Below are 144179 nucleotides of genomic sequence, written 5' to 3'. Positions count from 1 at the left end.
TGAATTCAGAGAACACAGAGCAGTTTCTCAGAAAGCTTCTTTCCAGTTTTGAACGGAAGATATTTCCTTTTTCACCATAGCCGTCTATGAGCTTCGAAATATCCCTTTGCCAGTTCCACAAGAACAGCCTTAGCGAAAGGGTTCTTGAAGGGAAAGATGTAACTCTGTGAGATGAATTCAGAGAACACAGAGCAGTTTCTCAGAAAGCTTCTTTCCAGTTTTGAACGGAAGATATTTCCTTTTTCACCATAGCCGTCTATGAGCTTCGAAATATCCCTTTGCCAGTTCCACAAGAACAGCCTCAGCGAAAGGCTTCTTGAAGGGAAAGATGTAACTCTGTGAGATGAATTAACAGAACACAGAGCAGTTTCTCAGGAAGCTTCTTTCCAGTTTTGAACGGAAGATATTTCCTTTTTCACCATAGCCCTCTATGGGCTTCCAAATATCCCTTTGCCAATTCCACAAGAACAGCCTTGGCGAAAGGCTTCTTGAAGGGCAAGATGTAACTCTGTGAGATGAACTAACAGAACACAGAGCAGTTTCTCAGAAAGCTTCTTTCCAGTTTTGAACGGAAGATATTTCCTTTTTCACCATAGCCCTCTATGGGCTTCCAAATATCCCTTTGCCAATTCCACAAGAAGAGCCTTAGCGAAAGGCTTCTTGAAGGGAAAGATGTAACTCTGTGAGATGAATTCATAGAACACAGAGCAGTTTCTCAGAAAGCTTCTTTCCAGTTTTGAACGGAAGATATTTCCTTTTTCACCATAGCCCTCTATGGGCTTCCAAATATCACTTTGCCAATTCCACAAGAAGAGCCTTAGCGAAAGGCTTCTTGAAGGGCAAGATGTAACTCTGTGAGATGAACTAACAGAACACAGAGCAGTTTCTCAGAAAGCTTCTTTCCAGTTTTGAACGGAAGATATTTCCTTTTTCACCATAGCCCTCTATGGGCTTCCAGATATCACTGTGCCAATTCCACAAAAACAGCCTTAGCGAAAGGCTTCTTGAAGGGAAAGATGTAACTCTGTGAGATGAATTCAGAGAACACAGAGCAGTTTCTCAGAAAGCTTCTTTCCAGTTTTGAACGGAAGATATTTCCTTTTTCACCATAGCCGTCTATGAGCTTCGAAATATCCCTTTGCCAGTTCCACAAGAACAGCCTTAGCGAAAGGGTTCTTGAAGGGAAAGATGTAACTCTGTGAGGTGAATTCAGAGAACACAGAGCAGTTTCTCAGAAAGCTTCTTTCCAGTTTTGAACGGAAGATATTTCCTTTTTCACCATAGCCGTCTATGAGCTTCGAAATATCCCTTTGCCAGTTCCACAAGAACAGCCTCAGCGAAAGGCTTCTTGAAGGGAAAGATGTAACTCTGTGAGATGAATTAACAGAACACAGAGCAGTTTCTCAGGAAGCTTCTTTCCAGTTTTGAACGGAAGATATTTCCTTTTTCACCATAGCCCTCTATGGGCTTCCAAATATCCCTTTGCCAATTCCACAAGAACAGCCTTGGCGAAAGGCTTCTTGAAGGGCAAGATGTAACTCTGTGAGATGAACTAACAGAACACAGAGCAGTTTCTCAGAAAGCTTCTTTCCAGTTTTGAACGGAAGATATTTCCTTTTTCACCATAGCCCTCTATGGGCTTCCAAATATCCCTTTGCCAATTCCACAAGAAGAGCCTTAGCGAAAGGCTTCTTGAAGGGAAAGATGTAACTCTGTGAGATGAACTAACAGAACACAGAGCAGTTTCTCAGAAAGCTTCTTTCCAGTTTTGAACGGAAGATATTTCCTTTTTCACCATAGCCCTCTAAGGGCTTCCAGATATCACTGTGCCAATTCCACAAAAACAGCCTTAGCGAAAGGCTTCTTGAAGGGAAAGATGTAACTCTGTGAGATGAATTCAGAGAACACAGAGCAGTTTCTCAGAAAGCTTCTTTCCAGTTTTGAACGGAAGATAATTCCTTTTTCACCATAGCCGTCTATGAGCTTCGAAATATCCCTTTGCCAGTTCCACAAGAACAGCCTTAGCGAAAGGGTTCTTGAAGGGAAAGATGTAACTCTGTGAGATGAATTCAGAGAACACAGAGCAGTTTCTCAGAAAGCTTCTTTCCAGTTTTGAACGGAAGATATTTCCTTTTTCACCATAGCCGTCTATGAGCTTCGAAATATCCCTTTGCCAGTTCCACAAGAACAGCCTCAGCGAAAGGCTTCTTGAAGGGAAAGATGTAACTCTGTGAGATGAATTAACAGAACACAGAGCAGTTTCTCAGGAAGCTTCTTTCCAGTTTTGAACGGAAGATATTTCCTTTTTCACCATAGCCCTCTATGGGCTTCCAAATATCCCTTTGCCAATTCCACAAGAACAGCCTTGGCGAAAGGCTTCTTGAAGGGCAAGATGTAACTCTGTGAGATGAACTAACAGAACACAGAGCAGTTTCTCAGAAAGCTTCTTTCCAGTTTTGAACGGAAGATATTTCCTTTTTCACCATAGCCCTCTATGGGCTTCCAAATATCCCTTTGCCAATTCCACAAGAAGAGCCTTAGCGAAAGGCTTCTTGAAGGGAAAGATGTAACTCTGTGAGATGAATTCATAGAACACAGAGCAGTTTCTCAGAAAGCTTCTTTCCAGTTTTGAACGGAAGATATTTCCTTTTTCACCATAGCCCTCTATGGGCTTCCAAATATCACTTTGCCAATTCCACAAGAACAGCCTTAGCGAATGGCTTCTTGAAGGGAAAGATGTAACACTGTGAGATGAATTAACAGAACACAGAGCAGTTTCACAGAAAGCTTCTTTCCAGTTTTGAACGGAAGATATTTCCTTTTTCACCATAGCCCTCTATGGGCTTCCAAATATCCCTTTGCCAATTCCACAAGAACAGCCTTAGCGAAAGGCTTCTTGAAGGGAAAGATGTAACTCTGTGAGATGAACTAACAGAACACAGAGCAGTTTCTCAGAAAGCTTCTTTCCAGTTTTGAACGGAAGATATTTCCTTTTTCACCATAGCCCTCTATGGGCTTCCAGATATCACTGTGCCAATTCCACAAAAACAGCCTTAGCGAAAGGCTTCTTGAAGGGAAAGATGTAACTCTGTGAGATGAATTCAGAGAACACAGAGCAGTTTCTCAGAAAGCTTCTTTCCAGTTTTGAACGGAAGATATTTCCTTTTTCACCATAGCCGTCTATGAGCTTCGAAATATCCCTTTGCCAGTTCCACAAGAACAGCCTTAGCGAAAGGGTTCTTGAAGGGAAAGATGTAACTCTGTGAGATGAATTCAGAGAACACAGAGCAGTTTCTCAGAAAGCTTCTTTCCAGTTTTGAACGGAAGATATTTCCTTTTTCACCATAGCCGTCTATGAGCTTCGAAATATCCCTTTGCCAGTTCCACAAGAACAGCCTCAGCGAAAGGCTTCTTGAAGGGAAAGATGTAACTCTGTGAGATGAATTAACAGAACACAGAGCAGTTTCTCAGGAAGCTTCTTTCCAGTTTTGAACGGAAGATATTTCCTTTTTCACCATAGCCCTCTATGGGCTTCCAAATATCCCTTTGCCAATTCCACAAGAACAGCCTTGGCGAAAGGCTTCTTGAAGGGCAAGATGTAACTCTGTGAGATGAACTAACAGAACACAGAGCAGTTTCTCAGAAAGCTTCTTTCCAGTTTTGAACGGAAGATATTTCCTTTTTCACCATAGCCCTCTATGGGCTTCCAAATATCCCTTTGCCAATTCCACAAGAAGAGCCTTAGCGAAAGGCTTCTTGAAGGGAAAGATGTAACTCTGTGAGATGAATTCATAGAACACAGAGCAGTTTCTCAGAAAGCTTCTTTCCAGTTTTGAACGGAAGATATTTCCTTTTTCACCATAGCCCTCTATGGGCTTCCAAATATCACTTTGCCAATTCCACAAGAACAGCCTTAGCGAATGGCTTCTTGAAGGGAAAGATGTAACACTGTGAGATGAATTAACAGAACACAGAGCAGTTTCACAGAAAGCTTCTTTCCAGTTTTGAACGGAAGATATTTCCTTTTTCACCATAGCCCTCTATGGGCTTCCAAATATCCCTTTGCCAATTCCACAAGAACAGCCTTAGCGAAAGGCTTCTTGAAGGGAAAGATGTAACTCTGTGAGATGAATTAACAGAACACAGAACAGTTTCTCAGAAAGCTTCTTTCCAGTTTTGAACGGAAGATATTTCCTTTTTCACCATAGCCCTCTATGGGCTTCCAAATATCCCTTTGCCAATTACTCAAGAACAGCCTTAGCGAAAGTCTTCTTGAAGGTAAAGATGTAACTCTGTGAGATGAATTCAGAGAACACAGAGCAGTTTCTCAGAAAGCTTCTTTCCGGTTTTGAACGGAAGATATTTCCTTTTTCACCATAGCCCTCTATGGGCTTCCAAATATCACTTTGCCAATTCCACAAGAACAGCCTTAGCGAAAGGCTTCTTGAAGGGAAAGATGTATCTCTGTGAGATGAATTAACAGAACACAGAGGAGTTTCTCAGAAAGCTTCTTTCCAGTTTGAACGGAAGATTTTTCCTTTTTCACCATAGCCCTCTATGGGCTTCCAAATATCACTTTGACAATTCCACAAGGACAGCCTTAGCGAAAGGCTACTTGAAGGGAAAGATGTAACTCCATGAGATGAATTCAGAGAACACAGAGCAGTTTCTCAGAAAGCTTCTTTCCAGTTTTGAACGGGAGATATTTCATTTTTCACCATAGCCCTCTATGGGCTTCCAAATATCCCTTTGCCAATTGCACAAGAACAGCCTTAGCGAAAGGCTTCTTGAAGGGAAAGATGTAACTCTGTGATATGAACTAACAGAACACAGAACAGTTTCTCAGAAACCTTCTTTCCAGTTTTGAACGAAAGATATTTCCTTTTTCACCATAGCCCTCTATGGGCTTCCAAATGTCACTTTGCCAATTCCACATGAACAGCCTTAGCGAAAGGCTTCTTGAAGGGAAAGATGCAGCTCCGTGAGATGAATTAACAGAACACAGAGCAGTTTCTCAGAAAGCTTCTTCCCAGTTTTGAACGGAAGATATTTCCTTTTTCACCATAGCCCTCTATGGGCTTCCAAATATCCCTTTGCCAATTCCACAAGAACAGCCTTAGCGAAAGGCTTCTTGAAGGGAAAGATGTAACTCTGTGAGATGAATTAACAGAACACAGAGCAGTTTCTCAGAAAGCTTCTTTCCAGTTTTGAACGGAAGATATTTCCTTTTTCACCATAGCCCTCTATGGGCTTCCAAATATCCCTTTGCCAATTCCACAAGAACAGCCTTAGCGAAAGGCTTCTTGAAGGGAAAGATGTAACTCTGTGAGATGAATTCAGAGAACACTGAGCAGTTTCTCAGGAAGCTATTTTCCAGTTTTGAACGGAAGATATTTCCTTTTTCACCATAGCCCTCTATGGGCTTCCAAATATCCCTTTGCCAATTCCAGAAGAAGAGCATTAGCGAAAGGCTTCTTGAAGGCAAAAATGTAACTCTGTGAGATGAATTCAGAGAACACAGAGCCGTTTCCAAGAAAGCTTCTTTCCAGTTTTGAACGGAAGATATTTCCTTTTTCACCATAGCCCTCTATGGGTTTCCAAATATCCCTTTGCCAATTCCTCAAGAACAGCCTTAGCGAAAGTCTTCCTGAAGGTAAAGATGTAACTCTGTGAGATGAATTCAGAGAACACAGAGCAGTTTCTCAGAAACCTTTTTCCAGTTTTGAACGGAAGATATTTCCTTTTTCACCATAACCCTCTATGGGCTTCCAAATATCCCTTTGCCAGTTCCAGAAGAACAGCCTTAGCGAAAGGCTTCTTGAAGGGAAAGATGTAACTCTGTGAGATGAACTAACAGAACACAGAGCAGTTTCTCAGAAAGCTTCTTTCCAGTTTTGAACGGAAGATATTTCCTTTTTCACCATAGCCCTCTATGGGCTTCCAAATATCCCTTTGCCAATTCCACAAGAAGAGCCTTAGCGAAAGGCTTCTTGAAGGGAAAGATGTAACTCTGTGAGATGAATTCATAGAACACAGAGCAGATTCTCAGAAAGCTTCTTTCCACTTTTGGACGGAAGATATTTCCTTTTTCTCCATTGCCCTCTATGGGCTTCCAAATATCACTTTGACAGTTCCACAAGAACAGCCTTAGCGAATGGCTTCTTGAAGGGACAGATGTAACACTGTGAGATGAACTAACAAAACACAGAGCAGTTTCTCAGAAAGCTTCTTTCCAGTTTTCAACGGAAGATATTTCCTTTTTCACCATAGCCCTCTATGGGCTTCCAAATATCCCTTTGCCAATTCCACAAGAACAGCCTTAGCGAAAGGTTTCTTGAAGGGAAAGATGTAACTCTGTGAGATGAATTCAGAGAACACTGAGCAGTTTCTCAGAAAGCTATTTTCCAGTTTTGAACGGAAGATATTTCCTTTTTAACCATAGCCCTCTATGGGCTTCCAAATATCCCTTTGCCAATTCCAGAAGAACAGCATTAGCGAAAGGCTTCTTGAAGGCAAAGATGTAACTCTGTGAGATGAATTCAGAGAACACAGAGCCGTTTCTAAGAAAGCTTCTTTCCAGTTTTGAACGGAAGGTATTTCCTTTTTCACCATAGCCCTCTATGGGCTTCCAAATATCCCTTTGCGAATTCCACAAGAACAGCCTTAGCGAAAGGCTTCTTGAAGGGAAAGATGTAACTCTGTGAGATGAACTAACAAAACACAGAGCAGTTTCTCAGAAAGCTTCTTTCCAGTTTTCAACGGAAGATATTTCCTTTTTCACCATAGCCCTCTATGGGCTTCCAAATATCACTTTGCCAATTCCACATGAACAGCCTTAGCGAAAGGCTTCTTGAAGGGAAAGATGCAGCTCCGTGAGATGAATTAACAGAACACAGAGCAGTTTCTCAGAAAGCTTCTTTCCAGTTTTGAACGGAAGATATTTCCTTTTTCACCATAGCCCTCTATGGGCTTCCAAATATCCCTTTGCCAATTCCACAAGAACAGCCTTAGCGAAAGGCTTCTTGAAGGGAAAGATGTAACTCTGTGAGATGAATTAACAGAACACAGAGCAGTTTCACAGAAAGCTTCTTTCCAGTTTTGAACGGAAGATATTTCCTTTTTCACCATAGCCCTCTATGGGCTTCCAAATATCCCTTTGCCAATTCCACAAGAACAGCCTTAGCGAAAGGCTTCTTGAAGGGAAAGATGTAACTCTGTGAGATGAATTCAGAGAACACTGAGCAGTTTCTCAGAAAGCTATTTTCCAGTTTTGAACGGAAGATATTTCCTTTTACACCATAGCCCTCTATGGGCTTCCAAATATCCCTTTGCCAATTCCAGAAGAAGAGCATTAGCGAAAGGCTTCTTGAAGGCAAAAATGTAACTCTGTGAGATGAATTCAGAGAACACAGAGCCGTTTCTAAGAAAGCTTCTTTCCAGTTTTGAACGGAAGATATTTCCTTTTTCACCATAGCCCTCTATGGGCTTCCAAATATCCCTTTGCCAATTCCACAAGAACAGCGTTGGCGAAAGGCTTTTGAAGGGCAAGATGTAACTCTGTGAGATGAACTGACAGAACAGAGAGCAGTTTCTCAGAAAGCTTCTTTCCAGTTTTGAACGGAAGATATTTCCTTTTTCACCATAGCCCTCTATGGGCTTCCAAATATCACTTTGACAGTTCCACAAGAACAGCCTTGGCGAAAGGCTTCTTGAAGGGAAAGATGTAACTCTGTGAGATGAACTAACAGAAAACAGAGCAGTTTCTCAGAAAGCTTCTTTCCACTTTTGAACGGAAGATATTTCCTTTTTCACCATAGCCCTCTATGGGCTTCCAAATATCCCTTTGCCAATTCCACAAGAACAGCCTTAGCGAAAGGCTTCTTGAAGGGAAAGATGTAACTCTGTGAGATGAATTCATAGAACACAGAGCAGATTCTCAGAAAGCTTCTTTCCAGTTTTGGACGGAAGATATTTCCTTTTTCTCCATTGCCCTCTATGGGCTTCCAAATATCACTTTGACAGTTCCACAAGAACAGCCTTAGCGAATGGCTTTTGAAGGGAAAGATGTAACACTCTGAGATGAACTAACAAAACACAGAGCAGTTTCTCAGAAAGCTTCTTTCCAGTTTTGAACGGAAGATATTTCCTTTTTCACCATAGCCCTCTATGGGCTTCCAAATATCCCTTTGCCAATTCCACAAGAACAGCCTTAGCGAAAGGCTTCTTGAAGGGAAAGATGTAACTCTGTGAGATGAATTCAGAGAACACTGAGCAGTTTCTCAGAAAGCTATTTTCCAGTTTTGAACGGAAGATATTTCCTTTTACACCATAGCCCTCTATGGGCTTCCAAATATCCCTTTGCCAATTCCAGAAGAAGAGCATTAGCGAAAGGCTTCTTGAAGGCAAAAATGTAACTCTGTGAGATGAATTCAGAGAACACAGAGCCGTTTCTAAGAAAGCTTCTTTCCAGTTTTGAACGGAAGATATTTCCTTTTTCACCATAGCCCTCTATGGGCTTCCAAATATCCCTTTGCCAATTCCACAAGAACAGCGTTGGCGAAAGGCTTTTGAAGGGCAAGATGTAACTCTGTGAGATGAACTGACAGAACACAGAGCAGTTTCTCAGAAAGCTTCTTTCCAGTTTTGAACGGAAGATATTTCCTTTTTCACCATAGCCCTCTATGGGTTTCCAAATATCCCTTTGCCAATTCCTCAAGAACAGCCTTAGCGAAAGTCTTCTTGAAGGTAAAGATGTAACTCTGTGAGATGAATTCCGAGAACACAGAGCAGTTTCTCAGAAACCTTTTTCCAGTTTTGAACGGAAGATATTTCCTTTTTCACCATAACCCTCTATGGGCTTCCAAATATCCCTTTGCCAGTTCCAGAAGAACAGCCTTAGCGAAAGGCTTCTTGAAGGGAAAGATGTAACTCTGTGAGATGAATTAACAGAACACAGAGCAGTTTCTCAGAAAGCTTCTTTCCAGTTTTGAACGGAAGATATTTCCTTTTTCACCATAGCCCTCTATGGGCTTCCAAATATCCCTTTGCCAATTCCACAAGAACAGCCTTAGCGAAAGGCTTCTTGAAGGGCAAGATGTAACTCTGTGAGATGAACTAACAGAAAACAGAGCAGTTTCTCAGAAAGCTTCTTTCCACTTTTGAACGGAAGATATTTCCTTTTTCACCATAGCCCTCTATGGGCTTCCAAATATCCCTTTGCCAATTCCACAAGAACAGCCTTAGCGAAAGGCTTCTTGAAGGGAAAGATGTAACTCTGTGAGATGAATTCATAGAACACAGAGCAGATTCTCAGAAGGCTTCTTTCCAGTTTTGGACGGAAGATATTTCCTTTTTCTCCATTGCCCTCTATGGGCTTCCAAATATCACTTTGACAGTTCCACAAGAACAGCCTTAGCGAATGGCTTCTTGAAGGGAAAGATGTAACACTGTGAGATGAACTAACAAAACACAGAGCAGTTTCTCAGAAAGCTTCTTTCCAGTTTTCAACGGAAGATATTTCCTTTTTCACCATAGCCCTCTATGGGCTTCCAAATATCCCTTTGCCAATTCCACAAGAACAGCCTTAGCGAAAGGTTTCTTGAAGGGAAAGATGTAACTCTGTGAGATGAATTCAGAGAACACTGAGCAGTTTCTCAGAAAACTATTTTCCAGTTTTGAACGGAAGATATTTCCTTTTTCACCATAGCCCTCTATGGGCTTCCAAATATCCCTTTGCCAATTCCAGAAGAACAGCATTAGCGAAAGGCTTCTTGAAGGCAAAGATGTAACTCTGTGAGATGAATTCAGAGAACACAGAGCCGTTTCTAAGAAAGCTTCTTTCCGGTTTTGAACGGAAGATATTTCCTTTTTCACCATAGCCCTCTAGGGGTTCCAAATATCCCTTTGTGAATTCCACAAGAACAGCCTTAGCGAAAGGCTTCTTGAAGGGAAAGATGTAACTCTGTGAGATGAACTAACAAAACACAGAGCAGTTTCTCAGAAAGCTTCTTTCCAGTTTTCAACGGAAAATATTTCCTTTTTCACCATAGCCCTCTATGGGTTTCCAAATATCCCTTTGCCAGTTCCACAAGAACAGCCTTAGCGAAAGGCTTCTTGAAGGGAAAGATGTAACTCTGTGAGAAGAATTCAGAGAACACAGAGCAGTTTCTCAGAAAGTTTCTTTCCAGTTTTGAATGGAAGATATTTCCTTTTTCACCATAGCCCTCTATGGGCTTCCAAATATCCCTTTGCCAGTTCCACAAGAACAGCCTTAGCGAAAGGCTTCTTGAAGGGAAAGATGTAACTCTGTGATATGAACTAACAGAACACAGAACAGTTTCTCAGAAAGCTTCTTTCCAGTTTTGAACGGAAGATATTTCCTTTTTCACCATAGCCCTCTATGGGCTTCCAAATATCCCTTTGCCAATTCCACAAGAAAAGCCTTAGCGAAAGGCTTCTTGAAGGGAAAGATGTAACTCTGTGAGATGAATTCAGAGAACACTGAGCAGTTTCTCAGAAAGCTATTTTCCAGTTTTGAACGGAAGATATTTCCTTTTACACCATAGCCCTCTATGGGCTTCCAAATATCCCTTTGCCAATTCCAGAAGAAGAGCATTAGCGAAAGGCTTCTTGAAGGCAAAAATGTAACTCTGTGAGATGAATTCAGAGAACACAGAGCCGTTACTAAGAAAGCTTCTTTCCAGTTTTGAACGGAAGTTATTTCCTTTTTAACCATAGCCCTCTATGGGCTTCCAAATATCCCTTTGCCAATTCCACAAGAACAGCGTTGGCGAAAGGCTTTTGAAGGGCAAGATGTAACTCTGTGAGATGAACTGACAGAACACAGAGTAGTTTCTTAGAAAGCTTCTTTCCAGTTTTGAACGGAAGATATTTCCTTTTTCACCATAGCCCTCTATGGGTTTCCAAATATCCCTTTGCCAATTCCTCAAGAACAGCCTTAGCGAAAGTCTTCTTGAAGGTAAAGATGTAACTCTGTGAGATGAATTCAGAGAACACAGAGCAGTTTCTCAGAAACCTTTTTCCAGTTTTGAACGGAAGATAGTTCCTTTTTCACCATAACCATCTATGGGCTTCCAAATATCCCTTTGCCAGTTCCAGAAGAACAGCCTTAGCGAAAGGCTTCTTGAAGGGAAAGATGTAACTCTGTGAGATGAATTAACAGAACACAGAGCAGTTTCTCAGAAAGCTTCTTTCCAGTTTTGAACGGAAGATATTTCCTTTTTCACCATAGCCCTCTATGGGCTTCCAAATATCACTTTGCCAATTCCACAAGAACAGCCTTAGCGAATGGCTTCTTGAAGGGAAAGATGTAACACTGTGAGATGAATTAACAGAACACAGAGCAGTTTCACAGAAAGCTTCTTTCCAGTTTTGAACGGAAGATATTTCCTTTTTCACCATAGCCTTCTATGGGCTTCCAAATATCCCTTTGCCAATTCCACAAGAACAGCCTTAGCGAAAGGCTTCTTGAATGGAAAGATGTAACTCTGTGAGATGAATTAACAGAACACAGAACAGTTTCTCAGAAAGCTTCTTTCCAGTTTTGAACGGAAGATATTTCCTTTTTCACCATAGCCCTCTATGGGCTTCCAAATATCCCTTTGCCAATTACTCAAGAACAGCCTTAGCGAAAGTCGTCTTGAAGGTAAAGATGTAACTCTGTGAGATGAATTCAGAGAACACAGAGCAGTTTCTCAGAAAGCTTCTTTCCGGTTTTGAACGGAAGATATTTCCTTTTTCACCATAGCCCTCAATGGCTTCCAAATATCACTTTGCCAATTCCACAAGAACAGCCTTAGCGGAAGGCTTCTTGAAGGGAAAGATGTATCTCTGTGAGATGAATTAACAGAACACAGAGGAGTTTCTCAGAAAGCTTCTTTCCAGTTTGAACGGAAGATTTTTCCTTTTTCACCATAGCCCTCTATGGGCTTCCAAATATCCCTTTGCCAATTCCACAAGAACAGCCTTAGCGAAAGGCTACTTGAAGGGAAAGATGTAAGTCCGTGAGATGAATTCAGAGAACACAGAGCAGTTTCTCAGAAAGCTTCTTTCCAGTTTTGAACGGGAGATATTTCATTTTTCACCATAGCCCTCTATGGGCTTCCAAATATCCCTTTGCCAATTGCACAAGAACAGCCTTAGCGAAAGGCTTCTTGAAGGGAAAGATGTAACTCTGTGAGATGAATTCAGAGAACACTGAGCAGTTTCTCAGAAAGCTATTTTCCAGTTTTGAACGGAAGATATTTCCTTTTTCACCATAGCCCTCTATGGGCTTCCAAATATCCCTTTGCCAATTCCACAAGAACAGCATTAGCGAAAGGCTTCTTGAAGGCAAAGATGTAACTCTGTGAGATGAATTCAGAGAACACAGAGCCGTTTCTAAGAAAGCTTCTTTCCAGTTTTGAACGGAAGATATTTCCTTTTTCACCATAGCCCTCTATGGGCTTCCAAATATCCCTTTGCCAATTCCACAAGAACAGCCTTAGCGAAAGGCTTCTTGAAGGGAAAGATGTAACTCTGTGAGATGAACTAACAAAACACAGAGCAGTTTCTCAGAAAGCTTCTTTCCAGTTTTCAACGGAAGATATTTCCTTTTTCACCATAGCCCTCTATGGGTTTCCAAATATCCCTTTGCCAGTTCCACAAGAACAGCCTTAGCGAAAGGCTTCTTGAAGGGAAAGATGTAACTCTGTGAGAAGAATTCAGAGAACACAGAGCAGTTTCTCAGAAAGCTTCTTTCCAGTTTTGAACGGAAGATATTTCCTTTTTCACCATAGCCCTCTATGGGCTTCCAAATATCCCTTTGCCAGTTCCACAAGAACACCCTAGCGAAAGGCTTCTTGAAGGGAAAGATGTAACTCTGTGATATGAACTAACAGAACACAGAACAGTTTCTCAGAGAGCTTCTTTCCAGTTTTGAACGAAAGATATTTCCTTTTTCACCATAGCCCTCTATGGGCTTCCAAATATCACTTTGCCAATTCCACATGAACAGCCTTAGCGAAAGGCTTCTTGAAGGGAAAGATGCAGCTCCGTGAGATGAATTAACAGAACACAGAGCAGTTTCTCAGAAAGCTTCTTCCCAGTTTTGAACGGAAGATATTTCCTTTTTCACCATAGCCCTCTATAGGCTTCCAAATATCCCTTTGCCAATTCCACAAGAACAGCCTTAGCGAAAGGCTTCTTGAAGGGAAAGATGTAACTCTGTGAGATGAATTAACAGAACACAGAGCAGTTTCTCAGAAAGCTTCTTTTCAGTTTTGAACGGAAGATATTTCCTTTTTCACCATAGCCCTCTATGGGCTTCCAAATATCCCTTTGCCAATTCCACAAGAACAGCCTTAGCGAAAGGCTTCTTGAAGGGAAAGATGTAACTCTGTGAGATGAATTCAGAGAACACTGAGCAGTTTCTCAGAAAGCTATTTTCCAGTTTTGAACGGAAGATATTTCCTTTTTCACCATAGCCCTCTATGGGCTCCCAAATATCCCTTTGCCAATTCCAGAAGAAGAGCATTAGCGAAAGGCTTCTTGAAGGCAAAAATGTAACTCAGTGAGATGAATTCAGAGAACACAGAGCCGTTTCTAAGAAAGCTTCTTTCCAGTTTTGAACGGAAGATATTTCCTTTTTCACCATAGCCCTCTATGGGCTTCCAAATATCCCTTTGCCAATTCCACAAGAACAGCGTTGGCGAAAGGCTTTTGAAGGGCAAGATGTAACTCTGTGAGATGAACTGACAGAACACAGAGCAGTTTCTCAGAAAGCTTCTTTCCAGTTTTGAACGGAAGATATTTCCTTTTTCACCATAGCTCTCTATGGGTTTCCAAATATCCCTTTGCCAATTCCTCAAGAACAGCCTTAGCGAAAGTCTTCTTGAAGGTAAAGATGTAACTCTGTGAGATGAATTCAGAGAACACAGAGCAGTTTCTCAGAAACCTTTTTCCAGTTTTGAACGGAAGATATTTCCTTTTTCACCATAACCCTCTATGGGCTTCCAAATATCCCTTTGCCAGTTCCAGAAGAACAGCCTTAGCGAAAGGCTTCTTGAAGGGAAAGATGTAACTCTGTGAGATGAATTAACAGAACACAGAGCAGTTTCTCAGAAAGCTTCTTTCCAGTTTTGAACGGAAGATATTTCCTTTTTCACCATAGCCCTCTATGGGCTTCCAAATATCCCTTTGCCAATTCCACAAGAACAGCCTTGGCGAAAGGCTTCTTGAAGGGCAAGATGTAACTCTGTGAGATGAACTAACAGAACAAAGAGCAGTTTCTCAGAAAGCTTCTTTCCAGTTTTGAACGGAAGATATTTCCTTTTTCACCATAGCCCTCTATGGGCTTCCAAATATCCCTTTGCCAATTCCACTAGAAGAGCCTTAGCGAAAGGCTTCTTGAAGGGAAAGATGTAACTCTGTGTGATGAATTCATAGAACACAGAGCAGATTCTCAGAAAGCTTCTTTCCACTTTTGGACGGAAGATATTTCCTTTTTCTCCATTGCCCTCTATGGGCTTCCAAATATCACTTTGACAGTTCCACAAGAACAGCCTTAGCGAATGGCTTCTTGAAGGGAAAGATGTAACACTGTGAGATGAACTAACAAAACACAGAGCAGTTTCTCAGAAAGCTTCTTTCCAGTTTTCAACGGAAGATATTTCCTTTTTCACCATAGCCCTCTATGGGCTTCCAAATATCCCTTTGCCAATTCCACAAGAACAGCCTTAGCGAAAGGTTTCTTGAAGGGAAAGATGTAACTCTGTGAGATGAATTCAGAGAACACTGAGCAGTTTCTCAGAAAGCTATTTTCCAGTTTTGAACGGAAGATATTTCCTTTTTCACCATAGCCCTCTATGGGCTTCCAAATATCCCTTTGCCAATTCCAGAAGAACAGCATTAGCGAAAGGCTTCTTGAAGGCAAAGATGTAACTCTGTGAGATGAATTCAGAGAACACAGAGCCGTTTCTAAGAAACCTTCTTTCTAGTTTTGAACGGAAGATATTTCCTTTTTCACCATAGCCCTCTATGTGCTTCCAAATATCCCTTTGCGAATTCCACAAGAACAGCCTTAGCGAAAGGCTTCTTGAAGGGAAAGATGTAACTCTGTGAGATGAACTAACAAAACACAGAGCAGTTTCTCAGAAAGCTTCTTTCCAGTTTTCAACGGAAGATATTTCCTTTTTCACCATAGCCCTCTATGGGTTTCCAAATATCCCTTTGCCAGTTCCACAAGAACAGCCTTAGCGAAAGGCTTCTTGAAGGGAAAGATGTAACTCTGTGATATGAACTAACAGAACACAGAACAGTTTCTCAGAAAGCTTCTTTCCAGTTTTGAACGAAAGATATTTCCTTTTTCACCATAGCCCTCTATGGGCTTCCAAATATCACTTTGCCAATTCCACATGAACAGCCTTAGCGAAAGGCTTCTTGAAGGGAAAGATGCAGCTCCGTGAGATGAATTAACAGAACACAGAGCAGTTTCTCAGAAAGCTTCTTCCCAGTTTTGAACGGAAGATATTTCCTTTTTCACCGTAGCCCTCTATGGGCTTCCAAATATCCCTTTGCCAATTCCACAAGAACAGCCTTAGCGAAAGGCTTCTTGAAGGGAAAGATGTAACTCTGTTATATGAATTAACAGAACACAGAGCAGTTTCTCAGAAAGCTTCTTTCCAGTTTTGAACGGAAGATATTTCCTTTTTCACCATAGCCCTCTATGGGCTTCCAAATATCCCTTTGCCAATTCCACAAGAACAGCCTTAGCGAAAGTCTTCTTGAAGGGAAAGATGTAACTCTGTGAGATGAATTCAGAGAACACTGAGCAGTTTCTCAGAAAGCTATTTTCCAGTTTTGAACGGAAGATATTTCCTTTTTCACCATAGCCCTCTATGGGCTTCCAAATATCCCTTTGCCAATTCCAGAAGAAGAGCATTAGCGAAAGGCTTCTTGAAGGCAAAAATGTAACTCTGTGAGATGAATTCAGAGAACACAGAGCCGTTTCCAAGAAAGCTTCTTTCCAGTTTTGAACGGAAGATATTTCCTTTTTCACCATAGCCCTCTATGGGTTTCCAAATATCCCTTTGCCAATTCCTCAAGAACAGCCTTAGCGAAAGTCTTCTTGAAGGTAAAGATGTAACTCTGTGAGATGAACTAACAGAACACAGAGCAGTTTCTCAGAAAGCTTCTTTCCAGTTTTGAACGGAAGATATTTCCTTTTTCACCATAGGTCTCTATGGGCTTCCAAATATCCCTTTGCCAATTCCACAAGAAGAGCCTTAGCGAAAGGCTTCTTGAAGGGAAAGATGTAACTCTGTGAGATGAATTCATAGAACACAGAGCAGATTCTCAGAAAGCTTCTTTCCAGTTTTGGACGGAAGATATTTCCTTTTTCTCCATTGCCCTCTATGGGCTTCCAAATATCACTTTGACAGTTCCACAAGAAAAGCCTTAGCGAATGGCTTCTTGAAGGGAAAGATGTAACACTGTGAGATGAACTAACAAAACACAGAGCAGTTTCTCAGAAAGCTTCTTTCCAGTTTTGAACGGAAGATATTTCCTTTTTCACCATAGCCCTCTATGGGCTTCCAAATATCCCTTTGCCAATTCCAGAAGAACAGCATTAGCGAAAGGCTTCTTGAAGGCAAAGATGTAACTCTGTGAGATGAATTCAGAGAACACAGAGCCGTTTCTGAGAAAGCTTCTTTCCGGTTTTGAACGGAAGATATTTCCTTTTTCACCATAGCCCTCTATGGGCTTCCAAATATCCCTTTGCGAATTCCACAAGAACAGCCTTAGCGAAAGGCTTCTTGAAGGGAAAGATGTAACTCTGTGAGATGAACTAACAAAACACAGAGCAGTTTCTCAGAAAGCTTCTTTCCAGTTTTCAACGGAAGATATTTCCTTTTTCACCATAGCCCTCTATGGGTTTCCAAATATCCCTTTGCCAGTTCCACAAGAACAGCCTTAGCGAAAGGCTTCTTGAAGGGAAAGATGTAACTCTGTGAGAAGAATTCAGAGAACACAGAGCAGTTTCTCAGAAAGCTTCTTTCCAGTTTGGAATGGAAGATATTTCCTTTTTCACCATAGCCCTCTATGGGCTTCCAAATATCCCTTTGCCAGTTCCACAAGAACAGCCTTAGCGAAAGGCTTCTTGAAGGGAAAGATGTAACTCTGTGATATGAACTAACAGAACACAGAACAGTTTCTCAGAAAGCTTCTTTCCAGTTTTGAACGAAAGATATTTCCTTTTTCACCATAGCCCTCTATGGGCTTCCAAATATCACTTTGCCAATTCCACATGAACAGCCTTAGCGAAAGGCTTCTTGAAGGGAAAGATGCAGCTCCGTGAGATGAATTAACAGAACACAGAGCAGTTTCTCAGAAAGCTTCTTTCCAGTTTTGAACGGAAGATATTTCCTTTTTCACCATAGCCGTCTATGGGCTTCCAAATATCCCTTTGCCAATTCCACAAGAACAGCCTTAGCGAAAGGCTTCTTGAAGGGAAAGATGTAACTCTGTGAGATGAATTAACAGAACACAGAGCAGTTTCTCAGAAAGCTTCTTTCCAGTTTTGAACGGAATATATTTCCTTTTTCACCATAGCCCTCTATGGGCTTCCAAATATCCCTTTGCCAATTCCACAAGAACAGCCTTAGCGAAAGGCTTCTTGAAGGGAAAGATGTAACTCTGTGAGATGAATTCAGAGAACACTGAGCAGTTTCTCAGAAAGCTATTTTCCAGTTTTGAACGGAAGATATTTCCTTTTACACCATAGCCCTCTATGGGCTTCCAAATATCCCTTTGCCAATTCCAGAAGAAGAGCATTAGCGAAAGGCTTCTTGAAGGCAAAAATGTAACTCTGTGAGATGAATTCAGAGAACACAGAGCCGTTTCTAAGAAAGCTTCTTTCCAGTTTTGAACGGAAGATATTTCCTTTTTCACCATAGCCCTCTATGGGCTTCCAAATATCCCTTTGCCAATTCCACAAGAACAGCGTTGGCGAAAGGCTTTTGAAGGGCAAGATGTAACTCTGTGAGATGAACTGACAGAACACAGAGCAGTTTCTCAGAAAGCTTCTTTCCAGTTTTGAACGGAAGATATTTCCTTTTTCACCATAGCCCTCTATGGGTTTCCAAATATCCCTTTGCCAATTCCTCAAGAACAGCCTTAGCGAAAGTCTTCTTGAAGGTAAAGATGTAACTCTGTGAGATGAATTCAGAGAACACAGAGCAGTTTCTCAGAAAACTTTTTCCAGTTTTGAACGGAAGATATTTCCTTTTTCACCATAACCCTCTATGGGCTTCCAAATATCCCTTTGCCAGTTCCAGAAGAACAGCCTTAGCGAAAGGCTTCTTGAAGGGAAAGATGTAACTCTGTGAGATGAATTAACAGAACACAGAGCAGTTTCTCAGAAAGCTTCTTTCCAGTTTTGAACGGAAGATATTTCCTTTTTCACCATAGCCCTCTATGGGCTTCCAAATATCCCTTTGCCAATTCCACAAGAACAGCCTTGGCGAAAGGCTTCTTGAAGGGCAAGATGTAACTCTGTGAGATGAACTAACAGAACACAGAGCAGTTACTCAGAAAGCTTCTTTCCACTTTTGAACGGAAGATATTTCCTTTTTCACCATAGCCCTCTATGGGCTTCCAAATATCCCTTTGCCAATTCCACAAGAACAGCCTTAGCGAAAGGCTTCTTGAAGGGAAAGATGTAACTCTGTGAGATGAACTAACAAAACACACAGCAGTTTCTCAGAAAGCTTCTTTCCAGTTTTCAACGTAAGATATTTCCTTTTTCACCATAGCCCTCTATGGGCTTCCAAATATCCCTTGGCCAATTCCACAAGAACAGCCTTAGCGAAAGGTTTCTTGAAGGGAAAGATGTAACTCTGTGAGATGAATTCAGAGAACACTGAGCAGTTTCTCAGAAAGCTATTTTCCAGTTTTGAACGGAAGATATTTCCTTTTTCACCATAGCCCTCTATGGGCTTCCAAATATCCCTTTGCCAATTCCAGAAGAACAGCATTAGCGAAAGGCTTCTTGAAGGCAAAGATGTAACTCTGTGAGATGAATTCAGAGAACACAGAGCCGTTTCTAAGAAAGCTTCTTTCCAGTTTTGAACGGAAGATATTTCCTTTTTCACCATAGCCCTCTATGGGCTTCCAAATATCCCTATGCGAATTCCACAAGAACAGCCTTAGCGAAAGGCTTTTGAAGGGAAAGATGTAACTCTGTGAGATGAACTAAAAAAACACAGAGCAGTTTCTCAGAAAGCTTCTTTCCAGTTTTCAACGGAAGATATTTCCTTTTTCACCATAGCCCTCTATGGGTTTCCAAATATCCCTTTGCCAGTTCCACAAGAACAGCCTTAGCGAAAGGCTTCTTGAAGGGAAAGATGTAACTCTGTGAGAAGAATTCAGAGAACACAGAGCAGTTTCTCAGAAAGCTTCTTTCCAGTTTTGAACGGAAGATATTTCCTTTTTCACCATAACCCTCTATTGGCTTCCAAATATCCCTTTGCCAGTTCCAGAAAAACAGCCTTAGCGAAAAGCTTCTTGAAGGGAAAGATGTAACTCTGTGAGATGAATTAACAGAACACAGAGCAGTTTCTCAGAAAGCTTCTTTCCAGTTTTGAACGGAAGATATTTCCTTTTTCACCATAGCCCTCTATGGGCTTCCAAATATCCCTTTGCCAATTCCACCAGAACAGCCTTGGCGAAAGGCTTCTTGAAGGGCAAGATGTAACTCTGTGAGATGAACTAACAGAACACAGAGCAGTTTCTCAGAAAGCTTCTTTCCAGTTTTGAACGGAAGATATTTCCTTTTTCACCATAGCCCTCTATGGGCTTCCAAATATCCCTTTGCCAATTCCACAAGAAGAGCCTTAGCGAAAGGCTTCTTGAAGGGAAAGATGTAACTCTGTGAGATGAATTCATAGAACACAGAGCAGATTCTCAAAAGGCTTCTTTCCAGTTTTGGACGGAAGATATTTCCTTTTTCTCCATTGCACTCTGTGGGCTTCCAAATATCACTTTGACAGTTCCACAAGAACAGCCTTAGCGAATGGCTTCTTGAAGTGAAAGATGTAACACTGTGAGATGAACTAACAAAACACAGAGCAGTTTCTCAGAAAGCTTCTTTCCAGTTTTGAACGGAAGATATTTCCTTTTTCACCATAGCCCTCTATGGGCTTCCAAATATCCCTTTGCCAATTCCACAAGAACAGCCTTAGCGAAAGGCTTCTTGAAGGGAAAGATGTAACTCTGTGAGATGAATTCAGAGAACACTGAGCAGATTCTCAGAAAGCTTCTTTCCAGTTTTGAACGGAAGATATTTCCTTTTTCACCATAGCCCTCTATGGGCTTCCAAATATCCCTTTGCCAATTCCAGAAGAAGAGCATTAGCGAAAGGCTTATTGAAGGCAAAGATGTAACTCTGTGAGATGAATTCAGAGAACACAGAGCCGTTTCTAAGAAAGCTTCTTTCCAGTTTTGAACGGAATATATTTCCTTTTTCACCATAGCCCTCTATGGGCTTCCAAATATCCCTTTGCGAATTCCACAAGAACAGCCTTAGCGAAAGGCTTCTTGAAGGGAAAGATGTAACTCTGTGAGATGAACTAACAAAACACAGAGCAGTTTCTCAGAAAGCTTCTTTCCAGTTTTCAACGGAAGATATTTCCTTTTTCACCATAGCCCTATATGGGTTTCCAAATATCCCTTTGCCAGTTCCACAAGAACAGCCTTAGCGAAAGGCTTCTTGAAGGGAAAGATGTAACTCTGTGAGAAGAATTCAGAGAACACAGAGCAGTTTCTCAGAAAGCTTCTTTCCAGTTTTCAACGGAAGATATTTCCTTTTTCACCATAGCCCTCTATGGGCTTCCAAATATCACTTTGACAGTTCCACAAGAACAGCCTTAGCGAATGGCTTCTTGAAGGGAAAGATGTAACACTGTGAGATGAACTAACAAAACACAGAGCAGTTTCTCAGAAAGCTTCTTTCCAGTTTTCAACGAAAGATATTTCCTTTTTCACCATAGCCCTCTATGGGCTTCCAAATATCCCTTTGCCAATTCCACAAGAACAGCCTTAGCGAAAGGTTTCTTGAAGGGAAAGATGTAACTCTGTGAGATGAATTCAGAGAACACTGAGCAGTTTCTCAGAAAGCTATTTTCCAGTTTTGAACGGAAGATATTTCCTTTTTCACCATAGCCCTCTATGGGCTTCCAAATATCCCTTTGCCAATTCCAGAAGAACAGCATTAGCGAAAGGCTTCTTGAAGGCAAAGATGTAACTCTGTGAGATGAATTCAGAGAACACAGAGCCGTTTCTAAGAAAGCTTCTTTCCGGTTTTGAACGGAAGATATTTCCTTTTTCACCATAGCCCTCTATGGGCTTCCAAATATCCCTTAGCGAATTCCACAAGAACAGCCTTAGCGAAAGGCTTCTTGAAGGGAAAGATGTAACTCTGTGAGATGAACTAACAAAACACAGAGCAGTTTCTCAGAAAGCTTCTTTCCAGTTTTCAACGGAAGATATTTCCTTTTTCACCATAGCCCTCTATGGGTTTCCAAATATCCCTTTGCCAGTTCCACAAGAACAGCCTTAGCGAAAGGCTTCTTGAAGGGAAAGATGTAACTCTGTGAGAAGAATTCAGAGAACACAGAGCAGTTTCTCAGAAAGCTTCTTTCCAGTTTTGAACGGAAGATATTTCCTTTTTCACCATAGCCCTCTATGGGCTTCCAAATATCCCTTTGCCAGTTCCACAAGAACAGCCTTAGCGAAAGGCTTCTTGAAGGGAAAGATGTAACTCTGTGATATGAACTAACAGAACACAGAACAGTTTCTCAGAGAGCTTCTTTCCAGTTTTGAACGAAAGATATTTCCTTTTTCACCATAGCCCTCTATGGGCTTCCAAATGTCACTTTGCCAATTCCACATGAACAGCCTTAGCGAAAGGCTTCTTGAAGGGAAAGATGCAGCTCCGGGAGATGAATTAACAGAACACAGAGCAGTTTCTCAGAAAGCTTCTTCCCAGTTTTGAACGGAAGATATTTCCTTTTTCACCATAGCCCTCTATAGGCTTCCAAATATCCGTTGCCAATTCCACAAGAACAGCCTTGGCGAAAGGCTTCTTGAAGGGAAAGATGTAACTCTGTGAGATGAATTAACAGAACACAGAGCAGTTTCTCAGAAAGCTTCTTTCCAGTTTTGAACGGAAGATATTTCCTTTTTCACCATAGCCCTCTATGGGCTTCCAAATATCCCTTTGCGAATTCCACAAGAACAGCCTTAGCGAAAGGCTTCTTGAAGGGAAAGATGTAACTCTGTGAGATGAATTCAGAGAACACTGAGCAGTTTCTCAGAAAGCTATTTTCCAGTTTTGAACGGAAGATATTTCCTTTTTCACCATAGCCCTCTATGGGCTTCCAAATATCCCTTTGCCAATTCCAGAAGAAGAGCATTAGCGAAAGGCTTCTTGAAGGCAAAAATGTAACTCAGTGAGATGAATTCAGAGAACACAGAGCCGTTTCTAAGAAAGCTTCTTTCCAGTTTTGAACGGAAGATATTTCCTTTTTCACCATAGCCCTCTATGGGCTTCCAAATATCCCTTTGCCAATTCCACAAGAACAGCGTTGGCGAAAGGCTTTTGAAGGGCAAGATGTAACTCTGTGAGATGAACTGACAGAACACAGAGCAGTTTCTCAGAAAGCTTCTTTCCAGTTTTGAACGGAAGATATTTCCTTTTTCACCATAGCCCTCTATGGGTTTCCAAATATCCCTTTGCCAATTCCTCAAGAACAGCCTTAGCGAAAGTCTTCTTGAAGGTAAAGATGTAACTCTGTGAGATGAATTCAGAGAACACAGAGCAGTTTCTCAGAAACCTTTTTCCAGTTTTGAACGGAAGATATTTCCTTTTTCACCATAACCCTCTATGGGCTTCCAAATATCCCTTTGCCAGTTCCAGAAGAACAGCCTTAGCGAAAGGCTTCTTGAAGGGAAAGATGTAACTCTGTGAGATGAATTAACAGAACACAGAGCAGTTTCTCAGAAAGCTTCTTTCCAGTTTTGAACGGAAGATATTTCCTTTTTCACCATAGCCCTCTATGGGCTTCCAAATATCCCTTTGCCAATTCCACAAGAACAGCCTTGGCGAAAGGCTTCTTGAAGGGCAAGATGTAACTCCGTGAGATGAACTAACGGAACATAGAGCAGTTTCTCAGAAAGCTTCTTTCCAGTTTTGAACGGAAGATATTTCCTTTTTCACCATAGCCCTCTATGGGCTTCCAAATATCCCTTTGCCAATTCCACAAGAAGAGCCTTAGCGAAAGGCTTCTTGAAGGGAAAGATGTAACTCTGTGTGATGAATTCATAGAACACAGAGCAGATTCTCAGAAAGCTTCTTTTCACTTTTGGACGGAAGATATTTCCTTTTTCTCCATTGCCCTCTATGGGCTTCCAAATATCACTTTGACAGTTCCACAAGAACAGCCTTAGCGAATGGCTTCTTGAAGGGAAAGATGTAACACTGTGAGATGAACTAACAAAACACAGAGCAGTTTGTCAGAAAGCTTCTTTCCAGTTTTCAACGGAAGATATTTCCTTTTTCACCATAGCCCTCTATGGGCTTCCAAATATCCCTTTGCCAATTCCACAAGAACAGCCTTAGCGAAAGGTTTCTTGAAGGGAAAGATGTAACTCTGTGAGATGAATTCAGAGAACACTGAGCAGTTTCTCAGAAAGCTATTTTCCAGTTTTGAACGGAAGATATTTCCTTTTTCACCATAGCCCTCTATGGGCTTCCAAATATCCCTTTGCCAATCCCAGAAGAACAGCATTAGCGAAAGGCTTCTTGAAGGCAAAGATGTAACTCTGTGAGATGAATTCAGAGAACACAGAGCCGTTTCTAAGAAATCTTCTTTCCAGTTTTGAACGGAAGATATTTCCTTTTTCACCATAGCCCTCTATGGGCTTCCAAATATCCCTTTGCCAATTCCACAAGAACAGCCTTAGCGAAAGGCTTCTTGAAGGGAAAGATGTAACTCTGTGAGATGAACTAACAAAACACAGAGCAGTTTCTCAGAAAGCTTCTTTCCAGTTTTCAACGGAAGATATTTCCTTTTTCACCATAGCCCTCTATGGGTTTCCAAATATCCCTTTGCCAGTTCCACAAGAACAGCCTTAGCGAAAGGCTTCTTGAAGGGAAAGATGTAACTCTGTGATATGAACTAACAGAACACAGAACAGTTTCTCAGAAAGCTTCTTTCCAGTTTTGAACGAAAGATATTTCCTTTTTCACCATAGCCCTCTATGGGCTTCCAAATATCACTTTGCCAATTCCACATGAACAGCCTTAGCGAAAGGCTTCTTGAAGGGAAAGATGCAGCTCCGTGAGATGAATTAACAGAACACAGAGCAGTTTCTCAGAAAGCTTCTTCCCAGTTTTGAACGGAAGATATTTCCTTTTTCACCGTAGCCCTCTATGGGCTTCCAAATATCCCTTTGCCAATTCCACAAGAACAGCCTTAGCGAAAGGCTTCTTGAAGGGAACGATGTAACTCTGTTATATGAATTAACAGAACACAGAGCAGTTTCTCAGAAAGCTTCTTTCCAGTTTTGAACGGAAGATATTTCCTTTTTCACCATAGCCCTCTATGGGCTTCCAAATATCCCTTTGCCAATTCCACAAGAACAGCCTTAGCGAAAGTCTTCTTGAAGGGAAAGATGTAACTCTGTGAGATGAATTCAGAGAACACTGAGCAGTTTCTCAGAAAGCTATTTTCCAGTTTTGAACGGAAGATATTTCCTTTTTCACCATAGCCCTCTATGGGCTTCCAAATATCCCTTTGCCAATTCCAGAAGAAGAGCATTAGCGAAAGGCTTCTTGAAGGCAAAAATGTAACTCAGTGAGATGAATTCAGAGAACACAGAGCCGTTTCCAAGAAAGCTTCTTTCCAGTTTTGAACGGAAGATATTTCCTTTTTCACCATAGCCCTCTATGGGTTTCCAAATATCCCTTTGCCAATTCCTCAAGAACAGCCTTAGCGAAAGTCTTCTTGAAGGTAAAGATGTAACTCTGTGAGATGAATTCAGAGAACACAGAGCAGTTTCTCAGAAACCTTTTTCCAGTTTTGAACGGAAGATATTTCCTTTTTCACCATAACCCTCTATGGGCTTCCAAATATCCCTTTGCCAGTTCCAGAAGAACAGCCTTAGCGAAAGGCTTCTTGAAGGGAAAGATGTAACTCTGTGAGATGAACTAACAGAACACAGAGCAGTTTCTCAGAAAGCTTCTTTCCAGTTTTGAACGGAAGATATTTCCTTTTTCACCATAGCCCTCTATGGGCTTCCAAATATCCCTTTGCCAATTCCACAAGAAGAGCCTTAGCGAAAGGCTTCTTGAAGGGAAAGATGTAACTCTGTGAGATGAATTCATAGAACACAGAGCAGATTCTCAGAAAGCTTCTTTCCAGTTTTGGACGGAAGATATTTCCTTTTTCTCCATTGCCCTCTATGGGCTTCCAAATATCACTTTGACAGTTCCACAAGAACAGCCTTAGCGAATGGCTTCTTGAAGGGAAAGATGTAACACTGTGAGATGAACTAACAAAACACAGAGCAGTTTCTCTGAAAGCTTCTTTCCAGTTTTCAACGGAAGATATTTCCTTTTTCACCATAGCCCTCTATGGGCTTCCAAATATCCCTTTGTCAATTCCACAAGAACAGCCTTCGCGAAAGGTTTCTTGAAGGGAAAGATGTAACTCTGTGAGATGAATTCAGAGAACACTGAGCAGTTTCTCAGAAAGCTATTTTCCAGTTTTGAACGGAAGATATTTCCTTTTTCACCATAGCCCTCTATGGGCTTCCAAATATCCCTTTGCCAATTCCAGAAGAACAGCATTAGCGAAAGGCTTCTTGAAGGCAAAGATGTAACTCTGTGAGATGAATTCAGAGAACACAGAGCCGTTTCTAAGAAAGCTTCTTTCCAGTTTTGAACGGAAGATATTTCCTTTTTCACCATAGCCCTCTATTGGCTTCCAAATATCCCTTTGCGAATTCCACAAGAACAGCCTTAGCGAAAGGCTTCTTGAAGGGAAAGATGTAACTCTGTGAGATGAACTAGCAAAACACAGAGCAGTTTCTCAGAAAGCTTCTTTCCAGTTTTCAACGGAAGATATTTCCTTTTTCACCATAGCCCTCAATGGGTTTCAAAATATCCCTTTGCCAGTTCCACAAGAACAGCCTTAGCGAAAGGCTTCTTGAAGGGAAAGATGTAACTCTGTGAGAAGAATTCAGAGAACACAGAGCAGTTTCTCAGAAAGCTTCTTTCCAGTTTTGAACGGAAGATATTTCCTTTTTCACCATAGCCCTCTATGGGCTTCCAAATATCCCTTTGCCAGTTCCACAAGAACAGCCTTAGCGAAAGGCTTCTTGAAGGGAAAGATGTAACTCTGTGATATGAACTAACAGAACACAGAACAGTTTCTCAGAAAGCTTCTTTCCAGTTTTGAACGAAAGATATTTCCTTTTTCACCATAGCCCTCTATGGGCTTCCAAATATCACTTTGCCAATTCCACATGAACAGCCTTAGCGAAAGGCTTCTTGAAGGGAATGATGCAGCTCCGTGAGATGAATTAACAGAACACAGAGCAGTTTCTCAGAAAGCTTCTTTCCAGTTTTGAACGGAAGATATTTCCTTTTTCACCATAGCCCTCTATGGGCTTCCAAATATCCCTTTGCCAATTCCACAAGAACAGCCTTAGCGAAAGGCTTCTTGAAGGGAAAGATGTAACTCTGTGAGATGAATTAACAGAACACAGAGCAGTTTCTCAGAAAGCTTCTTTCCAGTTTTGAACGGAAGATATTTCCTTTTTCACCATAGCCCTCTATGGGCTTCCAAATATCCCTTTGCCAATTCCACAAGAACAGCCTTAGCGAAAGGCTTCTTGAAGGGAAAGATGTAACTCTGTGAGATGAATTCAGAGAACACTGAGCAGTTTCTCAGAAAGCTATTTTCCAGTTTTGAACGGAAGATATTTCCTTTTACACCATAGCCCTCTATGGGCTTCCAAATATCCCTTTGCCAATTCCAGAAGAAGAGCATTAGCGAAAGGCTTCTTGAAGGCAAAAATGTAACTCTGTGAGATGAATTCAGAGAACACAGAGCCGTTTCTAAGAAAGCTTCTTTCCAGTTTTGAACGGAAGATATTTCCTTTTTAACCATAGCCCTCTATGGGCTTCCAAATATCCCTTTGCCAATTCCACAAGAACAGCGTTGGCGAAAGGCTTTTGAAGGGCAAGATGTAACTCTGTGAGATGAACTGACAGAACACAGAGCAGTTTCTCAGAAAGCTTCTTTCCAGTTTTGAACGGAAGATATTTCCTTTTTCACCATAGCCCTCTATGGGCTTCCAAATATCCCTTTGCCAATTCCACAAGAACAGCCTTAGCGAAAGGTTTCTTGAAGGGAAAGATGTAACTCTGTGAGATGAATTCAGAGAACACTGAGCAGTTTCTCAGAAAGCTATTTTCCAGTTTTGAACGGAAGATATTTCCTTTTTCACCATAGCCCTCTATGGGCTTCCAAATATCCCTTTGCCAGTTCCAGAAGAACAGCATTAGCGAAAGGCTTCTTGAAGGGAAAGATGTAACTCTGTGAGATGAATTCAGAGAACACAGAGCCATTTCTCAGAAAGCTTCTTTCCAGTTTTGAACGGAAGATATTTCCTTTTTCACCATAGCCCTCTATGGGCTTCCAAATATCCCTATGCGAATTCCACAAGAACAGCCTTAGCGAAAGGCTTCTTGAAGGGAAAGATGTAACTCTGTGAGAAGAATTCAGAGAACACAGAGCAGTTTCTCAGAAAGCTTCTTTCCAGTTTTCAACGGAAGATATTTCCTTTTTCACCATAACCCTCTATGGGCTTCCAAATATCCCTTTGCCAGTTCCAGAAAAACAGCCTTAGCGAAAGGCTTCTTGAAGGGAAAGATGTAACTCTGTGAGATGAATTAACAGAACACAGAGCAGTTTCTCAGAAAGCTATTTTCCAGTTTTGAACGGAAGATATTTCCTTTTTCACCATAGCCCTCTATGGGCTTCCAAATATCCCTTTGCCAATTCCAGAAGAACAGCATTAGCGAAAGGCTTCTTGAAGGCAAAGATGTAACTCGGTGAGATGAATTCAGAGAACACAGAGCCGTTTCTCAGAAAGCTTCTTTCCAGTTTTGATCGGAAGATATTTCCTTTTTCACCATAGCCCTCTAAGGGCTTCCAAATATCCCTTTGCCAGTTCCACAAGAACAGCCTTAGCGAAAGGCTTCTTGAAGGGAAAGATGTAACTCTGTGAGATGAACTAACAGAACACAGAACAGTTTCTCAGAAAGCTTCTTTCCAGTTTTGAACGAAAGATATTTCCTTTTTCACCATAGCCCTCTATGGGCTTCCAAATATCACTTTGCCAATTCCTCATGAACAGCCTTAGCGAAAGGCTTCTTGAAGGGAAAGATGCAGCTCCGTGAGATGAATTAACAGAACACAGAGCAGTTTCTCAGAAAGCTTCTTTCAAGTTTTGAACGGAAGATATTTCCTTTTTCACCATAGCCCTCTATGGGCTTCCAAATATCCCTTTGCCAATTCCACAAGAACAGCCTTAGCGAAAGGCTTCTTGAAGGGAAAGATGTAACTCTGTGAGATGAATTAACAGAACACAGAGCAGTTTCTCAGAAAGCTTCTTTCCAGTTTTGAACGGAAGATATTTCCTTTTTCACCATAGCCCTCTATGGGCTTCCAAATATCCCTTTGCCAATTCCACAAGAACAGCCTTAGCGAAAGGCTTCTTGAAGGGAAAGATGTAACTCTGTGAGATGAATTCAGAGAACACTGAGCAGATTCTCAGAAAGCTTCTTTCCAGTTTTGAACGGAAGATATTTCCTTTTTCACCATAGCCCTCTATGGGCTTCCAAATATCCATTTGCCAATTCCAGAAGAAGAGCATTAGTGAAAGGCTTATTGAAGGCAAAGATGTAACTCTGTGAGATGAATTCAGAGAACACAGAGCCGTTTCTAAGAAAGCTTCTTTCCAGTTTTGAACGGAAGATATTTCCTTTTTCACCATAGCCCTCTATGGGCTTCCAAATATCCCTTTGCGAATTCCACAAGAACAGCCTTAGCGAAAGGCTTCTTGAAGGGAAAGATGTAACTCTGTGAGATGAACTAACAAAACACAGAGCAGTTTCTCAGAAAGCTTCTTTCCAGTTTTCAACGGAAGATATTTCCTTTTTCACCATAGCCCTATATGGGTTTCTAAATATCCCTTTGCCAGTTCCACAAGAACAGCCTTAGCGAAAGGCTTCTTGAAGGGAAAGATGTAACTCTGTGAGAAGAATTCAGAGAACACAGAGCAGTTTCTCAGAAAGCTTCTTTCCAGTTTTGAACGGAAGATATTTCCTTTTTCACCATAGCCCTCTAAGGGCTTCCAAATATCCCTTTGCCAGTTCCACAAGAACAGCCTTAGCGAAAGGCTTCTTGAAGGGAAAGATGTAACTCTGTGAGATGAACTAACAGAACACAGAACAGTTTCTCAGAAAGCTTCTTTCCAGTTTTGAACGAAAGATATTTCCTTTTTCACCATAGCCCTCTATGGGCTTCCAAATATCACTTTGCCAATTCCTCAGGAACAGCCTTAGCGAAAGGCTTCTTGAAGGGAAAGATGCAGCTCCGTGAGATGAATTAACAGAACACAGAGCAGTTTCTCAGAAAGCTTCTTTCAAGTTTTGAACGGAAGATATTTCCTTTTTCACCATAGCCCTCTATGGGCTTCCAAATATCCCTTTGCCAATTCCACAAGAACAGCCTTAGCGAAAGGCTTCTTGAAGGGAAAGATGTAACTCTGTGAGATGAATTAACAGAACACAGAGCAGTTTCTCAGAAAGCTTCTTTCCAGTTTTGAACGGAAGATATTTCCTTTTTCACCATAGCCCTCTATGGGCTTCCAAATATCCCTTTGCCAATTCCACAAGAACAGCCTTAGCGAAAGGATTCTTGAAGGGAAAGATGTAACTCTGTGAGATGAATTCAGAGAACACTGAGCAGATTCTCAGAAAGCTTCTTTCCAGTTTTGGACGGAAGATATTTCCTTTTTCTCCATTGCCCTCTATGGGCTTCCAAATATCCCTTTGACAGTTCCACAAGAACAGACTTAGCGAAAGGCTTCTTGAAGGCAAAGACGTAACTCTGTGAGATGAACTAACAAAACACAGAGCAGATTCTCAGAAAGCTTCTTTCCAGTTTTGGACGGAAGATATTTCCTTTTTCACCATAGCCCTCTATGGGCTTCCAAATATCCCTTTGCCAATTCCACAAGAACAGCGTTGGCGAAAGGCTTTTGAAGGGCAAGATGTAACTCTGTGAGATGAACTGACAGAACACAGAGCAGTTTCTCAGAAAGCTTCTTTCCAGTTTTGAACGGAAGATATTTCCTTTTTCACCATAGCCCTCTATGGGTTTCCAAATATCCCTTTGCCAATTCCTCAAGAACAGCCTTAGCGAAAGTGTTCTTGAAGGTAAAGATGTAACTCTGTGAGATGAATTCAGAGAACACAGAGCAGTTTCTCAGAAAGCTTCTTTCCGGTTTTGAACGGAAGATATTTCCTTTTTCACCATAGCCCTCTATGGGCTTCCAAATATCCCTTTGCCAATTCCACAAGAACAGCCTTAGCGAAAGGCTTCTGGAAGGGAAAGATGTAACTCTGTGAGATGAATTCATAGAACACAGAGCAGTTTCTCAGAAAGCTTCCTTCCAGTTTTGAACGGAAGATATTTCCTTTTTCACCATAGCCCTCTATGGGCTTCCAAATATCCCTTTGCCAATTCCACAAGAACAGCCTTAGCGAAAGGCTTCTTGAAGGGAAAGATGTAACTCTGTGAGATGAACTAACAGAACACAGAGCAGTTTCTCAGAATGCTTCTTTAAAGTTTTGAACGGAAGATATTTCCTTTTTCACCATAGCCCTCTATGGGCTTCCAAATATCCCTTTGCCAATTCCATAAGAACAGCCTTGGCGAAAGGCTTCTTGAAGGGAAAGATGCAGCTCTGTGAGATGAAGTAACAGAACACAGAGCAGTTTCTCAGAAAGCTTCTTTCCAGTTTTGAACGGAAGATATTTCCTTTTTCACCATAGCCCTCTATGGGCTTCCAAATATCCCTTTGCCAATTCCACAAGAACAACCTTAGCGAAAGGCTTCTTGAAGGGAAAGATGTAACGCTGTGAGATGAATTAACAGAACACAGAGCAGTTTCTCAGAAAGCTTCTTTCCAGTTTTGAACGGAAGATATTTCCTTTTTCACCATAGCCCTCTATGGGCTTCCAAATATCCCTTTGCCAGTTCCATAAGAACAGCCTTAGCGAAAGGCTTCTTGAAGGGAAAGATGTAACTCTGTGAGATGAACTAACAGATCACAGAGCAGTTTCTCAGAAAGCTTCTTTCCAGTTTTGAACGGAAGATATTTCCTTTTTTAAACATAGCCCTCTAAGGGCTTCCAAATATCCCTTTGCCAGTTCCACAAGAACAGCGTTGGCGAAAGGCTTCTTGAAGGGCAAGATGTAACTCTGTGAGATGAACTAACAGAACACAGAGCAGTTTCTAAGAAAGCTTCTTTCCAGTTTTGAACGGAAGATATTTCCTTTTTCACCATAGCCCTCTATGGGCTTCCAAATATCCCTTTGCCAGTTCCACAAGAACAGCCTTAGCGAAAGGCTTCTTGAAGGGAAAGATGTAACTCTGTGATATGAACTAACAGAACACAGAACAGTTTCTCAGAAAGCTTCTTTCCAGTTTTGAACGAAAGATATTTCCTTTTTCACCATAGCCCTCTATGGGCTTCCAAATATCACTTTGCCAATTCCACATGAACAGCCTTAGCGAAAGGCTTCTTGAAGGGAAAGATGTAACTCTGTGAGATGAATTCAGAGAACACTGAGCAGATTCTCAGAAAGCTTCTTTCCAGTTTTGGACGGAAGATATTTCCTTTTTCTGCATTGCCCTCTATGGGCTTCCAAATATCCCTTTGACAGTTCCACAAGAAAAGCCTTAGCGAAAGGCTTCTTGAAGGCAAAGACGTAACTCTGTGAGATGAACTAACAAAACACAGAGCAGTTTCTCAGAAAGCTTCTTTCCAGTTTTCAACGGAAGATATTTCCTTTTTCACCATAGCCCTCTATGGGCTTCCAAATATCCCTTTGCCAATTCCACAAGAACAGCCTTAGCGAAAGGCTTCTTGAAGGGAAAGATGTAACTCTGTGAGATGAATTCAGAGAACACTGAGCAGTTTCTCAGAAAGCTATTTTCCAGTTTTGAACGGAAGATATTTCCTTTTTCACCATAGCCCTCTATGGGCTTCCAAATATCCCTTTGCCAATTCCACAAGAACAGCGTTGGCGAAAGGCTTTTGAAGGGCAAGATGTAACTCTGTGAGATGAACTGACAGAACACAGAGCAGTTTCTCAGAAAGCTTCTTTCCAGTTTTGAACGGAAGATATTTCCTTTTTCACCATAGCCCTCTATGGGTTTCCAAATATCCCTTTGCCAATTCCTCAAGAACAGCCTTAGCGAAAGTCTTCTTGAAGGTAAAGATGTAACTCTGTGAGATGAATTCAGAGAACACAGAGCAGTTTCTCAGAAACCTTTTTCCAGTTTTGAACGGAAGATATTTCCTTTTTCACCATAACCCTCTATGGGCTTCCAAATATCCCTTTGCCAGTTCCAGAAGAACAGCCTTAGCGAAAGGCTTCTTGAAGGGAAAGATGTAACTCTGTGAGATGAATTAACAGAACACAGAGCAGTTTCTCAGAAAGCTTCTTTCCAGTTTTAAACGGAAGATATTTCCTTTTTCACCATAGCCCTCTATGAGCTTCGAAATATCCCTTTGCCAGTTCAACAAGACCAGCCTTAGCGAAAGGCTTCTTAAAGGGAATGATATAACTCTGTGAGATGAATTCAGAGAACACAGAGCAGTTTCTCAGAAAGCTTCTTTCCTGTTTTGAACGGAAGATATTTCCTTTTTCACCATAGCCCTCTATGGGCTTCCAAATATCCCTTTGCCAATTCCACAAGAACAGCCTTGGCGAAAGGCTTCTTGAAGGGCAAGATGTAACTCTGTGAGATGAACTAACAGAACACAGAGTAGTTTCTCAGAAAGCTTCTTTCCAATTTTGAACGGAAGTTATTTCCTTTTTCAGCATAGCCCTCTATGGGCTTCCAAATATCCCTTTGCCAATTCCACAAGAACAGCCTTAGCGAAAGGCTTCTTGAAGGGAAAGATGTAACTCTGTGAGGTGAATTCATAGAACACAGAGCAGTTTCTCAGAAAGCTTCTTTCCAGTTTTGAACGGAAGATATTTCCTTTTTCACCATAGCCCTCTATGGGCTTCCAAATATCACTTTGCCAATTCCACTAGAACAGCCTTATCGAAAGGCTTCTTGAAGGGAAGGATGTAACTCTGTGAGATGAATTGAGAGTAAACAGAGCAGTTTCTCAGAAAACTTCTTTCTAGTTTTGAACGGAAGATATTTCCTTTTTCACCATAGCCCTCTATGGGCTTCCAAATATCCCTTTGCCAGTTCCACAAGAACAGCCTTAGCGAAAGGCTTCTTGAAGGGAAAGATGTAACTCTGTGAGATGAATTCAGCGAACACAGAGCAGTTTCTCAGAAAGCTTCTTTCCAGTTTTGAACGGAAGTTATTTCCTTTTTCACCATAGCCCTCTAAGGGCTTCCAAATATCCCTTTGCCAATTCCACAAGAACAGCCTTAGCGAAAGGCTTCTTGAAGGGAACGATGTAACTCTGTGAGATGAATTCATAGAACACAGAGCAGTTTCTCAGAAAGCTTCTTTCCAGTTTTGAACGGAAGATATTTCCTTTTTCACCATAGCCCTCTATGGGCTTCCAAATATCACTTTGCCAATTCCACAAGAAAAGCCTTAGCAAAAGGCTTCTTGAAGGGAAAGATGTAACTCTGTGAGATGAATTAACAGAACACAGAGCAGTTTCTCAGAAAGCTTCTTTCCAGTTTTAACAGAAGATATTTCCTTTTTCACCATAGCCCTCTATGGGCAACCAAATATCCCTTTGCCAGTTCCACAAGAACAGCCTTAGCGAAAGGATTCTTGAAGGGAAAGATGTAACTCTGTGAGGTGAACTAACAGAACACAGAACAGTTTCTCAGAAAGCTTCTTTCCAGTTTTGAACGGAAGATATTTCCTTTTTCACCATAGCCCTCTATGGGCTTCCAAATATCACTTTGCCAATTCCACAAGAAGAGCCTTAGCGAAAGGCTTCTTGAAGGGAAAGATGTAGCTCTGTGACATGAATTAACAGAACAAAGAGCAGTTTCTCAGAAAGCTTCTTTCAAGTTTTGAACGGAAGATATTTTCTTTTTCACCATAGCCCTCGATGGGCTTCCAAATATCCCTTTGCCAGTTCCACAAGAACAGCCTTAGCGAAAGGATTCTTGAAGGGAAAGATGTAACTCTGTGAGATGAATTCAGAGAACACAGAGCAGTTTCTCAGAAGGCTTTTTTCCAGTTTTGAACGGAAGATATTTCCTTTTTCACCATAGCCCTCTATGAGCTTCGAAATATCCCTTTGCCAGTTCAACAAAACCAGCCTTAGCGAAAGACTTCTTGAAGGGAAAGATGTATCTCTGTGAGATGAATTAACAGAACACAGAGGAGTTTCTCAGAAAGCTTCTTTCCAGTTTGAACGGAAGATATTTCCTTTTTCCCCATAGCCCTCTATGGGCTTCCAAATATCCCTTTGCCAATTCCACAAGAACAGCCTTAGCGAAAGGCTTCTTGAAGGGAAAGATGTAACTCTGTGAGATGAATTCAGAGAACACAGAGCAGTTTCTCAGAAAGCTTCTTTCCAGTTTTGAACGGGAGATATTTACTTTTTCTCCATTGCCCTCTATGGGCTTCCAAATATCCCTTTGCCAATTCCACAAGAACAGCCTTAGTGAAAGGCTTCTTGAAGGGAAAGATGTAACTCTGTGAGATGTATTCAGAGAACACAGAGCAGTTTCTCAGAAAGCTTCTTTCCAGTTTTGAACGGAAGATATTTCCTTTTTCACCATAGCCCTCTATGGGTTTCCAAATATCCCTTTGCCATTTCCACAAGAACAGCCTTAGCGAAAGGCTTCTTGAAGGGAAAGATGTAACTCTGTGAGAAGAATTCAGAGAACACAGAGCAGTTTCTCAGAAAGCTTCTTTCCAGTTTTGAACGGAAGATATTTCCTTTTTCACCATAGCCCTCTATGGGCTTCCAAATATCCCTTTGCCAGTTCCACAAGAACAGCCTTAGCGAAAGGCTTCTTGAAGGGAAAGATGTAACTCTGTGATATGAACTAACAGAACACAGAACAGTTTCTCAGAAAGCTTCTTTCCAGTTTTGAACGGAAGATATTTCCTTTTTCACCATAGCCCTCTATGGGCTTCCAAATATCACTTTGCCAATTCCACATGAACAGCCTTAGCGAAAGGCTTCTTGAAGGGAAAGATGCAGCTCCGTGAGATGAATTAACAGAACACAGAGCAGTTTCTCAGAAAGCTTCTTTCCAGTTTTGAACGGAAGATATTTCCTTTTTCACCATAGCCCTCTATGGGCTTCCAAATATCCCTTTGCCAATTCCACAAGAACAGCCTTAGCGAAAGGCTTCTTGAAGGGAAAGATGTAACCCTGTGAGATGAATTAACAGAACACAGAGCAGATTCTCAGAAAGCTTCTTTCCAGTTTTGAACGGAAGATATTTCCTTTTTCACCATAGCCCTCTATGGGCTTCCAAATATCCCTTTGCCAGTTCCATAAGAACAGCCTTAGCGAAAGGCTTCTTGAAGGGAAAGATGTAACTCTGTGAGATGAACTAACAGAACACAGAGCAGTTTCTCAGAAAGCTTCTTTCCAGTTTTGAACGGAAGATATTTCCTTTTTTAACCATAGCCCTCTATGGGCTTCAAAATATCCCTTTGCCAATTCCACAAGAACAGCGTTGGCGAAAGGCTTTTGAAGGGCAAGATGTAACTCTGTGAGATGAACTGACAGAACACAGAGCAGTTTCTCAGAAAGCTTCTTTCCAGTTTTGAACGGAAGATATTTCCTTTTTCACCATAGCCCTCTATGGGTTTCCAAATATCCCTTTGCCAATTCCTCAAGAACAGCCTTAGCGAAAGTCTTCTTGAAGGTAAAGATGTAACTCTGTGAGATGAATTCAGAGAACACAGAGCAGTTTCTCAGAAAGCTTCTTTCCGGTTTTGAACGGAAGATATTTCCTTTTTCACCATAGCCCTCTATGGGCTTCCAAATATCCCTTTGGCAATTCCACAAGAACAGCCTTAGCGAAAGGCTTCTGGAAGGGAAAGATGTAACTCTGTGAGATGAACTAACAGAACACACAGCAGTTTCTCAGAATGCTTCTTTCCAGTTTTGAACGGAAGATAATTCCTTTTTCACCATAGCCCTCTATGGGCTTCCAAATATCCCTTTGCAAATTCCATAAGAACAGCCTTGGCGAAAGGCTTCTTGAAGGGAAAGATGCAGCTCTGTGAGATGAAGTAACAGAACACAGAGCAGTTTCTCAGAAAGCTTCTTTCCAGTTTTGAACGGAAGATATTTCCTTTTTCACCATAGCCCTCTATGGGCTTCCAAATATCCCTTTGCCAATTCCACAAGAACAGCCTTAGCGAAAGGCTTCTTGAAGGGAAAGATGTAACTCCGTGAGATGAATTAACAGAACACAGAGCAGTTTCTCAGAAAGCTTCTATCCAGTTTTGAACGGAAGATATTTCCTTTTTCACCATAGCCCTCTATGGGCTTCCAAATATCCCTTTGCCAGTTCCACAAGAACAGCCTTAGCGAAAGGCTTCTTGAAGGGAAAGATGTAACTCTGTGAGATGAACTAACAGAACACAGAGCAGTTTCTCAGAAAGCTTCTTTCCAGTTTTGAACGGAAGATATTTCCTTTTTCACCATAGCCCTCTATTGGCTTCCAAATATCCCTTTGCCAATTCCACAAGAACAGCCTTGGCGAAAGGCTTCTTGAAGGGCAAGATGTAACTCTGTGAGATGAACTAACAGAACACAGAGTAGTTTCTCAGAAAGCTTCTTTCCAATTTTGAACGGAAGTTATTTCCTTTTTCTGCATAGCCCTGTATGGGCTTCCAAATATCCCTTTGCCAATTCCACAAGAACAGCCTTAGCGAAAGGCTTCTTGAAGGGAAAGATGTAACTCTGTGAGATGAATTCATAGAACACAGAGCAGTTTCTCAGAAAGCTTCTTTCCAGTTTTGAACGGAAGATATTTCCTTTTTCACCATAGCCCTCTATGGGCTTCCAAATATCACTTTGCCAATTCCACTAGAACAGCCTTATCGAAAGGCTTCTTGAAGGGAAAGATGTAACTCTGTGAGATGAATTGAGAGTAAACAGAGCAGTTTCTCAGGAAGCTTCTATCCAGTTTTGAACGGAAGATATTTCCTTTTTCACCATAGCCCTCTATGGGCTTCCAAATATCCCTTTGCCAGTTCCACAAGAACAGCCTTAGCGAAAGGCTTCTTGAAGGGAAGATGTAACTCTGTGAGATGAATTCAGAGAACACAGAGCAGTTTCTCAGAAAGCTTCTTTCCAGTTTTGAACGGAAGTTATTTCCTTTTTCACCATAGCCCTCTAAGGGCTTCCAAATATCCCTTTGCCAATTCCACAAGAACAGCCTTAGCGAAAGGCTTCTTGAAGGGAAAGATGTAACTCTGTGAGATGAATTCATAGAACACAGAGCAGTTTCTCAGAAAGCTTCTTTCCAGTTTTGAACGGAAGATATTTCCTTTTTCACCATAGTCCTCTATGGGCTTCCAAATATCACTTTGCCAATTCCACAAGAAAAGCCTTAGCAAAAGGCTTCTTGAAGGGTAAGATGTAACTCTGTGAGATGAATTAACAGAACACAGAGCAGTTTCTCAGAAAGCTTCTTTCCAGTTTTAACAGAAGATATTTCCTTTTTCACCATAGCCCTCTATGGGCATCCAAATATCCCTTTGCCAGTTCCACAAGAACAGCCTTAGCGAAAGGATTCTTGAAGGGAAAGATGTAACTCTGTGAGATGAACTAACAGAACACAGAACAGTTTCTCAGAAAGCTTCTTTCCAGTTTTGAACGGAAGATATTTCCTTTTTCACCATAGCCCTCTATGGGCTTCCAAATATCCCTTTGCCAATTCCACAAGAAGAGCCTTAGCGAAAGGCTTCTTGAAGGGAAAGATGTAGCTCTGCGACATGAATTAACAGAACAAAGAGCAGTTTCTCAGAAAGCTTCTTTCCAGTTTTGAACGGAAGGTATTTTCTTTTTCACCATAGCCCTCGATGGGCTTCCAAATATCCCTTTGCCAGTTCCACAAGAACAGCCTTAGCGAAAGGATTCTTGAAGGGAAAGATGTAACTCTGTGAGATGAATTCAGAGAACACAGAGCAGTTTCTCAGAAGGCTTTTTTCCAGTTTTGAACGGAAGATATTTCCTTTTTCACCATAGCCCTCTATGAGCTTCGAAATATCCCTTTGCCAGTTCAACAATACCAGCCTTAGCGAAAGACTTCTTGAAGGGAAAGATGTATCTCTGTGAGATGAATTAACAGAACACAGAGGAGTTTCTCAGAAAGCTTCTTTCCAGTTTGAACGGAAGATATTTCCTTTTTCCCCATAGCCCTCTATGGGCTTCCAAATATCCCTTTGCCAATTCCACAAGAACAGCCTTAGCGAAAGGCTTCTTGAAGGGAAAGATGTAACTCTGTGAGATGAATTCAGAGAACACAGAGCAGTTTCTCAGAAAGCTTTTTTCCGGTTTTGAACGGAAGATATTTCCTTTTTCACCATAGCCCTCTAGGGGCTTCCAAATATCACTTTGCCAATTCCACAAGAACAGCCTTAGCGAAAGGCTTCTTGAAGGGAAAGATGTATCTCTGTGAGATGAATTAACAGAACACAGAGGAGTTTCTCAGAAAGCTTCTTTCCAGTTTGAACGGAAGATATTTCCTTTTTCACCATAGCCCTCTATGGGTTTCCAAATATCCCTTTGCCAGTTCCACAAGAACAGCCTTAGCGAAAGGCTTCTTGAAGGGAAAGATGTAACTCTGTGAGAAGAATTCAGAGAACACAGAGCAGTTTCTCAGAAAGCTTCTTTCCAGTTTTGAACGGAAGATATTTCCTTTTTCACCATAGCCCTCTATGGGCTTCCAAATATCCCTTTGCCAGTTCCACAAGAACAGCCTTAGCGAAAGGCTTCTTGAAGGGAAAGATGTAACTCTGTGATATGAACTAACAGAACACAGAACAGTTTCTCAGAAAGCTTCTTTCCAGTTTTGAACGGAAGATATTTCCTTTTTCACCATAGCCCTCTATGGGCTTCCAAATATCACTTTGCCAATTCCACATGAACAGCCTTAGCGAAAGGCTTCTTGAAGGGAAAGATGCAGCTCCGTGAGATGAATTAACAGAACACAGAGCAGTTTCTCAGAAAGCTTCTTTCCAGTTTTGAACGGAAGATATTTCCTTTTTCACCATAGCCCTCTATGGGCTTCCAAATATCCCTTTGCCAATTCCACAAGAACAGCCTTAGCGAAAGGCTTCTTGAAGGGAAAGATGTAACCCTGTGAGATGAATTAACAGAACACAGAGCAGATTCTCAGAAAGCTTCTTTCCAGTTTTGAACGGAAGATATTTCCTTTTTCACCATAGCCCTCTATGGGCTTCCAAATATCCCTTTGCCAGTTCCATAAGAACAGCCTTAGCGAAAGGCTTCTTGAAGGGAAAGATGTAACTCTGTGAGATGAACTAACAGAACACAGAGCAGTTTCTCAGAAAGCTTCTTTCCAGTTTTGAACGGAAGATATTTCCTTTTTTAACCATAGCCCTCTATGGGCTTCAAAATATCCCTTTGCCAATTCCACAAGAACAGCGTTGGCGAAAGGCTTTTGAAGGGCAAGATGTAACTCTGTGAGATGAACTGACAGAACACAGAGCAGTTTCTCAGAAAGCTTCTTTCCAGTTTTGAACGGAAGATATTTCCTTTTTCACCATAGCCCTCTATGGGTTTCCAAATATCCCTTTGCCAATTCCTCAAGAACAGCCTTAGCGAAAGTCTTCTTGAAGGTAAAGATGTAACTCTGTGAGATGAATTCAGAGAACACAGAGCAGTTTCTCAGAAAGCTTCTTTCCGGTTTTGAACGGAAGATATTTCCTTTTTCACCATAGCCCTCTATGGGCTTCCAAATATCCCTTTGGCAATTCCACAAGAACAGCCTTAGCGAAAGGCTTCTGGAAGGGAAAGATGTAACTCTGTGAGATGAATTCATAGAACACAGAGCAGTTTCTCAGAAAACTTCTTTCCAGTTTTGAACGGAAGATATTTCCTTTTTCACCATAGCCCTCTATGGGCTTCCAAATATCACTTTGCCAATTCCACAAGAACAGCCATAGCGAAAGGCTTCTTGAAGGGAAAGATGTAACTCTGTGAGATGAACTAACAGAACACACAGCAGTTTCTCAGAATGCTTCTTTCCAGTTTTGAACGGAAGATATTTCCTTTTTCACCATAGCCCTCTATGGGCTTCCAAATATCCCTTTGCCAATTCCATAAGAACAGCCTTGGCGAAAGGCTTCTTGAAGGGAAAGATGCAGCTCTGTGAGATGAAGTAACAGAACACAGAGCAGTTTCTCAGAAAGCTTCTTTCCAGTTTTGAACGGAAGATATTTCCTTTTTCACCATAGCCCTCTATGGGCTTCCAAATATCCCTTTGCCAATTGCACAAGAACAGCCTTAGCGAAAGGCTTCTTGAAGGGAAAGATGTAACTCCGTGAGATGAATTCAGAGAACACAGAGCAGTTTCTCAGAAGGCTTCTTTCCAGTTTTGAACGGAAGATATTTCCTTTTTCACCATAGCCCTCTATGAGCTTCAAAATATCCCTTTGCCAGTTAACAAGACCAGACTTAGCGAAAGGCTTCTTGAAGGGAATGATGTAACTCTGTGAGATGAATTCAGAGAACAGAGAGCAGTTTCTCAGAAAGCTTCTTTCCAGTTTTGAACGGAAGATATTTTCTTTTTCACCATAGCTCTCTATGGGCTTCCAAATATCCCTTTGCCAGTTCCACAAGAACAGCCTTAGCGAAAGGCTTCTTGAAGGGAAAGATGTAACTCTGTGAGATGAACTAACAGAACACAGAGCAGTTTCTCAGAAAGCTTCTTTCCAGTTTTGAACGGAAGATATTTCCTTTTTCACCATAGCCCTCTATGGGCTTCCAAATATCCCTTTGCCAATTCCACAAGAACAGCCTTGGCGAAAGGCTTCTTGAAGGGAAAGATGTAACTCTGTGAGACGAACTAACAGAACACAGAGTAGTTTCTCAAAAAGCTTCTTTCCAATTTTGAACGGAAGTTATTTCCTTTTTCAGCATAGCCCTGTATGGGCTTCCAAATATCCCTTTGCCAATTCCACAAGAACAGCCTTAGCGAAAGGCTTCTTGAAGGGAAAGATCTAACTCTGTGAGATGAATTCATAGAACACAGAGCAGTTTCTCAGAAAGCTTCTTTCCAGTTTTGAACGGAAGATATTTCCTTTTTCACCATAGCCCTCTATGGGCTTCCAAATATCACTTTGCCAATTCCACTAGAACAGCCTTATCGAAAGGCTTCTTGAAGGGAAAGATGTAACTCTGTGAGATGAATTGAGAGTAAACAGAGCAGTTTCTCAGAAAGCTTCTTTCCAGTTTTGAACGGAAGATATTTCCTTTTTCACCATAGCCCTCTATGGGCTTCCAAATATCCCTTTGCCAGTTCCACAAGAACAGCCTTAGCGAAAGGCTTCTTGAAGGGAAAGATGTAACTCTGTGAGATGAATTCAGAGAACACAGAGCAGTTTCTCAGAAAGCTTCTTTCCAGTTTTGAACGGAAGTTATTTCCTTTTTCACCATAGCCCTCTAAGGGCTTCCAAATATCCCTTTGCCAATTCCACAAGAACAGCCTTAGCGAAAGGCTTCTTGAAGGGAAAGATGTAACTCTGTGAGATGAATTCATAGAACACAGAGCAGTTTCTCAGAAAGCTTCTTTCCAGTTTTGAACGGAAGATATTTCCTTTTTCACCATAGCCCTCTATGGGCTTCCAAATATCACTTTGCCAATTCCACAAGAAGAGCCTTAGCGAAAGGCTTCTTGAAGGGAAAGATGTAGCTCTGTGACATGAATTAACAGAACACAGAGGAGTTTCTCAGAAAGCTTCTTTCCAGTTTGAACGGAAGATATTTCCTTTTTCCCCATAGCCCTCTATGGGCTTCCAAATATCCCTTTGCCAATTCCACAAGAACAGCCTTAGCGAAAGGCTTCTTGAAGGGAAAGATGTAACTCTGTGAGATGAATTCAGAGAACACAGAGCAGTTTCTCAGAAAGCTTTTTTCCGGTTTTGAACGGAAGATATTTCCTTTTTCACCATAGCCCTCTAGGGGCTTCCAAATATCACTTTGCCAATTCCACAAGAACAGCCTTAGCGAAAGGCTTCTTGAAGGGAAAGATGTATCTCTGTGAGATGAATTAACAGAACACAGAGGAGTTTCTCAGAAAGCTTCTTTCCAGTTTGAACGGAAGATATTTCCTTTTTCACCATAGCCCTCTATGGGCTTCCAAATATCCCTTTGCCAATTCCACAAGAACAGCCTTAGCGAAAGGCTTCTTGAAGGGAAAGATGTAACTCTGTGAGATGAATTCAGAGAACACAGAGTAGTTTCTCAGAAAGCTTCTTTCCAGTTTTGAACGGGAGATATTTAATTTTTCACCCTAGCCCTCTATGGGCTTCCAAATATCCCTTTGCCAATTCCACAAGAACAGCCTTAGCGAAAGGCTTCTTGAAGGGAAAGATGTAACTCTGTGAGATGAATTCAGAGAACACTGAGCAGATTCTGAGAAAGCTTCTTTCCAGTTTTGGACGGAAGATATTTCCTTTTTCTCCATTGCCCTCTATGGGCTTCCAAATATCCCTTTGACAGTTCCACAAGAAAAGCCTTAGCGAAAGGCTTCTTGAAGGCAAAGACGTAACTCTGTGAGATGAAGTAACAAAACACAGAGCAGTTTCTCAGAAAGCTTCTTTCCAGTTTTCAACGGAAGATATTTCCTTTTTCACCATAGCCCTCTATGGGCTTCCAAATATCCCTTTGCCAATTCCACAAGAACAGCCTTAGCGAAAGGCTCTTTAAGGGAAAGATGTAACTGTGTGAGATGTATTCAGAGAACACAGAGCAGTTTCTCAGAAAACTTCTTTCCAGTTTTGAACGGAAGATATTTCCTTTTTCACCATAGCCCTCTATGGGTTTCCAAATATCCCTTTGCCAGTTCCACAAGAACAGCCTTAGCGAAAGGCTTCTTGAAGGGAAAGATGTAACTCTGTGAGAAGAATTCAGAGAACACAGAGCAGTTTCTCAGAAAGCTTCTTTCCAGTTTTGAACGGAAGATATTTCCTTTTTCACCATAGCCCTCTATGGGCTTCCAAATATCTCTTTGCCAGTTCCACAAGAACAGCCTTAGCGAAAGGCTTCTTGAAGGGAAAGATGTAACTCTGTGATATGAACTAACAGAACACAGAACAGTTTCTCAGAAAGCTTCTTTCCAGTTTTGAACGGAAGATATTTCCTTTTTCACCATAGCCCTCAATGGTCTTCCAAATATCACTTTGCCAATTCCACAAGAACAGCCTTAGCGAAAGGCTTCTTGAAGGGAAAGATGTAACTCTGTGAGATGAATTAACAGAACACAGAGCAGTTTCTCAGAAAGCTTCTTTCCAATTTTGAACGGAAGATATTTCCTTTTTCACCATAGCCCTCTAAGGGCTTCCAAATATCCCTTTGCCAGTTCCACAAGAAGAGCCTTAGCGAAAGGCTTCTTGAAGGGAAAGATGTAACTCTGTGAGATGAATTCATAGAACACAGAGCAGTTTCTCAGAAAGCTTCTTTCCAGTTTTGAACGGAAGATATTTCCTTTTTCACCATAGCCCTCTATGGGCTTCCAAATATCACTTTGCCAATTCCACAAGAACAGCCTTAGCGAATGGCTTCTTGAAGGGAAAGATGTAACACTGTGAGATGAACTAACAGAACACAGAGCAGTTTCACAGAAAGCTTCTTTCCAGTTTTGAACGGAAGATATTTCCTTTTTCACCATAGCCCTCTAGGGGCTTCCAAATATCCCTTTGCCAATTCCACAAGAATAGCCTTAGCGAAAGGCTTCTTGAAGGGAAAGATGTAACTCTGTGAGATGAATTAACAGAACACAGAACAGTTTCTCAGAAAGCTTCTTTCCGGTTTTGAACGGAAGATATTTCCTTTTTCACCATAGCCCTCTATGGGCTTCCAAATATCCCTTTGCCAATTACTCAAGAACAGCCTTAGGGAAAGTCTTCTTGAAGGTAAAGATGTAACTCTGTGAGATGAATTCAGAGAACACAGAGTAGTTTCTCAGAAAGCTTCTTTCCAGTTTTGAACGGGAGATATTTAATTTTTCACCATAGCCCTCTATGGGCTTCCAAATATCACTTTGCCAATTCCACAAGAAGAGCCTTAGCGAAAGGCTTCTTGAAGGGAAAGATGTAGCTCTGTAACATGAATTAACAGAACAAAGAGCAGTTTCTCAGAAAGCTTCTTTCCAGTTTTGAACGGAAGATATTTTCTTTTTCACCATAGCCCTCGATGGGCTTCCAAATATCCCTTTGCCAGTTTCACAAGAACAGCCTTAGTGAAAGGATTCTTGAAGGGAAAGATGTAACTCTGTGAGATGAATTCAGAGAACACAGAGCAGTTTCTCAGAAGGCTTTTTTCCAGTTTTGAATGGAAGATATTTCCTTTTTCACCATAGCCCTCTATGAGCTTCGAAAGATCCCTTTGCCAGTTCAACAAAACCAGCCTCAGCGAAAGACCTCTTGAAGGGAAAGATGTATCTCTGTGAGATGAATTAACAGAACACAGAGGAGTTTCTCAGAAAGCTTCTTTCCAGTTTGAACGGAAGATATTTCCTTTTTCCCCATAGCCCTCTATGGGCTTCCAAATATCCCTTTGCCAATTCCACAAGAACAGCCTTAGCGAAAGGCTTCTTGAAGGGAAAGATGTAACTCTGTGAGATGAATTCAGAGAACACAGAGCAGTTTCTCAGAAAGCTTCTTTCCAGTTTTGAACGGGAGATATTTACTTTTTCTCCATTGCCCTCTATGGGCTTCCAAATATCCCTTTGACAGTTCCACAAGAAAAGCCTTAGCGAAAGGCTTCTTGAAGGCAAAGACGTAACTCTGTGAGATGAACTAACAAAACACAGAGCAGTTTCTCAGAAAGCTTCTTTCCAGTTTTCAACGGAAGATATTTCCTTTTTCACCATATCCCTCTATGGGCTTCCAAATATCCCTTTGCCAATTCCACAAGAACAGCCTTAGCGAAAGGCTTCTTGAAGGGAAAGATGTAACTCTGTGAGATGAATTCAGAGAACACTGAGCAGTTTCTCAGAAAGCTATTTTCCAGTTTTGAACGGAAGATATTTCCTTTTTCACCATAGCCCTCTATGGGCTTCCAAATATCCCTTTGCTAATTCCAGAAGAACAGCATTAGCGAAAGGCTTCTTGAAGGCAAAGATGTAACTCTGTGAGATGAATTCAGAGAACACAGAGCCGTTTCTAAGAAAGCTTCTTTCCAGTTTTGAACGGAAGATATTTCCTTTTTCACCATAGCCCTCTATGGGCTTCCAAATATCCCTTTGCCAATTCCACAAGAACAGCCTTAGCGAAAGGCTTCTTGAAGGGAAAGATGTAACTCTGTGAGATGTATTCAGAGAACACAGAGCAGTTTCTCAGAAAGCTTCTTTCCAGTTTTGAACGGAAGATATTTCCTTTTTCACCATAGCCCTCTATGGGTTTCCAAATATCCCTTTGCCAGTTCCACAAGAACAGCCTTAGCGAAAGTCTTCTTGAAGGGAAAGATGTAACTCTGTGAGAAGAATTCAGAGAACACAGAGCAGTTTCTCAGAAAGCTTCTTTCCAGTTTTGAACGGAAGATATTTCCTTATTCACCGTAGCCCTCTATGGGCTTCCAAATATCCCTTTGCCAGTTCCACAAGAACAGCCTTAGCGAAAGGCTTCTTGAAGGGAAAGATGTAACTCTGTGATATGAACTAACAGAACACAGAACAGTTTCTCAGAAAGCTTCTTTCCAGTTTTGAACGGAAGATATTTCCTTTTTCACCATAGCCCTCTATGGGCTTCCAAATATCACTTTGCCAATTCCACATGAACAGCCTTAGCGAAAGGCTTCTTGAAGGGAAAGATGCAGCTCCGTGAGATGAATTAACAGAACACAGAGCAGTTTCTCAGAAAGCTTCTTTCCAGTTTTGAACGGAAGATATTTCCTTTTTCACCATAGCCCTCTATGGGCTTCCAAATATCCCTTTGCCAATTCCACAAGAACAGCCTTAGCGAAAGGCTTCTTGAAGGGAAAGATGTAACCCTGTGAGATGAATTAACAGAACACAGAGCAGATTCTCAGAAAGCTTCTTTCCAGTTTTGAACGGAAGATATTTCCTTTTTCACCATAGCCCTCTATGGGCTTCCAAATATCCCTTTGCCAGTTCCATAAGAACAGCCTTAGCGAAAGGCTTCTTGAAGGGAAAGATGTAACTCTGTGAGATGAACTAACAGAACACAGAGCAGTTTCTCAGAAAGCTTCTTTCCAGTTTTGAACGGAAGATATTTCCTTTTTTAACCATAGCCCTCTATGGTCTTCAAAATATCCCTTTGCCAATTCCACAAGAACAGCGTTGGCGAAAGGCTTTTGAAGGGCAAGATGTAACTCTGTGAGATGAACTGACAGAACACAGAGCAGTTTCTCAGAAAGCTTCTTTCCAGTTTTGAACGGAAGATATTTCCTTTTTCACCATAGCCCTCTATGGGTTTCCAAATATCCCTTTGCCAATTCCTCAAGAACAGCCTTAGAGAAAGTCTTCTTGAAGGTAAAGATGTAACTCTGTGAGATGAATTCAGAGAACACAGAGCAGTTTCTCAGAAAGCTTCTTTCCGGTTTTGAACGGAAGTTATTTCCTTTTTCACCATTGCCCTCTATGGGCTTCCAAATATCCCTTTGGCAATTCCACAAGAACAGCCTTAGCGAAAGGCTTCTGGAAGGGAAAGATGTAACTCTGTGAGATGAATTCATAGAACACAGAGCAGTTTCTCAGAAAGCTTCTTTCCAGTTTTGAACGGAAGATATTTCCTTTTTCACCATAGCCCTCTATGGGCTTCCAAATATCCCTTTGCCAATTCCACAAGAACAGCCTTGGTGAAAGGCTTCTTGAAGGGCAAGATGTAACTCTGTGAGATGAACTAACAGAACACAGAGTAGTTTCTCAGAAAGCTTCTTTCCAATTTTGAACGGAAGTTATTTCCTTTTTCAGCATAGCCCTGTATGGGCTTCCAAATATCCCTTTGCCAATTCCACAAGAACAGCCTTAGCGAAAGGCTTCTTGAAGGGAAAGATGTAACTCTGTGAGATGTATTCAGAGAACACAGAGCAGTTTCTCAGAAAGCTTCTTTCCAGTTTTGAACGGAAGATATTTCCTTTTTCACCATAGCCCTCTATGGGCTTCCAAATATCCCTTTGCCAATTCCACAAGAACAGCCTTAGCGAAAGGCTTCTTGAAGGGAAAGATGTAACTCTGTGAGATGAATTCAGAGAACACAGAGCAGTTTCTCAGAAAGCTTCTTTCCAGTTTTGAACGGGAGATATTTACTTTTTCTCCATTGCCCTCTATGGGCTTCCAAATATCCCTTTGACAGTTCCACAAGAAAAGCCTTAGCGAAAGGCTTCTTGAAGGCAAAGACGTAACTCTGTGAGATGAACTAACAAAACACAGAGCAGTTTCTCAGAAAGCTTCTTTCCAGTTTTCAATGGAAGATATTTCCTTTTTCACCATAGCCCTCTATGGGCTTCCAAATATCCCTTTGCCAATTCCACAAGAACAGCCTTAGCGAAAGGCTTCTTGAAGGGAAAGATGTAACTCTGTGAGATGAATTCAGAGAACACAGAGCAGTTTCTCAGAAAGCTATTTTCCAGTTTTGAACGGAAGATATTTCCTTTTTCACCATAGCCCTCTATGGGCTTCCAAATATCCCTTTGCCAATTCCAGAAGAACAGCATTAGCGAAAGGCTTCTTGAAGGCAAAGATGTAACTCTGTGAGATGAATTCAGAGAACACAGAGCCGTTTCTAAGAAAGCTTCTTTCCAGTTTTGAACGGAAGATATTTCCTTTTTCACCATAGCCCTCTATGGGCTTCCAAATATCCCTTTGCCAATTCCACAAGAACAGCCTTAGCGAAAGGCTTCTTGAAGGGAAAGATGTAACTCTGTGAGATGTATTCAGAGAACACAGAGCAGTTTCTCAGAAAGCTTCTTTCCAGTTTTGAACGGAAGATATTTCCTTTTTCACCATAGCCCTCTATGGGCTTCCAAATATCCCTTTGCCAGTTCCACAAGAACAACCTTAGCGAAAGGCTTCTTGAAGGGAAAGATGTAACTCTGTGATATGAACTAACAGAACACAGAACAGTTTCTCAGAAAGCTTCTTTCCAGTTTTGAACGGAAGATATTTCCTTTTTCACCATAGCCCTCTATGGGCTTCCAAATATCACTTTGCCAATTCCACATGAACAGCCTTAGCGAAAGGCTTCTTGAAGGGAAAGATGCAGCTCCGTGAGATGAATTAACAGAACACAGAGCAGTTTCTCAGAAAGCTTCTTTCCAGTTTTGAACGGAAGATATTTCCTTTTTCACCATAGCCCTCTATGGGCTTCCAAATATCCCTTTGCCAATTCCACAAGAACAGCCTTAGCGAAAGGCCTCTTGAAGGGAAAGATGTAACCCTGTGAGATGAATTAACAGAACACAGAGCAGATTCTCAGAAAGCTTCTTTCCAGTTTTGAACGGAAGATATTTCCTTTTTCACCATAGCCCTCTATGGGTTTCCAAATATCCCTTTGCCAATTCCTCAAGAACAGCCTTAGCGAAAGTCTTCTTGAAGGTAAAGATGTAACTCTGTGAGATGAATTCAGAGAACACAGAGCAGTTTCTCAGAAAGCTTCTTTCCGGTTTTGAACGGAAGATATTTCCTTTTTCACCATAGCCCTCTATGGGCTTCCAAATATCCCTTTGCCAATTCCACAAGAACAGCCTTAGCGAAAGGCTTCTTGAAGGGAAAGATGTAGCTCTGTGACATGAATTAACAGAACAAAGAGCAGTTTCTCAGAAAGCTTCTTTCCAGTTTTGAACGGAAGATATTTTCTTTTTCACCATAGCCCTCGATGGGCTTCCAAATATCCCTTTGCCAGTTTCACAAGAACAGCCTTAGCGAAAGGATTCTTGAAGGGAAAGATGTAACTCTGTGAGATGAATTCAGAGAACACAGAGCAGTTTCTCAGAAGGCTTTTTTCCAGTTTTGAACGGAAGATATTTCCTTTTTCACCATAGCCCTCTATGAGCTTCGAAATATCGCTTTGCCAGTTCAACAAAACCAGCCTTAGCGAAAGACTTCTTGAAGGGAAAGATGTATCTTTGTGAGATGAATTAACAGAACACAGAGGAGTTTCTCAGAAAGCTTCTTTCCAGTTTGAACGGAAGATATTTCCTTTTTCCCCATAGCCCTCTATGGGCTTCCAAATATCCCTTTGCCAATTCCACAAGAACAGCCTTAGCGAAAGGCTTCTTGAAGGGAAAGATGTAACTCTGTGAGATGAATTCAGAGAACACAGAGCAGTTTCTCAGAAAGCTTCTTTCCAGTTTTGAACGGGTGATATTTACTTTTTCTCCATTGCACTCTATGGGCTTCCAAATATCCCTTTGACAGTTCCACAAGAAAAGCCTTAGCGAAAGGCTTCTTGAAGGCAAAGACGTAACTCTGTGAGATGAACTAACAAAACACAGAGCAGTTTCTCAGAAAGCTTCCTTCCAGTTTTCAACGGAAGATATTTCCTTTTTCACCATAGCCCTCTATGGGCTTCCAAATATCCCTTTGCCAATTCCACAAGAACAGCCTTAGCGAAAGGCTTCTTGAAGGGAAAGATGTAACTCTGTGAGATGAATTCAGAGAACACTGAGCAGTTTCTCAGAAAGCTATTTTCCAGTTTTGAACGGAAGATATTTCCTTTTTCACCATAGCCCTCTATGGGCTTCCAAATATCCCTTTGCTAATTCCAGAAGAACAGCATTAGCGAAAGGCTTCTTGAAGGCAAAGATGTAGCTCTGTGAGATGAATTCAGAGAACACAGAGCCGTTTCTAAGAAAGCTTCTTTCCAGTTTTGAACGGAAGATATTTCCTTTTTCACCATAGCCCTCTATGGGCTTCCAAATATCCCTTTGCCAATTCCACAAGAACAGCCTTAGCGAAAGGCTTCTTGAAGGGAAAGATGTAACTCTGTGAGATGTATTCAGAGAACACAGAGCAGTTTCTCAGAAAGCTTCTTTCCAGTTTTGAACGGAAGATATTTCCTTTTTCACCATAGCCCTCTATGGGTTTCCAAATATCCCTTTGCCAGTTCCACAAGAACAGCCTTAGCGAAAGGCTTCTTGAAGGGAAAGATGTAACTCTGTGAGAAGAATTCAGAGAACACAGAGCAGTTTCTCAGAAAGCTTCTTTCCAGTTTTGAACGGAGGATATTTCCTTATTCACCATAGCCCTCTAGGGGCTTCCAAATATCCCTTTGCCAGTTCCACAAGAACAGCCTTAGCGAAAGGCTTCTTGAAGGGAAAGATGTAACTCTGTGATATGAACTAACAGAACACAGAACAGTTTCTCAGAAAGCTTCTTTCCAGTTTTGAACGGAAGATATTTCCTTTTTCACCATAGCCCTCTATGGGCTTCCAAATATCCCTTTGCTAGTTCCACAAGAACAGCCTTAGCGAAAGGCTTCTTGAAGGGAAAGATGCAGCTCCGTGAGATGAATTAACAGAACACAGAGCAGTTTCTCAGAAAGCTTCTTTCCAGTTTTGAACGGAAGATATTTCCTTTTTCACCATTGCCCTCTATGGGCTTCCAAATATCCCTTTGGCAATTCCACAAGAACAGCCTTAGCGAAAGGCTTCTGGAAGGGAAAGATGTAACTCTGTGAGATGAATTCATAGAACACAGAGCAGTTTCTCAGAAAGCTTCTTTCCAGTTTTGAACGGAAGATATTTCCTTTTTCACCATAGCCCTCTATGGGCTTCCAAATATCCCTTTGCCAATTCCACAAGAACAGCCTTGGCGAAAGGCTTCTTGAAGGGCAAGATGTAACTCTGTGAGATGAACTAACAGAACACAGAGTAGTTTCTCAGAAAGCTTCTTTCCAATTTTGAACGGAAGTTATTTCCTTTTTCAGCATAGCCCTGTATGGGCTTCCAAATATCCCTTTGCCAATTCCACAAGAACAGCCTTAGCGAAAGGCTTCTTGAAGGGAAAGATGTAACTCTGTGAGATGTATTCAGAGAACACAGAGCAGTTTCTCAGAAAGCTTCTTTCCAGTTTTGAACGGAAGATATTTCCTTTTTCACCATAGCCCTCTATGGGCTTCCAAATATCCCTTTGCCAATTCCACAAGAACAGCCTTAGCGAAAGGCTTCTTGAAGGGCAAGATGTAACTCTGTGAGATGAATTCAGAGAACACAGAGCAGTTTCTCAGAAAGCTTCTTTCCAGTTTTGAACGGGAGATATTTACTTTTTCTCCATTGCCCTCTATGGGCTTCCAAATATCCCTTTGACAGTTCCACAAGAAAAGCCTTAGCGAAAGGCTTCTTGAAGGCAAAGACGTAACTCTGTGAGATGAACTAACAAAACACAGAGCAGTTTCTCAGAAAGCTTCTTTCCAGTTTTCAATGGAAGATATTTCCTTTTTCACCATAGCCCTCTATGGGCTTCCAAATATCCCTTTGCCAATTCCACAAGAACAGCCTTAGCGAAAGGCTTCTTGAAGGGAAAGATGTAACTCTGTGAGATGAATTCAGAGAACACTGAGCAGTTTCTCAGAAAGCTATTTTCCAGTTTTGAACGGAAGATATTTCCTTTTTCACCATAGCCCTCTATGGGCTTCCAAATATCCCTTTGCCAATTCCAGAAGAACAGCATTAGCGAAAGGCTTCTTGAAGGCAAAGATGTAACTCTGTGAGATGAATTCAGAGAACACAGAGCCGTTTCTAAGAAAGCTTCTTTCCAGTTTTGAACGGAAGATATTTCCTTTTTCACCATAGCCCTCTATGGGCTTCCAAATATCCCTTTGCCAATTCCACAAGAACAGCCTTAGCGAAAGGCTTCTTGAAGGGAAAGATGTAACTCTGTGAGATGTATTCAGAGAACACAGAGCAGTTTCTCAGAAAGCTTCTTTCCAGTTTTGAACGGAAGATATTTCCTTTTTCACCATAGCCCTCTATGGGCTTCCAAATATCCCTTTGCCAGTTCCACAAGAACAGCCTTAGCGAAAGGCTTCTTGAAGGGAAAGATGTAACTCTGTGATATGAACTAACAGAACACAGAACAGTTTCTCAGAAAGCTTCTTTCCAGTTTTGAACGGAAGATATTTCCTTTTTCACCATAGCCCTCTATGGGCTTCCAAATATCACTTTGCCAATTCCACATGAACAGCCTTAGCGAAAGGCTTCTTGAAGGGAAAGATGCAGCTCCGTGGAATGAATTAACAGAACACAGAGCAGTTTCTCAGAAAGCTTCTTTCCAGTTTTGAACGGAAGATATTTCCTTTTTCACCATAGCCCTCTATGGGCTTCCAAATATCCCTTTGCCAATTCCACAAGAACAGCCTTAGCGAAAGGCCTCTTGAAGGGAAAGATGTAACCCTGTGAGATGAATTAACAGAACACAGAGCAGATTCTCAGAAAGCTTCTTTCCAGTTTTGAACGGAAGATATTTCCTTTTTCACCATAGCCCTCTATGGGCTTCCAAATATCCCTTTGCCAGTTCCATAAGAACAGCCTTAGCGAAAGGCTTCTTGAAGGGAAAGATGTAACTCTGTGAGATGAACTAACAGAACACAGAGCAGTTTCTCAGAAAGCTTCTTTCCAGTTTTGAACGGAAGATATTTCCTTTTTTAAACATAGCCCTCTATGGGCTTCAAAATATCCCTTTGCCAATTCCACAAGAACAGCGTTGGCGAAAGGCTTTTGAAGGGCAAGATGTAACTCTGTGAGATGAACTGACAGAACACAGAGCAGTTTCTCAGAAAGCTTCTTTCCAGTTTTGAACAGAAGATATTTCCTTTTTCACCATAGCCCTCTATGGGTTTCCAAATATCCCTTTGCCAATTCCTCAAGAACAGCCTTAGCGAAAGTCTTCTTGAAGGTAAAGATGTAACTCTGTGAGATGAATTCAGAGAACACAGAGCAGTTTCTCAGAAAGCTTCTTTCCGGTTTTGAACGGAAGATATTTCCTTTTTCACCATAGCCCTCTATGGGCTTCCAAATATCCCTTTGCCAATTCCACAAGAACAGCCTTAGCGAAAGGCTTCTGGAAGGGAAAGATGTAACTCTGTGAGATGAATTCATAGAACACAGAGCAGTTTCTCAGAAAGCTTCTTTCCAGTTTTGAACGAAAGATATTTCCTTTTTCACCATAGCCCTCTATGGGCTTCCAAATATCACTTTGCCAATTCCACAAGAACAGCCTTAGCGAAAGGCTTCTTGAAGGGAAAGATGTAACTCTGTGAGATGAACTAACAGAACACACAGCAGTTTCTCAGAATGCTTCTTTCCAGTTTTGAACGGAAGATATTTCCTTTTTCACCATAGCCCTCTATGGGCTTCCAAATATCCCTTTGCCAATTCCATAAGAACAGCCTTGGCGAAAGGCTTCTTGAAGGGAAAGATGCAGCTCTGTGAGATGAAGTAACAGAACACAGAGCAGTTTCTCAGAAAGCTTCTTTCCAGTTTTGAACGGAAGATATTTCCTTTTTCACCATAGCCCTCTATGGGCTTCCAAATATCCCTTTGCCAATTCCACAAGAACAGCCTTAGCGAAAGGCTTCTTGAAGGGAAAGATGTAACTCCGTGAGATAAATTAACAGAACACAGAGCAGTTTCTCAGAAAGCTTCTTTCCAGTTTTGAACGGAAGATATTTCCTTTTTCACCATAGCCCTCTATGGGCTTCCAAATATCCCTTTGCCAATTACTCAAGAACAGCCTTAGCGAAAGTCTTCTTCAAGGTAAAGATGTAACTCTGTGTGATGAATTCAGAGAACACAGAGCAGTTTCTCAGAAAGCTTTTTTCCGGTTTTGAACGGAAGATATTTCCTTTTTCACCATAGCCCGCTATGGGCTTCCAAATATCCCTTTGCCAATTACTCAAGAACAGCCTTAGCGAAAGTCTTCTTGAAGGTAAAGATGTAACTCTGTGAGATGAATTCAGAGAACACAGAGCAGTTTCTCAGAATGCTTTTTTCCGGTTTTGAACGGAAGATATTTTCTTTTTCACCGTAGCCCTCTATGGGCTTCCAAATATCACTTTGCCAATTCCACAAGAACAGCCTTAGCGAAAGGCTTCTTGAAGGGAAAGATGTATCTCTGTGAGATGAATTAACAGAACACAGAGGAGTTTCTCAGAATGCTTCTTTCCAGTTTTGAACGGAAGATATTTCCTTTTTCACCATAGCCCTCTACGGGCTTCCAAATATCCCTTTCCCAATTCCACAAGAACAGCCTTAGCGAAAGGCTTCTTGAAGGGAAAGATGTAACTCTGTGAGATGAACTAACAGAACACAGAACAGTTTCTCAGAAAGCTTGTTTCCAGTTTTGAACGGAAGATAATTCCTTTTTCACCATAGGCCTCAATGGGCTTCCAAATATCACTTTGCCAATTCCACATGAACAGCCTTAGCGAAAGGCTTCTTGAAGGGAAAGATGCAGCTCCGTGAGATGAATTAACAGAACACAGGGCAGTTTCTCAGAAAGCTTCTTTCCAGTTTTGAACGGAAGATATTTCCTTTTTCACCATAGCCCTCTATGGGCTTCCAAATATCCCTTTGCCAATTCCACAAGAACAGCCTTAGCGAAAGGCTTCTTGAAGGGAAAGATGTAACTCTGTGAGATGAATTAACAGAACACATAGGAGTTTCTCAGAAAGCTTCTTTCCAGTTTTGAACGGAAGATATTTCCTTTTTCACCATAGCCCTCTATTGGCTTCCAAATATCCCTTTGTCAGTTCCACAAGAAAAGCCTTAGCGAAAGGCTTCTTGAAGGGAAAGATGTAACTCTGTGATATGAACTAACAGAACACAGAACAGTTTCTCAGAAAGCTTCTTTCCAGTTTTGAACGGAAGATATTTCCTTTTTCACCATAGCCCTCAATGGGCTTCCAAATATCACTTTGCCAATTCCACATGAACAGCCTTAGCGAAAGGCTTCTTGAAGGGAAAGATGCAGCTCCGTGAGATGAATTAACAGAACACAGGGCAGTTTCTCAGAAAGCTTCTTTCCAGTTTTGAACGGAAGATATTTCCTTTTTCACCATAGCCCTCTATGGGCTTCCAAATATCCCTTTGCCAATTCCACAAGAACAGCCTTAGCGAAAGGCTTCTTGAAGGGAAAGATGTAACTCTGTGAGATGAATTAACAGAACACAGAGCAGTTTCTCCGAAAGCTTCTTTCCAGTTTTGAACGGAAGATATTTCCTTTTTCACCATAGCCCTCTAAGGGCTTCCAAATATCCCTTTGCCAGTTCCATAAGAACAGCCTTAGCGAAAGGCTTCTTGAAGGGGAAGATGTAACTCTGTGAGATAAACTAACAGAACACAGAGCAGTTTCTCAGAAAGCTTCTTTCCAGTTTTGAACGGAAGATATTTTCATTTTTAACCATAGCCCTCAATGGGCTTCCAAATATCCCTTTGCCAATTCCACAAGAACAGCCTTAGCGAAAGGCTTCTTGAAGGGAAAGATGTAACTCTGTGAGATGAATTCAGAGAACACAGAGCAGTTTCTCAGAAACCTTTTTCCAGTTTTGAACGGAAGATATTTCCTTTTTCACCATAACCCTCTATGGGCTTCCAAATATCCCTTTGCCAGTTCCACAAGAACAGCCTTGGCGAAAGGCTTCTTGAAGGGAAAGATGTAACTCTGTGAGATGAATTAACAGAACACAGAGCAGTTTCTCAGGAAGCTTCTTTCCAGTTTTGAACGGAAGATATTTCCTTTTTCACCATAGCCCTCTATGGACTTCCAAATATCCCTTTGCCAATTCCACAAGAACAGCCCTGGCGAAAGGCTTCTTGAAGGGCAAGATGTAACTCTGTGAGATGAACTAACAGAACACAGAGCAGTTTCTCAGAAAGCTTCTTTCCAGTTTTGAACGGAAGATATTTCCTTTTTCACCATAGCCCTCTATGGGCTTCCAAATATCCCTTTGCCAATTCCACAAGAAGAGCCTTAGCGAAAGGCTTCTTGAAGGGAAAGATGTAACTCTGTGAGATGAATTCATAGAACACAGAGCTGTTTCTCAGAAAGCTTCTTTCCAGTTTTGAACGGAAGATATTTCCTTTTTCACCATAGCCCTCTATGGGCTTCCAAATATCACTTTGCCAATTCCACAAGAACAGCCTTAGCGAATGGCTTCTTGAAGGGAAAGATGTAACACTGTGAGATGAATTAACAGAACACAGAGCAGTTTCACAGAAAGCTTCTTTCCAGTTTTGAACGGAAGATATTTCCTTTTTCACCATAGCCCTCTATGGGCTTCCAAATATCCCTTTGCCAATTCCACAAGAATAGCCTTAGCGAAAGGCTTCTTGAAGGGAAAGATGTAACTCTGTGAGATGAATTAACAGAACACAGAACAGTTTCTCAGAAAGCTTCTTTCCAGTTTTGAACGGAAGATATTTCCTTTTTCACCATAGCCCTCTATGGGCTTCCAAATATCCCTTTGCCAATTACTCAAGAACAGCCTTAGGGAAAGTCTTCTTGAAGGTAAAGTTGTAACTCTGTGAGATGAATTCAGAGAACACAGAGCAGTTTCTCAGAAAGCATTTTTCCGGTTTTGAACGGAAGATATTTCCTTTTTCACCATAGCCCTCTAGGGGCTTCCAAATATCACTTTGCCAATTCCACAAGAACAGCCTTAGCGAAAGGCTTCTTGAAGGGAAAGATGTATCTCTGTAAGATGAATTAACAGAACACAGAGGAGTTTCTCAGAAAGCTTCTTTCCAGTTTGAACGGAAGATATTTCCTTTTTCACCATAGCCCTCTATGGGCTTCCAAATATCCCTTTGCCAATTCCACAAGAACAGCCTTGGCGAAAGGCTTCTTGAAGGGCAAGATGTAACTCTGTAAGATGAACTAACAGAACACAGAGCAGTTTCTCAGAAAGCTACTTTCCAGTTTTGAACGGAAGATATTTCCTTTTTCACCATAGCCCTCTAGGGGCTTCCAAATATCCCTTTGCCAATTCCACAAGAACAGCCTTAGCGAAAGGTTTCTTGAAGGGAAAGATGTAACTCTGTGAGATGGATTCAGAGAACACTGAGCAGTTTCTCAGAAAGCTATTTTCCAGTTTTGAACGGAAGATATTTCCTTTTTCACCATAGCCCTCTTTGGGCTTCCAAATATCCCTTTGCCAATTCCAGAAGAAGAGCATTAGCGAAAGGCTTCTTGAAGGGAAAGATGTAACTCTGTGAGATGAATTCAGAGAACACAGAGCCGTTTCTCAGAAAGCTTCTTTCCAGTTTTGAACGGAAGATATTTCCTTTTTCACCATAGCCCTCTATGGGCTTCCAAATATCCCTTTGCGAATTCCACAAGAACAGCCTTAGCGAAAGGCTTCTTGAAGGGAAAGATGTAACTCTGTGAGATGAACTAACAAAACACAGAGCAGTTTCTCAGAAAGCTTCTTTCCAGTTTTCAACGGAAGATATTTCCTTTTTCACCATAGCCCTCTATGGGTTTCCAAATATCCCTTTGCTAGTTCCACAAGAACAGCCTTAGCGAAAGGCTTCTTGAAGGGAAAGATGTAACTCTGTGAGAAGAATTCAGAGAACACAGAGCAGTTTCTCAGAAAGCTATTTTCCAGTTTTGAACGGAAGATATTTCCTTTTTCACCATAGCCCTCTATGGGCTTCCAAATATCCCTTTGCCAGTTCCACAAGAACAGCCTTAGCGAAAGGCTTCTTGAAGGGAAAGATGTAACTCTGTGATATGAACTAACAGAACACAGAACAGTTTCTCAGAAAGCTTCTTTCCAGTTTTGAACGAAAGATATTTCCTTTTTCACCATAGCCCTCTATGGGCTTCCAAATATCACTTTGCCAATTCCACATGAACAGCCTTAGCGAAAGGCTTCTTGAAGGGAAAGATGCAGCTCCGTGAGATGAATTAACAGAACACAGAGCAGTTTCTCAGAAAGCTTCTTTCCAGTTTTGAACGGAAGATATTTCCTTTTTCACCATAGCCCTCTATGGGCTTCCAAATATCCCTTTGCAAATTCCACAAGAACAGCCTTAGCGAAAGGCTTCTTGAAGGGAAAGATGTAACTCTGTGAGATGAATTAACAGAACACAGAGCAGTTTCTCAGGAAGCTTCTTTCCAGTTTTGAACGGAAGATATTTCCTTTTTCACCATAGCCCTCTAGGGGTTCCAAATATCCCTTTGCCAATTCCACAAGAACAGCCTTAGCGAAAGGCTTCTTGAAGGGAAAGATATAACTCTGTGAGATGAAATAACAGAACACAGAGCAGTTTCTCAGAAATCTTCTTTCCAGTTTTGAACGGAAGATATTTCCTTTTTCACCATAGCCCTCTATGGGTTTCCAAATATCCCTTTGCCAATTCCTCAAGAACAGCCTTAGCGAAAGTCTTCTTGAAGGTAAAGATGTAACTCTGTGAGATGAATTCAGAGAACACAGAGCAGTTTCTCAGAAACCTTTTTCCAGATTTGAACGGAAGATATTTCCTTTTTCACCATAACCCTCTATGGGCTTCCAAATATCCCTTTGCCAGTTCCAGAAGAACAGCCTTAGCGAAAGGCTTCTTGAAGGGAAAGATGTAACTCTGTGAGATGAAATAACAGAACACAGAGCAGTTTCTCAGAAAGCTTCTTTCCAGTTTTGAACGGAAGATATTTCCTTTTTCACCATAGCCCTCTATGGGCTTCCAAATATCCCTTTGCCAATTCCACAAGAACAGCCTTGGCGAAAGGCTTCTTGAAGGGCAAGATGTAACTCTGTGAGATGAACTAACAGAACACAGAGCAGTTTCTCAGAAAGCTTCTTTCCAGTTTTGAACGGAAGATATTTCCTTTTTCACCATAGCCCTCTATGGGCTTCCAAATATCCCTTTGCCAATTCCACAAGAACAGCCTTAGCGAAAGGCTTCTTGAAGGGAAAGATGTAACTCTGTGAGATGAATTCATAGAACACAGAGCAGATTCTCAGAAGGCTTCTTTCCAATTTTGGACGGAAGATATTTCCTTTTTCTCCATTACCCTCTAAGGGCTTCCAAATATCACTTTGACAGTTCCACAAGAACAGCCTTAGCGAATGGCTTCTTGAAGGGAAAGATGTAACACTGTGAGATGAACTAACAAACCACAGAGCAGTTTCTCAGAAAGCTTTTTTCCAGTTTTCAACGGAAGATATTTCCTTTTTCACCATAGCCCTCTATAGGCTTCCAAATATCCCTTTGCCAATCCCACAAGAACAGCCTTAGCGAAAGGTTTCTTGAAGGCAAAGATGTAACTCTGTGAGATGAATTCAGAGAACACTGAGCAGTTTCTCAGAAAGCTATTTTCCAGTTTTGAACGGAAGATATTTCCTTTTTCACCATAGCCCTCTATGGGCTTCCAAATATCCCTTTGCCAATTCCAGAAGAACAGCATTAGCGAAAGGCTTCTTGAAGGCAAAGATGTAACTCTGTGAGATGAATTCAGAGAACACAGAGCCGTTTCTAAGAAAGCTTCTTTCCAGTTTTGAACGGAAGATATTTCCTTTTTCACCATAGCCCTCTATGGGCTTCCAAATATCCCTTTGCGAATTCCACAAGAACAGCCTTAGCGAAAGGCTTCATGAAGGGAAAGATGTAACTCTGTGAGATGAACTAACAAAACACAGAGCAGTTTCTCAGAAAGCTTCTTTCCAGTTTTCAACGGAAGATATTTCCTTTTTCACCATAGCCCTCTATGGGTTTCAAAATATCCCTTTGCCAGTTCCACAAGAACAGCCTTAGCGAAAGGCTTCTTGAAGGGAAAGATGTAACTCTGTGAGAAGAATTCAGAGAACACAGAGCAGTTTCTCAGAAAGCTTCTTTCCACTTTTGAACGGAAGATATTTCCTTTTTCACCATAGCCCTCTATGGGCTTCCAAATATCCCTTTGCCAGTTCCACAAGAACAGCCTTAGCGAAAGGCTTCTTGAAGGGAAAGATGTAACTTTGTGATATGAACTAACAGAACACAGAACAGTTTCTCAGAAAGCTTCTTTCCAGTTTTGAACGAAAGATATTTCCTTTTTCACCATAGCCCTCTATGGGCTTCCAAATATCCCTTTGCCAATTCCACAAGAACAGCCTTAGCGAAAGGCTTCTTGAAGGGAAAGATGTAACTCTGTGAGATGAATTAACAGAACACAGAGCAGTTTCTCAGAAAGTTTCTTTCCAGTTTTGAACGGAAGATATTTCCTTTTTCACCATAGCCCTCTATGGGCATCCAAATATCCCTTTGCCAATTCCACAAGAACAGCCTTAGCGAAAGGCTTCTTGAAGGGAAAGATGTAACTCTGTGAGATGAATTCAGAGAACACTGAGCTGATTCTCAGAAAGCTTCTTTCCAGTTTTGGACGGAAGATATTTCCTTTTTCTCCATTGCCCTCTATGGGCTTCCAAATATCCCTTTGACAGTTCCACAAGAAAAGCCTTAGCGAAAGGCTTCTTGAAGGCAAAGACGTAACTCTGTGAGATGAACTAACAAAACACAGAGCAGTTTCTCAGAAAGCTTCTTTCCAGTTTTCAACGGAAGATATTTCCTTTTTCACCATAGCCCTCTATGGGCTTCCAAATATCCCTTTGCCAATTCCACAGGAACAGCCATAGCGAAAGGCTTCTTGAAGGGAAAGATGTAACTCTGTGAGATGAATTCAGAGAACACTGAGCAGTTTCATAGAAAGCTATTTTCCAGATTTGAACGGAAGATATTTCCTTTTTCACCATAGCCCTCTATGGGCTTCCAAATATCCCTTTGCCAATTCCAGAAGAAGAGCATTAGCGAAAGGCTTCTTGAAGGCAAAGATGTAACTCTGTGAGATGAATTCAGAGAACACAGAGCCGTTTCTCAGAAAGCTTCTTTCCAGTTTTGAACGGAAGATATTTCCTTTTTCACCATAGCCCTCTATGGGCTTCCAAATATCCCTTTGCCAATTCCACAAGAACAGCGTTGGCGAAAGGCTTTTGAAGGGCAAGATGTAACTCTGTGAGATGAACTGACAGAACACAGAGCAGTTTCTCAGAAAGCTTCTTTCCAGTTTTGAACGGAAGATATTTCCTTTTTCACCATAGCCCTCTATGGGTTTCCAAATATCCCTTTGCCAATTCCTCAAGAACAGCCTTAGCGAAAGTCTTCTTGAAGGTAAAGATGTAACTCTGTGAGATGAATTCAGAGAACACAAAGCAGTTTCTCAGAAAGTTTCTTTCCGGTTTTGAACGGAAGATATTTCCTTTTTCACCATAGCCCTCTATGGGCTTCCAAATATCCCTTTGCCAATTCCACAAGAACAGCCTTAGCGAAAGGCTACTTGAAGGGAAAGATGTAACTCTGTGAGATGAATTCATAGAACACAGAGCAGTTTCTCAGAAAGCTTCTTTCCAGTTTTGAACGGAAGATATTTCCTTTTTCACCATAGCCCTCTATGGGCTTCCAAATATCACTTTGCCAATTCCACAAGAACAGCCTTAGCGAAAGGCTTCTTGAAGGGAAAGATGTAGCTCTGTGAGATGAACTAACAGAACACAGAGCAGTTTCTCAGAATGCTTCTTTCCAGTTTTGAACGGAAGATATTTCCTTTTTCACCATAGCCCTCTATGGGCTTCCAAATATCCCTTTGCCAATTCCATAAGAACAGCCTTGGCGAAAGGCTTCTTGAAGGGAAAGATGCAGCTCTGTGAGATGAAGTAACAGAACACAGAGCAGTTTCTCAGAAAGCTTCTTTCCAGTTTTGAACGGAAGATATTTCCTTTTTCACCGTAGGCCTCTATGGGCTTCCAAATATCCCTTTGCCAATTCCAGAAGAACAGCCTTAGCGAAAGGCTTCTTGAAGGGAAAGATGTAACTCTGTGAGATGAATTAACAGAACACAGAGCAGTTTCTCAGAAAGCTTCTTTCCAGTTTTGAACGGAAGATATTTCCTTTTTCACCATAGCACTCTATGGGCTTCCAAATATCCCTTTGCCAGTTCAATAAGAACAGCCTTAACGAAAGGCTTTTTGAAGGGAAAGATGTAACTCTGTGAGATGAACTAACAGATCACAGAGCAGTTTCTCAGAAAGCTTCTTTCCAGTTTTGAACGGAAGATATTTCCTTTTTTAAACATAGCCCTCTAAGGGCTTCCAAATATCCCTTTGCCAGTTCCACAAGAACAGCGTTGGCGAAAGGCTTCTTGAAGGGCAAGATGTAACTCTGTGAGATGAACTAACAGAACACAAAGCAGTTTCTAAGAAAGCTTCTTTCCAGTTTTGAACGGAAGATATTTCCTTTTTCACCATAGCCCTCTATGGGCTTCCAAATATCCCTTTGCCAGTTCCACAACAACAGCCTTAGCGAAAGGCTTCTTGAAGGGAAAGATGTAACTCTGTGATATGAACTAACAGAACACAGAACAGTTTCTCAGAAAGCTTCTTTCCAGTTTTGAACGAAAGATATTTCCTTTTTCACCATAGCCCTCTATGGGCTTCCAAATATCACTTTGCCAATTCCACATGAACAGCCTTAGCGAAAGGCTTCTTGAAGGGAAAGATGCAGCTCCGTGAGATGAATTAACAGAACACAGAGCAGTTTCTCAGAAAGCTTCTTTCCAGTTTTGAACGGAAGATATTTCCTTTTTCACCATAGCCCTCTATGGGCTTCCAAATATCCCTTTGCCAATTCCACAAGAACAGCCTTAGCGAAAGGCTTCTTGAAGGGAAAGATATAACTCTGTGAGATGAATTCAGAGAACACTGAGCAGATTCTCAGAAAGCTTCTTTCCAGTTTTGGACGGAAGATATTTCCTTTTTCTCCATTGCCCTCTATGGGCTTCCAAATATCCCTTTGACAGTTCCACAAGAAAAGCCTTAGCGAAAGGCGTCTTGAAGGCAAAGACGTAACTCTGTGAGATGAACTAACAAAACACAGAGCAGTTTCTCAGAAAGCTTCTTTCCAGTTTTCAACGGAAGATATTCCCTTTTTCACCATAGCCCTCTATGGGCTTCTAAATATCCCTTTGCCAATTCCACAAGAACAGCCTTAGCGAAAGGCTTCTTGAAGGGAAAGATGTAACTCTGTGAGATGAATTCACAGAACACTGAGCAGTTTCTCAGAAAGCTATTTTCCAGTTTTGAACGGAAGATATTTCCTTTTTCACCATAGCCCTCTAAGGGCTTCCAAATATCCCTTTGCCAATTCCAGAAGAAGAGCATTAGCGAAAGGCTTCTTGAAGGCAAAGATGTAACTCTGTGAGATGAATTCAGAGAACACAGAGTCGTTTCTCAGAAAGCTTCTTTCCAGTTTTGAACGGAAGATATTTCCTTTTTCACCATAGCCCTCTATGGGCTTCCAAATATCCCTTTGCCAATTCCACAAGAACAGCGTTGGCGAAAGGATTTTGAAGGGCGAGATGTAACTCTGTGAGATGAACTGAAAGAACACAGAGCAGTTTCTCAGAAAGCTTCTTTCCGGTTTTGAACGGAAGATATTTCCTTTTTCACCATAGCCCTCTATGGGCTTCCAAATATCCCTTTGCCAATTCCACAAGAACAGCCTTAGCGAAAGGCTTCTGGAAGGGAAAGATGTAACTCAGTGAGATGAATTCATAGAACACAGAGCAGTTTCTCAGAAAGCTTCTTTCCAGTTTTGAACGGAAGATATTTCCTTTTTCACCATAGCCCTCTATGGCCTTCCAAATATGACTTTGCCAATTCCACAAGAACAGCCTTAGCGAAAGGCTTCTTGAAGGGAAAGATGAAACTCTGTGAGATGAACTAACAGAACACAGAGCAGTTTCTCAGAATGCTTCTTTCCAGTTTTGAACGGAAGATATTTCCTTTTTCACCATAGCCCTCTATGGGCTTCCAAATATCTCTTTGCCAATTCCATAAGAACAGCCTTGGCGAAAGGCTTCTTGAAGGGAAAGATGCAGCTCTGTGAGATGAAGTAACAGAACACAGAGCAGTTTCTCAGAAAGCTTCTTTCCAGTTTTGAACGGAAGATATTTCCTTTTTCACCATAGCCCTCTATGGGCTTCCAAATATCCCTTTGCCAATTCCACAAGAACAGCCTTAGCGAAAGGCTTCTTGAAGGGAAAGATGTAACTCTGTGAGATGAATTAACAGAACACAGAGCAGTTTCTCAGAAAGCTTCTTTCCAGTTTTGAACGGAAGATATTTCCTTTTTCACCATAGCCCTCTATGGGCTTCCAAATATCCCTTTGCCAGTTCCATAAGAACAGCCTTAGCGAAAGGCTTCTTGAAGGGAAAGATGTAACTCTGTGACATGAACTAACAGATCACAGAGCAGTTTCTCAGAAAGCTTCTTTCCAGTTTTGAACGGAAGTTATTTCCTTTTTTAAACATAGCCCTCTATGGGCTTCCAAATATCCCTTTGCCAGTTCCACAAGAACAGCGTTGGCGAAAGGCTTCTTGAAGGGCAAGATGTAACTCTGTGAGATGAACTAACAGAACACAGAGCAGTATCTAAGAAAGCTTCTTTCCAGTTTTGAACGGAAGATATTTCCTTTTTCACCATAGCCCTCTATGGGCTTCCAAATATCCCTTTGCCAGTTCCACAAGAACAGCCTTAGCGAAAGGCTTCTTGAAGGGAAAGATGTAACTCTGTGAGATGAATTCAGAGAACACAGAGCAGTTTCTCAGAAACCTTTTTCCAGTTTTGAACGGAAGATATTTCCTTTTTCACCATAACCCTCTATGGGCTTCCAAATATCCCTTTGCCAGTTCCACAAGAACAGCCTTGGCGAAAGGCTTCTTGAAGGGAAAGATGTAACTCTGTGAGATGAATTAACAGAACACAGAGCAGTTTCTCAGGAAGCTTCTTTCCAGTTTTGAACGGAAGATATTTCCTTTTTCACCATAGCCCTCTATGGGCTTCCAAATATCCCTTTGCCAATTCCACAAGAACAGCCTTGGCGAAAGGCTTCTTGAAGGGCAAGATGTAACTCTGTGAGAAGAACTAACAGAACACAGAGCAGTTTCTCAGAAAGCTTCTTTCCAGTTTTGAACGGAAGATATTTCCTTTTTCACCATAGCCCTCTATGGGTTTCCAAATATCCCTTTGCCAATTCCTCAAGAACAGCCTTAGAGAAAGTCTTCTTGAAGGTAAAGATGTAACTCTGTGAGATGAATTCAGAGAACACGGAGCAGTTTCTCAGAAAGCTTCTTTCCGGTTTTGAACGGAAGTTATTTCCTTTTTCACCATTGCCCTCTATGGGCTTCCAAATATCCCTTTGGCCATTCCACAAGAACAGCCTTAGCGAAAGGCTTCTGGAAGGGAAAGATGTAACTCTGTGAGATGAATTCATAGAACACAGAGCAGTTTCTCAGAAAGCTTCTTTCCAGTTTTGAACGGAAGATATTTCCTTTTTCACCATAGCCCTCTATGGGCTTCCAAATATCCCTTTGCCAATTCCACAAGAACAGCCTTGGCGAAAGGCTTCTTGAAGGGCAAGATGTAACTCTGTGAGATGAACTAACAGAACACAGAGTAGTTTCTCAGAAAGCTTCTTTCCAATTTTGAACGGAAGTTATTTCCTTTTTCAGCATAGCCCTGTATGGGCTTCCAAATATCCCTTTGCCAATTCCACAAGAACAGCCTTAGCGAAAGGCTTCTTGAAGGGAAAGATGTAACTCTGTGAGATGTATTCAGAGAACACAGAGCAGTTTCTCAGAAAGCTTCTTTCCAGTTTTGAACGGAAGATATTTCCTTTTTCACCATAGCCCTGTATGGGCTTCCAAATATCCCTTTGCCAATTCCAGAAGAACAGCATTAGCGAAAGGCTTCTTGAAGGCAAAGATGTAACTCTGTGAGATGAATTCAGAGAACACAGAGCCGTTTCTAAGAAAGCTTCTTTCCAGTTTTGAACGGAAGATATTTCCTTTTTCACCATAGCCCTCTATGGGCTTCCAAATATCCCTTTGCCAATTCCACAAGAACAGCCTTAGCGAAAGGCTTCTTGAAGGGAAAGATGTAACTCTGTGAGATGAACTAACAGAACACAGAGCAGTTTCTCAGAAAGCTTCTTTCCAGTTTTGAACGGAAGATATTTCCTTTTTTAAACATAGCCCTCTATGGGCTTCAAAATATCCCTTTGCCAATTCCACAAGAACAGCGTTGGCGAAAGGCTTTTGAAGGGCAAGATGTAACTCTGTGAGATGAACTGACAGAACACAGAGCAGTTTCTCAGAAAGCTTCTTTCCAGTTTTGAACAGAAGATATTTCCTTTTTCACCATAGCCCTCTATGGGTTTCCAAATATCCCTTTGCCAATTCCTCAAGAACAGCCTTAGCGAAAGTCTTCTTGAAGGTAAAGATGTAACTCTGTGAGATGAATTCAGAGAACACAGAGCAGTTTCTCAGAAAGCTTCTTTCCGGTTTTGAACGGAAGATATTTCCTTTTTCACCATAGCCCTCTATGGGCTTCCAAATATCCCTTTGCCAATTCCACAAGAACAGCCTTAGCGAAAGGCTTCTGGAAGGGAAAGATGTAACTCTGTGAGATGAATTCATAGAACACAGAGCAGTTTCTCAGAAAGCTTCTTTCCAGTTTTGAACGAAAGATATTTCCTTTTTCACCATAGCCCTCTATGGGCTTCCAAATATCACTTTGCCAATTCCACAAGAACAGCCTTAGCGAAAGGCTTCTTGAAGGGAAAGATGTAACTCTGTGAGATGAACTAACAGAACACACAGCAGTTTCTCAGAATGCTTCTTTCCAGTTTTGAACGGAAGATATTTCCTTTTTCACCATAGCCCTCTATGGGTTCCAAATATCCCTTTGCCAATTCCATAAGAACAGCCTTGGCGAAAGGCTTCTTGAAGGGAAAGATGCAGCTCTGTGAGATGAAGTAACAGAACACAGAGCAGTTTCTCAGAAAGCTTCTTTCCAGTTTTGAACGGAAGATATTTCCTTTTTCACCATAGCCCTCTATGGGCTTCCAAATATCCCTTTGCCAATTCCACAAGAACAGCCTTAGCGAAAGGCTTCTTGAAGGGAAAGATGTAACTCCGTGAGATAAATTAACAGAACACAGAGCAGTTTCTCAGAAAGCTTCTTTCCAGTTTTGAACGGAAGATATTTCCTTTTTCACCATAGCCCTCTATGGGCTTCCAAATATCCCTTTGCCAATTACTCAAGAACAGCCTTAGCGAAAGTCTTCTTGAAGGTAAAGATGTAACTCTGTGTGATGAATTCAGAGAACACAGAGCAGTTTCTCAGAAAGCTTTTTTCCGGTTTTGAACGGAAGATATTTCCTTTTTCACCATAGCCCGCTATGGGCTTCCAAATATCCCTTTGCCAATTACTCAAGAACAGCCTTAGCGAAAGTCTTCTTGAAGGTAAAGATGTAACTCTGTGAGATGAATTCAGAGAACACAGAGCAGTTTCTCAGAATGCTTTTTTCCGGTTTTGAACGGAAGATATTTTCTTTTTCACCGTAGCCCTCTATGGGCTTCCAAATATCACTTTGCCAATTCCACAAGAACAGCCTTAGCGAAAGGCTTCTTGAAGGGAAAGATGTATCTCTGTGAGATGAATTAACAGAACACAGAGGAGTTTCTCAGAATGCTTCTTTCCAGTTTTGAACGGAAGTTATTTCCTTTTTCACCATAGCCCTCTACGGGCTTCGAAATATCCCTTTGCCAATTCCACAAGAACAGCCTTAGCGAAAGGCTTCTTGAAGGGAAAGATGTAACTCTGTGAGATGAACTAACAGAACACAGAACAGTTTCTCAGAAAGCTTCTTTCCAGTTTTGAACGGAAGATAATTCCTTTTTCACCATAGGCCTCAATGGGCTTCCAAATATCACTTTGCCAATTCCACATGAACAGCCTTAGCGAAAGGCTTCTTGAAGGGAAAGATGCAGCTCCGTGAGATGAATTAACAGAACACAGGGCAGTTTCTCAGAAAGCTTCTTTCCAGTTTTGAACGGAAGATATTTCCTTTTTCACCATAGCCCTCTATGGGCTTCCAAATATCCCTTTGCCAATTACACAAGAACAGCCTTAGCGAAAGGCTTCTTGAAGGGAAAGATGTAACTCTGTGAGATGAATTAACAGAACACATAGGAGTTTCTCAGAAAGCTTCTTTCCAGTTTTGAACGGAAGATATTTCCTTTTTCACCATAGCCCTCTATTGGCTTCCAAATATCCCTTTGTCAGTTCCACAAGAAAAGCCTTAGCGAAAGGCTTCTTGAAGGGAAAGATGTAACTCTGTGATATGAACTAACAGAACACAGAACAGTTTCTCAGAAAGCTTCTTTCCAGTTTTGAACGGAAGATATTTCCTTTTTCACCATAGCCCTCAATGGGCTTCCAAATATCACTTTGCCAATTCCACATGAACAGCCATAGCGAAAGGCTTCTTGAAGGGAAAGATGCAGCTCCGTGAGATGAATTAACAGAACACAGGGCAGTTTCTCAGAAAGCTTCTTTCCAGTTTTGAACGGAAGATATTTCCTTTTTCACCATAGCCCTCTATGGGCTTCCAAATATCCCTTTGCCAATTCCACAAGAACAGCCTTAGCGAAAGGCTTCTTGAAGGGAAAGATGTAACTCTGTGAGATGAATTAACAGAACACAGAGCAGTTTCTCCGAAAGCTTCTTTCCAGTTTTGAACGGAAGATATTTCCTTTTTCACCATAGCCCTCTAAGGGCTTCCAAATATCCCTTTGCCAGTTCCATAAGAACAGCCTTAGCGAAAGGCTTCTTGAAGGGGAAGATGTAACTCTGTGAGATAAACTAACAGAACACAGAGCAGTTTCTCAGAAAGCTTCTTTCCAGTTTTGAACGGAAGATATTTTCATTTTTAACCATAGCCCTCAATGGGCTTCCAAATATCCCTTTGCCAATTCCACAAGAACAGCCTTAGCGAAAGGCTTCTTGAAGGGAAAGATGTAACTCTGTGAGATGAATTCAGAGAACACAGAGCAGTTTCTCAGAAACCTTTTTCCAGTTTTGAACGGAAGATATTTCCTTTTTCACCATAACCCTCTATGGGCTTCCAAATATCCCTTTGCCAGTTCCACAAGAACAGCCTTGGCGAAAGGCTTCTTGAAGGGAAAGATGTAACTCTGTGAGATGAATTAACAGAACACAGAGCAGTTTCTCAGGAAGCTTCTTTCCAGTTTTGAACGGAAGATATTTCCTTTTTCACCATAGCCCTCTATGGACTTCCAAATATCCCTTTGCCAATTCCACAAGAACAGCCCTGGCGAAAGGCTTCTTGAAGGGCAAGATGTAACTCTGTGAGATGAACTAACAGAACACAGAGCAGTTTCTCAGAAAGCTTCTTTCCAGTTTTGAACGGAAGATATTTCCTTTTTCACCATAGCCCTCTATGGGCTTCCAAATATCCCTTTGCCAATTCCACAAGAAGAGCCTTAGCGAAAGGCTTCTTGAAGGGAAAGATGTAACTCTGTGAGATGAATTCATAGAACACAGAGCTGTTTCTCAGAAAGCTTCTTTCCAGTTTTGAACGGAAGATATTTCCTTTTTCACCATAGCCCTCTATGGGCTTCCAAATATCACTTTGCCAATTCCACAAGAACAGCCTTAGCGAATGGCTTCTTGAAGGGAAAGATGTAACACTGTGAGATGAATTAACAGAACACAGAGCAGTTTCACAGAAAGCTTCTTTCCAGTTTTGAACGGAAGATATTTCCTTTTTCACCATAGCCCTCTATGGGCTTCCAAATATCCCTTTGCCAATTCCACAAGAATAGCCTTAGCGAAAGGCTTCTTGAAGGGAAAGATGTAACTCTGTGAGATGAATTAACAGAACACAGAACAGTTTCTCAGAAAGCTTCTTTCCAGTTTTGAACGGAAGATATTTCCTTTTTCACCATAGCCCTCTATGGGCTTCCAAATATCCCTTTGCCAATTACTCAAGAACAGCCTTAGGGAAAGTCTTCTTGAAGGTAAAGATGTAACTCTGTGAGATGAATTCAGAGAACACAGAGCAGTTTCTCAGAAAGCATTTTTCCGGTTTTGAACGGAAGATATTTCCTTTTTCACCATAGCCCTCTAGGGGCTTCCAAATATCACTTTGCCAATTCCACAAGAACAGCCTTAGCGAAAGGCTTCTTGAAGGGAAAGATGTATCTCTGTAAGATGAATTAACAGAACACAGAGGAGTTTCTCAGAAAGCTTCTTTCCAGTTTGAACGGAAGATATTTCCTTTTTCACCATAGCCCTCTATGGGCTTCCAAATATCCCTTTGCCAATTCCACAAGAACAGCCTTGGCGAAAGGCTTCTTGAAGGGCAAGATGTAACTCTGTAAGATGAACTAACAGACCACAGAGCAGTTTCTCAGAAAGCTACTTTCCAGTTTTGAACGGAAGATATTTCCTTTTTCACCATAGCCCTCTATGGGCTTCCAAATATCCCTTTGCCAATTCCACAAGAACAGCCTTAGCGAAAGGTTTCTTGAAGGGAAAGATGTAACTCTGTGAGATGGATTCAGAGAACACTGAGCAGTTTCTCAGAAAGCTATTTTCCAGTTTTGAACGGAAGATATTTCCTTTTTCACCATAGCCCTCTTTGGGCTTCCAAATATCCCTTTGCCAATTCCAGAAGAAGAGCATTAGCGAAAGGCTTCTTGAAGGGAAAGATGTAACTCTGTGAGATGAATTCAGAGAACACAGAGCCGTTTCTCAGAAAGCTTCTTTCCAGTTTTGAACGGAAGATATTTCCTTTTTCACCATAGCCCTCTATGGGCTTCCAAATATCCCTTTGCGAATTCCACAAGAACAGCCTTAGCGAAAGGCTTCTTGAAGGGAAAGATGTAACTCTGTGAGATGAACTAACAAAACACAGAGCAGTTTCTCAGAAAGCTTCTTTCCAGTTTTCAACGGAAGATATTTCCTTTTTCACCATAGCCCTCTATGGGTTTCCAAATATCCCTTTGCCAGTTCCACAAGAACAGCCTTAGCGAAAGGCTTCTTGAAGGGAAAGATGTAACTCTGTGAGAAGAATTCAGAGAACACAGAGCAGTTTCTCAGAAAGCTTCTTTCCAGTTTTGAACGCAAGATATTTCCTTTTTCACCATAGCCCTCTATGGGCTTCCAAATATCCCTTTGCCAGTTCCACAAGAACAGCCTTAGCGAAAGGCTTCTTGAAGGGAAAGATGTAACTCTGTGATATAAACTAACAGAACACAGAACAGTTTCTCAGAAAGCTTCTTTCCAGTTTTGAACGAAAGATATTTCCTTTTTCACCATAGCCCTCTATGGGCTTCCAAATATCACTTTGCCAATTCCACATGAACAGCCTTAGCGAAAGGCTTCTTGAAGGGAAAGATGCAGCTCCGTGAGATGAATTAACAGAACACAGAGCAGTTTCTCAGAAAGCTTCTTTCCAGTTTTGAACGGAAGATATTTCCTTTTTCACCATAGCCCTCTATGGGCTTCCAAATATCCCTTTGCAAATTCCACAAGAACAGCCTTAGCGAAAGGCTTCTTGAAGGGAAAGATGTAACTCTGTGAGATGAATTAACAGAACACAGAGCAGTTTCTCAGGAAGCTTCTTTCCAGTTTTGAACGGAAGATATTTCCTTTTTCACCATAGCCCTCTAGGGGTTCCAAATATCCCTTTGCCAATTCCACAAGAACAGCCTTAGCGAAAGGCTTCTTGAAGGGAAAGATATAACTCTGTGAGATGAAATAACAGAACACAGAGCAGTTTCTCAGAAAGCTTCTTTCCAGTTTTGAACGGAAGATATTTCCTTTTTCACCATAGCCCTCTATGGGTTTCCAAATATCCCTTTGCCAATTCCTCAAGAACAGCCTTAGCGAAAGTCTTCTTGAAGGTAAAGATGTAACTCTGTGAGATGAATTCAGAGAACACAGAGCAGTTTCTCAGAAACCTTTTTCCAGATTTGAACGGAAGATATTTCCTTTTTCACCATAACCGTCTATGGGCTTCCAAATATCCCTTTGCCAGTTCCAGAAGAACAGCCTTAGCGAAAGGCTTCTTGAAGGGAAAGATGTAACTCTGTGAGATGAAATAACAGAACACAGAGCAGTTTCTCAGAAAGCTTCTTTCCAGTTTTGAACGGAAGATATTTCCTTTTTCACCATAGCCCTCTATGGGCTTCCAAATATCCCTTTGCCAATTCCACAAGAACAGCCTTGGCGAAAGGCTTCTTGAAGGGCAAGATGTAACTCTGTGAGATGAACTAACAGAACACAGAGCAGTTTCTCAGAAAGCTTCTTTCCAGTTTTGAACGGAAGATATTTCCTTTTTCACCATAGCCCTCTATGGGCTTCCAAATATCCCTTTGCCAATTCCACAAGAACAGCCTTAGCGAAAGGCTTCTTGAAGGGAAAGATGTAACTCTGTGAGATGAATTCATAGAACACAGAGCAGATTCTCAGAAGGCTTCTTTCCAGTTTTGGACGGAAGATATTTCCTTTTTCTCCATTGCCCTCTAAGGGCTTCCAAATATCACTTTGACAGTTCCACAAGAACAGCCTTAGCGAATGGCTTCTTGAAGGGAAAGATGTAACACTGTGAGATGAACTAACAAACCACAGAGCAGTTTCTCAGAAAGCTTTTTTCCAGTTTTCAACGGAAGATATTTCCTTTTTCACCATAGCCCTCTATAGGCTTCCAAATATCCCTTTGCCAATCCCACAAGAACAGCCTTAGCGAAAGGTTTCTTGAAGGCAAAGATGTAACTCTGTGAGATGAATTCAGAGAACACTGAGCAGTTTCTCAGAAAGCTATTTTCCAGTTCTGAACGGAAGATATTTCCTTTTTCACCATAGCCCTCTATGGGCTTCCAAATATCCCTTTGCCAATTCCAGAAGAACAGCATTAGCGAAAGGCTTCTTGAAGGCAAAGATGTAACTCTGTGAGATGAATTCAGAGAACACAGAGCCGTTTCTAAGAAAGCTTCTTTCCAGTTTTGAACGGAAGATATTTCCTTTTTCACCATAGCCCTCTATGGGCTTCCAAATATCCCTTTGCGAATTCCACAAGAACAGCCTTAGCGAAAGGCTTCATGAAGGGAAAGATGTAACTCTGTGAGATGAACTAACAAAACACAGAGCAGTTTCTCAGAAAGCTTCTTTCCAGTTTTCAACGGAAGATATTTCCTTTTTCACCATAGCCCTCTATGGGTTTCAAAATATCCCTTTGCCAGTTCCACAAGAACAGCCTTAGCGAAAGGCTTCTTGAAGGGAAAGATGTAACTCTGTGAGAAGAATTCAGAGAACACAGAGCAGTTTCTCAGAAAGCTTCTTTCCACTTTTGAACGGAAGATATTTCCTTTTTCACCATAGCCCTCTATGGGCTTCCAAATATCCCTTTGCCAGTTCCAGAAGAACAGCCTTAGCGAAAGGCTTCTTGAAGGGAAAGATGTAACTCTGTGATATGAACTAACAGAACACAGAACAGTTTCTCAGAAAGCTTCTTTCCAGTTTTGAACGAAAGATATTTCCTTTTTCACCATAGCCCTCTATGGGCTTCCAAATATCCCTTTGCCAATTCCACAAGAACAGCCTTAGCGAAAGGCTTCTTGAAGGGAAAGATGTAACTCTGTGAGATGAATTAACAGAACACAGAGCAGTTTCTCAGAAAGTTTCTTTCCAGTTTTGAACGGAAGATATTTCCTTTTTCACCATAGCCCTCTATGGGCATCCAAATATCCCTTTGCCAATTCCACAAGAACAGCCTTAGCGAAAGGCTTCTTGAAGGGAAAGATGTAACTCTGTGAGATGAATTCAGAGAACACTGAGCTGATTCTCAGAAAGCTTCTTTCCAGTTTTGGACGGAAGATATTTCCTTTTTCTCCATTGCCCTCTATGGGCTTCCAAATATCCCTTTGACAGTTCCACAAGAAAAGCCTTAGCGAAAGGCTTCTTGAAGGCAAAGACGTAACTCTGTGAGATGAACTAACAAAACACAGAGCAGTTTCTCAGAAAGCTTCTTTCCAGTTTTCAACGGAAGATATTTCCTTTTTCACCATAGCCCTCTATGGGCTTCCAAATATCCCTTTGCCAATTCCACAAGAACAGCCATAGCGAAAGGCTTCTTGAAGGGAAAGATGTAACTCTGTGAGATGAATTCAGAGAACACTGAGCAGTTTCATAGAAAGCTATTTTCCAGATTTGAACGGAAGATATTTCCTTTTTCACCATAGCCCTCTATGGGCTTCCAAATATCCCTTTGCCAATTCCAGAAGAAGAGCATTAGCGAAAGGCTTCTTGAAGGCAAAGATGTAACTCTGTGAGATGAATTCAGAGAACACAGAGCCGTTTCTCAGAAAGCTTCTTTCCAGTTTTGAACGGAAGATATTTCCTTTTTCACCATAGCCCTCTATGGGCTTCCAAATATCCCTTTGCCAATTCCACAAGAACAGCGTTGGCGAAAGGCTTTTGAAGGGCAAGATGTAACTCTGTGAGATGAACTGACAGAACACAGAGCAGTTTCTCAGAAAGCTTCTTTCCAGTTTTGAACGGAAGATATTTCCTTTTTCACCATAGCCCTCTATGGGTTTCCAAATATCCCTTTGCCAATTCCTCAAGAACAGCCTTAGCGAAAGTCTTCTTGAAGGTGAAGATGTAACTCTGTGAGATGAATTCAGAGAACACAAAGCAGTTTCTCAGAAAGTTTCTTTCCGGTTTTGAACGGAAGAGATTTCCTTTTTCACCATAGCCCTCTATGGGCTTCCAAATATCCCTTTGCCAATTCCACAAGAACAGCCTTAGCGAAAGGCTACTTGAAGGGAAAGATGTAACTCTGTGAGATGAATTCATAGAACACAGAGCAGTTTCTCAGAAAGCTTCTTTCCAGTTTTGAACGGAAGATATTTCCTTTTTCACCATAGCCCTCTATGGGCTTCCAAATATCACTTTGCCAATTCCACAAGAACAGCCTTAGCGAAAGGCTTCTTGAAGGGAAAGATGTAACTCTGTGAGATGAACTAACAGAACACAGAGCAGTTTCTCAGAATGCTTCTTTCCAGTTTTGAACGGAAGATATTTCCTTTTTCACCATAGCCCTCTATGGGCTTCCAAATATCCCTTTGCCAATTCCATAAGAACAGCCTTGGCGAAAGGCTTCTTGAAGGGAAAGATGCAGCTCTGTGAGATGAAGTAACAGAACACAGAGCAGTTTCTCAGAAAGCTTCTTTCCAGTTTTGAACGGAAGATATTTCCTTTTTCACCGTAGGCCTCTATGGGCTTCCAAATATCCCTTTGCCAATTCCAGAAGAACAGCCTTAGCGAAAGGCTTCTTGAAGGGAAAGATGTAACTCTGTGAGATGAATTAACAGAACACAGAGCAGTTTCTCAGAAAGCTTCTTTCCAGTTTTGAACGGAAGATATTTCCTTTTTCACCATAGCACTCTATGGGCTTCCAAATATCCCTTTGCCAGTTCAATAAGAACAGCCTTAGCGAAAGGCTTTTTGAAGGGAAAGATGTAACTCTGTGAGATGAACTAACAGATCACAGAGCAGTTTCTCAGAAAGCTTCTTTCCAGTTTTGAACGGAAGATATTTCCTTTTTTAAACATAGCCCTCTAAGGGCTTCCAAATATCCCTTTGCCAGTTCCACAAGAACAGCGTTGGCGAAAGGCTTCTTGAAGGGCAAGATGTAACTCTGTGAGATGAACTAACAGAACACAGAGCAGTTTCTAAGAAAGCTTCTTTCCAGTTTTGAACGGAAGATATTTCCTTTTTCACCATAGCCCTCTATGGGCTTCCAAATATCCCTTTGCCAGTTCCACAAGAACAGCCTTAGCGAAAGGCTTCTTGAAGGGAAAGATGTAACTCTGTGATATGAACTAACAGAACACAGAACAGTTTCTCAGAAAGCTTCTTTCCAGTTTTGAACGAAAGATATTTCCTTTTTCACCATAGCCCTCTATGGGCTTCCAAATATCACTTTGCCAATTCCACATGAACAGCCTTAGCGAAAGGCTTCTTGAAGGGAAAGATGCAGCTCCGTGAGATGAATTAACAGAACACAGAGCAGTTTCTCAGAAAGCTTCTTTCCAGTTTTGAACGGAAGATATTTCCTTTTTCACCATAGCCCTCTATGGGCTTCCAAATATCCCTTTGCCAATTCCACAAGAACAGCCTTAGCGAAAGGCTTCTTGAAGGGAAAGATATAACTCTGTGAGATGAATTCAGAGAACACTGAGCAGATTCTCAGAAAGCTTCTTTCCAGTTTTGGACGGAAGATATTTCCTTTTTCTCCATTGCCCTCTATGGGCTTCCAAATATCCCTTTGACAGTTCCACAAGAAAAGCATTAGCGAAAGGCGTCTTGAAGGCAAAGACGTAACTCTGTGAGATGAACTAACAAAACACAGAGCAGTTTCTCAGAAAGCTTCTTTCCAGTTTTCAACGGAAGATATTCCCTTTTTCACCATAGCCCTCTATGGGCTTCTAAATATCCCTTTGCCAATTCCACAAGAACAGCCTTAGCGAAAGGCTTCTTGAAGGGAAAGATGTAACTCTGTGAGATGAATTCACAGAACACTGAGCAGTTTCTCAGAAAGCTATTTTCCAGTTTTGAACGGAAGATATTTCCTTTTTCACCATAGCCCTCTAAGGGCTTCCAAATATCCCTTTGCCAATTCCAGAAGAAGAGCATTAGCGAAAGGCTTCTTGAAGGCAAAGATGTAACTCTGTGAGATGAATTCAGAGAACACAGAGTCGTTTCTCAGAAAGCTTCTTTCCAGTTTTGAACGGAAGATATTTCCTTTTTCACCATAGCCCTCTATGGGCTTCCAAATATCCCTTTGCCAATTCCACAAGAACAGCGTTGGCGAAAGGATTTTGAAGGGCAAGATGTAACTCTGTGAGATGAACTGAAAGAACACAGAGCAGTTTCTCAGAAAGCTTCTTTCCGGTTTTGAACGGAAGATATTTCCTTTTTCACCATAGCCCTCTATGGGCTTCCAAATATCCCTTTGCCAATTCCACAAGAAGAGCCTTAGCGAAAGGCTTCTTGAAGGGAGAGATGTAACTCTGTGAGATGAATTCATAGAATACAGAGCAGTTTCTCAGAAAGCTTCTTTCCAGTTTTGAACGGAAGATATTTCCTTTTTCACCATAGCCCTCTAGGGGCTTCCAAATATCACTTTGCCAATTCCACAAGAACAGCCTTAGCGAAAGGCTTCTTGAAGGGAAAGATGTATCTCTGTGAGATGAATTAACAGAACACAGAGGAGTTTCTCAGAAAGCTTCTTTCCAGTTTGAAAGGAAGATATTTCCTTTTTCACCATAGCCCTCTATGGGCTTCCAAATATCCCTTTGCCAATTCCACAAGAACAGCCTTAGCGAAAGGCTTCTTGAAGGGAAAGATGTAACTCTGTGAGATGAATTCAGAGAACACAGAGTAGTTTCTCAGAAAGCTTCTTTCCAGTTTTGAACGGGAGATATTTAATTTTTCAACATAGCCCTCTATGGGCTTCCAAATATCCCTTTGCCAATTCCACAAGAACAGCCTTAGCGAAAGGCTTCTTGAAGGGAAAGATGTAACTCTGTGAGATGAATTCAGAGATCACTGAGCAGATTCTCAGAAAGCTTCTTTCCAGTTTTGGACGGAAGATATTTCCTTTTTCTCCATTGCCCTCTATGGGCTTCCAAATATCCCTTTGACAGTTCCACAAGAAAAGCCTTAGCGAAAGGCTTCTTGAAGGCAAAGACGTAACTCTGTGAGATGAACTAACAAAACACAGAGCAGTTTCTCAGAAAGCTTCTTTCCAGTTTTCAACGGAAGATATTTCCTTTTTCACCATAGCCCTCTATGGGCTTCCAAATATCCCTTTGCCAATTCCACAAGAACAGCCTTAGCGAAAGGCTTCTTGAAGGGAAAGATGTAACTCTGTGAGATGAATTCAGAGAACACTGAGCAGTTTCATAGAAAGCTATTTTCCAGTTTTGAACGGAAGATATTTCCTTTTTCACCATAGCCCTCTATGGGCTTCCAAATATCCCTTTGCCAATTCCAGAAGAAGAGCATTAGCGAAAGGCTTCTTGAAGGCAAAGATGTAACTCTGTGAGATGAATTCAGAGAACACAGAGCCGTTTCTCAGAAAGCTTCTTTCCAGTTTTGAACGGAAGATATTTCCTTTTTCACCATAGCCCTCTATGGGTTTCCAAATATCCCTTTGGCAATTCCTCAAGAACAGCCTTAGCGAAAGTCTTCTTGAAGGTAAAGATGTAACTCTGTGAGATGAATTCAGAGAACACAAAGCAATTTCTCAGAAAGTTTCTTTCCGGTTTTGAACGGAAGATATTTCCTTTTTCACCATAGCCCTCTATGGGCTTCCAAATATCCCTTTGCCAATTCCACAAGAACAGCCTTAGCGAAAGGCTACTTGAAGGGAAAGATGTAACTCTGTGAGATGAATTCATAGAACACAGAGCAGTTTCTCAGAAAGCTTCTTTCCAGTTTTGAACGGAAGATATTTCCTTTTTCACCATAGCCCTCTATGGCCTTCCAAATATCACTTTGCCAATTCCACAAGAACAGCCTTAGCGAAAGGCTTCTTGAAGGGAAAGATGTAACTCTGTGAGATGAACTAACAGAACACAGAGCAGTTTCTCAGAATGCTTCTTTCCAGTTTTGAACGGAAGATATTTCCTTTTTCACCATAGCCCTCTATGGGCTTCCAAATATCCCTTTGCCAATTACTCAAGAACAGTCTTAGCGAAAGGCTTCTTGAAGGGAAAGATGTAACTCTGTGAGATGAATTCAGAGAACACTGAGCAGATTCTCAGAAAGCTTCTTTCCAGTTTTGGACGGAAGATATTTCCTTTTTCTCCATTGCCCTCTATGGGCTTCCAAATATCCATTTGACAGTTCCACAAGTAAAGCCTTAGCGAAAGGCTTCTTGAAGGCAAAGACGTAACTCTGTGAGATGAACTAACAAAACACAGAGCAGTTTCTCAGAAAGCTTCTTTCCAGTTTTCAACGGAAGATATTCCCTTTTTCACCATAGCCCTCTATGGGCTTCCAAATATCCCTTTGCCAATTCCACAAGAACAGCCTTAGCGAAAGGCTTCTTGAAGGGAAAGATGTAACTCTGTGAGATGAATTCACAGAACACTGAGCAGTTTCTCAGAAAGCTATTTTCGAGTTTTGAACGGAAGATATTTCCTTTTTCACCATAGCCCTCTAAGGGCTTCCAAATATCCCTTTGCCAATTCCAGAAGAAGAGCATTAGCGAAAGGCTACTTGAAGGCAAAATGTAACTCTGTGAGATGAATTCAGAGAACACAGAGCCGTTTCTCAGAAAGCTTCTTTCCAGTTTTGAACGGAAGATATTTCCTTTTTCACCATAGCCCTCTATGGGCTTCCAAATATCCCTTTGCCAATTCCACAAGAACAGCGTTGGCGAAAGGTTTTTGAAGGGTAAGATGTAACTCTGTGAGATGAACTGAAAGAACACAGAGCAGTTTCTCAGAAAGCTTCTTTCCGGTTTTGAACGGAAGATATTTCCTTTTTCACCATAGCCCTCTATGGACTTCCAAATATCCCTTTGCCAATTCCACAAGAACAGCCTTAGCGAAAGGCTTCTTGAAGGGAAAGATGTAACTCAGTGAGATGAATTCATAGAACACAGAGCAGTTTCTCAGAAAGCTTCTTTCCAGTTTTGAACGGAAGATATTTCCTTTTTCACCATAGCCCTCTATGGCCTTCCAAATATCACTTTGCCAATTCCACAAGAACAGCCTTAGCGAAAGGCTTCTTGAAGGGAAAGATGTAACTCTGTGAGATGAACTAACAGAACACAGAGCAGTTTCTCAGAATGCTTCTTTCCAGTTTTGAACGGAAGATATTTCCTTTTTCACCATAGCCCTCTATGGGCTTCCAAATATCCCTTTGCCAATTCCATAAGAACAGCCTTGGCGAAAGGCTTCTTGAAGGGAAAGATGCAGCTCTGTGAGATGAAGTAACAGAACACAGAGCAGTTTCTCAGAAAGCTTCTTTCCAGTTTTGAACGGAAGATATTTCCTTTTTCACCATAGCCCTCTATGGGCTTCCAAATATCCCTTTGCCAATTCCACAAAAACAGCCTTAGCGAAAGGCTTCTTGAAGGGAAAGATGTAACTCTGTGAGATGAATTAACAGAACACAGAGCAGTTTCTCAGAAAGCTTCTTTCCAGTTTTGAACGGAAGATATTTCCTTTTTCACCATAGCCCTCTATGGGCTTCCAAATATCCCTTTGCCAGTTCCATAAGAACAGCCTTAGCGAAAGGCTTCTTGAAGGGAAAGATGTAACTCTGTGACATGAACTAACAGATCACAGAGCAGTTTCTCAGAAAGCTTCTTTCCAGTTTTGAACGGAAGTTATTTCCTTTTTTAAACATAGCCCTCTATTGGCTTCCAAATATCCCTTTGCCAGTTCCACAAGAACAGCGTTGGCGAAAGGCTTCTTGAAGGGCAAGATGTAACTCTGTGAGATGAACTAACAGAACACAGAGCAGTATCTAAGAAAGCTTCTTTCCAGTTTTGAACGGAAGATATTTCCTTTTTCACCATAGCCCTCTATGGGCTTCCAAATATCCCTTTGCCAATTCCACAAGAACAGCCTTAGCGAAAGGCTTCTTGAAGGGAAAGATGTAACTCTGTGAGATGAATTCAGAGAACACAGAGTAGTTTCTCAGAAAGCTTCTTTCCAGTATTGAACGGGAGATATTTAATTTTTCACCATAACCCTCTATGGGCTTCCAAATATCCCTTTGCCAATTCCACAAGAACAGCCTTAGCGAAAGGCTTCTTGAAGGGAAAGATGTAACTCTGTGAGATGAATTCAGAGAACACTGAGCAGATTCTCAGAAAGCTTCTTTCCAGTTTTGGACGGAAGATATTTCCTTTTTCTCCATTGCCCTCTATGAGCTTCCAAATATCCCTTTGACAGTTCCACAAGAAAAGCCTTAGCGAAAGGCTTCTTGAAGGCAAAGACGTAACTCTGTGAGATGAAGTAACAAAACACAGAGCAGTTTCTCAGAAAGCTTCTTTCCAGTTTTCAACGGAAGATATTTCCTTTTTCACCATAGCCCTCTATGGGCTTCCAAATATCCCTTTGCCAATTCCACAAGAACAGCCTTAGCGAAAGGCTCTTTAAGGGAAAGATGTAACTCTGTGAGATGTATTCAGAGAACACAGAGCAGTTTCTCAGAAAGCTTCTTTCCAGTTTTGAACGGAAGATATTTCCTTTTTCACCATAGCCCTCTATGGGTTTCCAAATATCCCTTTGCCAGTTCCAAAAGAACAGCCTTAGCGAAAGTCTTCTTGAAGGGCAAGATGTAACTCTGTGAGATGAACTAACAGAACACAGAGCAGTTTCTCAGAAAGCTTCTTTCCATTTTTGAACGGAAGATATTTCCTTTTTCACCATAGCCCTCTATGGGCTTCCAAATATCCCTTTGCCAATTCCACAAAAACAGCCTTAGCGAAAGGCTTCTTGAAGGGAAAGATATAACTCTGTGAGATGAATTCAGAGAACACAGAGCAGTTTCTCAGAAAGCTTTTTCCAGTTTTGAACGGAAGATATTTCCTTTTTCACCATAACCCTATATGGGCTTCCAAATATCCCTTTGCCAGTCCCACAAGAACAGCCTTAGCGAAAGGCTTCTTGAAGGGAAAGATGTAACTCTGTGAGATGAATTAACAGAACACAGAGCAGTTTCTCAGAAAGCTTCTTTCCAGTTTTGAACGGAAGATATTTCCTTTTTCAACATAGCCCTCTATGGGCTTCCAAATATCCCTTTGCCAATTACTCAAGAACAGCCTTAGCGAAAGTCTTCTTCAAAGTAAAGATGTAACTCTGTGAGATGAATTCAGAGAACACAGAGCAGTTTCTCAGAAAGCTTCTTTCCGGTTTTGAACGGAAGATATTTCCTTTTTCACCATAGCCCTCTATGGGCTTCCAAATATCACTTTGCCAATTCCACAAGAACAGCCTTAGCGAAAGGCTTCTTGAAGGGAAAGATGTATCTCTGTGAGATGAATTAACAGAACACAGAGGAGTTTCTCAGAAAGCTTCTTTCCAGTTTGAACGGAAGATATTTCCTTTTTCACCATAACCCTCTATGGGCTTCCAAATATCCCTTTGCCAATTCCACAAGAACAGCCTTAGCGAAAGGCTTCTTGAAGGGAAAGATGTAACTCTGTGAGATGAATTCAGAGAACACTGAGCAGATTCTCAGAAAGCTTCTTTCCAGTTTTGGACGGAAGATATTTCCTTTTTCTCCATTGCCCTCTATGGGCTTCCAAATATCCCTTTGACAGTTCCACAAGAAAAGCCTTAGCGAAAGGCTTCTTGAAAGCAAAGACGTAACTCTGTGAGATGAACTAACAAAACACAGAGGAGTTTCTCAGAAAGCTTCTTTCCAGTTTTCAACGGAAGATATTTACTTTTTAACCATAGCCCTCTATGGGCTTCCAAATATCCCTTTGCCAATTCCACAAGAACAGACTTAGCGAAAGGCTTCTTGAAGGGAAAGATGTAACTCTGTGAGATGAATTCAGAGAACACTGAGCAGTTTCTCAGAAAGCTATTTTACAGTTTTGAACGGAAGATATTTCCTTTTTCACCATAGCCCTCTATGGGCTGCCAAATATCCCTTTGCCAATTCCATAAGAACAGCATTAGCCAAAGGCTTCTTGAAGGCAAAGATGTAACTCTGTGAGATGAATTCAGAGAACACAGAGCAGTTTCTCAGAAAGCTTCTTTCCAGTTTTGAACGGAAGATATTTCCTTTTTCACCAGAGCCCTCTATGGGTTTCCAAATGTCCCTTTGCCAGTTCCACAAGAACAGCCTTAGCGAAAGGCTTCTTGAAGGGAAAGATGTAACTCTGTGAGAAGAATTCAGAGAACACAGAGCAGTTTCTCAGAAAGCTTCTTTCCAGTTTTGAACGAAAGATATTTCCTTTTTCACCATAGCCCTCTATGGGCTTCCAAATATCCCTTTGCCAGTTCCACAAGAACAGCCTTAGCGAAAGGCTTCTTGAAGGGAAAGATGTAACTCTGTGATATGAACTAACAGAACACAGAACAGTTTCTCAGAAAGCTTCTTTCCAGTTTTGAACGGAAGATATTTCTTTTTCACCATAGCCCTCTATGGGTTTCCAAATATCACTTTGCCAATTCCACATGAACAGCCTTAGCGAAAGGCTTCTTGAAGGGAAAGATGCAGCTCCGTGAGATGAATTAACAGAACACAGAGCAGTTTCTCAGAAAGCTTCTTTCCAGTTTTGAACGGAAGATATTTCCTTTTTCACCATAGCCCTCGATGGGCTTCCAAATATCCCTTTGCCAATTCCACAAGAACAGCCTTAGCGAAAGGCTTCTTGAAGGGAAAGATGTAACTCTGTGAGATGAATTAACAGAACACAGAGCAGTTTCTCAGAAAGCTTCTTTCCAGTTTTGAACGGAAGATATTTCCTTTTTCACCATAGCCCTCTATGGGCTTCCCAATATCCCTTTGCCAGTTCCATAAGAACAGCCTTAGCGAAAGGCTTCTTGAAGGGAAATATGTAACTCTGTGAGATGAACTAACAGAACACAGAGCAGTTTCTCAGAAAGCTTCTTTCCAGTTTTGAACGGAAGATATTTCCTTTTTTAACCATAGCCCTCTATGGGCTTCAAATTATCCCTTTGCCAATTCCACAAGAACAGCGTTGGCGAAAGGCTTTTGAAGGGCAAGATGTAACTCTGTGAGATGAACTAACAGAACACAGAGCAGTTTCTCAGAAAGCTTCTTTCCAGTTTTGAACGGAAGATATTTCCTTTTTCAGCATAGCCCTCTATGGGCTTCCAAATATCCCTTTGCCAATTCCACAAAAACAGCCTTAGCGAAAGGCTTCTTGAAGGGAAAGATGTAACTCTGTGAGATGAATTCAGAGAACACAGAGCAGTTTCTCAGAAAGCTTTTTCCAGTTTTGAACGGAAGATATTTCCTTTTTCACCATAACCCTATATGGGCTTCCAAATATCCCTTTGCCAGTTCCACAAGAACAGCCTTAGCGAAAGGATTCTTGAAGGGAAAGATGTAACTCTGTGAGATGAATTAACAGAACACAGAGCAGTTTCTCAGAAAGCTTCTTTCCAGTTTTGAACGGAAAATATTTCCTTTTTCACCATAGCCCTCTATGGGCTTCCAAATATCCCTTTGCCAATTCCAAAAGAACAGCCTTGGCGAAAGGCTTCTTGAAGGGCAAGATGTAACTCTGTGAGATGAACTAACAGAACACAGAGCAGTTTCTCAGAAAGCTACTTTCCAGTTTTGAACGGAAGATATTTCCTTTTTCACCATAGCCCTCTATGGGCTTCCAAATATCACTTTCCCAATTCCACAAGAACAGCCTTAGCGAAAGGCTTCTTGAAGGGTAAGAGGTAACTCTGTGAGATGAATTCAGAGTACACAGAGCAGTTTCTCAGAAAGCTTCTTTCCAGTTTTGAACGGAAGATATTTCCTTTTTCACCATAGCCCTCTATGGGCTTCCAAATATCCCTTTGCCAGTTCCACAAGAAAAGCCTTAGCGAAAGGCTTCTTGAAGGGAAAGATGTAACTCTGTGAGATGAATTCAGAGAACACAGAGCAGTTTCTCAGAAGGCTTCTTTCCAGTTTTGAACGGAAGATATTTCCTTTTTCACCATAGCCCTCTATGAGCTTCGAAATATCCCTTTGCCAGTTCAACAAGACCAGCCTTAGCGAAAGGCTTCTTGAAGGGAATGATGTAACTCTGTGAGATGAATTCAGAGAACACAGAGCAGTTTCTCAGAAAGCTTCTTTCCAGTTTTGAACGGAAGATATTTTCTTTTTCACCATAGCTCTCTATGGGCTTCCAAATATCCCTTTGCCAATTCCACAAGAACAGCCTTAGCGAAAGGCTTCTTGAAGGGAAAGATGTAACTCTGTGAGATGAACTAACAGAACACAGAGCAGTTTCTCAGAAAGCTTCTTTCCAGTTTTGAACGGAAGATATTTCCTTTTTCACCATAGCCCTCTATGGGCTTCCAAATATCCCTTTGCCAATTCCACAAGAACAGCCTTGGCGAGAGGCTTCTTGAAGTGCAAGATGTAACTGTGTGAGATGAACTAACAGAACACAGAGTAGTTTCTCAGAAAGCTTCTTTCCAGTTTTGAACGGAAGATATTTCCTTTTTCACCATAGCCCTCTATGGGCTTCCAAATATCCCTTTGCCAGTTCCACAAGAACAGCCTTAGCGAAAGGCTTCTTGAAGGGAAAGATGTAACTCTGTGAGATGAATTCAGAGAACACAGAGCAGTTTCTCAGAAAGCTTCTTTCCAGTTTTGAACGGAAGTTATTTCCTTTTTCACCATAGCCCTCTAAGGGCTTCCAAATATCCCTTTGCCAATTCCACAAGAACAGACTTAGCGAAAGGCTTCTTGAAGGGAAAGATGTAACTCTGTGAGATGAATTCATAGAACACAGAGCAGTTTCTCAGAAAGCTTCTTTCCACTTTTGAACGGAAGATATTTCCTTTTTCACCATAGCCCTCTATGGGCTTCCAAATATCACTTTGCCAATTCCACAAGAAAAGCCTTAGCAAAAGGCTTCTTGAAGGGAAAGATGTAACACTGTGAGATGAATTAACAGAACACAGAGCAGTTTCTCAGAAAGCTTCTTTCCAGTTTTAACAGAAGATATTTCCTTTTTCACCATAGCCCTCTATGGGCATCCAAATATCCCTTTGCCAGTTCCACAAGAACAGCCTTAGCGAAAGGATTCTTGAAGGGAAAGATGTAATTCTGTGAGATGAACTAACAGAACACAGAACAGTTTCTCAGAAAGCTTCTTTCCAGTTTTGAACGGAAGATATTTCCTCTTTCACCATAGCCCTCTATGGGCATCCAAATATCACTTTGCCAATTCCACAAGAAGAGCCTTAGCGAAAGGCTTCTTGAAGGGAAAGATGTAGCTCTGTGACATGAATTAACGGAACAAAGAGCAGTTTCTCAGAAAGCTTCTTTCCAGTTTTGAACGGAAGATATTTTCTTTTTCACCATAGCCCTCGATGGGCTTCGAATTATCCCTTTGCCAGTTCCACAAGAACAGCCTTAGCGAAAGGATTCTTGAAGGGAAAGATGTAACTCTGTGAGATGAATTCAGAGAACACAGATCAGTTTCTCAGAAGGCTTTTTTCCAGTTTTGAACGGAAGATATTTCCTTTTTCACCATAGCCCTCTATGAGCTTCGAAATATCCCTTTGCCAGTTCAACAAAACCAGCCTTAGCGAAAGACTTCTTGAAGGGAAAGATGTATCTCTGTGAGATGAATTAACAGAACACAGAGGAGTTTCTCAGAAAGCTTCTTTCCGGTTTGAACGGAAGATATTTCCTTTTTCCCCATAGCCCTCTAGGGGCTTCCAAATATCCCTTTGCCAATTCCACAAGAACAGCCTTAGCGAAAGGCTTCTTGAAGTGAAAGATGTAACTCTGTGAGATGAATTCAGAGAACACAGAGCAGTTTCTCAGAAAGCTTCTTTCCAGTTTTGAACGGGAGATATTATCTTTTTCTCCATTGCCCTCTATGGGCTTACAAATATCCCTTTGACAGTTCCACAAGAAAAGCCTTAGCGAAAGGCTTCTTGAAGGCAAAGACGTAACTCTGTGAGATGTACTAACAAAACACAGAGCAGTTTCTCAGAAAGCTTCTTTCCAGTTTTCAACGGAAGATATTTCCTTTTTCACCATAGCCCTCTATGGGCTTCCAAATATCCCTTTGCCAATTCCACAAGAACAGCCTTAGCGAAAGGCTTCTTGAAGGGAAAGATGTAACTCTGTGAGATGAATTCAGAGAACACTGAGCAGTTTCTCAGAAAGCTATTTTCCAGTTTTGAACGGAAGATATTTCCTTTTTCACCATAGCCCTCTATGGGCTTCCAAATATCCCTTTGCCAATTCCAGAAGAACAGCATTAGCGAAAGGCTTCTTGAAGGCAAAGATGTAACTCTGTGAGATGAATTCAGAGAACACAGAGCCGTTTCTAAGAAAGCTTCTTTCCAGTTTTGAACGGAAGATATTTCCTTTTTCACCATAGCCCTCTATGGGCTTCCAAATATCCCTTTGCCAATTCCACAAGAACAGCCTTAGCGAAAGGCTTCTTGAAGGGAAAGATGTAACTCTGTGAGATGTATTCAGAGAACACAGAGCAGTTTCTCAGAAAGCTTCTTTCCAGTTTTGAACGGAAGATATTTCCTTTTTCACCATAGCCCTCTATGGGTTTCCAAATATCCCTTTGCCAGTTCCAAAAGATCAGCCTTAGCGAAAGGCTACTTGAAGGGAAAGATGTAACTCTGTGAGAAGAATTCAGAGAACACAGAGCAGTTTCTCAGAAAGCTTCTTTCCAGTTTTGAACGGAAGATATTTCCTTTTTCACCATAGCCCTCTAAGGGCTTCCAAATATCCCTTTGCCAGTTCTACAAGAACAGCCTTAGCGAAAGGCTTCTTGAAGGGAAAGATGTAACTCTGTGATATGAACTAACAGAACACAGAACAGTTTCTCAGAAAGCTTCTTTCCAGTTTTGAACGGAAGATATTTCTTTTTCACCATAGCCCTCTATGGGTTTCCAAATATCACTTTGCCAATTCCACATGAACAGCCTTAGCGAAAGGCTTCTTGAAGCGAAAGATGCAGCTCCGTGAGATGAATTAACAGAACACAGAGCAGTTTCTCAGAAAGCTTCTTTCCAGTTTTGAACGGAAGATATTTCCTTTTTCACCATAGCCCTCGATGGGCTTCCAAATATCCCTTTGCCAGTTCCACAAGAACAGCCTTAGCGAAAGGCTTCTTGAAGGGAAAGATGTAACTCTGTGAGATGAATTAACAGAACACAGAGCAGTTTCTCAGAAAGCTTCTTTCCAATTTTGAACGGAAGACATTTCCTTTTTTAACCATAGCCCTCTATGGGCTTCAAAATATCCCTTTGCCAATTCCACAAGAACAGCGTTGGCGAAAGGCATTTGAAGGGCAAGATGTAACTCTGTGAGATGAACTGACAGAACACAGAGCAGTTTCTCAGAAAGCTTCTTTCCAGTTTTGAACGGAAGATATTTCCTTTTTCACCATAGCCCTCTGTGGGTTTCCAAATATCCCTTTGCCAATTCCTCAAGAACAGCCTTAGCGAAAGTCTTCTTGAAGGTAAAGATGTAACTCTGTGAGATGAATCCAGAGAACACAGAGCAGTTTCTCAGAAAGCTTCTTTCCGGTTTTGAACGGAAGATATTTCCTTTTTCACCATAGCCCTCTATGGGCTTCCAAATATCCCTTTGCCAATTCCACAAGAACAGCCTTAGCGAAAGGCTTCTGGAAGGGAAAGATGTAACTCTGTGAGATGAATTCATAGAACACAGAGCAGTTTCTCAGAAAGCTTCTTTCCAGTTTTGAACGGAAGATATTTCCTTTTTCACCATAGCCCTCTATGGGCTTCCAAATATCACTTTGCCAATTCCACAAGAACAGCCTTAGCGAAAGGCTTCTTGAAGGGAAAGATGTAACTCTGTGAGATGAACTAACAGAACACACAGCAGTTTCTCAGAATGCTTCTTTCCAGTTTTGAACGGAAGATACTTCCTTTTTCACCATAGCCCTCTATGGGCTTCCAAATATCCCTTTGCCAATTCCACAAGAACAGCCTTAGCGAAAGGCTTCTTGAAGGGAAAGATGTAACTCCGTGAGATGAATTAACAGAACACAGAGCAGTTTCTCAGAAAGCTTCTTTCCAGTTTTGAACGGAAGATATTTCCTTTTTCACCATAGCCCTCTATGGCCTTCCAAATATCCTTTGCCAATTACTCAAGAACAGCCTTAGCGAAAGTCTTCTTGAAGGTAAAGATGTAACTCTGTGAGATGAATTCAGAGAACACAGAGCAGTTTCTCAGAAAGCTTTTTTCCGGTTTTGAACGGAAGATATTTCCTTTTTCACCATAGCCCTCTATGGGCTTCCAAATATCCCTTTGCCAATTACTCAAGAACAGCCTTAGCGAAAGTCTTCTTGAAGTTAAAGATGTATCTCTGTGAGATGAATTAACAGAACACAGAGGAGTTTCTCAGAAAGCTTCTTTCCAGTTTGAACGGAAGATATTTCCTTTTTCACCATAGCCCTCTATGGGCTTCCAAATATCCCTTTGCCAATTCCACAAGAACAGCCTTAGCGAAAGGCTTCTTAAAGGGAAAGATGTAACTCTGTGAGATGAATTCATAGAACACAGAGCAGTTTCTCAGAAAGCTTCTTTCCACTTTTGAACGGAAGATATTTCCTTTTTCACCATAGCCCTCTATGGGCTTCCAAATATCACTTTGCCAATTCCACAAGAAAAGCCTTAGCAAAAGGCTTCTTGAAGGGAAAGATGTAACTCTGTGAGATGAATTAACAGAACACAGAGCAGTTTCTCAGAAAGCTTCTTTCCAGTTTTAACAGAAGATATTTCCTTTTTCACCATAGCCCTCTATGGGCATCCAAATATCCCTTTGCCAGTTCCACAAGAACAGCCTTAGCGAAAGGATTCTTGAAGGGAAAGATGTAATTCTGTGAGATGAACTAACAGAACACAGAACAGTTTCTCAGAAAGCTTCTTTCCAGTTTTGAACGGAAGATATTTCCTCTTTCACCATAGCCCTCTATGGGCTTCCAAATATCACTTTGCCAATTCCACAAGAAGAGCCTTAGCGAAAGGCTTCTTGAAGGGAAAGATGTAGCTCTGTGACATGAATTAACGGAACAAAGAGCAGTTTCTCAGAAAGCTTCTTTCCAGTTTTGAACGGAAGATATTTTCTTTTTCACCATAGCCCTCGATGGGCTTCGAATTATCCCTTTGCCAGTTCCACAAGAACAGCCTTAGCGAAAGGATTCTTGAAGGGAAAGATGTAACTCTGTGAGATGAATTCAGAGAACACAGATCAGTTTCTCAGAAGGCTTTTTTCCAGTTTTGAACGGAAGATATTTCCTTTTTCACCATAGCCCTCTATGAGCTTCGAAATATCCCTTTGCCAGTTCAACAAAACCAGCCTTAGCGAAAGACTTCTTGAAGGGAAAGATGTATCTCTGTGAGATGAATTAACAGAACACAGAGGAGTTTCTCAGAAAGCTTCTTTCCGGTTTGAACGGAAGATATTTCCTTTTTCCCCATAGCCCTCTAGGGGCTTCCAAATATCCCTTTGCCAATTCCACAAGAACAGCCTTAGCGAAAGGCTTCTTGAAGTGAAAGATGTAACTCTGTGAGATGAATTCAGAGAACACAGAGCAGTTTCTCAGAAAGCTTCTTTCCAGTTTTGAACGGGAGATATTATCTTTTTCTCCATTGCCCTCTATGGGCTTACAAATATCCCTTTGACAGTTCCACAAGAAAAGCCTTAGCGAAAGGCTTCTTGAAGGCAAAGACGTAACTCTGTGAGATGTACTAACAAAACACAGAGCAGTTTCTCAGAAAGCTTCTTTCCAGTTTTCAACGGAAGATATTTCCTTTTTCACCATAGCCCTCTATGGGCTTCCAAATATCCCTTTGCCAATTCCACAAGAACAGCCTTAGCGAAAGGCTTCTTGAAGGGAAAGATGTAACTCTGTGAGATGAATTCAGAGAACACTGAGCAGTTTCTCAGAAAGCTATTTTCCAGTTTTGAACGGAAGATATTTCCTTTTTCACCATAGCCCTCTATGGGCTTCCAAATATCCCTTTGCCAATTCCAGAAGAACAGCATTAGCGAAAGGCTTCTTGAAGGCAAAGATGTAACTCTGTGAGATGAATTCAGAGAACACAGAGCCGTTTCTAAGAAAGCTTCTTTCCAGTTTTGAACGGAAGATATTTCCTTTTTCACCATAGCCCTCTATGGGCTTCCAAATATCCCTTTGCCAATTCCACAAGAACAGCCTTAGCGAAAGGCTTCTTGAAGGGAAAGATGTAACTCTGTGAGATGTATTCAGAGAACACAGAGCAGTTTCTCAGAAAGCTTCTTTCCAGTTTTGAACGGAAGATATTTCCTTTTTCACTATAGCCCTCTATGGGTTTCCAAATATCCCTTTGCCAGTTCCAAAAGATCAGACTTAGCGAAAGGCTACTTGAAGGGAAAGATGTAACTCTGTGAGAAGAATTCAGAGAACACAGAGCAGTTTCTCAGAAAGCTTCTTTCCAGTTTTGAACGGAAGATATTTCCTTTTTCACCATAGCCCTCTAAGGGCTTCCAAATATCCCTTTGCCAGTTCTACAAGAACAGCCTTAGCGAAAGGCTTCTTGAAGGGAAAGATGTAACTCTGTGATATGAACTAACAGAACACAGAACAGTTTCTCAGAAAGCTTCTTTCCAGTTTTGAACGGAAGATATTTCTTTTTCACCATAGCCCTCTATGGGTTTCCAAATATCACTTTGCCAATTCCACATGAACAGCCTTAGCGAAAGGCTTCTTGAAGCGAAAGATGCAGCTCCGTGAGATGAATTAACAGAACACAGAGCAGTTTCTCAGAAAGCTTCTTTCCAGTTTTGAACGGAAGATATTTCCTTTTTCACCATAGCCCTCGATGGGCTTCCAAATATCCCTTTGCCAGTTCCACAAGAACAGCCTTAGCGAAAGGCTTCTTGAAGGGAAAGATGTAACTCTGTGAGATGAATTAACAGAACACAGAGCAGTTTCTCAGAAAGCTTCTTTCCAATTTTGAACGGAAGACATTTCCTTTTTTAACCATAGCCCTCTATGGGCTTCAAAATATCCCTTTGCCAATTCCACAAGAACAGCGTTGGCGAAAGGCATTTGAAGGGCAAGATGTAACTCTGTGAGATGAACTGACAGAACACAGAGCAGTTTCTCAGAAAGCTTCTTTCCAGTTTTGAACGGAAGATATTTCCTTTTTCACCATAGCCCTCTGTGGGTTTCCAAATATCCCTTTGCCAATTCCTCAAGAACAGCCTTAGCGAAAGTCTTCTTGAAGGTAAAGATGTAACTCTGTGAGATGAATCCAGAGAACACAGAGCAGTTTCTCAGAAAGCTTCTTTCCGGTTTTGAACGGAAGATATTTCCTTTTTCACCATAGCCCTCTATGGGCTTCCAAATATCCCTTTGCCAATTCCACAAGAACAGCCTTAGCGAAAAGCTTCTGGAAGGGAAAGATGTAACTCTGTGAGATGAATTCATAGAACACAGAGCAGTTTCTCAGAAAGCTTCTTTCCAGTTTTGAACGGAAGATATTTCCTTTTTCACCATAGCCCTCTATGGGCTTCCAAATATCACTTTGCCAATTCCACAAGAACAGCCTTAGCGAAAGGCTTCTTGAAGGGAAAGATGTAAATCTGTGAGATGAACTAACAGAACACACAGCAGTTTCTCAGAATGCTTCTTTCCAGTTTTGAACGGAAGATACTTCCTTTTTCACCATAGCCCTCTATGGGCTTCCAAATATCCCTTTGCCAATTCCACAAGAACAGCCTTAGCGAAAGGCTTCTTGAAGGGAAAGATGTAACTCCGTGAGATGAATTAACAGAACACAGAGCAGTTTCTCAGAAAGCATCTTTCCAGTTTTGAACGGAAGATATTTCCTTTTTCACCATAGCCCTCTATGGCCTTCCAAATATCCCTTTGCCAATTACTCAAGAACAGCGTTAGCGAAAGTCTTCTTGAAGGTAAAGATGTAACTCTGTGAGATGAATTCAGAGAACACAGAGCAGTTTCTCAGAAAGCTTTTTTCCGGTTTTGAACGGAAGATATTTCCTTTTTCACCATAGCCCTCTATGGGCTTCCAAATATCCCTTTGCCAATTACTCAAGAACAGCCTTAGCGAAAGTCTTCTTGAAGGGAAAGATGTATCTCTGTGAGATGAATTAACAGAACACAGAGGAGTTTCTCAGAAAGCTTCTTTCCAGTTTGAACGGAAGATATTTCCTTTTTCACCATAGCCCTCTATGGGCTTCCAAATATCCCTTTGCCAATTCCACAAGAACAGCCTTAGCGAAAGGCTTCTTGAAGGGAAAGATGTAACTCTGTGATATGAACTAACAGAACACAGAACAGTTTCTCAGAAAGCTTCTTTCCAGTTTTGAACGGAAGATATTTCCTTTTTCACCATAGGCCTCAATGGGCTTCCAAATATCACTTTGCCAATTCCACATGAACAGCCTTAGCGAAAGGCTTCTTGAAGGGAAAGATGCAGCTCCGTGAGATGAATTAACAGAACACAGGGCAGTTTCTCAGAAAGCTTCTTTCCAGTTTTGAACGGAAGATATTTCCTTTTTCACCATAGCCCTCTATGGGCTTCCAAATATCCCTTTGCCAATTCCACAAGAACAGCTTAGCGAAAGGCTTCTTGAAGGGAAAGATGTAACTCTGTGAGATGAATTAACAGAACACATAGCAGTTTCTCAGAAAGCTTCTTTCCAGTTTTGAATGGAAGATATTTCCTTTTTCACCATAGCCCTCTATGGGCTTCCAAATATCCCTTTGCCAGTTCCACAAGAAAAGCCTTAGCGAAAGGCTTCTTGAAGGGAAAGATGTAACTCTGTGATATGAACTAACAGAACACAGAACAGTTTCTCAGAAAGCTTCTTTCCAGTTTTGAACGGAAGATATTTCCTTTTTCACCATAGCCCTCAATGGGCTTCCAAATATCACTTTGCCAATTCCACATGAACAGCCTTAGCGAAAGGCTTCTTGAAGGGAAAGATGCAGCTCCGTGAGATGAATTAACAGAACACAGGGCAGTTTCTAAGAAAGCTTCTTTCCAGTTTTGAACGGAAGATATTTCCTTTTTCACCATAGCCCTCTATGGGCTTCCAAATATCCCTTTGCCAATTCCACAAGAACAGCCTTAACGAAAGGCTTCTTGAAGGGAAAGATGTAACTCTGTGAGATGAATTAACAGAACACAGAGCAGTTTCTCAGAAAGCTTCTTTCCAGTTTTGAACGGAAGATATTTCCTTTTTCACCATAGCCCTCTAAGGGCTTCCAAATATCCCTTTGCCAGTTCCATAAGAACAGCCTTAGCGAAAGGCTTTTTGAAGGGGAAGATGTAACTCTGTGAGATAAACTAACAGAACACAGAGCAGTTCCTCAGAAAGCTTCTTTCCACTTTTGAACGGAAGATATTTGCTTTTTTAACCATAGCCCTCTATGGGCTTCAAAATATCCCTTTGCCAATTCCACAAGAACAGCGTTGGCGAAAGTCTTCTTGAAGGGCAAGATGTAACTCTGTGAGATGAACTAACAGAACACAGAGCAGTTTCTCAGAAAGCTTCTTTTAAGTTTTGAACGGAAGATATTTCCTTTTTCACCATAGCCCTCTATGGGCTTCCAAATATCCCTTTGCCAATTACTCAAGAACAGCCTTAGCGAAAGTCTTCTTCAAGGTAAAGATGTAACTCTGTGAGATGAATTCAGAGAACACAGAGCAGTTTCTCAGAAAGCTTCTTTCCGGTTTTGAACGGAAGATATTTCCTTTTTCACCATAGCCCTCTATGGGCTTCCAAATATCCCTTTGCCAATTCCACAAGAACAGCCTTAGCGAAAGGCTTCTTGAAGGAAAGATGTAGCTCTGTGATATGAATTAACAGAACACAGAGGAGTTTCTCAGAAAGCTTCTTTCCAGTTTGAACGGAAGATATTTCCTTTTTCACCATAGCCCCCTATGGGCTTCCAAATATCCCTTTGCCAATTCCATAAGAACAGCCTTAGCGAAAGGCTTCTTGAAGGGAAAGATGTAACTCTGTGAGATGAATTCAGAGAACACAGAGCAGTTTCTCAGAAAGCTTCTTTCCAGTTTTGAACGGGAGATATTTAATTTTTCACCATAGCCCTCTACGGGCTTCCAAATATCCCTTTGCCAATTCCACAAGAACAGCCTTAGCGAAAGGCTTCTTGAAGGGAAAGATGTAACTCTGTGAGATGAATTCAGAGAACACTGAGCAGATTCTCAGAAAGCTTCTTTCCAGTTTTGGACGGAAGATATTTCCTTTTTCTCCATTGCCCTCTATGGGCTTCCAAATATCCCTTTGACAGTTCCACAAGAAAAGCCTTAGCGAAAGGCTTCTTGAAGGCAAAGAGGTAACTCTGTGAGATGAACTAACAAAACACAGAGCAGTTTCTCAGAAAGCTTCTTTCCAGTTTTGAACGGAAGATATTTCCTTTTTCACCATAGCCCTCTATGGGCTTCCAAATATCACTTTGCCAATTCCACAAGAACAGCCTTAGCGAATGGCTTCTTGAAGGGAAAGATGTAACACTGCGAGATGAATTAACAGAACACAGAGCAGTTTCACAGAAAGCTTCTTTCCAGTTTTGAACGGAAGATATTTCCTTTTTAACCATAGCCCTCTATGGGCTTCCAAATATCCCTTTGACAATTCCACAAGAATAGCCTTAGCGAAAGGCTTCTTGAAGGGAAAGTTGTAACTCTGTGAGATGAATTAACAGAACACAGAACAGTTTCTCAGAAAGCTTCTTTCCAGTTTTGAACGGATGATATTTCCTTTTTCACCATAGCCCTCTATGGGCTTCCAAATATCACTTTGCCAATTCCACTAGAACAGCCTTATCGAAAGGCTTCTTGAAGGGAAAGATGTAACTCTGTGAGATGAATTGAGAGTAAACAGAGCAGTTTCTCAGAAAGCTTCTTTCCAGTTTTGAACGGAAGATATTTCCTTTTTCACCATAGCCCTCTATGGGCTTCCAAATATCCCTTTGCCAGTTCCACAAGAACAGCCTTAGCGAAAGGCTTCTTGAAGGGAAAGATATAACCCTGTGAAATGAATTCAGAGAACACAGAGCAGTTTCTCAGAAAGCTTCTTTCCAGTTTTGAACGGAAGTTATTTCTTTTTTCACCATAGCCCTCTAAGGGCTTCCAAATATCCCTTTGCCAATTCCACAAGAACAGCCATAGCGAAAGGCTTCTTGAAGGGAAAGATGTAACTCTGTGAGATGAATTCATAGAACACAGAGCAGTTTCTCAGAAAGCTTCTTTCCAGTTTTGAACGGAAGATATTTCCTTTTTCACCATAGCCCTCTATGGGCTTCCAAATATCACTTTGCCAATTCCACAAGAAAAGCCTTAGCAAAAGGCTTCTTGAAGGGAAAGATGTAACTCTGTGAGATGAATTAACAGAACACAGAGCAGTAACTCAGAAAGCTTCTTTCCGGTTTTAACAAAAGATATTTCCTTTTTCACCATAGCCCTCTATGGGCATCCAAATATCCCTTTGCCAGTTCCACAAGAACAGCCTTAGCGAAAGGATTCTTGAAGGGAAAGATGTAACTCTGTGAGATGAACTAACAGAACACAGAACAGTTTCTCAGAAAGCTTCTTTCCAGTTTTGAACGGAAGATATTTCCTTTTTCACCATAGCCTTCTAAGGGCTTCCAAATATCACTTTGCCAATTCCACAAGAAGAGCCTTAGCGAAAGGCTTCTTGAAGGGAAAGATGTAACTCTGTGAGATGAATTCAGAGAACACAGAGCAGTTTCTCAGAAGGCTTTTTTCCAGTTTTGAACGGAAGATATTTCCTTTTTCACCATAGCCCTCTATGAGCTTCGAAATATCCCTTTGCCAGTTCAACAAAACCAGCCTTAGCGAAAGACTTCTTGAAGGGAAAGATGTATCTCTGTGAGATGAACTAACAGAACACAGAGCAGTATCTAAGAAAGCTTCTTTCCAGTTTTGAACGGAAGATATTTCCTTTTTCACCATAGCCCTCTATGGGCTTCCAAATATCCCTTTGGCAGTTCCACAAGAACAGCCTTAGCGAAAGGCTTCTTGAAGGGAAAGATGTAACTCTGTGAGATGAATTCAGAGAACACAGAGCAGTTTCTCAGAAACCTTTTTCCAGTTTTGAACGGAAGATATTTCCTTTTTCACCATAACCGTCTATGGGCTTCCAAATATCACTTTGCCAGTTCCACAAGAACAGCCTTGGCGAAAGGCTTCTTGAAGGGAAAGATGTAACTCTGTGAGATGAATTAACAGAACACAGAGCAGTTTCTCAGGAAGCTTCTTTCCAGTTTTGAACGGAAGATATTTCCTTTTTCACCATAGCCCTCTATGGGCTTCCAAATATCCCTTTGCCAATTCCACAAGAACAGCCTTGGCGAAAGGCTTCTTGAAGGGCAAGATGTAACTCTGTGAGATGAACTAACAGAACACAGAGCAGTTTCTCAGAAAGCTTCTTTCCAGTTTTGAACGGAAGATATTTCCTTTTTCACCATAGCCCTCTATGGGCTTCCAAATATCCCTTTGCCAATTCCAGAAGAAGAGCCTTAGCGAAAGGCTTCTTGAAGGGAAAGATGTAACTCTGTGAGATGAATTCATAGAACACAGAGCAGTTTCTCAGAAAGCTTCTTTCCAGTTTTGAACGGAAGATATTTCCTTTTTCACCATAGCCCTCTATGGGCTTCCAAATATCACTTTGCCAATTCCACAAGAACAGCCTTAGCGAATGGCTTCTTGAAGGGAAAGATGTAACACTGTGAGATGAATTAACAGAACACAGAGCAGTTTCACAGAAAGCTTCTTTCCAGTTTTGAACGGAAGATATTTCCTTTTTCACCATAGCCCTCTATGGGCTTCCAAATATCCCTTTGCCAATTCCACAAGAATAGCCTTAGCGAAAGGCTTCTTGAAGGGAAAGTTGTAACTCTGTGAGATGAATTAACAGAACACAGAAGAGTTTCTCAGAAAGCTTCTTTCCAGTTTTGAACGGAAGATATTTCCTTTTTCACCATAGCCCTCTATGGGCTTCCAAATATCACTTTGCCAATTCCACTAGAACAGCTTTATCGAAAGGCTTCTTGAAGGGAAAGATGTAACTCTGTGAGATGAATTCAGAGAACACAGAGCAGTTTCTCAGAAGGCTTTTTTCCAGTTTTGAACGGAAGATATTTCCTTTTTCACCATAGCCCTCTATGAGTTTCGAAATATCCCTTTGCCAGTTCAACAAAACCAGCCTTAGCGAAAGACTTCTTGAAGGGAAACATGGATCTCTGTGAGATGAATTAACAGAACACAGAGGAGTTTCTCAGAAAGCTTCTTTCCGGTTTGATCGGAAGATATTTCCTTTTTCCCCATAGCCCTCTATGGGCTTCCAAATATCCCTTTGCCAATTCCACAAGAACAGCCTTAGCGAAAGGCTCCTTGAAGGGAAAGATGTAACTCTGTGAGATGAATTCAGAGAACACAGAGCAGTTTCTCAGAAAGCTTCTTTCCAGTTTTGAACGGGAGATATTTACTTTTTCTCCATTGCCCTCTATGGGCTTCCAAATATCCCTTTGACAGTTCCACAAGAAAAGCCTTGGCGAAAGGCTTCTTGAAGGGCAAGATGTAACTCTGTGAGATGAACTAACAGAACACAGAGCAGTTTCTCAGAAAGCTACTTTCCAGTTTTCAACGGAAGATATTTCCTTTTCCACCATAGCCCTCTATGGGCTTCCAAATATCCCTTTGCCAATTCCACAAGAACAGCCTTAGCGAAAGGCTTCTTGAAGGGAAAGATGTAACTCCGTGAGATGAATTAACAGAACACAGAGCAGTTTCTCAGAAAGCTTCTTTCCAGTTTTGAACGGAAGATATTTCCTTTTTCACCATAGCCCTCTATGGGCTTCCAAATATCCCTTTGCCAGTTCCACAAGAACAGCCTTAGCGAAAGGCTTCTTGAAGGGAAAGATGTAACTCTGTGAGATGAATTCAGAGAACACAGAGCGGTTTCTCAGAAACCTTTTTCCAGTTTTGAACGGAAGATATTTCCTTTTTCACCATAACCGTCTATGGGCTTCCAAATATCACTTTGCCAGTTCCACAAGAACAGCCTTGGCGAAAGGCTTCTTGAAGGGAAAGATGTAACTCTGTGAGATGAATTAACAGAACACAGAGCAGTTTCTCAGGAAGCTTCTTTCCAGTTTTGAACGGAAGATATTTCCTTTTTCACCATAGCCCTCTATGGGAATCCAAATATCCCTTTGCCAATTCCACAAGAACAGCCTTGGCGAAAGGCTTCTTGAAGGGCAAGATGTAACTCTGTGAGATGAACTAACAGAACACAGAGCAGTTTCTCAGAAAGCTTCTTTCCAGTTTTGAACGGAAGATATTTCCTTTTTCACCATAGCCCTCTATGGGCTTCCAAATATCCCTTTGCCAATTCCACAAGAAGAGCCTTAGCGAAAGGCTTCTTGAAGGGAAAGATGTAACTCTGTGAGATGAATTCATAGAACACAGAGCAGTTTCTCAGAAAGCTTCTTTCCAATTTTGAACGGAAGATATTTCCTTTTTCACCATAGCCCTCTATGGGCTTCCAAATATCACTTTGCCAATTCCACAAGAACAGCCTTAGCGAATGGCTTCTTGAAGGGAAAGATGTAACTCTGTGAGATGAATTAACAGAACACAGAGCAGTTTCTCAGAAAGCTTCTTTCCAGTTATAACAGAAGATATTTCCTTTTTCACCATAGCCCTCTATGGGCATCCAAATATCCCTTTGCCAGTTCCACAAGAACAGCCTTAGCGAAAGGATTCTTGAAGGGAAAGATGTAGCTCTGTGATATGAATTAACAGAACACAGAGGAGTTTCTCAGAAAGCTTCTTTCCAGTTTGAACGGAAGATATTTCCTTTTTCACCATAGCCCCCTATGGGCTTCCAAATATCCCTTTGCCAATTCCACAAGAACAGCCTTAGCGAAAGGCTTCTTGAAGGGAAAGATGTAACTCTGTGAGATGAATTCAGAGAACACAGAGCAGTTTCTCAGAAAGCTTCTTTCCAGTTTTGAACGGGAGATATTTAATTTTTCACCATAGCCCTCTATGGGCTTCCAAATATCCCTTTGCCAATTCCACAAGAACAGCCTTAGCGAAAGGCTTCTTGAAGGGAAAGATGTAACTCTGTGAGATGAATTCAGAGAACACTGAGCAGATTCTCAGAAAGCTTCTTTCCAGTTTTGGACGGAAGATATTTCCTTTTTCTCCATTGCCCTCTATGGGCTTCCAAATATCCCTTTGACAGTTCCACAAGAAAAGCCTTAGCGAAAGGCTTCTTGAAGGCAAAGACGTAACTCTGTGAGATGAACTAACAAAACACAGAGCAGTTTCTCAGAAAGCTTCTTTCCAGTTTTCAACGGAGGATATTTACTTTTTCACCATAGCCCTCTATGGGCTTCCAAATATCCCTTTGCCAATTCCACAAGAACAGCCTTAGCGAAAGGCTTCTTGAAGGGAAAGATGTAACTCTGTGAGATGAATTCAGAGAACACTGAGCAGTTTCTCAGAAAGCTATTTTACAGTTTTGAACGGAAGATATTTCCTTTTTCACCATAGCCCTCTATGGGCTTCCAAATATCCCTTTGCCAATTCCAGAAGAAGAGCATTAGCGAAAGGCTTCTTGAAGGCAAAGATGTAACTCTGTGAGATGAATTCAGAGAACACAGAGCCGTTTCTAAGAAAGCTTCTTTCCAGTTTTGAACGGAAGATAATTCCTTTTTCACCATAGCCCTCTATGGGCTTCCAAATATCCCTTTGCCAATTCCACAAGAACAGCCTTAGCGAATGGCTTCTTGAAGGGAAAGATGTAACTCTGTGAGATGTATTCAGAGAACACAGAGCAGTTTCTCAGAAAGCTTCTTTCCAGTTTTGAACGGAAGATATTTCCTTTTTCACCATAGCCCTCTATGGGTTTCCAAATGTCCCTTTGCCAGTTCCACAAGAACAGCCTTAGCGAAAGGCTTCTTGAAGGGAAAGATGTAACTCTGTGAGAAGAATTCAGAGAACACAGAGCAGTTTCTCAGAAAGCTTCTTTCCAGTTTTGAACGGAAGATATTTCCTTTTTCACCATAGCCCTCTATGGGCTTCCAAATATCCCTTTGCCAGTTCCACAAGAACAGCCTTAGCGAAAGGCTTCTTGAAGGGAAAGATGTAACTCTGTGATATGAACTAACAGAACACAGAACAGTTTCTCAGAAAGCTTCTTTCCAGTTTTGAACGGAAGATATTTCTTTTTCACCATAGCCCTCTATGGGTTTCCAAATATCACTTTGCCAATTCCACATGAACAGCCTTAGCGAAAGGCTTCTTTAAGGGAAAGATGCAGCTCCGTGAGATGAATTAACAGAACACAGAGCAGTTTCTCAAAAAGCTTCTTTCCAGTTTTGAACGGAAGATATTTCCTTTTTCATCATAGCCCTCGATGGGCTTCCAAATATCCCTTTGCCAATTCCACAAGAACAGCCTTAGCGAAAGGATTCTTGAAGGGAAAGATGTAACTCTGTGAGATGAATTTGCAGAACACAGAGCAGTTTCTCAGAAAGCTTCTTTCCAGTTTTGAACGGAAGACATTTCCTTTTTTAACCATAGCCCTCTATGGGCTTCAAATTATCCCTTTGCCAATTCCACAAGAACAGCGTTGGCGAAAGGCTTTTGAAGGGCAAGATGTAACACTGTGAGATGAACTAACAGAACACAGAGCAGTTTCTCAGAAAGCTTCTTTCCAGTTTTGAACGGAAGATATTTCCTTTTTCAGCATAGCCCTCTATGGGCTTCCAAATATCCCTTTGCCAATTCCACAAGAACAGCCTTAGCGAAAGGCTTCTTGAAGGGAAAGATGTAACTCTGTGAGATGAATTCAGAGAACACTGAGCAGTTTCTCAGAAAGCTATTTTACAGTTTTGAACGGAAGATATTTCCTTTTTCACCATAGCCCTCTATGGGCTTCCAAATATCCCTTTGCCAATTCCAGAAGAAGAGCATTAGCGAAAGGCTTCTTGAAGGCAAAGATGTAACTCTGTGAGATGAATTCAGAGAACACAGAGCCGTTTCTAAGAAAGCTTCTTTCCAGTTTTGAACGGAAGATAATTCCTTTTTCACCATAGCCCTCTATGGGCTTCCAAATATCCCTTTGCCAATTCCACAAGAACAGCCTTAGCGAATGGCTTCTTGAAGGGAAAGATGTAACTCTGTGAGATGTATTCAGAGAACACAGAGCAGTTTCTCAGAAAGCTTCTTTCCAGTTTTGAACGGAAGATATTTCCTTTTTCACCATAGCCCTCTATGGGTTTCCAAATGTCCCTTTGCCAGTTCCACAAGAACAGCCTTAGCGAAAGGCTTCTTGAAGGGAAAGATGTAACTCTGTGAGAAGAATTCAGAGAACACAGAGCAGTTTCTCAGAAAGCTTCTTTCCAGTTTTGAACGGAAGATATTTCCTTTTTCACCATAGCCCTCTATGGGCTTCCAAATATCCCTTTGCCAGTTCCACAAGAACAGCCTTAGCGAAAGGCTTCTTGAAGGGAAAGATGTAACTCTGTGATATGAACTAACAGAACACAGAACAGTTTCTCAGAAAGCTTCTTTCCAGTTTTGAACGGAAGATATTTCTTTTTCACCATAGCCCTCTATGGGTTTCCAAATATCACTTTGCCAATTCCACATGAACAGCCTTAGCGAAAGGCTTCTTGAAGGGAAAGATGCAGCTCCGTGAGATGAATTAACAGAACACAGAGCAGTTTCTCAAAAAGCTTCTTTCCAGTTTTGAACGGAAGATATTTCCTTTTTCATCATAGCCCTCGATGGGCTTCCAAATATCCCTTTGCCAATTCCACAAGAACAGCCTTAGCGAAAGGATTCTTGAAGGGAAAGATGTAACTCTGTGAGATGAATTTGCAGAACACAGAGCAGTTTCTCAGAAAGCTTCTTTCCAGTTTTGAACGGAAGACATTTCCTTTTTTAACCATAGCCCTCTATGGGCTTCAAATTATCCCTTTGCCAATTCCACAAGAACAGCGTTGGCGAAAGGCTTTTGAAGGGCAAGATGTAACACTGTGAGATGAACTAACAGAACACAGAGCAGTTTCTCAGAAAGCTTCTTTCCAGTTTTGAACGGAAGATATTTCCTTTTTCAGCATAGCCCTCTATGGGCTTCCAAATATCCCTTTGCCAGTTCCACAAAAACAGCCTTAGCGAAAGGCTTCTTGAAGGGAAAGATGTAACTCTGTGAGATAAATTCAGAGAACACAGAGCAGTTTCTCAGAAAGCTTTTTCCAGTTTTGAACGGAAGATATTTCCTTTTTCACCATAACCCTATATGGGCTTCCAAATATCCCTTTGCCAGTTCCACAAGAACAGCCTTAGCGAAAGGCTTCTTGAAGGGAAAGATGTAACTCTGTGAGATGAATTAACAGAGCACAGAGCAGTTTCTCAGAAAGCTTCTTTCCAGTTTTGAACGGAAAATATTTCCTTTTTCAACATAGCCCTCTATGGGCTTCCAAATATCCCTTTGCCAATTCCACAAGAACAGCCTTGGCGAAAGTCTTCTTGAAGGGCAAGATGTAACTCTGTGAGATGAAATAACAGAACACAGAGCAGTTTCTCAGAAAGCTACTTTCCAGTTTTGAACGTTAGATATTTCCTTTTTCACCATAGCCCTCTATTGGCTTCCAAATATCACTTTGCCAATTCCACAAGAACAGCCTTAGCGAAAGGCTTCTTGAAGGGTAAGAGGTAACTCTGTGAGATGAATTCAGAGTACACAGAGCAGTTTCTCAGAAAGCTTCTTTCCAGTTTTGAACGGAAGATATTTCCTTTTTCACCATAGCCCTCTATGGGCTTCCAAATATCCCTTTGCCAGTTCCACAAGAACAGCCTTAGCGAAAGGCTTCTTGAAGGGAAAGATGTAACTCTGTGAGAAGAACTAACAGAACACAGAGCAGTTTCTCAGAAAGCTTCTTTCCAGTTTTGAACGGAAGATATTCCCTTTTTCACCATAGCCCTCTATGGGCTTCCAAATATCCCTTTGCCAATTCCATAAGAACTGCCTTGGCGAAAGGCTTCTTGAAGGGCAAGATGTAACTCTGTGAGATGAACTAACAGAACACAGAGCAGTTTCTCAGAAAGCTTCTTTCCAGTTTTGAACGGAAGTTATTTCCTTTTTCACCATAGCCCTCTATGGGCTTCCAAATATCACATTGCCAATTCCACAAGAACAGCCTTAGCGAAAGGCTTCTTGAAGGGAAAGATGTAGCTCTGTGACATGAATTAACAGAACACAGAGCAGTTTCTCAGAAAGCTTCTTTCCAGTTTTGAACGGAAGATATTTTCTTTTTCACCATAGCCCTCTATAGGCTTCCAAATATCCCTTTGCCAGTTCCACAAGAACAGCCTTAGCGAAAGGCTTCTTGAAGGGAAAGATGTAACTCTGTGAGATGAATTCAGAGAACACAGAGCAGTTTCTCAGAAGGCTTCTTTCCAGTTTTGAACGGAAGATATTTCCTTTTTCACCATAGCCCTCTATGGGTTTCCAAATGTCCCTTTGCCAGTTCCACAAGAACAGCCTTAGCGAAAGGCTTCTTGAAGGGAATGATGTAACTCTGTGAGATGAACTAACAGAACACAGAACAGTTTCTCAGAAAGCTTCTTTCCAGTTTTGAACGGGAGATATTTACTTTTTCACCATAGGCCTCAATGGGCTTCCAAATATCACTTTGCCAATTCCACATGAACAGCATTAGAGAAAGGCTTCTTGAAGGGAAAGATGCAGCTCCATGAGATGAATTAACAGAACACAGGGCAGTTTCTCAGAAAGCTTCTTTCCAGTTTTGAACGGAAGATATTTCCTTTTTCACCATAGCCCTTCTATGGGCTTCCAAATATCCCTTTGCCAATTCCACAAGAACAGCCTTAGCGAAAGGCTTCTTGAAGGGAAAGATGTAACTCTGTGAGATGAATTAACAGAACACAGAGCAGTTTCTCAGAAAGCTTCTTTCCAGTTTTGAACGGAAGATATTTCCTTTTTCACCATAGCCCTCTATGGGCTTCCAAATATCCCTTTGCCAGTTCCATAAGAACAGCCTTAGCGAAAGGCTTCTTGAAGGGAAAGATGTAACTCTGTGAGATGAACTAACAGAACACAGAGCAGTTTCTCAGAAAGCTTCTTTCCAGTTTTGAACGGAAGATATTTCCTTTTTTAACCATAGCCCTCTATGGGCTTCAAAATATCCCTTTGCCAATTCCACAAGAACAGCGTTGGCGAAAGTCTTCTTGAAGGGCAAGATGTAACTCTGTGAGATGAACTAACAGAACACAGAGCAGTTTCTCAGAAAGCTTCTTTCCAGTTTTGAACGGAAGATATTTCCTTTTTCACCATAGCCCTCTATGGGCTTCCAAATATCCCTTTGCCAATTCCACAAAAACAGCCTTAGCGAAAGGCTTCTTGAAGGGAAAGATGTAACTCTGTGAGATGAATTCAGAGAACACAGAGCAGTTTCTCAGAAAGCTTTTTCCAGTTTTGAACGGAAGATATTTCCTTTTTCACTATAACCCTATATGGGCTTCCAAATATCCCTTTGCCAGTTCCACAAGAACAGCCTTAGCGAAAGGCTTCTTGAAGGGAAAGATGTAACTCTGTGAGATGAATTAACAGAACACAGAACAGTTTCTCAGAAAGCTTCTTTCCAGTTTTGAACGGAAGATATTTCCTTTTTCACCATAGCCCTCTATGGGCTTCCAAATATCCCTTTGCCAATTACTCAAGAACAGCCTTAGCGAAAGTCTTCTTCAAGGTAAAGATGTAACTCTGTGAGATGAATTCAGAGAACACAGAGCAGTTTCTCAGAAAGCTTCTTTCCGGTTTTGAACGGAAGATATTTCCTTTTTCACCATAGCCCTCTATGGGCTTCCAAATATCACTTTGCCAATTCCACAAGAACAGCCTTAGCGAAAGGCTTATTGAAGGGAAAGATGTATCTCTGTGAGATGAATTAACAGAGCACAGAGAAGTTTCTCAGAAAGCTTCTTTCCAGTTTGAACGGAAGATATTTCCTTTTTCACCATAGCCCTCTATGGGCTTCCAAATATCCCTTTGCCAATTCCACAAGAACAGCCTTAGCGAAAGGCTTCTTGAAGGGAAAGATGTAACTCTGTGAGATGAATTCAGAGAACACAGAGAAGTTTCTCAGAAAGCTTCTTTCCAGTTTTGAACGGGAGATATTTAATTTTTTACCATAGCCCTCTATGGGCTTCCAAATATCCCTTTGCCAATTCCACAAGAACAGCCTTAGCGAAAGGCTTCTTGAAGGGAAAGATGTAACTCTGTGAGATGAATTCAGAGAACACTGAGCAGATTCTCAGAAAGCTTCTTTCCAGTTTTGGACGGAAGATATTTCCTTTTTCTCCATTGCCTTCTATGGGCTTCCAAATATCCCTTTGACAGTTCCACAAGAAAAGCCTTAGCGAAAGGCTTCTTGAAGGGAAAGATGTAAATCTGTGAGATGAACTAACAGAACACAGAGCAGTTTCTCAGAAAGCTCTTTCCAGTTTTGAACGGAAGATATTTCCTTTTTCTCCATAACCCTATATGGGCTTCCAAATATCCCTTTGCCTGTTCCACAAGAACATCCTTAGCGAAAGGCTTCTTGAAGGGAAAGATGTAACTCTGTGAGATGAATTAACAGAACACAAAACAGTTTCCCAGAAAGCTTCTTTCCAGTTTTGAACGGAAGATATTTCCTTTTTCACCATAGCCCTCTATGGGCTTCCAAGTATCCCTTTGCCAATTACTCAAGAACAGCCTTAGCGAAAGTCTTCTTCAACGTAAAGATGTAACTCTGTGAGATGAATTCAGAGAACACAGAGCAGTTTCTCAGAAAGCTTCTTTCCGGTTTTGAACGGAAGATATTTCCTTTTTCACCATAGCCCTCTATGGGCTTCCAAATATCACTTTGCCAATTCCACAAGAACAGCCTTAGCGAAAGGCTTCTTGAAGGGAAAGATGTAACTCTGTGAGATGAACTAACAGAACACAGAGCAGTTTCTCAGAAAGCTTCTTTCCAGTTTTGAACGGAAGATATTTCCTTTTTCACCATAGCCCTCTATGGGCTTCCAAATATCCCTTTGCCAGTTACTCAAGAACAGCCTTAGCGAAAGTCTTCTTCAAGGTAAAGATGTAACTCTGTGAGATGAATTCAGAGAACACAGAGCAGTTTCTCAGAAAGCTTCTTTCCGGTTTTGAACGGAAGATATTTCCTTTTTCACCATAGCCCTCTATGGGCTTCCAAATATCACTTTGCCAATTCCACAAGAACAGCCTTAGCGAAAGGCTTATTGAAGGGAAAGATGTATCTCTGTGAGATGAATTAACAGAACACAGAGGAGTTTCTCAGAAAACTTCTTTCCAGTTTGAACGGAAGATATTTCCTTTTTCACCATAGCCCTCTATGGGCTTCCAAATATCCCTTTGCCAATTCCACAAGAACAGCCTTAGCGAAAGGCTTCTTGAAGGGAAAGATGTAACTCTGTGAGATGAATTCAGAGAACACAGAGCAGTTTCTCAGAAAGCTTCTTTCCAGTTTTGAACGGGAGATATTTAATTTTTCACCATAGCCCTCTATGGGCTTCCAAATATCCCTTTGCCAATTCCACAAGAACAGCCTTAGCGAAAGGCTTCTTGAAGGGAAAGATGTAACTCTGTGAGATGAATTCAGAGAACACTGAGCAGATTCTCAGAAAGCTTCTTTCCAGTTTTGGACGGAAGATATTTCCTTTTTCTCCATTGCCCTCTATGGGCTTCCAAATATCCCTTTGACAGTTCCACAAGAAAAGCCTTAGCGAAAGGCTTCTTGAAGGCAAAGACGTAACTCTGTGAGATGAACTAACAAAACACAGAGCAGTTTCTCAGAAAGCTTCTTTCCAGTTTTCAACGGAAGATATTTACTTTTTCACCATAGCCCTCTATGGGCTTCCAAATATCCCTTTGCCAATTCCACAAGAACAGCCTTAGCGAAAGGCTTCTTGAAGGGAAAGATGTAACTCTGTGAGATGAATTCAGAGAACACTGAGCAGTTTCTCAGAAAGCTATTTTCCAGTTTTGAACGGAAGATATTTCCTTTTTCACCATAGCCCTCTATGGGCTTCCAAATATCCCTTTTCCTATTCCAGAAGAACAGCATTAGCGAAAGGCTTCTTGAAGGTAAAGATGTAACTCTGTGAGATGAATTCAGAGAACACAGAGCCGTTTCTAAGAAAGCTTCTTTCCAGTTTTGAACGGAAGATATTTCCTTTTTCACCACAGCCCTCTATGGGCTTCCAAATATCCCTTTGCCAATTCCACAAGAACAGCCTTAGCGAAAGGCTTCTTGAAGGGAAAGATGTAACTCTGTGAGATGTATTCAGAGAAAACAGAGCAGTTTCTCAGAAAGCTTCTTTCCACTTTTGAACGGAAGATATTTCCTTTTTCACCATAGCCCTCTATGGGTTTCCAAATGTCCCTTTGCCAGTTCCACAAGAACAGCCTTAGCGAAAGGCTTCTTGAAGGGAAAGATGTAACTCTGTGAGAAGAATTCAGAGAACACAGAGCAGTTTCTCAGAAAGCTTCTTTCAAGTTTTGAACGGAATATATTTCCTTTTTCACCATAGCCTTCTATGGGCTTCCAAATATCCCTTTGCCAGTTCCATAAGAACAGCCTTAGCGAAAGGCTTCTTGAAGGGAAAGATGTAACTCTGTGAGATGAACTAACAGAACACAGAGCAGTTTCTCAGAAAGCTTCTTTCCAGTTTTGAACGGAAGATATTTCCTTTTTCACCATAGCCCTCAATGGGCTTCCAAATATCCCTTTGCGAATTCCACAAGAACAGCCTTAGCGAAAGGCTCTTTAAGGGAAAGATGTAACTCTGTGAGATGTATTCAGAGAACACAGAGCAGTTTCTCAGAAAGCTTCTTTCCAGTTTTGAACGGAAGATATTTCCTTTTTCACCATAGCCCTCTATGTGTTTCCAAATATTCCTTTGCCAGTTCCACAAGAACAGCCTTAGCGAAAGGGTTCTTGAAGGGAAAGATGTAACTATGTGATATGAACTAACAGAACACAGAACAGTTTCTCAGAAAGCTTCTTTCCAGTTTTGAACGGAAGATATTTCCTTTTTCACCATAGCCCTCAATGGGCTTCCAAATATCACTTTGCCAATTCCACATGAACAGCCTTAGCGAAAGGCTTCTTGAAGGGAAAGATGCAGCTCCGTGAGGTGAATTAACAGAACACAGTGCAGTTTCTCAGAAAGCTTCTTTCCAGTTTTGAACGGAAGATATTTCCTTTTTCACCATAGCCCTCTATGGGCTTCCAAATATCCCTTTGCCAATTCCAGAAGAACCGCATTAGCGAAAGGCTTCTCTAAGGCAAAGATGTAACTCTGTGAGATGAATTCAGAGAACACAGAGCCGTTTCCAAGAAAGCTTCTTTCCAGTTTTGAACGGAAGATATTTCCTTTTTCACCATAGACCTCTATGGGCTTCCAAATATCCCTTTGCCAATTCCACAAGAACAGCCTTAGCGAAAGGCTTCTTGAAGGGAAAGATGTAACTCTGTGAGATGTATTCAGAGAACACAAAGCAGTTTCTCAGAAAGCTTCTTTCCAGTTTTGAACGGAAGATATTTCCTTTTTCACCATAGCCCTCTATGGGTTTCCAAATGTCCCTTTGACAGTTCCACAAGAACAGCCTTAGCGAAAGGCTTCTTGAAGGGAAAGATGTAACTCTGTGAGAAGAATTCAGAGAACACAGAGCAGTTTCTCAGAAAGCTTCTTTCCAGTTTTGAACGGAAGATATTTCCTTTTTCACCATAGCCCTCTATGGGCTTCCAAATATCCCTTTGCCAGTTCCACAAGAACAGCCTTAGCGAAAGGCTTCTTGTAGGGCAAGATGTAACTCTGTGATATGAACTAACAGAACACAGAACAGTTTCTCAGAAAGCTTCTTTCCAGTTTTGAACGGAAGATATTTCTTTTTCGCCGTAGCCCTCTATGGGTTTCCAAATATCACTTTGCCAATTCCACATGAACAGCCTTAGCGAAAGGCTTCTTGAAGGCAAAGATGTAACTCTGTGAGATGAATTAACAGAACACAGAGCAGTTTCTCAGAAAGCTTCCTTCCAGTTTTGAACGGAAGATATTTCCTTTTTCACCATAGCCCTCTATGGGCTTCCAAATATCCCTTTGCCAGTTCCATAAGAACAGCCTTAGCGAAAGGCTTCTTGAAGGGAAAGATGTAACTCTGTGAGATGAACTAACAGAACACAGAGCAGTTTCTCAGAAAGCTTCTTTCCAGTTTTGAACGGAAGATATTTCCTTTTTTAACCATAGCCCTCTATGGCCTTCAAATTATCCCTTTGCCAATTCCACAAGAACAGCGTTGGCGAAAGGCTTTTGAAGGGCAAGATGTAACTCTGTGAGATGAACTAACAGAACACAGAGCAGTTTCTCAGAAAGCTTCTTTCCAGTTTTGAACGGAAGATATTTCCTTTTTTAACCATAGCCCTCTATGGGGTTCCAAATATCCCTTTGCCAATTCCACAAAAACAGCCTTAGCGAAAGGCTTCTTGAAGGGAAAGATGTAACTCTGTGAGATGAATTCAGAGAACACAGAGCAGTTTCTCAGAAAGCTTTTTCCAGTTTTGAACGGAAGATAATTCCTTTTTCACCATAACCCTATATGGGCTTCCAAATATCCCTTTGCCAGTTCCACAAGAAAAGCCTTAGCGAAAGGCTTCTTGAAGGGAAAGATGTAACTCTGTGAGATGAATTAACAGAACACAGAACAGTTTCTCAGAAAGCTTCTTTCCAGTTTTGAACGGAAGATATTTCCTTTTTCAACATAGCCCTCTATGGGCTTCCAAATATCCCTTTGCCAATTACTCAAGAACAGCCTTAGCGAAAGTCTTCTTGAAGGTAAAGATGTAACTCTGTGAGATGAATTCAGAGAACACAGAGCAGTTTCTCAGAAAGCTTTTTTCCGGTTTTGAACGGAAGATATTTCCTTTTTCACCATAGCCTTCTATGGGCTTCCAAATATCACTTTGCCAATTCCACAAGAACAGCCTTAGCGAAAGGCTTCTTGAAGGGAAAGATGTATCTCTGTGAGATGAATTAACAGAACACAGAGGAGTTTCTCAGAAAGCTTCTTTCCAGTTTGAACGGAAGATATTTCCTTTTTCAATATAGCTATCTATGGGTTTCCAAATATCCCTTTGCCAGTTCCATAAGAACAGCCTAACGAAAGGCTTCTTGAAGGGAAAGATGTAACTCTGTGAGATGAACTAACAGAACACAGAGCAGTTTCTCAGAAAGCTTCTTTCCAGTTTTGAACGGAAGATATTTCCTTTTTCACCATAGCCCTCTATGGGCTTCCAAATATCCCTTTGACAATTCCACAAGAACAGCCTTAGCGAAAGGCTTCTTGAAGGGAAAGATGTAACTCTGTGAGATGAATTCAGAGAACACTGAGCAGATTCTCAGAAAGCTTCTTTCCAGTTTTGAACGGAAGATATTTTCTTTTTCACCATAGCCCTCGATGGGCTTCCAAATATCTATTTGCCAATTCCACAAGAACAGCCTTAGCGAAAGGCTTCTTGAAGGGAAAGATGTAACTCTGTGAGATGAATTAACAGAACACAAAGCAGTTTCTCAGAAATCTTCTTTCCAGTTTTGAACGGAAGATATTTCCTTTTTCACCATAGCCCTCTAAGGGCTTCCAAATATCCCTTTGCCAATTCCACAAGAACAGCCTTAGCGAAAGGCTTCTTGAAGGGAAAGATGTAACTCTGTGAGATGAATTAACACAACACAGAGCAGTTTCTCAGAAAGCTTCTTTCCAGTTTTGAACGGAAGATATTTCCTTTTTCACCATAGCCCTCTATGGGCTTCCAAATATCCCTATGCCAATTCCACAAGAACAGCCTTAGCGAAAGGCTTCTTGAAGGGAAAGATGTAACTCTGTGAGATGAGTTAACAGAACACAGAGCAGTTTCTCAGAAAGCTTCTTTCCAGTTTTGAACGGAAGATATTTCCTTTTTCACCATAGCCTTCTATGGGCTTCCAAATATCTCTTTGGCAATTCCACAAGAACAGCCTTGGCTAAAGGCTCCTTGAAGGGAAATATGTAACTCTGTGAGATGAATTAACAGAACACAAAGCAGTTTCTCAGAAAGCTTCTTTCCAGTTTTGAACGGAAGACATTTCCTTTTTCACCATAGCCCTCTATGGGCTTCATAATATCCCTTTGCCAATTCCACAAGAACAGCCTTAGCGCAAAGCTTCTTGAAGGGAAAGATGTAACTCTGTGAGATGAATTAACAGAACACAGAGCAGTTTCTCAGAAAGCTTCTTTCCAGTTTTGAACGGAAGATATTTCCTTTTTCACCATAGCCCTCTATGGGCTTCCAAATATCCCTTTGCCAATTCCACAAGAACAGCCTTAGCGAAAGGCTTCTTGAAGGGAAAGATGTAACTCTGTGAGATGAATTCAGAGAACACAGAGCAGTTTCTCAGAAAGCTTTTTCCAGTTTTGAACGGAAGATATTTCCTTTTTCACCATAACCCTATATGGGCTTCCAAATATCCCTTTGCCAGTTCCACAAGAACAGCCTTAGCGAAAGGCTTCTTGAAGGGAAAGATGTAACTCTGTGAGATGAATTAACAGAACACAGAACAGTTTCTCAGAAAGCTTCTTTCCAGTTTTGAACGGAAGATATTTCCTTTTTCACCATAGCCCTCTATGGGCTTCCAAATATCCCTTTGCCAATTCCACAAGAACAGCCTTAGCGAAAGGCTTCTTGAAGGGAAAGATGTAACTCTGTGAGATGAATTCAGAGAACACAGAGCAGTTTCTCAGAAAGCTTCTTTCCAGTTTTGAACGGGAGATATTTAATTTTTCACCATAGCCCTCTATGGGCTTCCAAATATCCCTTTGCCAATTCCACAAGAACAGCCTTAGCGAAAGGCTTCTTGAAGGGAAAGATGTAACTTTGTGAGATGAATTCAGAGAACACTGAGCAGATTCTCAGAAAGCTTCTTTCCAGTTTTGGACGGAAGATATTTCCTTTTCCTCCATTGCCCTCTATGGGCTTCCAAATATCCCTTTGACAGTTCCACAAGAAAAGCCTTAGCGAAAGGCTTCTTGAAGGCAAAGACGTAACTCTGTGAGATGAACTAACAAAACACAGAGCAGTTTCTCAGAAAGCTTCTTTCCAGTTTTCAACGGAAGATATTTACTTTTTCACCATAGCCCTCTATGGGCTTCCAAATATCCCTTTGCCAATTCCACAAGAACAGCCTTAGCGAAAGGCTTCTTGAAGGGAAAGATGTAACTCTGTGAGATGAATTCAGAGAACACTGAGCAGTTTCTCAGAAAGCTATTTTCCAGTTTTGAACGGAGATATTTCCTTTTTCACCATAGCCCTCTATGGGCTTCCAAATATCCCTTTGCCAATTCCAGAAGAACAGCATTAGCGAAAGGCTTCTTGAAGGTAAAGATGTAACTCTGTGAGATGAATTCAGAGAACACAGAGCCGTTTCTAAGAAAGCTTCTTTCCAGTTTTGAACGGAAGATATTTCCTTTTTCACCACAGCCCTCTATGGGCTTCCAAATATCCCTTTGCCAATTCCACAAGAACAGCCTTAGGGAAAGGCTTCTTGAAGGGAAAGATGTAACTCTGTGAGATGTATTCAGAGAAAACAGAGCAGTTTCTCAGAAAGCTTCTTTCCAGTTTTGAACGGAAGATATTTCCTTTTTCACCATAGCCCTCTATGGGTTTCCAAATGTCCCTTTGCCAGTTCCACAAGAACAGCCTTAGCGAAAGGCTTCTTGAAGGGAAAGATGTAACTCTGTGAGAAGAATTCAGAGAACACAGAGCAGTTTCTCAGAAAGCTTCTTTCCAGTTTTGAACGGAATATATTTCCTTTTTCCCCATAGCCCTCTATGGGCTTCCAAATATCCCTTTGCCAGTTCCATAAGAACAGCCTTAGCGAAAGGCTTCTTGAAGGGAAAGATGTAACTCTGTGAGATGAACTAACAGAACACAGAGCAGTTTCTCAGAAAGCTTCTTTCCAGTTTTGAACGGAAGATATTTCCTTTTTCACCATAGCCCTCTATGGGCTTCCAAATATCCCTTTGCGAATTCCACAAGAACAGCCTTAGCGAAAGGCTCTTTAAGGGAAAGATGTAACTCTGTGAGATGTATTCAGAGAACACAGAGCAGTTTCTCAGAAAGCTTCTTTCCAGTTTTGAACGGAAGATATTTCCTTTTTCACCATAGCCCTCTATGGGTTTCCAAATATTCCTTTGCCAGTTCCACAAGAACAGCCTTAGCGAAAGGCTTCTTGAAGGGAAAGATGTAACTCTGTGACATAAACTAACAGAACACAGAACAGTTTCTCAGAAAGCTTCTTTCCAGTTTTGAACGGAAGATATTTCCTTTTTCACCATAGCCCTCAATGGGCTTCTAAATATCACTTTGCCAATTCCACATGAACAGCCTTAGCGAAAAGCTTCTTGAAGGGAAAGATGCAGCTCCGTGAGATGAATTAACAGAACACAGGGCAGTTTCTCAGAAAGCTTCTTTCCAGTTTTGAACGGAAGATATTTCCTTTTTCACCATAGCCCTCTATGGGCTTCCAAATATCCCTTTGCCAATTCCAGAAGAACAGCATTAGCGAAAGGCTTCTCTAAGGCAAAGATGTAACTCTGTGAGATGAATTCAGAGAACACAGAGCCGTTTCTAAGTAACCTTCTTTCCAGTTTTGAACGGAAGATATTTCCTTTTTCACCATAGACCTCTATGGGCTTCCAAATATCCCTTTGCCAATTCCAGAAGAACAGCATTAGCGAAAGGCTTCTCTAAGGCAAAGATGTAACTCTGTGAGATGAATTCAGAGAACACAGAACCGTTTCTAAGAAACCTTCTTTCCAGTTTTGAACGGAAGATATTTCCTTTTTCACCATAGACCTCTATGGGCTTCCAAATATCCCTTTGCCAATTCCACAAGAACAGCCTTAGCGAAAGGCTTCTTGAAGGGAAAGATGTAACTTTGTGAGATGAATTCAGAGAACACTGAGCAGATTCTCAGAAAGCTTCTTTCCAGTTTTGGACGGAAGATATTTCCTTTTCCTCCATTGCCCTCTATGGGCTTCCAAATATCCCTTTGACAGTTCCACAAGAAAAGCCTTAGCGAAAGGCTTCTTGAAGGCAAAGACGTAACTCTGTGAGATGAACTAACAAAACACAGAGCAGTTTCTCAGAAAGCTTCTTTCCAGTTTTCAACGGAAGATATTTACTTTTTCACCATAGCCCTCTATGGGCTTCCAAATATCCCTTTGCCAATTCCACAAGAACAGCCTTAGCGAAAGGCTTCTTGAAGGGAAAGATGTAACTCTGTGAGATGAATTCAGAGAACACTGAGCAGTTTCTCAGAAAGCTATTTTCCAGTTTTGAACGGAGATATTTCCTTTTTCACCATAGCCCTCTATGGGCTTCCAAATATCCCTTTGCCAATTCCAGAAGAACAGCATTAGCGAAAGGCTTCTTGAAGGTAAAGATGTAACTCTGTGAGATGAATTCAGAGAACACAGAGCCGTTTCTAAGAAAGCTTCTTTCCAGTTTTGAACGGAAGATATTTCCTTTTTCACCACAGCCCTCTATGGGCTTCCAAATATCCCTTTTCCAATTCCACAAGAACAGCCTTAGGGAAAGGCTTCTTGAAGGGAAAGATGTAACTCTGTGAGATGTATTCAGAGAAAACAGAGCAGTTTCTCAGAAAGCTTCTTTCCAGTTTTGAACGGAAGATATTTCCTTTTTCACCATAGCCCTCTATGGGTTTCCAAATGTCCCTTTGCCAGTTCCACAAGAACAGCCTTAGCGAAAGGCTTCTTGAAGGGAAAGATGTAACTCTGTGAGAAGAATTCAGAGAACACAGAGCAGTTTCTCAGAAAGCTTCTTTCCAGTTTTGAACGGAATATATTTCCTTTTTCCCCATAGCCCTCTATGGGCTTCCAAATATCCCTTTGCCAGTTCCATAAGAACAGCCTTAGCGAAAGGCTTCTTGAAGGGAAAGATGTAACTCTGTGAGATGAACTAACAGAACACAGAGCAGTTTCTCAGAAAGCTTCTTTCCAGTTTTGAACGGAAGATATTTCCTTTTTCACCATAGCCCTCTATGGGCTTCCAAATATCCCTTTGCGAATTCCACAAGAACAGCCTTAGCGAAAGGCTCTTTAAGGGAAAGATGTAACTCTGTGAGATGTATTCAGAGAACACAGAGCAGTTTCTCAGAAAGCTTCTTTCCAGTTTTGAACGGAAGATATTTCCTTTTTCACCATAGCCCTCTATGGGTTTCCAAATATTCCTTTGCCAGTTCCACAAGAACAGCCTTAGCGAAAGGCTTCTTGAAGGGAAAGATGTAACTCTGTGACATAAACTAACAGAACACAGAACAGTTTCTCAGAAAGCTTCTTTCCAGTTTTGAACGGAAGATATTTCCTTTTTCACCATAGCCCTCAATGGGCTTCTAAATATCACTTTGCCAATTCCACATGAACAGCCTTAGCGAAAAGCTTCTTGAAGGGAAAGATGCAGCTCCGTGAGATGAATTAACAGAACACAGGGCAGTTTCTCAGAAAGCTTCTTTCCAGTTTTGAACGGAAGATATTTCCTTTTTCACCATAGCCCTCTATGGGCTTCCAAATATCCCTTTGCCAATTCCAGAAGAACAGCATTAGCGAAAGGCTTCTCTAAGGCAAAGATGTAACTCTGTGAGATGAATTCAGAGAACACAGAGCCGTTTGTAAGAAACCTTCTTTCCAGTTTTGAACGGAAGATATTTCCTTTTTCACCATAGACCTCTATGGGCTTCCAAATATCCCTTTGCCAATTCCACAAGAACAGCCTTAGCGAAAGGCTTCTTGAAGGGAAAGATGTAACTCTGTGAGATGTATTCAGAGAACACAAAGCAGTTTCTCAGAAAGCTTCTTTCCAGTTTTGAACGGAAGATATTTCCTTTTTCACCATAGCCCTCTATGGGTTTCCAAATGTCCCTTTGACAGTTCCACAAGAACAGCCTTAGCGAAAGGCTTCTTGAAGGGAAAGATGTAACTCTGTGAGAAGAATTCAGAGAACACAGAGCACTTTCTCAGAAAGCTTCTTTCCAGTTTTGAACGGAAGATATTTCCTTTTTCACCATAGCCCTCTATGGGCTTCCAAATATCCCTTTGCCAGTTCCACAAGAACAGCCTTAGCGAAAGGCTTCTTGTAGGGAAAGATGTAACTCTGTGATATGAACTAACAGAACACAGAACAGTTTCTCAGAAAGCTTCTTTCCAGTTTTGAACCGAAGATATTTCTTTTTCACCGTAGCCCTCTATGGGTTTCCAAATATCACTTTGCCAATTCCACATGAACAGCCTTAGCGAAAGGCTTCTTGAAGGGAAAGATGCAGCTCCGTGAGATGAATTAACAGAACACAGGGCATTTTCTCAGAAAGCTTCTTTCCAGTTTTGAACGGAAGATATTTCCTTTTTCACCATAGCCCTCTATGGGCTTCCAAATATCCCTTTGCCAATTCCACAAGAACAGCCTTAGCGAAAGGCTTCTTGAAGGGAAAGATGTAACTCTGTGAGATGAATTAACAGAACACGGAGCAGTTTCTCAGAAAGCTTCTTTCCAGTTTTGAACGGAAGATAATTCCTTTTTCACCATAGCCCTCTATGGGCTTCCAAATATCCCTTTGCCAGTTCCATAAGAACAGCCTTAGCGAAAGGCTTCTTGAAGGGAAAGATGTTACTGTGTGAGATGAACTAACAGAACACAGAGCAGTTTCTCAGAAAGCTTCTTTCCAGTTTTGAAAGGAAGATATTTCCTTTTTTAACCATAGCCCTCTATGGGCTTCCTAATATCCCTTTGCCAATTCCACAAGAACAGCCTTAGCGAAAGGCTTCTTAAAGGGAAAGATGTAACTCTGTGAGATGAATTCAGAGAACACTGAGCAGTTTCTCAGAAAGCTATTTTCCAGTTTTGAACGGAAGATATTTCCTTTTTCACCATAGCCCTCTATGGGTTTCCAAATATCCCTTTGCCAATTCCAGAAGAAGAGCATTAGCGAAAGGCTTCTTGAAGGCAAAGATGTAACTCTGTGAGATGAATTCAGAGAACACAGAGCCGTTTCTAAGAAAGCTTCTTTCCAGTTTTGAACGGAAGATATTTCCTTTTTCACCATAGCCCTTTATGGGCTTCCAAATATCCCTTTGCCAATTCCACAAGAACAGCCTTAGCGAAAGGCTTCTTGAAGGGAAAGATGTAACTCTGTGAGATGTATTCAGAGAACACAGAGCAGTTTCTCAGAAAGCTTCTTTAAAGTTTTGAACGGAAGATATTTCCTTTTTCACCATAGCCCTCTATGAGTTTCCAAATGTCCCTTTGCCAGTTCCACAAGAACAGCCTTAGCGAAAGGCTTCTTGAAGGGAAAGATGTAACTCTGTGATATGAACTAACAGAACACAGAACAGTTTCTCAGAAAGCTTCTTTCCAGTTTTGAACGGAAGATATTTCCTTTTTCACCATAGGCCTCAATGGGCTTCCAAATATCACTTTGCCAATTCCACATGAACAGCCTTAGCGAAAGGCTTCTTGAAGGGAAAGATGCAGCTCCATGAGATGAATTAACAGAACACAGGGCAGTTTCTAAGAAAGCTTCTTTCCAGTTTTGAACGGTAGATATTTCCTTTTTCACCATAGCCCTTCTATGGGCTTCCAAATATCCCTTTGCCAATTCCACAAGAACAGCCTTAGCGAAAGGCTTCTTGAAGGGAAAGATGTAACTCTGTGAGATGAACTAACAGAACACAGAACAGTTTCTCAGAAAGCTTCTTTCCAGTTTTGAACGGAAGATATTTCCTTTTTTAACCATAGCCCTCTATGGGCTTCCAAATATCCCTTTGCCAATTACTCAAGAACAGCCTTAGCGAAAGTCTTCTTCAAGGTAAAGATGTAACTCTGTGAGATGAATTCAGAGAACACAGAGCAGTTTCTCAGAAAGCTTCTTTCCGGTTTTGAACGGAAGATATTTCCTTTTTCACCATAGCCATCTATGGGCTTCCAAATATCACTTTGCCAATTCCACAAGAACAGCCTTAGGGAAAGGCTTCTTGAAGGGAAAGATGTATCTCTGTGAGATGAATTAACAGAACACAGAGAAGTTTCTCAGAAAGCTTCTTTCCAGTTTGAACGGAAGATATTTCCTTTTTCACCATAGCCCTCTATGGGCTTCCAAATATCCCTTTGCCAATTCCACAAGAACAGCCTTAGCGAAAGGCTTCTTGAAGGGAAAGATGTAACTCTGTGAGATGAATTCAGAGAACACAGAGCAGTTTCTCAGAAAGCTTCTTTCCAGTTTTGAACGGGAGATATTTAATTTTTTACCATAGCCCTCTATGGGCTTCCAAATATCCCTTTGCCAATTCCACAAGAACAGCCTTAGCGAAAGGCTTCTTGAAGGGAAAGATGTAACTCTGTGAGAAGAATTCAGAGAACACTGAGCAGATTCTCAGAAAGCTTCTTTCCAGTTTTGGACGGAAGATATTTCCTTTTTCTCCATTGCCTTCTATGGGCTTCCAAATTTCCCTTTGACAGTTCCACAAGAAAAGCCTTAGCGAAAGGCTTCTTGAAGGGAAAGACGTAACTCTGTGAGATGAACTAACAGAACACAGAGCAGTTTCTCAGAAAGCTTCTTTCCAGTTTTGAACGGAAGATATTTCCTTTTTTAACCATAGCCCTCTATGGGCTTCCAAATATCCCTTTGCCAATTCCACAAGAACAGCCTTAGCGAAAGGCTTCTTGAAGGGAAAGATGTAACTCTGTGCGATGAATTCAGAGAACACTGAGCAGTTTCTCAGAAAGCTATTTTCCAGTTTTGAACGGAAGATATTTCCTTTTCACCATAGCCCTCTATGGGTTTCCAAATATCCCTTTGCCAATTCCAGAAGAACAGCATTAGCGAAAGGCTTCTTGAAGACAAAGATGTAACTCTGTGAGATGAATTCAGAGAACACAGAGCCGTTTCTAAGAAAGCTTCTTTCCAGTTTTGAACGGAAGATATTTCCTTTTTCACCATAGCCCTCTATGGGCTTCCAAATATCCCCTTGCCAGTTCCATAAGAACAGCCTTAGCGAAAGGCTTCTTGAAGGGAAAGATGTAACTCTGTGAGATGAACTAACAGAACACAGAGCAGTTTCTCAGAAAGCTTCTTTACAGTTTTGAACGGAAGATATTTCCTTTTTTAACCATAGCCCTCTATGGCTTCAAAATATCCCTTTGACAATTCCACAAGAACCGCGTTGGCGAAAGCCTTCTTGAAGAGCAAGATGTAACTCTGTGAGATGAACTAACAGAACACAGAGCAGTTTCCCAGAAAGCTTCTTTCCAGTTTTGAACGGAAGATATTTCCTTTTTCACCATAGCCCTCTATGGGCTTCCAAATATCCCTTTGCCAATTCCACAAAAACAGCCTTAGCGAAAGGCTTCTTGAAGGGAAAGATGTAACTCTGTGAGATGAATTCAGAGAACACAGAGCAGTTTCTCAGAAAGCTTTTTCCAGTTTTGAACGGAAGATATTTCCTTTTTCACCATAACCTTATATGGGCTTCCAAATATCCCTTTGCCAGTTCCACAAGAACAGCCTTAGCGAAAGGCTTCTTGAAGGGAAAGATGTAACTCTGTGAGATGAATTAACAGAACACAGAACAGTTTCTCAGAAAGCTTCTTTCCAGTTTTGAACGGAAGATATTTCCTTTTTCACCATAGCCCTCTATGGGCTTCCAAATATCCCTTTGCCAATTACTCAAGAACAGCCTTAGCGAAAGTCTTCTTCAAGGTAAAGATGTAACTCTGTGAGATGAATTCAGAGAACACAGAGCAGTTTCTCAGAAAGCTTCTTTCCGGTTTTGAACGGAAGATATTTCCTTTTTCACCATAGCCCTCTATGGGCTTCCAAATATCACTTTGCCAATTCCACAAGAACAGCCTTAGCGAAAGGCTTATTGAAGGGAAAGATGTATCTCTGTGAGATGAATTAACAGAACACAGAGGAGTTTCTCAGAAAACTTCTTTCCAGTTTGAACGGAAGATATTTCCTTTTTCACCATAGCCCTCTATGGGCTTCCAAATATCCCTTTGCCAATTCCACAAGAACAGCCTTAGCGAAAGGCTTCTTGAAGGGAAAGATGTAACTCTGTGAGATGAATTCAGAGAACACAGAGCAGTTTCTCAGAAAGCTTCTTTCCAGTTTTGAACGGGAGATATTTAATTTTTCACCATAGCCCTCTATGGGCTTCCAAATATCCCTTTGCCAATTCCACAAGAACAGCCTTAGCGAAAGGCTTCTTGAAGGGAAAGATGTAACTCTGTGAGATGAATTCAGAGAACACTGAGCAGATTCTCAGAAAGCTTCTTTCCAGTTTTGGACGGAAGATATTTCCTTTTTCACCATTGACCTCTATGGGCTTCCAAATATCACTTTGACAGTTCCACAAGAAAAGCCTTAGCGAAAGGCTTCTTGAAGGCAAGACGTAACTCTGTGAGATGAACTAACAAAACACAGAGCAGTTTCTCAGAAAGCTTCTTTCCAGTTTTCAACGGAAGATATTTACTTTTTCACCATAGCCCTCTATGGGCTTCAAAATATCCCTTTGCCAATTCCACAAGAACAGCCTTAGCGAAAGGCTTCTTGAAGGGAAAGATGTAACTCTGTGAGATGAATTCAGAGAACACTGAGCAGTTTCTCAGAAAGCTATTTTCCAGTTTTGAACGGAAGATATTTCCTTTTTCACCATAGCCCTCTATGGGCTTCCAAATATCCCTTTGCCAATTCCAGAAGAACAGCATTAGCGAAAGGCTTCTTGAAGGGAAAGATGTAACTCTGTGAGATGTATTCAGAGAAAACAGAGCAGTTTCTCAGAAAGCTTCTTTCCAGTTTTGAACGGAAGATATTTCCTTTTTCACCATAGCCCTCTATGGGTTTCCAAATGTCCCTTTGCCAGTTCCACAAGAACAGCCTTAGCGAAAGGCTTCTTGAAGGGAAAGATGTAAGTCTGTGAGAAGAATTCAGAGAACACAGAGCAGTTTCTCAGAAAGCTTCTTTCCAGTTTTGAACGGAATATATTTCCTTTTTCACCATAGCCCTCTATGGGCTTCCAAATATCCCTTTGCCAGTTCTATAAGAACAGCCTTAGCGAAAGGCTTCTTGAAGGGAAAGATGTAACTCTGTGAGATGAACTAACAGAACACAGAGCAGTTTCTCAGAAAGCTTCTTTCCAGTTTTGAACGGAAGATATTTCCTTTTTCACCATAGCCCTCTATGGGCTTCCAAATATGCCTTTGCGAATTCCACAAGAACAGCCTTAGCGAAAGGCTCTTTAAGGGAAAGATGTAACTCTGTGAGATGTATTCAGAGAACACACAGCACTTTCTCAGAAAGCTTCTTTCCAGTTTTGAACGGAAGATATTTCCTTTTTCACCATAGCCCTCTATGGGTTTCCAAATATCCCTTTGCCAGTTCCACAAGAACAGCCTTAGCGAAAGGCTTCTTGAAGGGAAAGATGTAACTCTGTGAGAAGAATTCAGAGAACCCAGAGCAGTTTCTCAGAAAGCTTCTTTCCAGTTTTGAACGGAAGATATTTCCTTTTTCACCATAGCCCTCAATGGGCTTCCAAATATCACCTTGCCAATTCCACATGAACAGCCTTAGCGAAAGGCTTCTTGAAGGGAAAGATGCAGCTCCGTGAGATGAATTAACAGAACACAGGGCAGTTTCTCAGAAAGCTTCTTTCCAGTTTTGAACGGAAGATATTTCCTTTTTCACCATAGCCCTCTATGGGTTTCCAAATGTCCCTTTGACAGTTCCACAAGAACAGCCTTAGCGAAAGGCTTCTTGAAGGGAAAGATGTAACTCTGTGAGATGAATTAACAGAACACAGAGCAGTTTCTCAGAAAGCTTCTTTCCAGTTTTGAACGGAAGATATTTCCTTTTTCACCATAGCCCTCTATGGGCTTCCAAATATCCCTTTGCCAGTTCCACAAGAGCAGCCTTAGCGAAAGGCTTTTTGTAGGGAAAGATGTAACTCTGTGATATGAACTAACAGAACACAGAACAGTTTCTCAGAAAGCTTCTTTCCAGTTTTGAACGGAAGATATTTCTTTTTCACCGTAGCCCTCTATGGGTTTCCAAATATCACTTTGCCAATTCCACATGAACAGCCTTAGCGAAAGGCTTCTTGAAGACAAAGATGTAACTCTGTGAGATGAATTAACAGAACACAGGGCAGTTTCTCAGAAAGCTTCTTTCCAGTTTTGAACCGAAGATATTTCCTTTTTCACCATAGCCCTCTATGGGCTTCCAAATATCCCTTTGCCAGTTCCATAAGAACAGCCTTAGCGAAAGGCTTCTTGAAGGGAAAGATGTAACTCTGTGAGATGAACTAACAGAACACAGAGCAGTTTCTCAGAAAGCTTCTTTCCAGTTTTGAACGGAAGATATTTCCTTTTTTAACCATAGCCCTCTATGGGCTTCAAATTATCCCTTTGCCAATTCCACAAGAACAGCGTTGGCGAAAGGCTTTTGAAGGGCAAGATGTAACTCTGTGAGATGAACTAACAGAACACAGAGCAGTTTCTCAGAAAGCTTCTTTCCAGTTTTGAACTTAAGATATTTCCTTTTTTAACCATAGCCCTCTATGGGCTTCCAAATATCCCTTTGCCAATTCCACAAAAACAGCCTTAGCGAAAGGCTTCTTGAAGGGAAAGATGTTACTCTGTGAGATGAATTCAGAGAACACAGAGCAGTTTCTCAGAAAGCTTTTTCCAGTTTTGAACGGAAGATATTTCATTTTTCACCATAACCCTATATGGGCTTCCAAATATCCCTTTGCCAGTTCCACAAGAACAGGCTTAGCGAAAGGCTTCTTGAAGGGAAAGATGTAACTCTGTGAGATGAATTAACAGAACACAGAACAGTTTCTCAGAAAGCTTCTTTCCAGTTTTGAACGGAAGATATTTCCTTTTTCAACATAGCCCTCTATGGGCTTCCAAATATCCCTTTGCCAATTACTCAAGAACAGCCTTAGCGAAAGTCTTCTTGAAGGTAAAGATGTAACTCTGTGAGATGAATTCAGAGAACACAGAGCAGTTTCTCAGAAAGCTTTTTTCCGGTTTTGAACGGAAGATATTTCCTTTTTCACCATAGCCTTCTATGGGCTTCCAAATATCACTTTGCCAATTCCACAAGAACAGCCTTAGCGAAAGGCTTCTTGAAGGGAAAGATGTATCTCTGTGAGATGAATTAACAGAACACAGAGGAGTTTCTCAGAAAGCTTCTTTCCAGTTAGAACGGAAGATATTTCCTTTTTCACCATAGCTATCTATGGGTTTCCAAATATCCCTTTGCCATTTCCATAAGAACAGCCTTAGCGAAAGGCTTCTTGAAGGGAAAGACGTAACTCTGTGAGATGAACTAACAGAACACAGAGCAGTTTCTCAGAAAGCTTCTTTCCAGTTTTGAACGGAAGATATTTCCTTTCTCACCATAGCCCTCTATGGGCTTCCAAATATCCCTTTGCCAATTCCACAAGAACAGCCTTAGCGAAAGGCTCTTTAAGGGAAAGATGTAACTCTGTGAGATGTATTCAGAGAACACAGAGCAGTTTCTCAGAAAGCTTCTTTCCAGTTGTGAACGGAAGATATTTCCTTTTTCACCATAGCCCTCTATGGGTTTCCAAATATCCCTTTGCCAGTTCCACAAGAACAGCCTTAGCGAAAGGCTTCTTGAAGGGAAAGATGTAACTCTGTGAGAAGAATTCAGAGAACACAGAGCAGTTTCTCAGAAAGCTTCTTTCCAGTTTTGAACGGAAGATATTTCCTTTTTCACCATAGCTCTCTATGGGCTTCCAAATATCCCTTTGCCAGTTCCACAAGAACAGCCTTAGCGAAAGGCTTCTTGAAGGGAAAGATGTACCTCTGTGATATGAACTAACAGAACACAGAGCAGTTTCTCAGAAAGCTTCTTTCCAGTTTTGAACGGAAGATATTTCCTTTTTCACCATAGCCCTCTATGGGCTTCCAAATATCCCTTTGCCAGTTACTCAAGAACAGCCTTAGCGAAAGTCTTCTTCAAGGTAAAGATGTAACTCTGTGAGATGAATTCAGAGAACACAGAGCAGTTTCTCAGAAAGCTTCTTTCCGGTTTTGAACGGAAGATATTTCCTTTTTCACCATAGCCATCTATGGGCTTCCAAATATCACTTTGCCAATTCCACAAGAACAGCCTTAGCGAAAGGCTTATTGAAGGGAAAGATGTATCTCTGTGAGATGAATTAACAGAACACAGAGGAGTTTCTCAGAAAACTTCTTTCCAGTTTGAACGGAAGATATTTCCTTTTTCACCATAGCCCTCTATGGGCTTCCAAATATCCCTTTGCCAATTCCACAAGAACAGCCTTAGCGAAAGGCTTCTTGAAGGGAAAGATGTAACTCTGTGAGATGAATTCAGAGAACACAGAGCAGTTTCTCAGAAAGCTTCTTTCCAGTTTTGAACGGGAGATATTTAATTTTTCACCATAGCCCTCTATGGGCTTCCAAATATCCCTTTGCCAATTCCACAAGAACAGCCTTAGCGAAAGGCTTCTTGAAGGGAAAGATGTAACTCTGTGAGATGAATTCAGAGAACACTGAGCAGATTCTCAGAAAGCTTCTTTCCAGTTTTGGACGGAAGATATTTCCTTTTTCACCATTGCCCTCTATGGGCTTCCAAATATCACTTTGACAGTTCCACAAGAAAAGCCTTAGCGAAAGGCTTCTTGAAGGCAAAGACGTAACTCTGTGAGATGAACTAACAAAACACAGAGCAGTTTCTCAGAAAGCTTCTTTCCAGTTTTCAACGGAAGATATTTACTTTTTCACCATAGCCCTCTATGGGCTTCCAAATATCCCTTTGCCAATTCCACAAGAACAGCCTTAGCGAAAGGCTTCTTGAAGGGAAAGATGTAACTCTGTGAGATGAATTCAGAGAACACTGAGCAGTTTCTCAGAAAGCTATTTTCCAGTTTTGAACGGAAGATATTTCCTTTTTCACCATAGCCCTCTATGGGCTTCCAAATATCCCTTTGCCAATTCCAGAAGAACAGCATTAGCGAAAGGCTTCTTGAAGGGAAAGATGTAACTCTGTGAGATGTATTCAGAGAAAACAGAGCAGTTTCTCAGAAAGCTTCTTTCCAGTTTTGAACGGAAGATATTTCCTTTTTCACCATAGCCCTCTATGGGTTTCCAAATGTCCCTTTGCCAGTTCCACAAGAACAGCCTTAGCGAAAGGCTTCTTGAAGGGAAAGATGTAACTCTGTGAGAAGAATTCAGAGAACACAGAGCAGTTTCTCAGAAAGCTTCTTTCCAGTTTTGAACGGAATATATTTCCTTTTTCACCATAGCCCTCTATGGGCTTCCAAATATCCCTTTGCGAATTCCACAAGAACAGCCTTAGCGAAAGGCTCTTTAAGGGAAAGATGTAACTCTGTGAGATGTATTCAGAGAACACACAGCACTTTCTCAGAAAGCTTCTTTCCAGTTTTGAACGGAAGATATTTCCTTTTTCACCATAGCCCTCTATGGGTTTCCAAATATCCCTTTGCCAGTTCCACAAGAACAGCCTTAGCGAAAGGCTTCTTGAAGGGAAAGATGTAACTCTGTGAGAAGAATTCAGAGAACACAGAGCAGTTTCTCAGAAAGCTTCTTTCCAGTTTTGAACGGAAGATATTTCCTTTTTCACCATAGCCCTCAATGGGCTTCCAAATATCACTTTGCCAATTCCACATGAACAGCCTTAGCGAAAGGCTTCTTGAAGGGAAAGATGCAGCTCCGTGAGATGAATTAACAGAACACAGGGCAGTTTCTCAGAAAGCTTCTTTCCAGTTTTGAACGGAAGATATTTCCTTTTTCACCATAGCCCTCTATGGGTTTCCAAATGTCCCTTTGACAGTTCCACAAGAACAGCCTTAGCGAAAGGCTTCTTGAAGGGAAAGATGTAACTCTGTGAGATGAATTAACAGAACACAGAGCAGTTTCTCAGAAAGCTTCTTTCCAGTTTTGAACGGAAGATATTTCCTTTTTCACCATAGCCCTCTATGGGCTTCCAAATATCCCTTTGCCAGTTCCACAAGAGCAGCCTTAGCGAAAGGCTTCTTGTAGGGAAAGATGTAACTCTGTGATATGAACTAACAGAACACAGAACAGTTTCTCAGAAAGCTTCTTTCCAGTTTTGAACGGAAGATATTTCTTTTTCACCGTAGCCCTCTATGGGTTTCCAAATATCACTTTGCCAATTCCACATGAACAGCCTTAGCGAAAGGCTTCTTGAAGACAAAGATGTAACTCTGTGAGATGAATTAACAGAACACAGAGCAGTTTCTCAGAAAGCTTCTTTCCAGTTTTGAACGGAAGATATTTCCTTTTTCACCATAGCCCTCTATGGGCTTCCAAATATCCCTTTGCCAGTTCCATAAGAACAGCCTTAGCGAAAGGCTTCTTGAAGGGAAAGATGTAACTCTGTGAGATGAACTAACAGAACACAGAGCAGTTTCTCAGAAAGCTTCTTTCCAGTTTTGAACGGAAGATATTTCCTTTTTTAACCATAGCCCTCTATGGGCTTCAAATTATCCCTTTGCCAATTCCACAAGAACAGCGTTGGCGAAAGGCTTTTGAAGGGCAAGATGTAACTCTGTGAGATGAACTAACAGAACACAGAGCAGTTTCTCAGAAAGCTTCTTTCCAGTTTTGAACTTGAGATATTTCCTTTTTTAACCATAGCCCTCTATGGGCTTCCAAATATCCCTTTGCCAATTCCACAAAAACAGCCTTAGCGAAAGGCTTCTTGAAGGGAAAGATGTTACTCTGTGAGATGAATTCAGAGAACACAGAGCAGTTTCTCAGAAAGCTTTTTCCAGTTTTGAACGGAAGATATTTCATTTTTCACCATAACCCTATATGGGCTTCCAAATATCCCTTTGCCAGTTCCACAAGAACAGGCTTAGCGAAAGGCTTCTTGAAGGGAAAGATGTAACTCTGTGAGATGAATTAACAGAACACAGAACAGTTTCTCAGAAAGCTTCTTTCCAGTTTTGAACGGAAGATATTTCCTTTTTCAACATAGCCCTCTATGGGCTTCCAAATATCCCTTTGCCAATTACTCAAGAACAGCCTTAGCGAAAGTCTTCTTGAAGGTAAAGATGTAACTCTGTGAGATGAATTCAGAGAACACAGAGCAGTTTCTCAGAAAGCTTTTTTCCGGTTTTGAACGGAAGATATTTCCTTTTTCACCATAGCCTTCTATGGGCTTCCAAATATCACTTTGCCAATTCCACAAGAACAGCCTTAGCGAAAGGCTTCTTGAAGGGAAAGATGTATCTCTGTGAGATGAATTAACAGAACACAGAGGAGTTTCTCAGAAAGCTTCTTTCCAGTTAGAACGGAAGATATTTCCTTTTTCACCATAGCTATCTATGGGTTTCCAAATATCCCTTTGCCATTTCCATAAGAACAGCCTTAGCGAAAGGCTTCTTGAAGGGAAAGACGTAACTCTGTGAGATGAACTAACAGAACACAGAGCAGTTTCTCAGAAAGCTTCTTTCCAGTTTTGAACGGAAGATATTTCCTTTCTCACCATAGCCCTCTATGGGCTTCCAAATATCCCTTTGCCAATTCCACAAGAACAGCTTTAGCGAAAGGCTCTTTAAGGGAAAGATGTAACTCTGTGAGATGTATTCAGAGAACACAGAGCAGTTTCTCAGAAAGCTTCTTTCCAGTTGTGAACGGAAGATATTTCCTTTTTCACCATAGCCCTCTATGGGTTTCCAAATATCCCTTTTCCAGTTCCACAAGAACAGCCTTAGCGAAAGGCTTCTTGAAGGGAAAGATGTAACTCTGTGAGAAGAATTCAGAGAACACAGAGCAGTTTCTCAGAAAGCTTCTTTCCAGTTTTGAACGGAAGATATTTCCTTTTTCACCATAGCTCTCTATGGGCTTCCAAATATCCCTTTGCCAGTTCCACAAGAACAGCCTTAGCGAAAGGCTTCTTGAAGGGAAAGATGTACCTCTGTGATATGAACTAACAGAACACAGAGCAGTTTCTCAGAAAGCTTCTTTCCAGTTTTGAACGGAAGATATTTCCTTTTTCACCATAGCCCTCTATGGGCTTCCAAATATCCCTTTGCCAGTTACTCAAGAACAGCCTTAGCGAAAGTCTTCTTCAAGGTAAAGATGTAACTCTGTGAGATGAATTCAGAGAACACAGAGCAGTTTCTCAGAAAGCTTCTTTCCGGTTTTGAACGAAAGATATTTCCTTTTTCACCATAGCCCTCTATGGGCTTCCAAATATCACTTTGCCAATTCCACAAGAACAGCCTTAGCGAAAGGCTTATTGAAGGGAAAGATGTATCTCTGTGAGATGAATTAACAGAACACAGAGGAGTTTCTCAGAAAACTTCTTTCCAGTTTGAACGGAAGATATTTCCTTTTTCACCATAGCCCTCTATGGGCTTCCAAATATCCCTTTGCCAATTCCACAAGAACAGCCTTAGCGAAAGGCTTCTTGAAGGGAAAGATGTAACTCTGTGAGATGAATTCAGAGAACACAGAGCAGTTTCTCAGAAAGCTTCTTTCCAGTTTTGAACGGGAGATATTTAATTTTTCACCATAGCCCTCTATGGGCTTCCAAATATCCCTTTGCCAATTCCACAAGAACAGCCTTAGCGAAAGGCTTCTTGAAGGGAAAGATGTAACTCTGTGAGATGAATTCAGAGAACACTGAGCAGATTCTCAGAAAGCTTCTTTCCAGTTTTGGACGGAAGATATTTCCTTTTTCTCCATTGCCCTCTATGGGCTTCCAAATATCCCTTTGACAGTTCCACAAGAAAAGCCTTAGCGAAAGGCTTCTTGAAGGCAAAGACGTAACTCTGTGAGATGAACTAACAAAACACAGAGTAGTTTCTCAGAAAGCTTCTTTCCAGTTTTCAACGGAGGATATTTACTTTTTCACCATAGCCCTCTATGGGCTTCCAAATATCCCTTTGCCAATTCCACAAGAACAGCCTTAGCGAAAGGCTTCTTGAAGGGAAAGATGTAACTCTGTGAGATGAATTCAGAGAACACTGAGCAGTTTCTCAGAAAGCTATTTTCCAGTTTTGAACGGAAGATATTTCCTTTTTCACCATAGCCCTCTATGGGCTTCCAAATATCCCTTTGCCAATTCCAGAAGAACAGCATTAGCGAAAGGCTTCTTGAAGGTAAAGATGTAACTCTGTGAGATGAATTCAGAGAACACAGAGCCGTTTCTAAGAAAGCTTCTTTCCAGTTTTGAACGGAAGATATTTCCTTTTTCACCACAGCCCTCTATGGGCTTCCAAATATCCCTTTGCCAATTCCACAAGAACAGCCTTAGCGAAAGGCTTCTTGAAGGGAAAGATGTAACTCTGTGAGATGTATTCAGAGAAAACAGAGCAGTTTCTCAGAAAGCTTCTTTCCAGTTTTGAACGGAAGATATTTCCTTTTTCACCATAGCCCTCTATGGGTTTCCAAATGTCCCTTTGCCAGTTCCACAAGAACAGCCTTAGCGAAAGGCTTCTTGAAGGGAAAGATGTAACTCTGTGAGAAGAATTCAGAGAACACAGAGCAGTTTCTCAGAAAGCTTCTTTCCAGTTTTGAACGGAATATATTTCCTTTTTCACCATAGCCCTCTATGGGCTTCCAAATATCCCTTTGCCAGTTCCATAAGAACAGCCTTAGCGAAAGGCTTCTTGAAGGGAAAGATGTAACTCTGTGAGATGAACTAACAGAACACAGAGCAGTTTCTCAGAAAGCTTCTTTCCAGTTTTGAACGGAAGATATTTCCTTTTTCACCATAGCCCTCTATGGGCTTCCAAATATCCCTTTGCGAATTCCACAAGAACAGCCTTAGCGAAAGGCTCTTTAAGGGAAAGATGTAACTCTGTGAGATGTATTCAGAGAACACAGAGCAGTTTCTCAGAAAGCTTCTTTCCAGTTTTGAACGGAAGATATTTCCTTTTTCACCATAGCCCTCTATGGGTTTCCAAATATTCCTTTGCCAGTTCCACAAGAACAGCCTTAGCGAAAGGCTTCTTGAAGGGAAAGATGTAACTCTGTGATAAGAACTAACAGAACACAGAACAGTTTCTCAGAAAGCTTCTTTCCAGTTTTGAACGGAAGATATTTCCTTTTTCACCACAGCCCTCAATGGGCTTCCAAATATCACTTTGCCAATTCCACATGAACAGCCTTAGCGAAAAGCTTCTTGAAGGGAAAGATGCAGCTCCGTGAGATGAATTAACAGAACACAGGGCAGTTTCTCAGAAAGCTTCTTTCCAGTTTTGAACGGAAGATATTTCCTTTTTCACCATAGCCCTCTATGGGCTTCCAAATATCCCTTTGCCAATTCCAGAAGAACAGCATTAGCGAAAGGCTTCTCTAAGGCAAAGATGTAACTCTGTGAGATGAATTCAGAGAACACAGAGCCGTTTCGAAGAAAGCTTCTTTCCAGTTTTGAACGGAAGATATTTCCTTTTTCACCATAGACCTCTATGGGCTTCCAAATATCCCTTTGCCAATTCCACAAGAACAGCCTAAGCGAAAGGCTTCTTGAAGGGAAAGATGTAACTCTGTGAGATGTACTCAGAGAACACAAAGCAGTTTCTCACAAAGCTTCTTTCCAGTTTTGAACGGAAGATATTTCCTTTTTCACCATAGCCCTCTATGGGTTTCCAAATGTCCCTTTGACAGTTCCACAAGAACAGCCTTAGCGAAAGGCTTCTTGAAGGGAAAGATGTAACTCTGTGAGAAGAATTCAGAGAACACAGAGCACTTTCTCAGAAAGCTTCTTTCCAGTTTTGAACGGAAGATATTTCCTTTTTCACCATAGCCCTCTATGGGCTTCCAAATATCCCTTTGCCAGTTCCACAAGAACAGCCTTAGCGAAAGGCTTCTTGTAGGGAAAGATGTAACTCTGTGATATGAACTAACAGAACACAGAACAGTTTCTCAGAAAGCTTCTTTCCAGTTTTGAACGGAAGATATTTCTTTTTCACCGTAGCCCTCTATGGGTTTCCAAATATCACTTTGCCAATTCCACATGAACAGCCTTAGCGAAAGGCTTCTTGAAGGCAAAGATGTAACTCTGTGAGATGAATTAACAGAACACAGAGCAGTTTCTCAGAAAGCTTCTTTCCAGTTTTGAACGGAAGATATTTCCTTTTTCACCATAGCCCTCTATGGGCTTCCAAATATCCCTTTGCCAGTTCCATAAGAACAGCCTTAGCGAAAGGCTTCTTAAAGGGAAAGATGTAACTCTGTGAGATGAACTAACAGAACACAGAGCAGTTTCTCAGAAAGCTTCTTTCCAGTTTTGAACGGAAGATATTTCCTTTTTTAACCATAGCCCTCTATGGCCTTCAAATTATCCCTTTGCCAATTCCACAAGAACAGCGTTGGCGAAAGGCGTTTGAAGGGCCAGATGTAACTCTGTGAGATGAACTAACAGAACACAGAGCAGTTTCTCAGAAAGCTTCTTTCCAGTTTTGAACGGAAGATATTTCCTTTTTTAACCATAGCCCTCTATGGGCTTCCAAATATCCATTTGCCAATTCCACAAAAACAGCCTTAGCGAAAGGCTTCTTGAAGGGAAAGATGTAACTCTGTGAGATGAATTCAGAGAACACAGAGCAGTTTCTCAGAAAGCTTTTTCCAGTTTTGAACGGAAGATAATTCCTTTTTCACCATAACCCTATATGGGCTTCCAAATATCCCTTTGCCAGTTCCACAAGAACAGCCTTAGCGAAAGGCTTCTTGAAGGGAAAGATGTAACTCTGTGAGATGAATTAACAGAACACAGAACAGTTTCTCAGAAAGCTTCTTTCCAGTTTTGAACGGAAGATATTTCCTTTTTCAACATAGCCCTCTATGGGCTTCCAAATATCCCTTTGCCAATTACTCAAGAACAGCCTTAGCGAAAGTCTTCTTCAAGGTAAAGATGTAACTCTGTGAGATGAATTCAGAGAACACAGAGCAGTTTCTCAGAAAGCTTTTTTCCAGTTTTGAACGGAAGATATTTCCTTTTTCACCATAGCCTTCTATGGGCTTCCAAATATCACTTTGCCAATTCCACAAGAACAGCCTTAGCGAAAGGCTTCTTGAAGGGAAAGATGTATCTCTGTGAGATGAATTAACAGAACACAGAGGAGTTTCTCAGAAAGCTTCTTTCCAGTTTAAACGGAAGATATTTCCTTTTTCACCATAGCTATCTATGGGTTTCCAAATATCCCTTTGCCAGTTCCATAAGAACAGCCTTAGCGAAAGGCTTCTTGAAGGGAAAGATGTAACTCTGTGAGATGAACTAACAGAACACAGAGCAGTTTCTCAGAAAGCTTCTTTCCAGTTTTGAACGGAAGATATTTCCTTTTCCACCATAGCCCTCTATGGGCTTCCAAATATCCCTTTGCCAATTCCACAAGAACAGCCTTAGCGAAAGGCTCTTTAAGGGAAAGATGTAACTCTGTGAGATGTATTCAGAGAACACAGAGCAGTTTCTCAGAAAGCTTCTTTCCAGTTTTGAACGGAAGATATTTCCTTTTTCACCATAGCCCTCTATGGGTTTCCAAATATCCCTTTGCCAGTTCCACAAGAACAGCCTTAGCGAAAGGCTTCTTGAAGGGAAAGATGTAACTCTGTGAGAAGAATTCAGAGAACACAGAGCAGTTTCTCAGAAAGCTTCTTTCCAGTTTTGAACGGAAGATATTTCCTTTTTCACCATAGCTCTCTATGGGCTTCCAAATATCCCTTTGCCAGTTCCACAAGAACAGCCTTAGCGAAAGGCTTCTTGAAGGTAAAGATGTAACTCTGTGAGATGAATTCAGAGAACACAGAGCCGTTTCTAAGAAAGCTTCTTTCCAGTTTTGAACGGAAGATATTTCCTTTTTCACCACAGCCCTCTATGGGCTTCCAAATATCCCTTTGCCAATTCCACAAGAACAGCCTTAGCGAAAGGCTTCTTGAAGGGAAAGATGTAACTCTGTGAGATGTATTCAGAGAAAACAGAGCAGTTTCTCAGAAAGCTTCTTTCCAGTTTTGAACGGAAGATATTTCCTTTTTCTCCATAGCCCTCTATGGGTTTCCAAATGTCCCTTTGCCAGTTCCACAAGAACAGCCTTAGCGAAAGGCTTCTTGAAGGGAAAGATGTAACTCTGTGAGAAGAATTCAGAGAACACAGAGCAGTTTCTCAGAAAGCTTCTTTCCAGTTTTGAACGGAATATATTTCCTTTTTCACCATAGCACTCTATGGGCTTCCAAATATCCCTTTGCCAGTTCCATAAGAACAGCCTTAGCGAAAGGCTTCTTGAAGGGAAAGATGTAACTCTGTGAGATGAACTAACAGAACACAGAGCAGTTTCTCAGAAAGCTTCTTTCCAGTTTTGAACGGAAGATATTTCCTTTTTCACCATAGCCCTCTATGGGCTTCCAAATATCCCTTTGCGAATTCCACAAGAACAGCCTTAGCGAAAGGCTCTTTAAGGGAAAGATGTAACTCTGTGAGATGTATTCAGAGAACACAGAGCAGTTTCTCAGAAAGCTTCTTTCCAGTTTTGAACGGAAGATATTTCCTTTTTCACCATAGCCCTCTATGGGTTTCCAAATATTCCTTTGCCAGTTCCACAAGAACAGCCTTAGCGAAAGGCTTCTTGAAGGGAAAGATGTAACTCTGTGATAAGAACTAACAGAACACAGAACAGTTTCTCAGAAAGCTTCTTTCCAGTTTTGAACGGAAGATATTTCCTTTTTCACCACAGCCCTCAATGGGCTTCCAAATATCACTTTGCCAATTCCACATGAACAGCCTTAGCGAAAAGCTTCTTGAAGGGAAAGATGCAGCTCCGTGAGATGAATTAACAGAACACAGGGCAGTTTCTCAGAAAGCTTCTTTCCAGTTTTGAACGGAAGATATTTCCTTTTTCACCATAGCCCTCTATGGGCTTCCAAATATCCCTTTGCCAATTCCAGAAGAACAGCATTAGCGAAAGGCTTCTCTAAGGCAAAGATGTAACTCTGTGAGATGAATTCAGAGAACACAGAGCCGTTTCTAAGAAAGCTTCTTTCCAGTTTTGAACGGAAGATATTTCCTTTTTCACCATAGACCTCTATGGGCTTCCAAATATCCCTTTGCCAATTCCACAAGAACAGCCTTAGCGAAAGGCTTCTTGAAGGGAAAGATGTAACTCTGTGAGATGTACTCAGAGAACACAAAGCAGTTTCTCAGAAAGCTTCTTTCCAGTTTTGAACGGAAGATATTTCCTTTTTCACCATAGCCCTCTATGGGTTTCCAAATGTCCCTTTGACAGTTCCACAAGAACAGCCTTAGCGAAAGGCTTCTTGAAGGGAAAGATGTAACTCTGTGAGAAGAATTCAGAGAACACAGAGCACTTTCTCAGAAAGCTTCTTTCCAGTTTTGAACGGAAGATATTTCCTTTTTCACCATAGCCCTCTATGGGCTTCCAAATATCCCTTTGCCAGTTCCACAAGAACAGCCTTAGCGAAAGGCTTCTTGTAGGGAAAGATGTAACTCTGTGATATGAACTAACAGAACACAGAACAGTTTCTCAGAAAGCTTCTTTCCAGTTTTGAACGGAAGATATTTCTTTTTCACCGTAGCCCTCTATGGGTTTCCAAATATCACTTTGCCAATTCCACATGAACAGCCTTAGCGAAAGGCTTCTTGAAGGCAAAGATGTAACTCTGTGAGATGAATTAACAGAACACAGAGCAGTTTCTCAGAAAGCTTCTTTCCAGTTTTGAACGGAAGATATTTCCTTTTTCACCATAGCCCTCTATGGGCTTCCAAATATCCCTTTGCCAGTTCCATAAGAACAGCCTTAGCGAAAGGCTTCTTAAAGGGAAAGATGTAACTCTGTGAGATGAACTAACAGAACACAGAGCAGTTTCTCAGAAAGCTTCTTTCCAGTTTTGAACGGAAGATATTTCCTTTTTTAACCATAGCCCTCTATGGCCTTCAAATTATCCCTTTGCCAATTCCACAAGAACAGCGTTGGCGAAAGGCGTTTGAAGGGCAAGATGTAACTCTGTGAGATGAACTAACAGAACACAGAGCAGTTTCTCAGAAAGCTTCTTTCCAGTTTTGAACGGAAGATATTTCCTTTTTTAACCATAGCCCTCTATGGGCTTCCAAATATCCCTTTGCCAATTCCACAAAAACAGCCTTAGCGAAAGGCTTCTTGAAGGGAAAGATGTAACTCTGTGAGATGAATTCAGAGAACACAGAGCAGTTTCTCAGAAAGCTTTTTCCAGTTTTGAACGGAAGATAATTCCTTTTTCACCATAACCCTATATGGGCTTCCAAATATCCCTTTGCCAGTTCCACAAGAACAGCCTTAGCGAAAGGCTTCTTGAAGGGAAAGATGTAACTCTGTGAGATGAATTAACAGAACACAGAACAGTTTCTCAGAAAGCTTCTTTCCAGTTTTGAACGGAAGATATTTCCTTTTTCAACATAGCCCTCTATGGGCTTCCAAATATCCCTTTGCCAATTACTCAAGAACAGCCTTAGCGAAAGTCTTCTTCAAGGTAAAGATGTAACTCTGTGAGATGAATTCAGAGAACACAGAGCAGTTTCTCAGAAAGCTTTTTTCCAGTTTTGAACGGAAGATATTTCCTTTTTCACCATAGCCTTCTATGGGCTTCCAAATATCACTTTGCCAATTCCACAAGAACAGCCTTAGCGAAAGGCTTCTTGAAGGGAAAGATGTATCTCTGTGAGATGAATTAACAGAACACAGAGGAGTTTCTCAGAAAGCTTCTTTCCAGTTTAAACGGAAGATATTTCCTTTTTCACCATAGCTATCTATGGGTTTCCAAATATCCCTTTGCCAGTTCCATAAGAACAGCCTTAGCGAAAGGCTTCTTGAAGGGAAAGATGTAACTCTGTGAGATGAACTAACAGAACACAGAGCAGTTTCTCAGAAAGCTTCTTTCCAGTTTTGAACGGAAGATATTTCCTTTTCCACCATAGCCCTCTATGGGCTTCCAAATATCCCTTTGCCAATTCCACAAGAACAGCCTTAGCGAAAGGCTCTTTAAGGGAAAGATGTAACTCTGTGAGATGTATTCAGAGAACACAGAGCAGTTTCTCAGAAAGCTTCTTTCCAGTTTTGAACGGAAGATATTTCCTTTTTCACCATAGCCCTCTATGGGTTTCCAAATATCCCTTTGCCAGTTCCACAAGAACAGCCTTAGCGAAAGGCTTCTTGAAGGGAAAGATGTAACTCTGTGAGAAGAATTCAGAGAACACAGAGCAGTTTCTCAGAAAGCTTCTTTCCAGTTTTGAACGGAAGATATTTCCTTTTTCACCATAGCTCTCTATGGGCTTCCAAATATCCCTTTGCCAGTTCCACAAGAACAGCCTTAGCGAAAGGCTTCTTGAAGGGAAAGATGTACCTCTGTGATATGAACTAACGGAACACAGAACAGTTTCTCAGAAAGCTTCTTTCCAGTTTTGAACGGAAGATATTTCCTTTTTCACCATAGCCCTCAATGGGCTTCCAAATATCACTTTGCCAATTCCACATGAACAGCCTTAGCGAAAGGCTTCTTGAAGGGAAAGATGCAGCTCCGTGAGATGAATTAACAGAACACAGGGCAGTTTCTCAGAAAGCTTCTTTCCAGTTTTGAACGGAAGATATTTCCTTTTTCACCATAGCCCTCTATGGGCTTCCAAATATCCCTTTGCCAATTCCACAAGAACAGCCTTAGCGAAAGGCTTCCTGAAGGGAAAGATGTAACTCTGTGAGACGAATTAACAGAACACAGAGCAGTTTCTCAGAAAGCTTCTTTCCAGTTTTGAACGGAAGATAATTCCTTTTTCACCATAGCCCTCTATGGGCTTCCAAATATCCCTTTGCCAGTTCCATAAGAACAGCCTTAGCGAAAGGCTTCTTGAAGGGAAAGATGTTACTGTGTGAGATGAACTAACAGAACACAGAGCAGTTTCTCAGAAAGCTTCTTTCCAGTTTTGAAAGGAAGATATTTCCTTTTTCACCATAGCCCTCTATGGGTTTCCAAATATCCCTTTGCCAGTTCCACAAGAACAGCCTTAGCGAAAGGCTTCTTGAAGGGAAAGATGTAACTCTGTGAGAAGAATTCAGAGAACACAGAGCAGTTTCTCAGAAAGCTTCTTTCCAGTTTTGAACGGAAGATATTTCCTTTTTCACCATAGCTCTCTATGGGCTTCCAAATATCCCTTTGCCAGTTCCACAAGAACAGCCTTAGCGAAAGGCTTCTTGAAGGTAAAGATGTAACTCTGTGAGATGAATTCAGAGAACACAGAGCCGTTTCTAAGAAAGCTTCTTTCCAGTTTTGAACGGAAGATATTTCCTTTTTCACCACAGCCCTCTATGGGCTTCCAAATATCCCTTTGCCAATTCCACAAGAACAGCCTTAGCGAAAGGCTTCTTGAAGGGAAAGATGTAACTCTGTGAGATGTATTCAGAGAAAACAGAGCAGTTTCTCAGAAAGCTTCTTTCCAGTTTTGAACGGAAGATATTTCCTTTTTCTCCATAGCCCTCTATGGGTTTCCAAATGTCCCTTTGCCAGTTCCACAAGAACAGCCTTAGCGAAAGGCTTCTTGAAGGGAAAGATGTAACTCTGTGAGAAGAATTCAGAGAACACAGAGCAGTTTCTCAGAAAGCTTCTTTCCAGTTTTGAACGGAATATATTTCCTTTTTCACCATAGCCCTCTATGGGCTTCCAAATATCCCTTTGCCAGTTCCATAAGAACAGCCTTAGCGAAAGGCTTCTTGAAGGGAAAGATGTAACTCTGTGAGATGAACTAACAGAACACAGAGCAGTTTCTCAGAAAGCTTCTTTCCAGTTTTGAACGGAAGATATTTCCTTTTTCACCATAGCCCTCTATGGGCTTCCAAATATCCCTTTGCGAATTCCACAAGAACAGCCTTAGCGAAAGGCTCTTTAAGGGAAAGATGTAACTCTGTGAGATGTATTCAGAGAACACAGAGCAGTTTCTCAGAAAGCTTCTTTCCAGTTTTGAACGGAAGATATTTCCTTTTTCACCATAGCCCTCTAGGGGTTTCCAAATATTCCTTTGCCAGTTCCACAAGAACAGCCTTAGCGAAAGGCTTCTTGAAGGGAAAGATGTAACTCTGTGATAAGAACTAACAGAACACAGAACAGTTTCTCAGAAAGCTTCTTTCCAGTTTTGAACGGAAGATATTTCCTTTTTCACCACAGCCCTCAATGGGCTTCCAAATATCACTTTGCCAATTCCACATGAACAGCCTTAGCGAAAAGCTTCTTGAAGGGAAAGATGCAGCTCCGTGAGATGAATTAACAGAACACAGGGCAGTTTCTCAGAAAGCTTCTTTCCAGTTTTGAACGGAAGATATTTCCTTTTTCACCATAGCCCTCTATGGGCTTCCAAATATCCCTTTGCCAATTCCAGAAGAACAGCATTAGCGAAAGGCTTCTCTAAGGCAAAGATGTAACTCTGTGAGATGAATTCAGAGAACACAGAGCCGTTTCTAAGAAAGCTTCTTTCCAGTTTTGAACGGAAGATATTTCCTTTTTCACCATAGACCTCTATGGGCTTCCAAATATCCCTTTGCCAATTCCACAAGAACAGCCTTAGCGAAAGGCTTCTTGAAGGGAAAGATGTAACTCTGTGAGATGTACTCAGAGAACACAAAGCAGTTTCTCAGAAAGCTTCTTTCCAGTTTTGAACGGAAGATATTTCCTTTTTCACCATAGCCCTCTATGGGTTTCCAAATGTCCCTTTGACAGTTCCACAAGAACAGCCTTAGCGAAAGGCTTCTTGAAGGGAAAGATGTAACTCTGTGAGAAGAATTCAGAGAACACAGAGCACTTTCTCAGAAAGCGTCTTTCCAGTTTTGAACGGAAGATATTTCCTTTTTCACCATAGCCCTCTATGGGCTTCCAAATATCCCTTTGCCAGTTCCACAAGAACAGCCTTAGCGAAAGGCTTCTTGTAGGGAAAGATGTAACTCTGTGATATGAACTAACAGAACACAGAACAGTTTCTCAGAAAGCTTCTTTCCAGTTTTGAACGGAAGATATTTCTTTTTCACCGTAGCCCTCTATGGGTTTCCAAATATCACTTTGCCAATTCCACATGAACAGCCTTAGCGAAAGGCTTCTTGAAGGCAAAGATGTAACTCTGTGAGATGAATTAACAGAACACAGAGCAGTTTCTCAGAAAGCTTCTTTCCAGTTTTGAACGGAAGATATTTCCTTTTTCACCATAGCCCTCTATGGGCTTCCAAATATCCCTTTGCCAGTTCCATAAGAACAGCCTTAGCGAAAGGCTTCTTAAAGGGAAAGATGTAACTCTGTGAGATGAACTAACAGAACACAGAGCAGTTTCTCAGAAAGCTTCTTTCCAGTTTTGAACGGAAGATATTTCCTTTTTTAACCATAGCCCTCTATGGCCTTCAAATTATCCCTTTGCCAATTCCACAAGAACAGCGTTGGCGAAAGGCGTCTGAAGGGCAAGATGTAACTCTGTGAGATGAACTAACAGAACACAGAGCAGTTTCTCAGAAAGCTTCTTTCCAGTTTTGAACGGAAGATATTTCCTTTTTTAACCATAGCCCTCTATGGGCTTCCAAATATCCCTTTGCCAATTCCACAAAAACAGCCTTAGCGAAAGGCTTCTTGAAGGGAAAGATGTAACTCTGTGAGATGAATTCAGAGAACACAGAGCAGTTTCTCAGAAAGCTTTTTCCAGTTTTGAACGGAAGATAATTCCTTTTTCACCATAACCCTATATGGGCTTCCAAATATCCCTTTGCCAGTTCCACAAGAACAGCCTTAGCGAAAGGCTTCTTGAAGGGAAAGATGTAACTCTGTGAGATGAATTAACAGAACACAGAACAGTTTCTCAGAAAGCTTCTTTCCAGTTTTGAACGGAAGATATTTCCTTTTTCAACATAGCCCTCTATGGGCTTCCAAATATCCCTTTGCCAATTACTCAAGAACAGCCTTAGCGAAAGTCTTCTTCAAGGTAAAGATGTAACTCTGTGAGATGAATTCAGAGAACACAGAGCAGTTTCTCAGAAAGCTTTTTTCCAGTTTTGAACGGAAGATATTTCCTTTTTCACCGTAGCCTTCTATGGGCTTCCAAATATCACTTTGCCAATTCCACAAGAACAGCCTTAGCGAAAGGCTTCTTGAAGGGAAAGATGTATCTCTGTGAGATGAATTAACAGAACACAGAGGAGTTTCTCAGAAAGCTTCTTTCCAGTTTAAACGGAAGATATGTCCTTTTTCACCATAGCTATCTATGGGTTTCCAAATATCCCTTTGCCAGTTCCATAAGAACAGCCTTAGCGAAAGGCTTCTTGAAGGGAAAGATGTAACTCTGTGAGATGAACTAACAGAACACAGAGCAGTTTCTCAGAAAGCTTCTTTCCAGTTTTGAACGGAAGATATTTCCTTTTCCACCATAGCCCTCTATGGGCTTCCAAATATCCCTTTGCCAATTCCACAAGAACAGCCTTAGCGAAAGGCTCTTTAAGGGAAAGATGTAACTCTGTGAGATGTATTCAGAGAACACAGAGCAGTTTCTCAGAAAGCTTCTTTCCAGTTTTGAACGGAAGATATTTCCTTTTTCACCATAGCCCTCTATGGGTTTCCAAATATCCCTTTGCCAGTTCCACAAGAACAGCCTTAGCGAAAGGCTTCTTGAAGGGAAAGATGTAACTCTGTGAGAAGAATTCAGAGAACACAGAGCAGTTTCTCAGAAAGCTTCTTTCCAGTTTTGAACGGAAGATATTTCCTTTTTCACCATAGCTCTCTATGGGCTTCCAAATATCCCTTTGCCAGTTCCACAAGAACAGCCTTAGCGAAAGGCTTCTTGAAGGGAAAGATGTACCTCTGTGATATGAACTAACGGAACACAGAACAGTTTCTCAGAAAGCTTCTTTCCAGTTTTGAACGGAAGATATTTCCTTTTTCACCATAGCCCTCAATGGGCTTCCAAATATCACTTTGCCAATTCCACATGAACAGCCTTAGCGAAAGGCTTCTTGAAGGGAAAGATGCAGCTCCGTGAGATGAATTAACAGAACACAGGGCAGTTTCTCAGAAAGCTTCTTTCCAGTTTTGAACGGAAGATATTTCCTTTTTCACCATAGCCCTCTATGGGCTTCCAAATATCCCTTTGCCAATTCCACAAGAACAGCCTTAGCGAAAGGCTTCCTGAAGGGAAAGATGTAACTCTGTGAGACGAATTAACAGAACACAGAGCAGTTTCTCAGAAAGCTTCTTTCCAGTTTTGAACGGAAGATAATTCCTTTTTCACCATAGCCCTCTATGGGCTTCCAAATATCCCTTTGCCAGTTCCATAAGAACAGCCTTAGCGAAAGGCTTCTTGAAGGGAAAGATGTTACTGTGTGAGATGAACTAACAGAACACAGAGCAGTTTCTCAGAAAGCTTCTTTCCAGTTTTGAAAGGAAGATATTTCCTTTTTTAACCATAGCCCTCTATGGGCTTCCTAATATCCCTTTGCCAATTCCACAAGAACAGCCTTAGCGAAAGGCTTCTTAAAGGGAAAGATGTAACTCTGTGAGATGAATTCAGAGAACACTGAGCAGTTTCTCAGAAAGCTATTTTCCAGTTTTGAACGGAAGATATTTCCTTTTTCACCATAGCCCTCTATGGGTTTCCAAATATCCCTTTGCCAATTCCAGAAGAAGAGCATTAGCGAAAGGCTTCTTGAAGGCAAAGATGTAACTCTGTGAGATGAATTCAGAGAACACAGAGCCGTTTCTAAGAAAGCTTCTTTCCAGTTTTGAACGGAAGATATTTCCTTTTTCACCATAGCCCTCTATGGGCTTCCAAATATCCCTTTGCCAATTCCACAAGAACAGCCTTAGCGAAAGGCTTCTTTAAGGGAAAGATGTAACTCTGTGAGATGTATTCAGAGAACACAGAGCAGTTTCTCAGAAAGCTTCTTTCCAGTTTTGAACGGAAGATATTTCCTTTTTCACCATAGCCCTCTATGGGTTTCCAAATGTCCCTTTGCCAGTTCCACAAGAACAGCCTTAGCGAAAGGCTTCTTGAAGGGAAAGATGTAACTCTGTGATATGAACTAACAGAACACAGAACAGTTTCTCAGAAAGCTTCTTTCCAGTTTTGAACGGAAGATATTTCCTTTTTCACCATAGGCCTCAATGGGCTTCCAAATATCACTTTGCCAATTCCACATGAACAGCCTTAGCGAAAGGCTTCTTGAAGGGAAAGATGCAGCTCCATGAGATGAATTAACAGAACACAGGGCAGTTTCTCAGAAAGCTTCTTTCCAGTTTTGAACGGTAGATATTTCCTTTTTCACCATAGCCCTTCTATGGGCTTCCAAATATCCCTTTGCCAATTCCACAAGAACAGCCTTAGCGAAAGGCTTCTTGAAGGGAAAGATGTAACTCTGTGAGATGAACTAACAGAACACAGAACAGTTTCTCAGAAAGCTTCTTTCCAGTTTTGAACGGAAGATATTTCCTTTTTTAACCATAGCCCTCTATGGGCTTCCAAATATCCCTTTGCCAATTCCACAAGAACAGCGTTGGCGAAAGTCTTCTTGAAGGGCAAGATGTAACTCTGTGAGATGAACTAACAGAACACAGAGCAGTTTCTCAGAAAGCTTCTTTCCAGTTTTGAACGGAAGATATTTCCTTTTTCACCATAGCCCTCTATGGGCTTCCAAATATCCCTTTGCCAATTACTCAAGAACAGCCTTAGCGAAAGTCTTCTTC

The sequence above is a fragment of the Chlorocebus sabaeus genome, unplaced genomic scaffold (genome assembly GCF_047675955.1).
Source record: "Chlorocebus sabaeus isolate Y175 unplaced genomic scaffold, mChlSab1.0.hap1 unalloc_scaffold_26, whole genome shotgun sequence".
Lineage (NCBI taxonomy): Eukaryota > Metazoa > Chordata > Mammalia > Primates > Cercopithecidae > Chlorocebus > Chlorocebus sabaeus.
Note: the sequence above shows the minus strand (reverse complement) of the source record.